We start from the raw sequence: 123,738 nt of genomic DNA, 5'->3' as shown, positions 1-123,738 counted from the left end.
ACTGTAAACGGAGTTCTTTTGGCTTTGTTCTGATGATGGCTTCCTGACACTCTTCCATAAAGAACCTATTTGTGGAGAGAGTGACTGACTGTGGATCTCTGCAGCTCCTCCAGAGGCACCGTGAGCCTCTCCCTGCCCGGCCGGTCAGTTTCGATAGACGGCCATGTCTTGGTAGGTCTGGTAGGTTTTTTGGAACTTGCGTTAAACTTTTGCACAACTTTATCCCAGACCTGTCTCGTTTGTTTGTTGTTCTTCAGCTGGACTTATTTGGCAACTTCTGAAGTCACTTTTGGGGTATGAATACTTGCATGCCACATTTTTCAGTATTTTCTGTTTTTATTGAAATAAAAAATCTGGAAACCATTTTCCTTCCATTTCACAATTGTGTGGCATATTATCTATCACATACAATTTCAATAAATTACATTTATGTTTTAAGGCCTGAATTTATAAGTTGGGAAGACTTAAAGAAAGATTCATTGTTTTCCTGAGAACTAAAGTCATAATGAGTTCATGAGCGTCAGGGTTTGATTTATTTACAAACTTCAAACCCGCTTCCATGTCTTGTTATTTATGTTTTGGGATTTTGAAAATGGAGCAACACAACAGGTCGCACCATTCAGCAAGACTTCAAAACCTCAAAGGTTCAGGCCATGTTGAACAGTTACAGTTATTCTTATGGACTTGTTCCTCACATCGAAAAGATTTGGAAGATAAATCAGGAGCTTGAGTTCAGTGCATTTTCAGATTTTTTTTTTCTTAATGAAACACGTTCAAACAATTTTCTAGATAAATTGTTCAAAACAGAAGCACGTTTCCCAGCGATCTGAGTATTTAAAGTCAAAACTAACATTCCCACCAACTTCATCCCGAGCACCAGACTACAAATCCGCCACTCTAAAAGGTTAACAACATGATTTAATATCATTACCGTGCCCTACCAATCACCCCTATCAGTGTCAGCAGTGAGTCTCTGTCCTAAAGCAAGCAGTGCCATAAACTCATTATATTCGTATTGCTTTATGGAAATATAAATCAGCAGCAGGAGTGGTCCCTGGTGGGGTGAGTGGTATCCATAAAACCTGTGCTTGAACATGGCAGCCGCACACGGTGTCATAAAGCGTGTCTCAGTGTAAAGACTCTCCCAGGGTTTGACTATGCATACCCACAATTCCCCTCAAACAGGAAAAGCTTGATAAAATGCGCAGCAGGCGCCGACCAAGGACCAGTTATGCTTTTATCTTTATAACTCGATGGTGCAGCGCAGTGCTCAGCTGAACCAGTACATCACCCGACGCTACAGTCGCACCGAGGTGTAAGTGTTCCTCCTGGAAACAGTCGGTCTCTCTTCAAAACAAAGCATGTTAATAAAGAATGCAAGCTCAACAGACTGAAGGCATCTGATGTAAAAGTAAATGTTGGCCTTTTAAAATGCATTTCACCCTTAAAAGAGGTTGTTTTTTTAACTTGTGATGGAATATATATTTTGATTTTATGAAGGTTTCACTGGTGAGATTATTTACCAGAAAACGTGAATGAATCATTGATTGTCCCCAAAGCAGCAACACCAACAACTTCACCAGTCCTAAGCTTCAAAGTGTTTCTGAATGATAAATAACTTTAATGTATACAGCATGTTTTCATCACTTTAGTAAATCTTAAATCACTTCGCACTATAAATCCCATTCACCTATTCTCTCTCTCTCTCTCTCTCTCTCTCTCTCTCTCTCTCTCTCTCTCTCTCTCTCACACACACACACACACACACACACACACACACACACACACACACACAAAGCACAATACAGTGGCCATAAACTCTCTTTTTTTTTCATTTTGTTTATTTATTTATTTATTTTTTGTCTTTCCATGATGGCAGGGGAGGCACTGCCACCTGTGACCGCTCGTCACTGCTGCTTTGTGCGTGTTGGACATATTTGTGTTCTGGAAATTAATTTTCTTTGCTAGCCTATTTTTGTCTTGAATTTAGCTCTTTTCTTCTTTTTTAACCTATTTGTGTCTTGAAATTAGCTTTCTTTTTTTGTGTGTTTTTAACCTATATGTGGACTGGAAATTAGCTACTAACGTCCACTACTTTGCTACACCTTGTTCTAAACTCTCCACCCCTCGTTCTAAATTCAGGGCACCCTTGTCCGTAGCTCAGAGTCCCTCACAGACCCGCAGGAAGGTGAAGAAGGGCATGGTGGACTGGATGGCCTTGGCTTTTCCCTTCTGCTCGGCATCTTCTCTGCTCATCTGCCACTTGCGGAACGTGGCAGCTGAGATCAGCTTCCAGTCATAGAAGACATCGAACAACATCCGCAGGAAGTTTCTAGGGTGACCAAGGGACTCGTTGAGAGCCTGAAGGGCATAAAGCGCCTGCAGCTGTCGCTCATCGTCGGACTCCAGGTATTTTCGTAGGACTGGCAAGCTCGTCTTTAGGACGACCGTGTCCACGAGACAGCTGGCTTCAATATCATTCACTGCGGGCTGATACACTGCCTTCACCACAGCTCCCATGAAGGAGGACGAGTTCAGCTGACATTCTTCCACATTGGCCTGAAAAAGAGATGAACACAACGGCTCTAAAGGCTCCGCGGCCTCCACCAGCTCCACTAGCGCCACTGGTTGCATCAGCTCCACCTGCTTCCCTGGCTGAACAGGCTCCACCGGTTCCACTAGCTGAATGGGCTCTGCTGGTTGCACCGGCTCCACCTGCTCCACTGGCTGAACAGGTTCCACCTGTTCCACTGCTTTCACTGGCTCCACTCTGATTTCCTCCATGTTTGCTTTTTCTCTGGCCTCTCTTTGTCTCTGTTTCTTGGCTCTCTTCTTCTTCATTATCGTCCATGGCTCCTCAGAGTTACATTCAGCTGGCACCACAGGTTGAACCGGCTCCACCTGTTCCACTAGCTGAATGGTCTCCACTGGTTGCACCAGCTCCACCTGCTCCACTGGCTGAACAGTCTCCACCTGTTCCACGAGCTGAATGGGCTCTGCTGGTTGCACTGGCTCCACCTGTTCCACTAGCTGAATGGGCTCCACTGGTTGCACCGGCTCCACCTGCTCCACTGACTGAACAGGCTCCACCTGTTCCACTGCTTTCACTGGCTCCACTCTGATTTCCTCCATGTTTGCTTTTTCTCTGGCCTCTCTTTGTCTCTGTTTCTTGGCTCTCTTCTTCTTCATTATCGTCCATGGCTCCTCAGAGTTACATTCGGCTGGCTCCAGCGGTTGCACCGGCTCCACCGGCTCAACTGGCACCACTGGTTGAACCGGCTCCACCTGTTCCACTAGCTGAACAGGCTCCAGTGGTTCCACCTGCTCCACCTGTTCTCGCTGTTGCACTGGCTGAACGGGCTCCACTGATTGAACCGGCTCCACTGGTTCCACCTCTTTCACTGGCTCCACTCTGATTTCCTCCATGGGTGCTTTTTCTCTGGTCTCTCTTTTTCTCTGTTTCTTACCTCTCTTCTTCTTCATTATCGTCCATGGCTCCTCAGAGTTACAATCATCCGGCTCCAGCGGTTGCACCGACTCCACAGGCTCAACAGGTGCCACTGGTTGCACAGGCTCCACCTGTTCCACTAGCTGAACAGGCTCCACCTGTTCCACTAGCTGAACAGGCTCCAGTGGTTTCACCTGCTCCACCTGTTCTCGCTGTTGCACTGGCTGAACGGGCTCCACTGATTGAACCGGCTCCACTGGTTCCACCTCTTTCTCTGGCTCCACTCTGATTTCTTCCATGGGTGCTTTTTCTCTGGTCTCTCTTTTTCTCTGTTTCTTACCTCTCTTCTTCTTCATTATCGTCCATGGCTCCTCAGAGTTACAATCATCCGGCTCCAGCGGTTGCACCGACTCCACAGGCTCAACAGGTGCCACTGGTTGCACAGGCTCCACCTGTTCCACTAGCTGAACAGGCTCCAGTGGTTCCACCTGCTCCACCTGTTCTAGCTGTTGCACTGGCTGAACAGTCTCCAGCGGTTCCACTGGCTTAACGGGCTCCAGCGGTTCCAATGACTGAACAGGCTCCACCTGTTCCACTAGCTGAACAGGCTCCAGCGGTTCCACTTGCTCCACCTGTTCTAGCTGTTGCACTGGCTGAACAGTCTCCAGCGGTTCCACTGGCTTAACGGGCTCCAGCGGTTCCAATGACTGAACAGGCTCCACCTGTTCCACTAGCTGAACAGGCTCCAGCGGTTCCACTTGCTCCACCTGTTCTAGCTGTTGCACTGGCTGAACAGGCTCCAGCGGTTCCACTGGCTTAACGGGCTCCAGCGGTTCCACTGGCTGAACAAGCTCCAGCGGTTTCATCTGCTCCACCTGTTCTCGCTGTTGCACTGGCTGAACGGGCTCCACTGATTGAACCGGCTCCACTGGTTCCACCTCTTTCACTGGCTCCACTCTGATTTCCTCCATGGGTGCTTTTTCTCTTGTCTCTCTTTTTCTCTGTTTCTTACCTCTCTTCTTCTTCATTATCGTCCATGGCTCCTCAGAGTTACAATAATCCGGCTCCAGCGGTTGCACCGGCTCCACAGGCTCAACAGGTGCCACTGGTTGCACCGACTCCACCTGTTCCACTGGCTGAACAAGCTCCAGCGGTTCCACTGGCTGAACATTCTCCACCGGTTCCAATGGCTGAACGGGCTCCAGTGGTTGCACTGGCTCCATCTGTTCCACCTGCTTCACTGGTTTCAACGGCTCCACTGGTTCCACTGCTTTCATGGGCTCAACTCGGTTTCGCACCATCTCGCTGGTCTCACTGTGTCTCTGCTTTATATCTGTCTTCTTTCCAGCACTGTCATGTCTGGGTCTTGTGGGGGGAGTAGAGAGCTGAGACAAAGGCGCAGACTGCAGCACAGAGTCTGGTTTGGGGCCAGCGGTCTTGGAACCTCTTGTTTCAGAGTTGCCAGCTGGAGTCCATCCACGACATCCCCTTGCCCATAATGCCAGCCCCTGTGGGCGCAGCTGGATCGTCTCATCCAACTGTGGCTGCTTTGACATCTTAGGGGTCTCACGAGGGATGAAGAGCCTGGTGGAAGCAGTGGAACTGGTTTCTTCATTCTGGTACTGAGAAGTGACCGAGGTTCCTGCTTGTCTCCAGTCATCATTGGAGAACAGCTGCTTCATGATTTTGAGCTGCTCCTCCTGTTGCTCCATCTCAGCCTCTTTGTGGACCTGGACGATGGTCTTTGGGCCCTGGTCGGCCTTCCGAGGAACCCAGTTTTTCTCTTTTAATGCCACCACGTCCTGCAGCATGAAGCGGATTCGTGTCGACGTCTGGCGCTCCTCGATCAGTGTTGTCATTTGGTTGAACATCTGATCCATTTTTGGCTTGGCTCTGTTAGTGTCGAGCTCTTTGCCGACAGTCGCGAGCAGCGTGCACAGCTGCTCCAGCGAGACCTCGTCCTGCTTCTTTAACAGCTGGAAGGTACAGCTGAAAATAATGGCCACCGTCAACATCTTCAACTTGAAGAGTTCCCCAATGAGTTTGGCGAGTCCGACTGAGCGCCTCCAAGCCTTGTTCTTCACATCCTCCAGCTCCTCCTGAAGCTGCTCACGCTCTGCGGTGGATGCAGCAGAGTCAAGCTTCACCTGCTTCCTCTGAACCACCGCATCGTCACTTCTCTCCGCATCGAACTCCTTCTGGCAGCGATTAAGCAGCAGCCTGCGGAAGGTCACGGGGCTGCCAGCTTTATCGGCCATTTGCACCGTCATGTGGGCAAGGCGGTGGCACAGCTGGCCGTACATGACGGAGAAGCTGGGCTCGTCGATGGCCTTTTCAAAGATCAGGTCCACCACACCTCTGAGCCTCTCCTCTGAGTCGATGCTCAGCTCCAGCACCTGCTCCACCAGCCGGTCGAACCTCTCCGGAGTCAGTTTATTCAAGATGGCCCGCACGTTCCGCAGGAGGCCCTCCGTATGCAGAATTTCTGGATCCTTCACAGGGCAGCTCCTCTTCATTCTGGGTCTCCAAGCGTTGTTGCACTTGTTGAGTTTATCATCCTTCAAGCAGACGGTCTGAACCTCAGCTTCCTTGGGCTGTGACGACAACAGGACACAAATAGAGAATACAGAGTTCATGTTAGCAGAAAAAAAAGGCAAAATCGTGAAGGCAAACAAATACAAATATTTACAAAAAAAATATGACGTTTGAGCGTCATTCAAGTGGCTAAAAGCTGCTGGAAATTAAAACTAATCATTTTTGATGATTCTAGCATAGGTCAATAATGAATTTAGAGGTATATCTGATGGCACAGTTGCAGCATGAGTTAAGAAATACCTCACTGTTAAATTAAGGGCTCATGAATGCTGTAGCTTGACTGGTCTAGTATTAGTCCTAAGTTGTATTTCCAGGTAAACATTTACATGTCATAATTGTGTTTGTAAGAAATGAATGTTCTTGTCTTACCTGTGGGTTGCAGGCCTGGTGCGTCTCTGAGGAAGCCATATTTGGCAGATATGAATTGTTCATGTTGAACCTTCTGTGGTTAAACTGTTCACAGTAAGGCTTGTAAAACGTTTGAAAATAGCAAAAAGTCTGAAGAAGACAACAAAAGCTGAAGATCTTCTACAAGCTGAATTCGCTCTGTGAATCAAATACAAGTGATCTCAAGCTAGGCAGATACAAACAAGTTCTGGGCTTTGAGTTAAACTATTCACAGTAAGCCTTGTAAAACGTTCGAAAATCGCAAAAAGTCTGTAAAAGACAACAAAAGCTGAAGTTCTTCTACTCGCTGAATTCGCTCCGGGATTCAAATCCAAGTGATCCAAAGCTAGGCAGATGCAAACAAGTAGCTCTGATCTTCTGATGAAGACAAAAGGCTCCTTTGAAGTGGCGGTCACTATGGCAACCAATGATGACGTCATAGCTCAGAGCAGTGGTGGCTGGTGACATCGTTTTTTGAGGGGGGGGTGCGGAAATTACCTTGGAGACAAGTTGATGCTGCAAACCTAGCCACTTTAATGTCCATGCAGTTACAGAGTTAGGAGGAAATAAAAACTGAGTATGTGTATATGATCAAACATTGTCATCTGTTTTGTTTTGAAGAAATGGTATGTCTGCCACACCCACAGGTCCATTGTTCACTGTATTGGTCTTTGCAACAATTACACGATGATTATAAAACTAGATAGACAGAAAAAAATAACTTTGCTCGGCCCCGCCGGGCACCACACACCCGGGGCGGGCAGAGCCAAGAGCCAAGAGCCCAGGGCCCAAGAGCCCAAGAGCCAACTACCCCTCACTGTCTCGCTCAAGGAGATTTTGCAACCTTGGGATTGATGCACTTCAAACTGAGAAACATTTGGCTCGGCGTGAATTATTACCTGAGACAAGTCTGCACCAAATACGCCTGGTCAAACATGTGTTCGGATTAGATTCTGTGGAAAAGCAGGGTCTTTAAACTTTAAAGACACTGCTTTAAAGCAGTGGCGGACCGTGCATTTCACACTAAGGCCTTCAGAACAGATCCGCCTGAACCAATCCACCTCTCAATAACTATTTTGTCTACAAAAAAAATCTTATTAAACAGATATGCATATAAAGAGTTGTTGCACAGCAGATAGATACTTGTGCAGCCAGAATAAATGCCTTTGCTGAAGTGCACAAGTCTCCTACTACATCTGTGCACATATAATGAGCATAAACAACTTAATAAAACAGCAATATTATTTAGGAAAAGAGGAACATTTTACTCACCAAAATCCCGATTATTTGAAAACAAAATACATCCTCCTTTCCTTCCTCAAAAAGAGTTAATTTACTCTGTCATATAGATTATCGGTGCGTTTCAGTTCCTTAAATCCAGGGCTGAACGTCCAGCTTGCCCTGTGGGATTTCTGGCATAAGTTTTAGTTCTCTTCAGGTCTTTTTCTGCCTCTTCTTCTTCTTCTTTGGAATAATTGAGGTAGGCGACCAACAACTTAGGTGCATACCGCCCCCTACTGTATCTCTTGGTGAATGTAAATCAGAAGGCCTGGATATGCTGTTATGTGTACACTTGCTAGAAGGCGCTGAGTCACCAACTCAAAATCTGATTGGTTGAAGCAACTGTCTGATTGGTTGAAGCAACTGTCTGTTTGACGCTTCACTTTACTTTACTGCGCCATCACGAACGGACAGTGAAGGCCTCAGGCAGATTTCTTTGACCCTAGCAACAGATGATGCCTGAAATCTGATTGGTTAAATGATTTAATATGAAAAAAACATGTCTGGAAGTAGCGCAACCACGGGAAACTATGAAAGGAACTGGAACATACCGTTTGGAATCATTTATTAATTATTTATGGACAAAATATAATTTACATCAGTCTGTAATTCAGACACTTTTTAGGCCAGCAGAGAAGGCCTTGCAGGCCCTGACGGCCCACCACTGCTTTAAAGACATGTTTCCCTTAATCTGAACTCACACACAGAGTATTTAAGTTGCACGCTTGGGATGCATGTGTCAGCAGACTCTAAATGGCTTCCTGACTGCGTTTGTCTGATTCTTTTGGAGCCTTTTCATCTGTAACCATCTGATTGAGTCAGACTGAGAGTGACTGAATAACCCTCATGTTAATTCGCCGTGGTGGTAAAATGGTGTCGCCAGGCAACAATGAATGAATAAACACAAAGGTGCTTGTCAAGCAATGATGGAATACATAAGTATGGAGGTAATCGGGGGTGTAATCACATTTATTGGAGGATGAGGGAATGACTGGAAACGGGTTGTTGTCAGGTGATGAAAATATATGAAAAACTTGTCTCAATTTACACAAGACTGCAATGACTCAAACCCACACAGTGGACACACGCGAGCATACACACCCATTAATGAAGTGTGTGGAACTAAGATTTTAGCAGCAGGTGCTCTATGGAGCACTGCAGGTTGTGAGCAGGCAGCATTAACAGCAACACTTGAACCACTCATGACACTTGTATTAGTTTTTGTTTGGCATAACTTGCTGAAATTCTGATGCTTACCTACGTCAACTGGCTGGATGCTTTAAATTTCTAAAACCTGCATGAAATACGATTGTTTTACTTTCAAGGACTCCAATAGGATGCTGGTTGTAGGAGAGCAGTAAAAAAAGGAAAAGGAATAAATGCACAACATGTAACGTATCATCTGTCCACCAGGTGGCAGGATGCGCCAACTCTTCCATGTAACATGGATCAAAAGTATCTTTTTCAAAGCATAGATGTAATTTATCAGTCACAACAACTAGCCGTAGTATTTTCAATGTTTAGTACATTGAAAACTCAGTGAAGAGTATCACAGTCTTGGTAAGTGCATCATGATTTTCTCACTTTTTCCACACACTGATCAACAGTCCTTTGAGGACATTTAATTGATATTTCCATCACCACATTGCTCTACATCTTTCACTTCTTCGTAACTGCTATACTTTTTTGAGCAACTAATATTCGAAATGGACGCTGATACACATAAGACATCTCAGATATAAACTCAACCTTCAAGTGAAAACTCTTGCACTGGTCAAGTAAACATGCACGCAAAGTTCAATTGAATTACATCCGTTTTAATTTATTTCACAAAAGGCAAATCCAGTGCTTATAAAATAGAGCCAGGTAGATATTTGACGTCGACACTCGCACAGCCAAGTAGAGAGGGAACAACAGAGACAATAATCAAAGTGTGAAGACAATGAAGTGCATAAAACAAGTAATACTGATCACTGGAGAAATGTTTGGTGTGCAAAAAAAACACATTCGTCAGAAAATATGACTCTGATCAGTACATCAATAAGTTGAAATGGAAGGTATGTAGTAAACAGGTTTACATTCATATAGAGATGTATGATGCTGATAAATCATATGAGAGTGTTAGAAGGTCGGAAAATAAATATTTGTACCTTTTAGAGTACCGTTCTGCTTGTCATTTATGGTGCATGGATAGAAGAAGCTAACAGAAGGATCTGTTTTAAACTCGAAAGGTTATCTGGAAGGCAGTACAGTTTCTTCAGGTACTCAAAACCAGAGTATAGAATCATGGGATGTAAAACCTAAACACCACGCTTTAAATTAAAATAAGTAAACAAGCAACAACAAATAACCTTCTTACAGTGCAAAACTACACAAACACACAAACGGGGACGAAACTCCACTGGTCAGAAACATTCTCTCAGCATCTGCCTTTCAAAGAAAATAACTTTAAGTGTCCGTCGTGGTTCAGTAGCAGGATGAAAAGCCCTGCGGTCTTGATTTAATAACAATAAGCTGATCACAACATTTCAATAGCATCCAGCTACACAACTTCATCTGAGAGCTAACTTCAAGTCTGTGAGAAGAAAGTTTGGAGTTAATAAGACAAATCAGTGTGTGAATGCCTTGATGATTAAAAAAACAGGGCAGAAATTGTTCTGTTGAACAACTGGGAAAAGAGGATTTCACTTTCAGGGATTCCTAGCTTTACATGCCGAAAAGAAAATGAAGGGAAGGTCTGTAAAACTGTCGTAAAAGCTACCATGACCCTCTAATCCATTACTTTAAGGTAAGCTGGTCAATAATAGTAAAAAGTTATAGAGGTCCTTTTGGAGTAGTAATCTCACTCAGAGCGAGCAGAGCAGAGACCTCTGGGACCTTGGGGGTGTCCTGCGAGGCTGCATAGCTGGTGAAGGACAGTTTGTGAGGCATCGGGCGGTCACAGTCTGTGTTTCCGGACTACGTCTGAGCCAGCTGCAGCTCCTCCAGTCCGTGTTTGCCCAGGTGATACCTGGCCAGATCTTTCCTGGTGACCAGTCCGATCACCTGAAGGGTCACGAAGAAATGCATCAGGATCACATCCAGCGGCAGACGTGTGACGGGCGGAGAAAAAAAAAATAAAACCACGCCTACCCTGTTCTCGTCATCCACGACCACCAGGTGTCTGAGTCCCAGGGCTCTGAACAGCTTGAACACACGAGGCAGAGACGTATCCTGTACACAGAGCGACAACTTCACTGACTGACACTGATGTGGGAGTTTTGGGAAACATTTTAAACTCCCTGTGAAAATCAAACCCCGGGAAGTGTCTCTACCTGCGGTACGGTGTAAGGCGTCGGGTTCATGAACTCCCTCAGGTCCATCATGCACTCCCGCTCGTCCTGAGACACGTGGATGCTCTGGATCGGGGGGAAGCGGGGGTAGGCGTCCCTGAAGTCTTTCAGCTGAAGCTTCCTGTGAGTCAGGCGAGACCGGGCCAGCTCCACAAACACCTGCCAGGAGCGAGGGAGGATTAGAGCGGCAGATTCTGTTGGATTCGCCACATTGAAGAATCCGCTCTGCTTCTCACGGAGGAGACGCAGAGAAACAGTCGTCTCTGATGCTCCCTTGTGCTTAAGCAGAACGATGAGCTGAGACCGGAGGATGAGGCCGCAGAGTTTTGCCGGCTGTGTAGGAGAGAGAAAAACTGTTTTTCATACAGTGTGTATCAGTGTGTTGTGACACATTTTGAGGTTTGTATTTTGCGGTGCACCAACATTGCCACCCTCGTCATTTTCTGTAACCAGCTCGACCACGGGGAAGCCATTGTGATTGGTCGACGTGTTGCTCAGTATGTCCACGATGGTTCCGACTTTCTCCAGTCGGTTCAAGCAGGTGACCGGAGAACTCATCACCTCTCTGGATCGCAATGAAAAGAACATAACAAAGAAGATCAAAGAATCTCAGTCAGACGAACCAGTCGGGACTGAATTACACATTAGCCATAAGTCATGAGGCTCGAATGAAAATCCCGCAGTCAACAAGTCAGACAGGACCGACCTGGCAGTGAGCCAGTGGGAGGTGGCAGGAGCCTCCCAGTGCAGGAAGGGAACGCTCTGCAGCTTGATGTGGATGTCATACAAGCCCTGAAGGAAGAACAGCAAGTAAAGAAACATATATTACCATTTTCATCGCATGATATATCTGAGAAAGGAATTAACTTGTTGCGACAGCGGCCCCAATGCCAGGACCAGAATGAAAGTGAGTTCTGTAGTGAAGCACCGGCGTCCAACCATGTTCAAAGTCCATGATTAGATAACCCATACAAATATGCATCAAGTTAGAGAGAGTGAGAAAAGAAAAATCGGACAATTTATATCAACACTTCAGAGTGAACACTCGCTTATGCATCAGTAAATCGCCTTCTGCGTACAGTGAAGCAACATTTCAGAGACAGTGTGGGGCTTTCTTGGATTTCATCAGATTTCAAAGATTTCTGTTTCGATATGTGTGGTGAGGTTCGGTGGTTTAACATTAGCAAAAATGCAGCACGTCCCTGCTCCTTCACACACACCTCTTGAAAGTAGTCTCCGACGATTTTTGCGGTCATGAGGACGAGCATGATGGGAAGGCCGTAGGTCACGTTCCCCGTCGCCTCCACCATGATGACAGTCAAACTGAGGGTCATTCTCACGATGCCACCTATTATGATCAGACCGTTTTCACTCAAATCTTACTCAATCAAAAGTTAAAACAGATACAGCTTATAATCATCTTCCCCTCGAATGAAAGTTTCCACAGGACGTCATTCTAGTTTTTAAAGTCATAACCAGGATTTGAACCTGGATCTCCCATATTCATAACTCAAAGAAAACACTAATATATGAACAATGTTACACAAGCAAGCTTAGACAATACTGGACAAAGTTTTTACTCACCTAACTGAGCTGCAGCTCCAATCAAGGCATATTTACCAGGATCCGCCCAGATCTGACACAAAGAAAACACAAACAGCAGGAATTCCCTTATGAATGCTGGGCTTTTAATTTCTCCACGATATATGAGAGATCACACTTTTAATTTAATTCTAAATGGCATGAACTCAAGCTCATCAAAACACCGAATGAAGGTAATTCTATTTTTCTTTCAGTGCAACAATCTGTTGAGCGCGTTATGGAGCCAGCTGAGTCAATGTTCTGAGTAAAACGCGGTCCCAGGCCGCGCCGATGAGGAGGGACGGGATGAAGACTCCGGCGGACACTGACAGGCCGCAGGTCCAATAGGCCAGGAAGAAATACGTCAGAGTGAACAACCCCAGCGTCAGGGGATTGGCAGAGTTGAGAACAGCCCACAGAATGAGAGAAATAGACAGTCCTCCCACTTCTGTAAACTTTTCAATATCTGTGAAGACTCAGAGTTAAGAAGGTTGTCCTCAAAGTCCAAGGCTGAAAACTGTCCATGATACACTGAAATGGCTGAAATGACCTGATCTGAAAAGTGATAAGCAGCATTATTGTCATATTATCTGATGCTGAGAAGTCCGATTATCACACTAAGATTTGCAGATGTAGTGTAAAAGGGTTCAAGCAAAGGACAAAAAAAGGTTATTGTTCTTACATTTTGAGATTTTACTAAATTATCTTTCACTTAAATGTAATAAGCATACTGATGAGACTGTGTGTGAGCAAACACCTGCGAAATGACAACAAAATTAGCTTTGATTCTTGATCTTAAGTCTTTATATATCTGCATGCTTTTCACATTATATGTATTTCAGCTGCTTTAAAGTCCACATCCTTAAAAACAACTCACTCAAATAGAAGTACAAGAGGCATTGGAGCTCATTTACTCTAAAGTTCAGCAAAAAGGACCAGCATGCATAACAGGCATTAATAAAGACCTAGTGCGTATGTCTTACTTTAACAAAAAGTTAGTTAAAAAGGGTTAGGGTTAGGCAGATAGTGAATTACAATGAATTTATTGACTTATTTACAATAATAAAACTATTTCTTTTATTTCCACAAAACTCTAAAACCAACAATGAATAGCTCGCACTATAAAGTTAATTAGGAAGTACACAAAAACTCAAATTAGTAAAGCAAAATACTAAATCAAATTAATACACAACTCAAATTAACCAAACCAAAGTTAGCAACAAAATCCAAAGGGTAAACAAACAAAACTGTAAATCCTAAATACTTAAGTGCCAAGTGCTGTGCGTTCATTAAAAGTGGCTTGTGCGTCTATGCGGCATGAAATGCGGGGTAAAGTGCTTTCTGTTTGACTGTTAGAGCATACAGTATTTTATTTATTAAATCCTAAAACAACAAATGAGAATAATAGAGCCTAAGTGGCTATTCCCTTTTTTTCCTATTGTCAGCTCCAGCCACTCAGCGAGCAACAAAAACTTCGTCGGCCTCTTAAGTCCTCATCAGAGCCCACATCTCTGCAAAGGACTTCACCCCCGGCACACAACAACTTTAGTGCTCTAACACCCCAAGCACAGCCATACGACCTCCCCAGCGCTTCTCCTGTTTGTTGCACACCTGTACCTAATAACTAATCAGGGTATGGAAGATGCTGCCTGCGTGTAGTGCGTTCACAGACTTGCAAGTGTGTGGGAATCTTCTCAAATACAAAACCACCCAGTCACAATAATGACTCTGTGAAGGTAAGGATTAATGAAGAAAAACTAAATGATCTGAACTGAATGATTTGCATGTAAGAATCTGCCACTTTGTGCTCAGAAGGGTGTAACATATTGAAATATTAGGATACTTTCTTTACCCACTTGGTATTTGATCCCCGCCAGCTGCTCTACCGCAATGTCTATAAAACAGGCGATGAGGCCGGTGAGGAAGCCAATCAGACCACAGACCACCCAGCGACTGATCTCCAGACAGTGGTAGCCCTAAAAAGACAGCATGATTGAAGGTAAAGAGGGAGGGGACAAAAAGTTGTCATTGTGGGAGTGCCGTTTGACCCAAGCGCAGAGACGGAGACAAGATGAGGTGTGCAAAGGTTTATTCGGTGCAGAGAGTCACGAGGACTGCAGCCCGGCTGCAGTGCCGCAGGTTGGCTTAAGGTGAGGTCATGGCAAGGTCGTGGGGTGGCGTGGGGTGGCGTGGCGAGGTCGTGGCAAGGTCGAGGCGTGGCGTGGTGTGGCTTGGCGAGGTCGAGGTCGAGGCAAAATCCCTCACTGAGATGTGCTGGGCAGGAGAGCGCTTCTGCAGCAGCACGGCAGACCAGAGAGGATAACGATCCGGCACGGACCAGGTGGCTGGGAGAGGCTTAAATAGGCAGGCAGGGTGGCAGTCCCCAGCTGACTGTAATGAGTAATCAGCAGGACCCAGGGAGACTGGGACTGCCCCCTAGCCTGCCAGAGCAGAATCCTGACAGTACCCCTCCCTCAAGGGACGCCCCCTGGTGGACCACCAGGCTTCTCGGTATGGTCTCGGTGAAACTGAGCCACCAGCTCTCCGTCCAGGATGCGGGAACGCAGAACCCACTGCTGTTCCCCTGGTCCGTACCCCTCCCAGTCAATCAGGTACTGGAAGCCCCTGTCCGGACGTCGGACAACCGATATCCGGTGCACCGTGTAGGTGAGCCCTCCATCGATCCACCTTGGTGGAGGAGGATCAGCAGGAGAGGGACAGAGGTTACTGGAGTGATGGGGCTTCACCTGGGACACGTGAAATGTGGGATGGATCCGCAACGACGGGGGAAGGGACAGCCTGACCGCAGACTTGTTGATGACCCGGGAGATGGAGAATGGACCGATGAACCGAGGCATCAGCTTCTTGGAATCAGACTTAATGGGGATGTTGCGAGTCGACAGCATGACCTGTTGTCCCACCTGATAGTCCGGAGCTGGAGCATGCCTCCGATCTGCCCACCTGGCATTTTCCTCCAAAGACCGGCGAAGGGCGGCCCTGGTGAGGTGCTAGACCCGTTGGCATCGGCGGATGTGCCATCCCACCGAGGAGACAGCAACCTCCCTCTCCAGCAAGGGCAGCAGTTGCACCCCAGAGCCACCTCGAACGGGGACCGACCCGTGGCCGCCGACACCGACGTATTGAGGGAGTACTCTACCCAAGGAAGCAGGCCACTCCACAGCGCAGGATTGGAAACCGTCACGCAGCGCAGGACGGTCTCCATGGCCTGATTGGCGCCGGGATGACAGGTGAGTTTGGATAAGTGAAGCCAGTGTAACACCTCACCGCGGACCTTGGATGGAACGTACGTCCTGTTGGCTGGACCTCCCCCAGGATCCGGCTCACCCACCAATGCCTCCTGCACCCGCTCCATAACGGGCCAGGTCAACGCCCCCATCACACAATCCACCGGGATAATGGTAGTCTCCTTACTCCTCTCTCCCTCACCAGCGAATTGACGAGAGAGGGCATCGGGCTTGACTTTCCGGGAGCCTGGGCGATAAGTGATGGAGAACGAGAAGCGGTCAAAAAACAACTCCCACCTGGCCTGCCGAGAGTTCAACCACCTAGCAGATCGGAGGTATTCCAGGTTCTTAATAATAATAATAATACATTTTATTTCAAAGCGCCTTTCAAGGAACTCAAGGACACTTTACAGAGTTACAACAACAATCAGAGGAACAATAATAATAATAGATAAATAAAATCATAAGTAACAACACAGCAAATAATGTCGGTAAGGAACTGAGAATAGTAGGAGAAAACTAAGTGGAGTATGCAGATCTGAACAGATGGGTTTTAAGTCTGGACTTGAAGAGGGGCAGAGAGTTCAGATTACGGAGGTCTGGGGGGAGAGAGTTCCAGAGCTGGGGAGCAGAGCGGCTGAAGGCCCTGCTCCCCATGGTGCTGAGGCGGGCAGGGGGCACAGTGAGGTGGATGGAGGAGGAGGATCTGAGGGAGCGAACTGAAGTTGAGATGTGGAGGAGGTCACACAGATATGGGGGTGCGAGGTTATTGATGACCTTAAAAGTGAACAGTAGAATTTTGAAATGAATCCTATGCTTGACCGGGAGCCAGTGCAGGTGCTGGAGAATGGGGGTGATGTGGTGGTGAGAAGGGGTCTTTGAGATGATTCGAGCAGCTGAGTTCTGGAACAGTTGAAGTTTATGGAGTGATTTCTGTGGGAGGCCGAAAAGGAGAGCATTACAATAATCGATACGGGAGGTTACAAGGCTGTGGACAAGGATGGAGGCAGCGTGAGGAGTGAGGGAGGGACGGAGGTGATTGATATTGCGGAGGTGAAAGTAAGCAGACCGAGTAATGCAATTTATGTGAGACTGGAAGGAGAGAGTGCTGTCCAGGATGACACCCAGACTCTTGACCTGAGGGGAAGGGGAGACCGAGGAGCTGTCGATGGGGAGAGAAAAACTGTCAACTTTAGCAAGTGTGGATTTAGTGCCAACTAGGAGGATTTCAGTTTTATTGCTGTTTAATTGGAGGAAATTTGCAGTGAACCAAGACTTAATGTCAGAAAGGCAGGAGATGAGGGAGGGGGGTGGGAGCGTGGAATTGGGCTTGCAAGAGAGGTAGAGCTGGGTGTCGTCCGCAAAGCAGTGGAACTGAATGTTAAATTTGCGAAAAATACTGCCAAGGGGGAGGAGGTAAATGATGAAGAGGAGGGGCCCCAGGACTGAGCCCTGGGGGACACCTGTGGTGACTGGGGAGAGGTCTGATTTAAATGACTGAAGCTGAATGAACTGAGTGCGGCCCTTGAGATATGAGTGAAACCAGCTGAGTGGTGTGTGGGTGATGCCGATGGAAGACAGTCTGTGGAGGAGGATTGGGTGTGAGATGGTGTCAAAGGCCGCACTCAGATCGAGGAGGATGAGGATAGAAAGTGAACCAGAATCAGCTGCCATGAGGAGATCATTGGTGATTTTAAGTAGTGCTGTTTCTGTGCTGTGGCGGGAGCGAAATCCAGATTGAAAGGGCTCGTAAAGATTATTGAGGGAAAGATGAGAATGGAGTTGGCTGGCGACTGCTTTTTCCAGAATTTTAGAAATGAAAGGTAAGTGAGAAATGGGGCGGAGGTTATTAAAATTGTTGGGATCTGAACCAAATTTCTTTAGCATGGGGGTAACAGATGCTGTTTTAAATGAAGAAGGAACAACACCAGAGGAGAGTGAGGAATGGATGATGGTGCATATGAGAGGGAGAAGAGAGGGGAGGCAGGATTTGACCAGGGATGTGGGGAGGGGATCAAGCTGGCAGGTGGAGGGCTTTGATTTTAGGATTATATCAGCAATTTCGGGGGGACTGGGGAGATGAAAACTGGAAAAATAGTGAGAGTGGAGAAGAGGGGGTGATGGGGAGGGCGATGGTCCGATCGAGCAAAGATTCTGATGGATATTGCTGATTTTGCGATTGAAAAACTGCATTATAGAGTTACAGGAGTCAGTGGAATACAGATGGGGTGGGAGGGAGTTAGATGGTTGGGTAATTTTGTTAAGCAGAGAGAAGAGTGTTTTTGAATTTCCATCGTTGGTGATGATGAGGCTGGAGTAATAGCTGGTTTTGGCTTGAGTTATGGAGTCCTTGTAGAGAAGAAGATGGTTATTGTACATGTCCTTGTGGATAGTAAGACCAGATTTTTTATGAAGACGCTCAAGTTGACGACCCCTGGCTTTCATCTCTCGGAGCTCAGGGGTGAACCAGGGGGCAGAGGAGGAGAAAGAGACCTGACGGGTTTTGACTGGGGCGAGAGAGTTAAGTATGTCCTGAAGGCTGTTATTGTAGAGGATGACTAGTTCTTCAGGGTTGGAGAGGGAGTCCGGGATAGAGACAGAACGAAGGCTGGTGGAAAGAGTGTCGCAGTTGACATCCTTTATATTCCGAAAAGAGATGAGACGGGGGGGCTTGATGATGGAGAGGGAGAGTGTGGCACTGAAGGTGAGGAGGAGGTGGTCAGTAACAGGAAGTTCATCGGCAGTGAAGTTGGAGGGAGCGAGGCCAGAACAGCAGATTAAGTCCAGAAAATGTCCTTTTTTGTGGGTTGGGAAATTGGTGAATTGAGCAAAATCAAAGCTCTCCAGACATGACAAAAAATCTTTGGTGAGGGGGAGATTAGTATTGTCTATATGTATATTGAAGTCACCTAGCAAGATGACGTTAGGGGACAAGGTAGACAGGTGGGTGAGGAGGGTGGAGAGTTCATCTAAAAAGTTACAGTTTGGCTTGGGGGGACGGTAAACGGTGGCAATTAAGGTGGGAGCGGGACCAGGCAACTTAAAAGCCAGACATTCAAATGAGGTAAGTGGGGGCACGGACACGGGGAGAACTTTCCACTTCTCGCGGTGAAGTATCGCGATACCACCCCCGCGTCCGTTGCCACGGGGACGGCAGACATAAACAAAGCCAGGCGGAGTAGATTCGTTAAGTTGAGTGTAAACATTAGGCTGTTGCCAAGTTTCAGTTAAGCAGAGAAAGTCCAGCTTACGGTCGGTGAGGATGTCCTGGATGAGATGTCCCTTGCTCGTGAGTGAGCGGATGTTTAGCAGACCGATGTTGACTGGAGTGTCGTGCCTGACAGCTGAGTTAGCCGACCGAGCTAAGCCGGCTAACGCGCTGTGATCGACAGTCCGCCTGGTGGTTTTGAGACGACGGCGAGAAGTGGACCAGAAGGATTTTATGGCTGTAGAGTCGTCGTGATGGAAGTGCCTGCGAGACCCACGGTGGATATATTTACGGCGTGGGGGAAGAGCGATGTCCTGGAATTGGTGCAGCACAGGAGGCGGGGGCTGAGGCAGGTGAGAGCGGATCCAGTGGAGCTCTGCTGCGGTGTATTGAAATAATCCTGTCACAGGATGATGGCAGGACAGCAGGAACAGCCACACACATGTGAGCCAAAGACAAAAATTGCTTGCCCACATGATGACGGGACGGTGCCGGGAGTGGAACGGCAACAGGTGGGCAAATGTTTGCCGAGGCGGAAAGCACCAAAAAAATACGTGATTAGGAGAGACACTTCAAAGTGAGTTTGATGACACTCAAAAAGAAGTGAAGTCAATTGTCCATAGGCCAGGAGAAATGACCAGTCCGTGTAATCAGTCCATTAATATAAAAACACACACATTAAAAGTGCCGGAGAGCAGCGGCAGCAAGACGCGCCAGCGTCCACTCACCCGGAAGTCTTGTGGTCAGTCCAAACCACAAACGGCTGCCTCGCCCCCTCCAGCCAGTGCCGCCATTCCTCCAGGGCCAACTTGACCGCCAGCAGCTCCCGGTCCCCCACGCTGTAGTTCCTCTCTGCGGGAGACAGGCGCTTCGAAAAAATAGCACAGGGGTGGACCTTACCGTCGTCCAATGACCTTTGCGAAAGGACAGCGCCGACTCCAGCGTCAGAAGCATCCACCTCCACAATGAGTTGCTGGGCCGGGTCCACCTGTCTCAGGATGGGGGCACTGCCGAAGCGCTCCTTGAGTCTGGCGAAGGTCTTCCCAGCCTCCTCAGACCAGGCGAAGCGGGACTTTGTGGACGTGAGCAGGGTGAGGGGACGTGCCACCTGGCTGTAGCCTCTGATGAAGTGCCTATAAAAGTTTGCAAAGCCCAGGAGGCGTTGCAGTTGCTTGCGGTTCAGGGGGACAGGCCAGTCCATCACTGCCTTGACCTTAGCTGGATCCGCCTGGATCGAGCCCTCCGCAATGGTGAACCCCAGGTATGAAGTGGAGACAGAGAAGAATTCACATTTCTCTGCCTTGACATACAGCTGGTTTTCCAGGAGCCTCTGTAGCACCTGCCAGACGTGGTTGACATGGTCCTCCTTAGATCTAAAGAACACCAGGATGTCGTCAATGTACACAAAAACAAAAGTGTTCAGGAAGTCTCTCAACACATCATTAATCAGACGTTGGAACACTGTTGGGGCATTGGTGAGACCGAAGGGCATGACCAGGTACTCAAAGTGCCCCACCGGAGTCTTGAATCCCGTCAGCCACTCGTCCCCCTCACGAATGCTGACCAGGTGGTATGCATTGCGCAAGTCCAGCTTGGTAAAGATGGTGGATCCCTGCAACAGCTCGAAAGCCGAGCGGCAACGAGTATTTGTCCATGACCGTGATGTTGTTGAGCTGCCTGTAATAGATGCACGGGCGAAGAGAGCCATCCTTCTTACTGACGAAGAAGAAGCCTGCCCCGAGAGGCGACGAGGAGGGTCGGATGATCCCGGCCTTCAGGGCATCCTTGATGTAGGCCTCCATGGCCTCCCTCTCAGGACCCGACAGGCTGTAAAGTCTCCCCGACGGCAAGGTCGCCCCCTTCACCAGTTCAATGGCACAGTCGTAGGGCCTGTGAGGGGGTAAAAACAAGGCCTTGGTTTTACTGAACACAGGAGCCAGGTCACGGAAAACCGGAGGCACCAGGGAGAGATCAGCAGCCTCCACGGTGAGCTGACGGATGGGCAGAGATTGAGAACAGGCCGCCAACCGGAGGCAGTTGGCCAGGCAGCGAGTACTCCAGGAGATCACCCTTCCGCCGGTCCAGGAGCTGAGAGGGTCGTGGAGCTGCAGCCAGGGGTACCCGGGGATCACCTCATCCATAGACTGGGGTAGAATAAGGAAACTTATCTCCTCCCTGTGGTTACCGGGTAAAGCAGAGTAACAGGAATTGTGCAGGACTTGACGATGCCAACCTGGGTTCCAGAAGCACAGAGGACTCATTTGGCTGGAGCATACCCGTCGACGTCAACCCCCAGCCTCCGCGCCAGCCCCTCCGAGATGAAATTCCCTTCAGCTCCCGAGTCCACCAGAGCCTTGAATTGCACCTCCACTGACCCCCACGACAAGGTGACAGGCAACAAAAGCTTCTTAAGGGGACTTTGGTCCTCCTGACTCGCCAGGAGGCCCCTACTTTCACTGGCGGGCCATGTCTTTTGGCCAATTGGGACACCTGTTCCGGACATGGCCGGACTCCTCACAGTAGAAACACAGTCCCAGACTCACCCTCCGCTGGCTTTCCGGCCCGGTTAGCTGGATACGGCCAACCTCCATGGCATCTGGATCCTGCTCAACCGTGAGTGCTGGAGCGGGCTGAGACCGTCTTACCAGGGCAGACCTCCCGAGTGCGGTTGTCCAGCCGAACCGCTTGGGATATCAGGTCATCCAGCGTCCTTATATCCTCTCGGCGCACCAGTTCAGCCTGGAGCTCCAGACGTAGCCCAAACAGGAACACGCCACGCAGGGCTATGTCATTCCAACCGCTTGCGGCTGCCAACACCCGGAAGTCCACCAAGTAATCCGTGATGGAACGACCTCATGGTCTCATTATCAGCAGCCGCCGGGAGAAATCCCCCTCCTCCTCAGTGTGGTCGAAGGCCTTCTTAAACTCAGATGAAAAATGAGAGAAGGAGTAGTTAGCTAACGCGGCACACTCGATGATGGCTCGGGCCCAAGCTAGCGCACGCGAGTCAAGAAGATTAGTCAAGTAATAGATCTTGGAAGCATCAGTGGGGAACTCCTCCAGAGCCCGTTCAAAAACTAATTTACACTGAAGCAGAAAACCACTGGCTCCTCCAACCTCTCCCCCATACCTTGATGGAGAGGAGATAGAGATGATGCGACGCTGGCCGAAGGCCGCTCCACTGGTCACCGAGGGTGGGGGTCCGATGGCGGAGCAGATGCATCCGGGGCTGATTTCGCTTTTGCTAATTGACTCAACATGGACATACACTCGCTCATCTGTTGTCCCAGATGATGCAGGTAGCCCTCGACAGCATCCAAGCGTTCCTTGGGTGTGGCAGGGCGACTCTCTGCTGGGTCTGGGGTCTGGCCGGATCGTTCTGTCATGGTGGGAGTGCCGTTTGACCCAAGCACAGAGACGGAGACAAGATGAGGTGTGCAAAGGTTTATTCGGTGCAGAGAGTCACTGGGACTGCAGCCTGGCTGCAGTGCCGCAGGTTGGCTTAAGGTGAGGTCATGGCAAGGTCGTGGGGTGGCGTGGCGAGGTCAAGGCGTGGCGAGGTGAGGTCAAGGCATGGCGAGGTCGATGCAAAATCCCTCACTGAGATGTGCTGGGCAGGAGAGCGCTTCTGCAGCAGCACAGCAGACCAGAGAGGATAATGATCTGGCACGGACCAGGTGGCTGGGAGAGGCTTACCCCTCATGCACACTGGATGCGGTTCGGCTACAGAACGGCTCCGGTCCGGCTCTGGCCCGGAACACCGCAGCACTGTGATTCACACCTCCTGCGGTGTCTCCGCAGTCAAGCCGGAGGAGGTTGCCAGATCTGTCGTTATCCCCCTTAGACAATTTGAAACCCGTTTTACTCAATAGAAAGCAGCCCAAACCGCCATCTCGGATGAAAATGCACGTGAAAACCGTTTTTGTATGATAAAAAAACACATCATAAACACATAATCATTTCATCAACCCGTCCAACGTGTTCAAAAAAGACGCTTGATTTGGAACAAACCCGCCCAATCTGGCAACACGGAGCTGTTCCAGTCACAGAGCTGTTTTGAGCCATTTTGGTGTCATTTGGCTTCTCAGCAGTGATGAAGTACAAAACGGTTCATTCTTCTAAAGTGTATAATGACTACATGACGTTGTTTGTTCTGTATTCTACCAGAAGAAGTAAAAAAATAGAATATTAAGGCAAAAACACGACACAGATTTTATTTTGAAGTCACTTATTTTGGAACACATATCGCGTTTCCTTCTGGGCACCCGACTTGCTTCTGTCTGAATTGACGCGGTAGGGCTCCGGCATGCGGAAAAATATGATCTTTGCGGAAAGAGACCCGAGCTCCGCAGAGGCTCCGCAGCTGGACCACGGCCGGTGTGCATCACGGCATTGATTTTAATGACTACGGATTAGCTGCGGTGTCCGGACCGGAGCCATTCCGCAGCCGGGCAGCAGCCAGTGTGCATCGGGGGTTAAATAGGCAGGCAGGGTGGCAGTCCCCAGCTGACTGTAATGAGTAATCAGCAGAACCCAGGGAGACTGGGACTGCCCCCAAGCCTGCCAGAGCAGAATCCTGACAAAAGTAAAGATTGGTTTAATAAACAAAAGTGGGGCGTTGGCAGTTTGATAAAAGCAAATCCCATATGAATTAATACTGGATGCTTTCAGGTGATTCCTGTTCAACTGACCATGTGATTCATCCTCCGCTCCTCTTCAAGAAACAGCTGGTTCTCAATGTTATCATAGTCCAAACTCTGGAATGAAAAACACACTTGATGAAGAATGAAAAATAATTCAAATCACTGATTTAAAACCAAAAGGATCTTCACAAATGATGACAATGTGATCAACTCTCTGTGGATGTTCATCTTTTGACTTTAGCTTAATCAATTTCGGCAACCTTCAGTCAGCGCAAGCATGTACTGAGAATAACCGGTTTCTAAGGTGTCCAGTGTGCTTAATGACATTATTGCCTCCACATGATGTGCTTTTCTAGTTGTGTAACAGGGCAATGTAACAGCTCCACAACTTCAATCAGCTTTCATTTAAAAACATGTCGAGTAAAATCAAGGATTTTCCAGAATGGAGTGAGTGGCTTTACCTCATGTTTAAGAGACAGCAGCTTCTCGTTGTGTGGGATCTCCTTGGGTCGCCCCCTGAGAGAGTCCTGTCGGGATAAACACACAACAACCAGGGTGATAACACCGATGCTTGAACACCTGTGAGAAACAGGAGCTTAAAGTCACCACTGACGTCCGTTTCACTTCAAGACAAGAGGAGTAGGTTTTTTTTGGTAGGTTTTTTGGAACTTGCATTAAACTTTTGCACAACTTTATCCCTGACCTGTCTTGTTTGTTTGTTGTTCTTCAGCTGGACTTATTTGGCAACTTCTGAAGGCACTTTTGGGGTATGAATACTTGCATACCACATTTTTCAGTATTTTTTATTTTTATTGAAGTAAAAAATCTGGAAACCATTTTCCTTCCATTTCACAATTGTGTGGCATATTATCTATCACATACAATTTCAATAAATTACATTTATGTTTTAAGGCCTGAATTTATAAGTTGGGAAGACTTAAAGAAAGATTCATTGTTTTCCTGAGAACTAAAGTCATACTGAGTTCATGAGCGTCAGGGTTTGATTTATCTCCAAACTTCAAACCTGCTTCCACGTCTTGTAATTTATGTTTTGGGATTTTGAAAATGGAGCAACACAACAGTTCGCACCATTCAGCAAGACTTCAAAACCTCAAAGGTTCAGGCCATGTTGAACAGTTACAGTTATTCTTATGGACTTGTTCCTCACATCGAAAAGGTTTGGAAGATAAGTCAGGAGCTTGAGTTCAGCGCATTTTCAAATTTTTTTTTTTTCTTAATGAAACACGTTCAAACAATTTTCTAGATAAATTGTTCAAAACAGAAGCACGTTTCCCAGCGATCTGAGTATTTAAAGTCAAAACAAACATTCCCACCAACTTCATCCCGAGCACCAGACTACAAATCCGCCACTCTAAATGGTTAACAACATGATTTAATATCATTACCGTGCCCTACCAATCACCCCTATCAGTGTCAGCAGTGAGTCTCTGTCCTAAAGCAAGCAGTGCCATAAACTCATTATATTCATATTGCTTTATGGAAATATAAATCAGCAGCAGGAGTGGTCCCTGGTGGGGTGAGTGGTATCCATAAAACCTGTGCTTGAACATGGCAGCCGCACACGGTGTCATAAAGCGTGTCTCAGTGTAAAGACCCTCCCAGGGTTTGACTATGCATACCCACAATTCCCCTCAAACAGGAAAAGCTTGATAAAATGCTCAGCAGGCGCCAACCAAGGACCAGTTATGCTTTTATCTTTATAACTCGATGGTGCAGCGCAGTGCTCAGCTGAACCAGTACATCACCCGGCGCTACAGTCGCACCGAGGTGTAAGTGTTCCTCCTGGAAATAGTCGGTCTCTCTTCAAAACAAAGCATGTTAATAAAGAATGCAAGCTCAACAGACTGAAGGCATCTGATGTAAAAGTAAATGTTGGCCTTTTAAAATGCATTTCACCCTTAAAAGAGGTTGTTTTTTTTAACTTGTGATGGAATACATATTTTGATTTTATGAAGGTTTCACTGGTGAGATTATTTACCAGAAAACGTGAATGAATCATTGATTGTCCCCAAAGCAGCAACACCAACAACTTCACCAGTCCTAAGCTTCAAAGTGTTTCTGAATGATAAATAACTTTAATGTATACAGCATGTTTTCATCACTTTAGTAAATCTTAAATCACTTCGCACTATAAATCCCATTCACCTATTCTCTCTCTCTCTCTCTCTCTCTCTCTCTCTCTCTCTCTCTCTCTCTCTCTCACTCTCTGTCTCTCTCTCTCTCTCTCTCTCTCTCTCACACACACACACACACACACACACACACACACACACACACACACACACACACACACACACACAAAGCACAATACAGTTGCCATAAACTCTCTTTTTTTTCATTTTGTTTATTTATTTATTTATTTTTTGTCTTTCCATGATGGCAGGGGAGGCACTGCCACCTGTGACCGCACGTCACTGCTGCGTTGTGCGTGTTGGACATATTTGTGTTCTGGAAATTAATTTTCTTTGCTAGCCTATTTTTGTCTTGAATTTAGCTCTTTTCTTCTTTTTTAACCTATTTGTGTCTTGAAATTATCTTCCTTTTTTTGTGTGTTCTTAATCTATATGTGGACTGGAAATTAGCTACTAACGTCCACTACTTTGCTACACCTTGTTCTAAACTCTCCACCCCTCGTTCTAAATTCAGGGCACCCTTGTCCGTAGCTCAGAGTCCCTCACAGACCCGCAGGAAGGTGAAGAAGGGCATGGTGGACTGGATGGCCTTGGCTTTTCCCTTCTGCTCGGCATCTTCTCTGCTCATCTGCCACTTGCGGAACGTGGCAGCTGAGATCAGCTTCCAGTCATAGAAGACATCGAACAACATCCGCAGGAAGTTTCTAGGGTGACCAAGGGACTCGTTGAGAGCCTGAAGGGCATAAAGCGCCTGCAGCTGTCGCTCATCGTCGGACTCCAGGTATTTTCGTAGGACTGGCAAGCTCGTCTTTAGGACGACCGTGTCCACGAGACAGCTGGCTTCAATATCATTCACTGCGGGCTGATACACTGCCTTCACCACAGCTCCCATGAAGGAGGACGAGTTCAGCTGACATTCTTCCACATTGGCCTGAAAAAGAGATGAACACAACGGCTCTAAAGGCTCCGCGGCCTCCACCAGCTCCACTAGCGCCACTGGTTGCATCAGCTCCACCTGCTTCCCTGGCTGAACAGGCTCCACCGGTTCCACTAGCTGAATGGGCTCTGCTGGTTGCACCGGCTCCACCTGCTCCACTGGCTGAACAGGTTCCACCTGTTCCACTGCTTTCACTGGCTCCACTCTGATTTCCTCCATGTTTGCTTTTTCTCTGGCCTCTCTTTGTCTCTGTTTCTTGGCTCTCTTCTTCTTCATTATCGTCCATGGCTCCTCAGAGTTACATTCAGCTGGCACCACAGGTTGAACCGGCTCCACCTGTTCCACTAGCTGAATGGTCTCCACTGGTTGCACCAGCTCCACCTGCTCCACTGGCTGAACAGTCTCCACCTGTTCCACGAGCTGAATGGGCTCTGCTGGTTGCACTGGCTCCACCTGTTCCACTAGCTGAATGGGCTCCACTGGTTGCACCGGCTCCACCTGCTCCACTGACTGAACAGGCTCCACCTGTTCCACTGCCTTCACTGGCTCCACTCTGATTTCCTCCATGTTTGCTTTTTCTCTGGCCTCTCTTTGTCTCTGTTTCTTGGCTCTCTTCTTCTTCATTATCGTCCATGGCTCCTCAGAGTTACATTCGGCTGGCTCCAGCGGTTGCACCGGCTCCACCGGCTCAACTGGCACCACTGGTTGAACCGGCTCCACCTGTTCCACTAGCTGAACAGGCTCCAGTGGTTCCACCTGCTCCACCTGTTCTCGCTGTTGCACTGGCTGAACGGGCTCCACTGATTGAACCGGCTCCACTGGTTCGACCTCTTTCTCTGGCTCCACTCTGATTTCTTCCATGGGTGCTTTTTCTCTGGTCTCTCTTTTTCTCTGTTTCTTACCTCTCTTCTTCTTCATTATCGTCCATGGCTCCTCAGAGTTACAATCATCCGGCTCCAGCGGTTGCACCGACTCCACAGGCTCAACAGGTGCCACTGGTTGCACAGGCTCCACCTGTTCCACTAGCTGAACAGGCTCCACCTGTTCCACTAGCTGAACAGGCTCCAGTGGTTCCACCTGCTCCACCTGTTCTAGCTGTTGCACTGGCTGAACAGTCTCCAGCGGTTCCACTGGCTTAACGGGCTCCAGCGGTTCCAATGACTGAACAGGCTCCACCTGTTCCACTAGCTGAACAAGCTCCAGCGGTTCCACTTGCTCCACCTGTTCTAGCTGTTGCACTGGCTGAACAGTCTCCAGCGGTTCCACTGGCTTAACGGGCTCCAGCGGTTCCAATGACTGAACAGGCTCCACCTGTTCCACTAGCTGAACAGGCTCCAGCGGTTCTACTTGCTCCACCTGTTCTAGCTGTTGCACTGGCTGAACAGGCTCCAGCGGTTCCACTGGCTGAACAAGCTCCAGCGGTTTCATCTGCTCCACCTGTTCTCGCTGTTGCACTGGCTGAACGGGCTCCACTGATTGAACCGGCTCCACTGGTTCCACCTCTTTCACTGGCTCCACTCTGATTTCCTCCATGGGTGCTTTTTCTCTTGTCTCTCTTTTTCTCTGTTTCTTACCTCTCTTCTTCTTCATTATCGTCCATGGCTCCTCAGAGTTACAATCATCCGGCTCCAGCGGTTGCACCAGCTCCACAGGCTCAACAGGTGCCACTGGTTGCACCGACTCCACCTGTTCCACTGGCTGAACAAGCTCCAGCGGTTCCACTGGCTGAACATTCTCCACCGGTTCCAATGGCTGAACGGGCTCCAGTGGTTGCACTGGTTCCATCTGTTCCACCTGCTTCACTGGTTTCAACGGCTCCACTGGTTCCACCTCTTTCATGGGCTCAACTCGGTTTCGCACCATCTCGCTGGTCTCACTGTGTCTCTGCTTTATATCTGTCTTCTTTCCAGCACTGTCATGTCTGGGTCTTGTGGGGGGAGTAGAGAGCTGAGACAAAGGCGCAGACTGCAGCACAGAGTCTGGTTTGGGGCCAGCGGTCTTGAAATCTCTTGTTTCAGAGTTGCCAGCTGGAGTCCATCCACGACATCCCCTTGCCCATAATGCCAGCCCCTGTGGGCGCAGCTGGATCGTCTCATCCAACTGTGGCTGCTTTGACATCTTAGGGGTCTCACGAGGGATGAAGAGCCTGGTGGAAGCAGTGGAACTGGTTTCTTCATTCTGGTACTGAGAAGTGACCGAGGTTCCTGCTTGTCTCCAGTCATCATTGGAGAACAGCTGCTTCATGATTTTGAGCTGCTCCTCCTGTTGCTCCATCTCAGCCTCTTTGTGGACCTGGACGATGGTCTTTGGGCCCTGGTCGGCCTTCCGAGGAACCCAGTTTTTCTCTTTTAATGCCACCACGTCCTGCAGCATGAAGCGGATTCGTGTCGACGTCTGGCGCTCCTCGATCAGTGTTGTCATCTGGTTGAACATCTGATCCATTTTTGGCTTGGCTCTGTTAGTGTCGAGCTCTTTGCCGACAGTCGCGAGCAGCGTGCACAGCTGCTCCAGCGAGACCTCGTCCTGCTTCTTTAACAGCTGGAAGGTACAGCTGAAAATAATGGCCACCGTCAACATCTTCAACTTGAAGAGTTCCCCAATGAGTTTGGCGAGTCCGATTGAGCGCCTCCAAGCCTTGTTCTTCACATCCTCCAGCTCCTCCTGAAGCTGCTCACGCTCTGCGGTGGATGCAGCAGAGTCAAGCTTCTCCTGCTTCCTCTGAACCACCGCATCGTCACTTCTCTCCGCATCGAACTCCTTCTGGCAGCGGTTAAGCAGCAGCCTGCGGAAGGTCACGGGGCTGCCGGCTTTATCGGCCATTTGCACCGTCATGTGGGCAAGGCGGTGGCACAGCTGGCCGTACATGACGGAGAAGCTGGGCTCGTCGGTGGCCTTTTCAAAGATCAGGTCCACCACACCTCTGAGCCTCTCCTCTGAGTCGATGCTCAGCTCCAGCACCTGCTCCACCAGCCGGTCGAACCTCTCCGGAGTCAGTTTATTCAAGATGGCCCGCACGTTCCGCAGGAGGCCCTCCGTATGCAGAATTTCTGGATCCTTCACAGGGCAGCTCCTCTTCATTCTGGGTCTCCAAGCGTTGTTGCACTTGTTGAGTTTATCATCCTTCAAGCAGACGGTCTGAACCTCAGCTTCCTTGGGCTGTGACGACAACAGGACACAAATAGAGAATACAGAGTTCATGTTAGCAGAAAAAAAAGGCAAAATCGTGAAGGCAAACAAATACAAATATTTACAAAAAAAATATGACGTTTGAGCGTCATTCAAGTGGCTAAAAGCTGCTGGAAATTAAAACTAATCATTTTTGATGATTCTAGCATAGGTCAATAATGAATTTAGAGGTATATCTGATGGTACAGTTGCAGCATGAGTTCAGAAATACCTCACTGTTAAATTAAGGGCTCATGAATGCTGTAGCTTGACTGGTCTAGTATTAGTCCTAAGTTGCATTTCCAGGTAAACATTTACATGTCATAATTGTGTTTGTAAGAAATGAATGCTCTTGTCTTACCTGTGGGTTGCAGGCCTGGTGCGTCTCTGAGGAAGCCATATTTGGCAGATATGAATTGTTCATGTTCAATCTTCTGTGGTTAAACTGTTCACAGTAAGGCTTGTAAAACGTTTGAAAATAGCAAAAAGTCTGAAGAAGACAACAAAAGCTGAAGATCTTCTACAAGCTGAATTCGCTCTGTGAATCAAATACAAGTGATCTCAAGCTAGGCAGATACAAACAAGTTCTGGGCTTTGAGTTAAACTATTCACAGTAAGCCTTGTAAAACGTTCGAAAATCGCAAAAAGTCTGTAAAAGACAACAAAAGCTGAAGTTCTTCTACTCGCTGAATTCGCTCTGGGATTCAAATCCAAGTGATCCAAAGCTAGGCAGATGCAAACAAGTAGCTCTGATCTTCTGATGAAGACAAAAGGCTCCTTTGAAGTGGCGGTCACTATGGCAACCAATGATGACGTCATAGCTCAGAGCAGTGGTGGCTGGTGACATCGTTTTTTGAGGGGGGGGTGCGGAAATTACCTTGGAGACAAGTTGATGCTGCAAACCTAGCCACTTTAATGTCCATGCAGTTACAGAGTTAGGAGGAAATAAAAACTGAGTACGTGTATATGATCAAACATTGTCATCTGTTTTGTTTTGAAGAAATGGTATGTCTGCCACACCCACAGGTCCATTGTTCACTGTATTGGTCTTTGCAACAATTACACGATGATTATAAAACCAGATAGACAGAAAAAAATAACTTTGCTCAGCCCCGCCGGGCACCACACACCCCGGGCGGGCAGAGCCAAGAGCCAAGAGCCCAGGGCCCAAGAGCCCAAGAGCCAACTACCCCTCACTGTCTCGCTCAAGGAGATTTTGCAACCTTGGGATTGATGCTCTTCAAACTGAGAAACATTTGGCTCGGCGTGAATTATTACCTGAGACAAGTCTGCACCAAATACGCCTGGTCAAACATGTGTTCGGATTAGATTCTGTGGAAAAGCAGGGTCTTTAAAGACATGTTTCCCTTAATCTGAACTCACACACAGAGTATTTAAGTTGCACGCTTGGGATGCATGTGTCAGCAGACTCTAAATGGCTTCCTGACTGCGTTTGTCTGAGTCTTTTGGAGCCTTTTCATCTGTAACCATCTGATTGAGTCAGACTGAGAGTGACTGAATAACCCTCATGTTAATTCGCCGTGGTGGTAAAATGGTGTCGCCAGGCAACAATGAATGAATAAACACAAAGGTGCTTGTCAAGCAATGATGGAATACATAAGTATGGAGGTAATCGGGGGTGTAATCACATTTATTGGAGGATGAGGGAATGACTGGAAACGGGTTGTTGTCAGGTGATGAAAATATATGAAAAACTTGTCTCAATTTATTATATATTTATTTAAGACTGCAATGACTCAAACCCACACAGTGGACACACGTAAGCATACAAACCCATTAGTGAAGTGTGTGGAACTAAGATTTTAGCAGCAGGTGCTCTATGGAGCACTGCAGGTTATGAGCAGGCAGCATTAACAGCAACACTTGAACCACTCATGACACTTGTATTAGTTTTTGTTTGGCATAACTTGCTGAATTCCTGATGCTTACCTACGTCAACTGGCTGGATGCTTTAAATTTCTAAAACCTGCATGAAATACGTTTGTTTTACTTTCAAGGACTCCAATAGGATGCTGGTTGTAGGAGAGCAGTAAAAAAAGGAAAAAGGAATAAATGCACAACATGTAACGTATCATCTGTCCACCAGGTGGCAGGATGCGCCAACTCTTCCATGTAACTTGGATCAAAAGTATCTTTTTCAAAGCATAGATGTAATTTATCAGTCACAACAACTAGCCATAGTATTTTCAATGTTTAGTACATTGAAAACTCAGTGAAGAGTATCACAGTCTTGGTAAGTGCATCATGATTTTCTCACTTTTTCCACACATTGATCAACAGTCCTTTGAGGACATTTAATTGATATTTCCATCACCACATTGCTCTACATCTTTCACTTCTTCGTAACTGCTATACTTTTTTGAGCAACTAATATTCGAAATGGACGCTGATACACATAAGACATCTCAGATATAAACTCAACCTTCAAATGAAAACTCGTGCACTGGTCAAGTAAGCATGCACGCAAAGTTCAATTGAATTACATCCGTTTTAATTTATTTCACAAAAGGCAAATCCAGTGCTTATAAAATAGAGCCAGGTAGATATTTGACGTCGACACTCGCACAGCCAAGTAGAGAGGGAACAACAGAGACAATAATCAAAGTGTGAAGACAATGAAGTGCATAAAACAAGTAATACTGATCACTGGAGAAATGTTTGGTGTGCAAAAAAAACCCATTCGTCAGAAAATATGACTCTGATCAGTACATCAATAAGTTGAAATGGAAGGTATGTAGTAAACAGGTTTACATTCATATAGAGATGTATGATGCTGATCAATCATATGAGAGTGTTAGAAGGTCGGAAAATAAATATTTGTACCTTTTAGAGTACCGTTCTGCTTGTCATTTATGATGCATGGATAGAAGAAGCTAACAGAAGGATCTGTTTTTAACTGGAAAGGTTATCTGGAAGGCAGTACAGTTTCTTCAGGTACTCAAAACCAGAGTATAGAATAATGGCATGTAAAACCTAAACACCACGCTTTAAATTAAAATAAGTAAACAAGCAACAATAAATAACCTTCTTACAGTGCAAAACTACACAAACACACAAACGGGGACGAAACTCCACTGGTCAGAAACATTCTCTCAGCATCTGCCTTTCAAAGAAAATAACTTTAAGTGTCCGTCGTGGTTCAGTAGCAGGATGAAAAGCCCTGCGGTCTTGATTTAATAACAATAAGCTGATCACAACATTTCAATAGCATCCAGCTACACAACTTCATCTGAGAGCTAACTTCAAGTCTGTGAGAAGAAAGTTTGGAGTTAATAAGACAAATCAGTGTGTGAATGCCTTGATGATTAAAAAAACAGGGCAGAAATTGTTCTGTTGAACAACTGGGAAAAGAGGATTTCACTTTCAGGGATTCCTAGCTTTACATGCCGAAAAGAAAATGAAGGGAAGGTCTGTAAAACTGTCGTAAAAGCTACCATGACCCTCTAATCCATTACTTTAAGGTAAGCTGGTCAATAATAGTAAAAAGTTATAGAGGTCCTTTTGGAGTAGTAATCTCACTCAGAGCGAGCAGAGCAGAGACCTCTGGGACCTTGGGGGTGTCCTGCGAGGCTGCATAGCTGGTGAAGGACAGTTTGTGAGGCATCGGGCGGTCACAGTCTGTGTTTCCGGACTACGTCTGAGCCAGCTGCAGCTCCTCCAGTCCGTGTTTGCCCAGGTGATACCTGGCCAGATCTTTCCTGGTGACCAGTCCGATCACCTGAAGGGTCACGAAGAAATGCATCAGGATCACATCCAGCGGCAGACGTGTGACGGGCGGAGAAAAAAAAAATAAAACCACGCCTACCCTGTTCTCGTCATCCACGACCACCAGGTGTCTGAGTCCCAGGGCTCTGAACAGCTTGAACACACGAGGCAGAGACGTATCCTGTACACAGAGCGACAACTTCACTGACTGACACTGATGTGGGAGTTTTGGGAAACATTTTAAACTCCCTGTGAAAATCAAACCCCGGGAAGTGTCTCTACCTGCGGTACGGTGTAAGGCGTCGGGTTCATGAACTCCCTCAGGTCCATCATGCACTCCCGCTCGTCCTGAGACACGTGGATGCTCTGGATCGGGGGGAAGCGGGGGTAGGCGTCCCTGAAGTCTTTCAGCTGAAGCTAGACCCGTTGGCATCGGCGGATGTGCCATCCCACCGAGGAGACAGCAACCTCCCTCTCCAGCAAGGGCAGCAGTTGCACCCCAGAGCCACCTCGAACGGGGACCGACCCGTGGCCGCCGACACCGACGTATTGAGGGAGTACTCTACCCAAGGAAGCAGGCCACTCCACAGCGCAGGATTGGAAACCGTCACGCAGCGCAGGACGGTCTCCATGGCCTGATTGGCGCCGGGATGACAGGTGAGTTTGGATGAGTGAAGCCAGTGTAACACCTCACCGCGGACCTTGGATGGAACGTACGTCCTGTTGGCTGGACCTCCCCCAGGATCCGGCTCACCCACCAATGCCTCCTGCACCCGCTCCATAACGGGCCAGGTCAACGCCCCCATCACACAATCCACCGGGATAATGGTAGTCTCCTTACTCCTCTCTCCCTCACCAGCGAATTGACGAGAGAGGGCATCGGGCTTGACTTTCCGGGAGCCTGGGCGATAAGTGATGGAGAACGAGAAGCGGTCAAAAAACAACTCCCACCTGGCCTGCCGAGAGTTCAACCACCTAGCAGATCGGAGGTATTCCAGGTTCTTGTGGTCAGTCCAAACCACAAACGGCTGCCTCGCCCCCTCCAGCCAGTGCCGCCATTCCTCCAGGGCCAACTTGACCGCCAGCAGCTCCCGGTCCCCCACGCTGTAGTTCCTCTCTGCGGGAGACAGGCGCTTCGAAAAAATAGCACAGGGGTGGACCTTACCGTCGTCCAATGACCTTTGCGAAAGGACAGCGCCGACTACAGCGTCAGATGCATCCACCTCCACAATGAGTTGCTGGGCCGGGTCCACCTGTCTCAGGATGGGGGCATTGCTGAAGTGCTCCTTGAGTCTGGCGAAGGCCTTCCCAGCCTCCTCAGACCAGGCGAAGCGGGACTTTGTGGACGTGAGCTGGGTGAGGGGACGTGCCACCTGACTGTAGCCTCTGATGAAGCGCCTATAAAAGTTCGCAAAGCCCAGGAGGCGTTGCAGTTGCTTGCGGTTCAGGGGGACAGGCCAGTCCATCACTGCCTTGACCTTAGCTGGATCCGCCTGGATCGAGCCCTCCGCAATGGTGAACCCCAGGAATGAAGTGGAGACAGAGAAGAATTCACATTTCTCTGCCTTGACATACAGCTGGTTTTTCAGGAGCCTCTGTAGCACCTGCCAGACGTGGTTGACATGGTCCTCCTTAGATCTAAAGAACACCAGGATGTCGTCAATGTACACAAAAACAAAAGTGTTCAGGAAGTCTCTCAACACATCATTAATCAGATGTTGGAACACTGTTGGGGCATTGGTGAGGCCGAAGGGCATGACCAGGTACTCAAAGTGCCCCACCGGAGTCTTGAATCCCGTCAGCCACTCGTCCCCCTCACGAATGCTGACCAGGTGGTATGCATTGCGCAAGTCCAGCTTGGTAAAGATGGTGGATCCCTGCAACAGCTCGAAAGCCGAGTCCATGAGCGGCAACGAGTATTTGTCCTTGACCGTGATGTTGTTGAGCTGCCTGTAATAGATGCACGGGCGAAGAGAGCCATCCTTCTTACTGACGAAGAAGAAGCCTGCCCCGAGAGGCGACGAGGAGGGTCGGATGATCCCGGCCTTCAGGGCATCCTTGATGTAGGCCTCCATGGCCTCCCTCTCAGGACCCGACAGGCTGTAAAGTCTCCCCGACGGCAAGGTCGCCCCCTTCACCAGTTCGATGGCACAGTCGTAGGGCCTGTGAGGGGGTAAAGACAAGGCCTTGGTTTTACTGAACACAGGAGCCAGGTCACGGGAAACCGGAGGCACCAGGGAGAGATCAGCAGCCTCCACGGTGGGCTGACGGATGGGCAGAGATTGAGAACAGGCCGCCAACCGGAGGCAGTTGGCCAGGCAGCGAGTACTCCAGGAGATCACCGTTCCCCCGGTCCAGGAGCTGAGAGGGTCGTGGAGCTGCAGCCAGGGGTACCCGGGGATCACCTCATCCATAGACTGGGGTAGAATAAGGAAACTTATCTCCTCCCTGTGGTTACCGGGTAAAGCAGAGTAACAGGAACTGTGCAGGACTTGACGATGCCAACCTGGGTTCCAGAAGCACAGAGGACTCATTTGGCTGGAGCATACCCGTCGACGTCAACCCCCAGCCTCCGGGCCAGCCCCTCCGAGATGAAATTCCCTTCAGCTCCCGAGTCCACCAGAGCCTTGGATTGCACCTCCACTGACCCCCACGACAAGGTGACAGGCAACAAAAGCTTCTTAAGGGGACTTTGGTCCTCCTGACTCGCCAGGAGGCCCCTACTTTCACTGGCGGGCCATGTCTTTTGGCCAATTGGGACACCTGTTCCGGACATGGCCGGACTCCCCACAGTAGAAACACAGTCCCAGACTCACCCTCCGCTGGCTTTCCGGCCCGGTTAGCTGGATACGGCCAACCTCCATGGCATCTGGATCCTGCTCAACCGTGAGTGCCGGAGCGGGCTGAGACCGTCTTACCAGGGCAGACCTCCCGAGTGCGGTTGTCCAGCCGAACCGCTTGGGATATCAGGTCATCCAGCGTCCTTATATCCTCTCGGCGCACCAGTTCAGCCTGGAGCTCCAGACGTAGCCCAAACAGGAACACGCCACGCAGGGCTATGTCATTCCAACCGCTTGTGGCTGCCAACACCCGGATGTCCACCAAGTAATCCGTGATGGAACGACCTCATGGTCTCATTATCAGCAGCCGCCGGGAGAAATCCCCCTCCTCCTCAGTGTGGTCGAAGGCCTTCTTAAACTCAGATGAAAAATGAGAGAAGGAGTAGTTAGCTAACGCGGCACACTCGATGGTGGCTCGGGCCCAAGCTAGCGCACGCGAGTCAAGAAGATTAGTCAAGTAATAGATCTTGGAAGCATCAGTGGGGAACTCCTCCAGAGCCCGTTCAAAAACTAATTTACACTGAAGCAGAAAACCACTGGCTCCTCCAACCTCTCCCCCATACCTTGATGGAGAGGAGATAGAGATGATGCGACGCTGGCCGAAGGCCGCTCCACTGGTCACCGAGGGTGGGGGTCCGATGGCGGAGCAGATGCATCCGGGGCTGATTTCGCTTTTGCTAATTGACTCAACCTCCCCCTAGAACTGCCACCTTAACGTGGTGGGGGAGTTTGAGAGCCCGCATGATCCCAGGAGCTATGTTGCCGGGGGGCTTTATGCCCCCTAGTAGGGTCTCCCATGGCAAACAGGTCCTGGGTGACGGGCCAGACTGAGAGCAGTTCAAAACCCCCTATGAGAAGAAAAAGAACAAAGGTCGTTACGTCGCCCTGTATGGCGCAGCCGGGGCCCCACCCTGGAGCCAGGCCTGGGGTTGGGGCTCGTAAGCGAGCGCCTGGTGGCCGGGTCTTTGCCCACGGGGCCCGGCCGGGCTCAGCCCGAAGGGACGACGTGGGCCTGACCTCCGGTGGGCTCACCACCCACCGAGGGAACCGTAGGGGCCGGGTGCAGTGTGGATTGGGTGGCAGCCGACGGCAGGGTGCCCGGCGACCCGATCCCCGGACACAGAGACTGGCTCTAGGGACATGGAATGTCACCTCGTTGGCGGGGAAGGAGCCCGAGCTTGTGAGGGAGGTTGAGAGGTACCGGCTAGATATAGTCGGGCTCACCTCCACACATAGCCTGGGCTCTGGAACCCAACCTCTCGAGAAGGGCTGGACTCTCCACTTCTCTGGCGTTGCCCGCAGTGAGAGGCGGCGGGCTGGTGTGGGTTTGCTTGTAGCCCCACAGCTCAGCCGCCATGTGTTGGAGTTCACCCCAGTGAACGAGAGGGTTGCATCCCTGCGCCTTCGGGTCGGGGATAGGTGCCTCACTGTTGTCTCGGCTTACGGGCCGAACAGCAGTGCAGAGTACCCGGCCTTCTTGGAGTCCCTGGGAGGGGTGCTGGACAGTGCTCCGACTGGGGACTCCATTGTTCTACTGGGGGACTTCAACGCCCACGTGGGCAGCGACAGTGAGACCTGGAAGGGGGTGATTGGATCGCACGGCCTCCCCGATCTGAACCCGAGTGGTGTTCTGTTATTGGACTTCTGTGCTAGTCACAGTTTGTCCATAACGAACACCATGTTCGAGCACAGGGGTGTCCATAAGTGCACTTGGCACCAGGACACCCTAGGTCGGAGGTCGATGATCGACTTTGTTGTCGTGTCATCTGACCTCCGGCCGCGTGTTTTGGACACTCGGGTGAAGAGAGGGGCAGAGCTGTCGACCGATCACCACCTGGTGGTGAGTTGGATTCGCTGGCGGAGGAGGAAACCGGACAGACTTGGCAGACCCAAACGTGTTGTGAGGGTCTGCTGGGAACGTCTGGCGGAACCCTCTGTCAGCATGGCTTTCAACTCCCACCTCCGGGAGAGCTTCTCTCATGTCCCGAGGGAGGCTGGGGACATTGAGTCCGAGTGGACCATGTTCTCCACCTCCATTGTCGAAGCAGCTGCTCGGAGCTGTGGTCGTAAGGTCTCCGGTGCCTGTCGTGGCGGCAACCCCCGAACCCGGTGGTGGACACCGGAAGTAAGGGCTGCCGTCAAGCTGAAGAAGGAGTCCTATCGAGCCTTGCTGGCTCATGGGACTCCCGAAGCAGCTGACGGGTACCGGCAGGCCAAGCGAACTGCAGCCCGAGCAGTTGTGGAGGCAAAAACTCGGGTCTGGGAGGAGTTCGGGGAGGCCATGGAGGAGGACTATCGGTCGGCCTCGAAGAAATTCTGGCAAACCGTCCGGCGCCTCAGGAGGGGAAAGCAGGTCTCCGCCAACACTGTTTACAGTGGAGGTGGGGAGCTGCTGACCTCAACTGGGGATATTGTTGGACGGTGGAAGGAATACTTCGAGGACCTCCTCAATCCCGTCGCCACGTCTTCCGTGGAGGAAGCAGAGGCTGAGGTCTCAGAGGTGGACTCGTCCATCACCCAAGCTGAAGTCACTGAGGTGGTTGGCAAGCTCCTCGGTGGCAAGGCACCGGGGGTGGACGAGATTCGGCCTGAGTACCTTAAGTCTCTGGATGTGCAGGGACTGTCTTGGTTGACACGTCTCTGCAACATCGCGTGGCTGTCGGGGACGGTGCCTCTGGATTGGCAGACCGGGGTGGTGGTCCCCCTGTTTAAAAAGGGGGACCGGAGGGTGTGCTCCAACTATAGGGGGATTACACTCCTCAGCCTCCCCGGGAAAGTCTATTCCAGGGTACTGGAGAGGAGGATCCGACCGATAGTCGAACCTCGGATCCAGGAGGAACAATGCGGTTTTCGTCCTGGCCGTGGAACAGTGGACCAGCTCTATACCCTCCATAGGGTGCTCGAGGGTTCGTGGGAGTTTGCCCAACCAGTCCACATGTGTTTTGTGGATTTGGAGAAGGCATTCGACCGTGTCCCTCGTGGTGTCTTGTGGGGGGTGCTCCGGGAATACGGAGTCCGGGGCCCCTTGTTAAGGGCCGTCCGGTCTTTGTATGACCGGAGTAGGAGTCTGGTCCGCATTGCCGGCAGTAAGTCGGACCTGTTCCCGGTGCATGTTGGACTCCGGCAGGGCTGCCCTTTGTCACCGGTTCTGTTCATAATCTTCATGGACAGAATTTCTAGGTGCAGCCAGGGGCCGGAGGGGTTCCGGTTCGGGAACCACAGGATTTCATCTCTGCTTTTTGCAGATGATGTTGTCCTGTTGGCTTCATCGAACCCGGACCTACAGCATGCACTGGGGCGGTTCGCAGCCGAGTGTGAAGCGGCAGGGATGAGGATTAGCACCTCCAAATCCGAGGCCATGGTCCTCGACCGGAGGAAGGTGGCTTGCCCCCTCCAGGTTGGTGGAGAGACCCTAGCCCAAGTGGAGGAGTTCAAGTATCTTGGGGTCTTGTTCACGAGTGGGGGACGGATGGAGCGTGAGATTGACAGGCGGATCGGTGCAGCGGCTGCAGTGATGCGGTCGTTGTATCGGTCCGTCGTGGTGAAGAAGGAGCTGAGCCGAAAGGCGAAGCTCTCGATTTACCGGTCAATCTACGTTCCCACCCTCACCTATGGTCATGAGCTTTGGGTCATGACCGAAAGGACAAGATCCCGGATACAAGCGGCCGAAATGAGCTTCCTCCGTAGGGTGGCTGGGCGCTCCCTTAGAGATAGGGTGAGGAGCTCAGTCACCAGGGAGGAGCTCGGAGTAGAGCCGCTACTCCTCCACATCGAGAGGAACCAGCTGAGGTGGCTCGGACATCTGTTTAGGATGCCTCCTGGACGCCTCCCTAGGGAGGTGTTCCGGGCATGTCCCACTGGGAGGAGACCCCGGGGAAGACCCAGGACACGCTGGAGAGACTATGTCTCTCGGCTGGCCTGGGAACGCCTCGGGATCCTCCCAGAGGAGCTGGAGGAAGTGTCTGGGGACAGGGAAGTCTGGGCATCCCTGCTGAGACTGCTGCCCCCGCGACCCGGCCCCGGATAAGCGGTAGAAAATGGATGGATGGATGGATGGATAATTGACTCAACATGGACATACACTCGCTCATCTGTTGTCCCAGATGATGCAGGTAGCCCTCGACAGCATCCAAGCGTTCCTTGGGTGTGGCAGGGCGACTCTCTGCTGGGTCTGGGGTCTGGCCGGATCGTTCTGTCATGGTGGGAGTGCCGTTCTACCAGAAGAAGTAAAAAAATAGAATATTAAGGCAAAAACACGACACAGATTTTATTTTGAAGTCACTTATTTTGGAACACATATCGCGTTTCCTTCTGGGCACCCGACTTGCTTCTGTCTGAATTGACGCGGTAGGGCTCCGGCATGCGGAAAAATATGATCTTTGCGGAAAGAGACCCGAGCTCCGCAGAGGCTCCGCAGCTGGACCACGGCCGGTGTGCATCACGGCATTGATTTTAATGACTACGGATTAGCTGCGGTGTCCGGACCGGAGCCATTCCGCAGCCGGGCAGCATCCAGTGTGCATCGGGGGTTGAATAGGCAGGCAGGGTGGCAGTCCCCAGCTGACTGTAATGAGTAATCAGCAGAACCCAGGGAGACTGGGACTGCCCCCAAGCCTGCCAGAGCAGAATCCTGACAAAAGTAAGGATTGGTTTAATAAACAAAAGTGGGGCGTTGGCAGTTTGATAAAAGCAAATCCCATATGAATTAATACTGGATACTTTCAGGTGATTCCTGTTCAACTGACCATGTGATTCATCCTCCGCTCCTCTTCAAGAAACAGCTGGTTCTCAATGTTATCATAGTCCAAACTCTGGAATGAAAAACACACTTGATGAAGAATGAAAAATAATTCAAATCACTGATTTAAAACCAAAAGGATCTTCACAAATGATGACAATGTGATCAACTCTCTGTGGATGTTCATCTTTTGACTTCAGCTTAATCAATTTCGGCAACCTTCAGTCAGCGCAAGCATGTACTGAGAATAACCGGTTTCTAAGGTGTCCAGTGTGCTTAATGACATTATTGCCTCCACATGATGTGCTTTTCTAGTTGTGTAACAGGGCAATGTAACAGCTCCACAACTTCAATCAGCTTTCATTTAAAAACATGTTCAGTAAAATCAAGGATTTTCCAGAATGGAGCGAGTGGCTTTACCTCATGTTTAAGAGACAGCAGCTTCTCGTTGTGTGGGATCTCCTTGGGTCGCCCCCTGAGAGAGTCCTGTCGGGATAAACACACAACAACCGGGGTGATAACACCGATGCTTGAACACCTGTGAGAAACAGGAGCTTAAAGTCACCACTGACGTCCGTTTCACTTCAAGACAAGAGGAGTAGGTTTTTTTGGGTAGGTTTTTTGGAACTTGCATTAAACTTTTGCACAACTTTATCCCTGACCTGTCTCGTTTGTTTGTTGTTCTTCAGCTGGACTTATTTGGCAACTTCTGAAGGCACTTTTGGGGTATGAATACTTGCATACCACATTTTTCAGTATTTTTTATTTTTATTGAAGTAAAAAATCTGGAAACCATTTTCCTTCCATTTCACAATTGTGTGGCATATTATCTATCACATACAATTTCAATAAATTACATTTATGTTTTAAGGCCTGAATTTATAAGTTGGGAAGACTTAAAGAAAGATTCATTGTTTTCCTGAGAACTAAAGTCATAATGAGTTCATGAGCGTCAGGGTTTGATTTATTTACAAACTTCAAACCCGCTTCCATGTCTTGTTATTTATGTTTTGGGATTTTGAAAATGGAGCAACACAACAGGTCGCACCATTCGGCAAGACTTCAAAACCTCAAAGGTTCAGGCCATGTTGAACAGTTACAGTTATTCTTATGGACTTGTTCCTCACATCGAAAAGGTTTGGAAGATAAATCAGGAGCTTGAGTTCAGCGCATTTTCAGATTTTTTTTTTTTCTTAATGAAACACGTTCAAACTATTTTCTAGATAAACTGTTCAAAACAGAAGCACGTTTCCCAGCGATCTGAGTATTTAAAGTCAAAACAAACATTCCCACCAACTTCATCCCGAGCACCAGACTACAAATCCGCCACTCTAAATGGTTAACAACATGATTTAATATCATTACCGTGCCCTACCAATCACCCCTATCAGTGTCAGCAGTGAGTCTCTGTCCTAAAGCAAGCAGTGCCATAAACTCATTATATTCGTATTGCTTGATGGAATTATAAATCAGCAGCAGGAGTGGTCCCTGGTGGGGTGCGTGGTATCCATAAAACCTGTGCTTGAACATGGCAGCCGCACACGGTGTCATAAAGCGTGTCTCAGTGTAAAGACCCTCCCAGGGTTTGACTATGCATACCCACAATTCCCCTCAAACAGGAAAAGCTTGATAAAATGCTCAGCAGGCGCCGACCAAGGACCAGTTATGCTTTTATCTTTATAACTCGATGGTGCAGCGCAGTGCTCAGCTGAACCAGTACATCACCCGGCGCTACAGTCGCACCGAGGTGTAAGTGTTCCTCCTGGAAATAGTCGGTCTCTCTTCAAAACAAAGCATGTTAATAAAGAATGCAAGCTCAACAGACTGAAGACATCTGATGTAAAAGTAAATGTTGGCCTTTTAAAATGCATTTCACCCTTAAAAGAGGTTGTTTTTTTTAACTTGTGATGGAATATATATTTTGATTTTATGAAGGTTTCACTGGTGAGATTATTTACCAGAAAACGTGAATGAATCATTGATTGTCCCCAAAGCAGCAACACCAACATCTTCACCAGTCCTAAGCTTCAAAGTGTTTCTGAATGATAAATAACTTTAATGTATACAGCATGTTTTCATCACTTTAGTAAATCTTAAATCACTTCGCACTATAAATCCCATTCATCTATTCTCTCTCTCTCTCTCTCTCTCACACACACACACACACACACACACACACACACACACACACACACACACACACACACACACACACACACACACACACACACACAAAGCACAATACAGTTGCCATAAACTCTCTTTTTTTTCATTTTGTTTATTTATTTATTTATTTTTTGTCTTTCCATGATGGCAGGGGAGGCACTGCCACCTGTGACCGCACGTCACTGCTGCGTTGTGCGTGTTGGACATATTTGTGTTCTGGAAATTAATTTTCTTTGCTAGCCTATTTTTGTCTTGAATTTAGCTCTTTTCTTCTTTTTTAACCTATTTGTGTCTTGAAATTATCTTCCTTTTTTTGTGTGTTCTTAATCTATATGTGGACTGGAAATTAGCTACTAACGTCCACTACTTTGCTACACCTTGTTCTAAACTCTCCACCCCTCGTTCTAAATTCAGGGCACCCTTGTCCGTAGCTCAGAGTCCCTCACAGACCCGCAGGAAGGTGAAGAAGGGCATGGTGGACTGGATGGCCTTGGCTTTTCCCTTCTGCTCGGCATCTTCACTGCTCATCTGCCACTTGCGGAACGTGGCAGCTGAGATCAGTTTCCAGTCGTAGAAGACATCAAACAACATCCGCAGGAAGTTTCTAGGGTGACCAAGGGACTCGTTGAGAGCCTGAAGGGCATAAAGCGCCTGCAGCTGTCGCTCATCGTCGGACTCCAGGTATTTTCGTAGGACTGGCAAGCTCGTCTTTAGGACGACCGTGTCCACGAGACAGCTGGCTTCAATATCATTCACTGCGGGCTGATACACTGCCTTCACCACAGCTCCCATGAAGGAGGACGAGTTCAGCTGACATTCTTCCACATTGGCCTGAAAAAGAGATGAACACAACGGCTCTAAAGGCTCCGCGGCCTCCACCAGCTCCACTAGCGCCACTGGTTGCATCAGCTCCACCTGCTTCCCTGGCTGAACAGGCTCCACCGGTTCCACTAGCTGAATGGACTCCGCTGGTTGCACCGGCTCCACCTGCTCCACTGGCTGAACAGTCTGCACCTGTTCCACAGCTTTCACTGGCTCCACTCTGATTTCCTCCATGGGTGCTTTTTCTCTGGCCTCTCTTTTTCTCTGTTTCTTGGCTCTCTTCTTCTTCATTATCGACAATGGCTCCTCAGAGTTACATTCAGCTGGCTCCAGCGGTTGCACCGGCTCCACCGGCTCAACTGGCACCACTGGTTGAACCGGCTCCACCTGTTCCACTAGCTGAATGGGCTCCACTGGTTGCACCAGCTCCACCTGCTCCACTGGCTGAACAGGCTCCACCTGTTCCACGAGCTGAATGGGCTCTGCTGGTTGCACCGGCTCCACCTGCTCCACTGGCTGAACAGTCTCCACCTGTTCCACGAGCTGAATGGTCTCCACTGGTTGCACCAGCTCCATCTGCTCCACTGGCTGAACAGTCTCCACCTGTTCCACGAGCTGAATGGTCTCCACTGGTTGCACCAGCTCCACCTGCTCCACTGGCTGAACAGGCTCCACCTGTTCCACTAGCTGAATGGGCTCTGCTGGTTGCACCGGCTCCACCTGTTCCACTGGCTGAACAGGCTCCACCTGTTCCACTGCTTTCACTGGCTCAACTCTGATTTCCTCCATGATTGCTGTTTCTCTGTCCTCTCTTTGTCTCTGTTTCTTGGCTCTCTTCTTCTTCATTATCGTCCATGGCTCCTCAGAGTTACATTCGGCTGGCTCCAGCGGTTGCACCGGCTCCACCGGCTCAACTGGCACCACTAGCTGAACAGGCTCCAGTGGTTCCACCTGCTCCACCTGTTCTCGCTGTTGCACTGGCTGAACGGGCTCCACTGATTGAACCGGCTCCACTGGTTCCACCTCTTTCACTGGCTCCACTCTGATGTCCTCCATGGGTGCTTTTTCTCTGGTCTCTCTTTTTCTCTGTTTCTTACCTCTCTTCTTCTTCATTATCGTCCATGGCTCCTCAGAGTTACAATCATCCGGCTCCAGCGGTTGCACCGGCTCCACAGGCTCAACAGGTACCACTGGATGCACCGATTCCACCTGTTCCACTGGCTGAACAGGCTCCACCTGTTCCACTAGCTGAACAAGCTCTAGCGGTTCCACTTGCTCCACCTGTTCTAGCTGTTGCATTGGCTGAACAGTCTCCAGCGGTTCCACTGGCTTCACGGGCTCCAGCGGTTCCAATGACTGAACAGGCTCCACCTGTTCCACTAGCTGAACAGGCTCCAGCGGTTCTACTTGCTCCACCTGTTCTAGCTGTTGCACTGGCTGAACAGGCTCCAGCGGTTCCACTGGCTTAACGGGCTCCAGCGGTTCCAATGGCTGAACAGGCTCCACCTGTTCCACTAGCTGAACAAGCTCCCGCGGTTCCACTGGCTGAACATTCTCCAGCGGTTCCACTGGCTTAACGGGCTCCGGCGGTTCCACTGGCTGAACAAGCTCCAGCGGTTTCATCTGCTCCACCTGTTCTCGCTGTTGCACTGGCTGAACGGGCTCCACTGATTGAACCGGCTCCACTGGTTCCACCTCTTTCACTGGCTCCACTCTGATTTCCTCCATGGGTGCTTTTTCTCTGGCCTCTCTTTTTCTCTGTTTCTTACCTCTCTTCTTCTTCATTATCGTCCATGGCTCCTCAGAGTTACAATCATCCGGCTCCAGCGGTTGCACCGGCTCCACAGGCTCAACAGGTACCACTGGATGCACCGATTCCACCTGTTCCACTGGCTGAACAGGCTCCAGCGGTTCCACTGGCTGAACATTCTCCACCGGTTCCAATGGCTGAACGGGCTCCAGTGGTTGCACTGGCTCCATCTGTTCCACCTGCTTCACTGGTTTCAACGGCTCCACTGGTTCCACCGCTTTCATGGGCTCAACTCGGTTTCGCACCATCTCGCTGGTCTCACTGTGTCTCTGCTTTATATCTGTCTTCTTTCCAGCACTGTCATGTCTGGGTCTTGTGGGGGGAGTAGAGAGCTGAGACAAAGGCGCAGACTGCAGCACAGAGTCTGGTTTGGGGCCAGCGGTCTTGGAACCTCTTGTTTCAGAGTTGCCAGCTGGAGTCCATCCACGACATCCCCTTGCCCATAATGCCAGCCCCTGTGGGCGCAGCTGGATCGTCTCATCCAACTGTGGCTGCTTTGACATCTTAGGGGTCTCACGAGGGATGAAGAGCCTGGTGGAAGCAGTGGAACTGGTTTCTTCATTCTGGTACTGAGAAGTGACCGAGGTTCCTGCTTGTCTCCAGTCATCATTGGAGAACAGCTGCTTCATGATTTTGAGCTGCTCCTCCTGTTGCTCCATCTCAGCCTCTTTGTGGACCTGGACGATGGTCTTTGGGCCCTGGTCGGCCTTCCGAGGAACCCAGTTTTTCTCTTTTAATGCCACCACGTCCTGCAGCATGAAGCGGATTCGTGTCGACGTCTGGCGCTCCTCGATCAGTGTTGTCATCTGGTTGAACATCTGATCCATTTTTGGCTTGGCTCTGTTAGTGTCGAGCTCTTTGCCGACAGTCGCGAGCAGCGTGCACAGCTGCTCCAGCGAGACCTCGTCCTGCTTCTTTAACAGCTGGAAGGTACAGCTGAAAATAATGGCCACCGTCAACATCTTCAACTTGAAGAGTTCCCCAATGAGTTTGGCGAGTCCGACTGAGCGCCTCCAAGCCTTGTTCTTCACATCCTCCAGCTCCTCCTGAAGCTGCTCACGCTCTGCGGTGGATGCAGCAGAGTCAAGCTTCACCTGCTTCCTCTGAACCACCGCATCGTCACTTCTCTCCGCATCGAACTCCTTCTGGCAGCGGTTAAGCAGCAGCCTGCGGAAGGTCACGGGGCTGCCGGCTTTATCGGCCATTTGCACCGTCATGTGGGCAAGGCGGTGGCACAGCTGGCCGTACATGACGGAGAAGCTGGGCTCGTCGATGGCCTTTTCAAAGATCAGGTCCACCACACCTCTGAGCCTCTCCTCTGAGTCGATGCTCAGCTCCGGCACCTGCTCCACCAGCCGGTCGAACCTCTCCGGAGTCAGTTTATTCAAGATGGCCCACACGTTCCGCAGGAGGCCCTCCGTATGCAGAATTTCTGGATCCTTCACAGGGCAGCTCCTCTTCATTCTGGGTCTCCAAGCGTTGTTGCACTTGTTGAGTTTATCATCCTTCAAGCAGACGGTCTGAACCTCAGCTTCCTTGGGCTGTGACGACAACAGGACACAAATAGAGAATACAGAGTTCATGTTAGCAGAAAAAAAAGGCAAAATCGTGAAGGCAAACAAATACAAATATTTACAAAAAAAATATGACGTTTGAGCGTCATTCAAGTGGCTAAAAGCTGCTGGAAATTAAAACTAATCATTTTTGATGATTCTAGCATAGGTCAATAATGAATTTAGAGGTATATCTGATGGCACAGTTGCAGCATGAGTTAAGAAATACCTCACTGTTAAATTAAGGGCTCATGAATGCTGTAGCTTGACTGGTCTAGTATTAGTCCTAAGTTGTATTTCCAGGTAAACATTTACATGTCATAATTGTGTTTGTAAGAAATGAATGTTCTTGTCTTACCTGTGGGTTGCAGGCCTGGTGCGTCTCTGAGGAAGCCATATTTGGCAGATATGAATTGTTCATGTTGAACCTTCTGTGGTTAAACTGTTCACAGTAAGGCTTGTAAAACGTTTGAAAATAGCAAAAAGTCTGTAGAAGACAACAAAAGCTGAAGATCTTCTGCAAGCTGAATTCGCTCTGTGAATCAAATACAAGTGATCTCAAGCTAGGCAGATACAAACAAGTTCTGGGCTTTGAGTTAAACTATTCACAGTAAGCCTTGTAAAACGTTCGAAAATCGCAAAAAGTCTGTAAAAGACAACAAAAGCTGAAGTTCTTCTACTCGCTGAATTCGCTCCGGGATTCAAATCCAAGTGATCCAAAGCTAGGCAGATGCAAACAAGTAGCTCTGATCTTCTGATGAAGACAAAAGGCTCCTTTGAAGTGGCGGTCACTATGGCAACCAATAATGATGTCATAGCTCAGAGCAGTGGTGGCTGGTGACATCGTTTTTTGAGGGGGGGGGTGCGGAAATTACCTTGGAGACAAGTTGATGCTGCAAACCTAGCCACTTTAATGTCCATGCAGTTACAGAGTTAGGAGGAAATAAAAACTGAGTATGTGTATATGATCAAACATTGTCATCTGTTTTGTTTTGAAGAAATGGTATGTCTGCCACACCCACAGGTCCATTGTTCACTGCATTGGTCTTTGCAACAATTACACGATGATTATAAAACTAGATAGACAGAAAAAAATTACTTTGCTCGGCCCCGCCGGGCACCACACACCCGGGGCGGGCAGAGCCAAGAGCCAAGAGCCCAGGGCCCAAGAGCCCAAGAGCCAACTACCCCTCACTGTCTCGCTCAAGGAGATTTTGCAACCTTGGGATTGATGCACTTCAAACTGAGAAACATTTGGCTCGGCGTGAATTATTACCTGAGACAAGTCTGCACCAAATACGCCTGGTCAAACATGTGTTCGGATTAGATTCTGTGGAAAAGCAGGGTCTTTAAACTTTAAAGGCGTTTATCTGCTCTTCATGTGGAAATAATAATCTGAGTCTTTTGGAGCCTTTTCATCTGTAACCATCTGATTGAGTCAGACTGAGAGTGACTGAATAACCCTCATGTTAATTCGCCGTGGTGGTAAAATGGTGTCGCCGGGCAACAGTGAATGAATAAACACAAAGGTGCTTGTCAAGCAATGATGGAATACATAAGTATGGAGGTAATCGGGGGTGTAATCACATTTATTGGAGGATGAGGGAATGACTGGGTTGCTGTCAGGTGATGAAAATATATGAAAAACTTGTCTTAATTTATTATATATTTATTTAAGAGTGCAATAACTCAAACCCACACAGTGGACACACGCGAGCAAACACACCCATTAGTGAAGTGTGTGGAACTAAGGTTTTAGCAGCAGGTGCTCTATGGAGCACTGCAGGTTATGAGCAGGCAGCATTAACAGCAACACTTGAACCACTCATGACACTTGTATTAGTTTTTGTTTGGCATAACTTGCTGAATTCCTGATGCTTACCTACGTCAACTGGCTGGATGCTTTAAATTTCTAAAACCTGCATGAAATACGATTGTTTTACTTTCAAGGACTCCAATAGGATGCTGGTTGTAGGAGAGCAGTAAAAGAAGGAAAAAGGAATAAATGCACAGCATGTAACGTATCATCTGTCCACCAGGTGGCAGGATGCGCCAACTCTTCCATGTAACTTGGATCAAAAGTATCTTTTTCAAAGCATAGATGTAATTTATCAGTCACAACAACTAGCCATAGTATTTTCAATGTTTAGTACATTGAAAACTCAGTGAAGAGTATCACAGTCTTGGTAAGTGCATCATGATTTTCTCACTTTTTCCACACACTGATCAACAGTCCTTTGAGGACATTTAATTGATATTTCCATCACCACATTGCTCTACATCTTTCACTTCTTCGTAACTGCTCTACTTTTTTGAGCAACTAATATTCGAAATGGACGCTGATACACATAAGACATCTCAGATATAAACTCAACCTTCAAATGAAAACTTGTGCACTGGTCAAGTAAACATGCACGCACAGTTCAATTGAATTCCATCCGTTTTAATTTATTTCACAAAAGGCAAATCCAGTGCTTATAAAATAGAGCCAGGTAGATATTTGACGTCGACACTCGCACAGCCAAGTAGAGAGGGAACAACAGAGACAATAATCAAAGTGTGAAGACAATGAAGTGCATAAAACAAGTAATACTGATCACTGGAGAAATGTTTGGTGTGCAAAAAAAAACCCATTCGTCAGAAAATATGACTCTGATCCGTACATCAATAAGTTGAAATGGAAGGTATGTAGTAAACAGGTTTACATTCATATAGAGATGTATGATGCTGATCAATCATATGAGAGTGTTAGAAGGTCGGAAAATAAATATTTGTACCTTTTAGAGTACCGTTCTGCTTGTCATTTATGGTGCATGGATATGAGAAGCTAACAGAAGGATCTGTTTTAAACTCGAAAGGTTATCTGGAAGGCAGTACAGTTTCTTCAGGTACTCAAAACCAGAGCATAGAATAATGGGATGTAAAACCTAAACACCACGCTTTAAATTAAAATAAGTAAACAAGCAACAATAAATAACCTTCTTACAGTGCAAAACTACACAAACACACAAACGGGGACGAAACTCCACTGGTCAGAAACATTCTCTCAGCATCTGCCTTTCAAAGAAAGTAACTTTAAATATCCGTCGTGGTTCAGTGGCAGGATGAAAAGCCCTGCGGTTTTGATTTAATAACAATAAGCTGATCACAACATTTCAATAGCATCCAGCTACACAACTTCATCTGAGAGCTAACTTCAAGTCTGTGAGAAGAAAGTTTGGAGTTAATAAGACAAACCAGTGTGTGAATGGCTTGACGATTAAAAAAACAGGGCAGAAATTGTTCTGTTGAACAACTGGGAAATAAGGATTTCACTTTCAGGGATTCCTAGCTTTACATGCCGAAAAGAAAATGAAGGGAAGGTCTGTAAAACTGTCGTAAAAGCTACAATGACCCTCAAATCCATTACTTTAAGGTAAGCTGGTCAATAATAGTAAAAAGTTGTAGAAATCCTTTTGGAGTAGTAATCTCACTCAGAGCGAGCAGAGCAGAGACCTCTGGGACCTTGGGGGTGTCCTGCGAGGCTGCATAGCTGGTGAAGGACAGTTTGTGAGGCATCGGGCGGTCACAGTCTGTGTTTCCGGACTACGTCTGAGCCAGCTGCAGCTCCTCCAGTCCGTGTTTGCCCAGGTGATACCTGGCCAGATCTTTCCTGGTGACAAGTCCGATCACCTGAAGGGTCACGAAGAAATGCGTCAGGATCACATCCAGCGGCAGACGTGTGACGGGCGGAGAAAAAAAAACAAAAACAAACCACGCCTACCCTGTTCTCGTCATCCACGACCACCAGGTGTCTGAGTCCCAGGGCTCTGAACAGCTTGAACACACGAGGCAGAGACGTATCCTGTACACAGAGCGACAACTTCACTGACTGACACTGATGTGGGAGTTTTGGGAAACATTTTAAACTCCCTGTGAAAATCAAACCCCGGGAAGTGTCTCTACCTGCGGTACGGTGTAAGGCGTCGGGTTCATGAACTCCCTCAGGTCCATCATGCACTCCCGCTCGTCCTGAGACACGTGGATGCTCTGGATCGGGGGGAAGCGGGGGTAGGCGTCCCTGAAGTCTTTCAGCTGAAGCTTCCTGTGAGTCAGGCGAGACCGGGCCAGCTCCACAAACACCTGCCAGGAGCGAGGGAGGATTAGAGCGGCAGATTCTGTTGGATTCGCCACATTGAAGAATCCGCTCTGCTTCTCACAGAGGAGACACAGGGAAACAGTCGTCTCTGATGCTACCTTGTGCTTAAGCAGAACGATGAGCTGAGACCGGAGGATGAGGCCGCAGAGTTTTGCCGGCTGTGTAGGAGAGAGAAAATCTGTTTTTCATACAGTGTGTATCAGTGTGTTGTGACACATTTTGAGGTTTGTATTTTGCGGTGCACCAACATTGCCACCCTCATCATTTTCTGTAACCAGCTCGACCACGGGGAAGCCATTGTGATTGGTCGACGTGTTGCTCAGTATGTCCACGATGGTTCCGACTTTCTCCAGTCGGTTCAAGCAGGTGACCGGAGAACTCATCACCTCTCTGGATCGCAATGAAAAGAACATAACAAAGAAGATCAAAGAATCTCAGTCAGACGAACCAGTCGGGACTGAATTACACATTAGCCATAAGTCATGAGGCTCGAATGAAAATCCCGCAGTCAACAAGTCAGACAGGACCGACCTGGCAGTGAGCCAGTGGGAGGTGGCAGGAGCCTCCCAGTGCAGGAAGGGAACGCTCTGCAGCTTGATGTGGATGTCATACAAGCCCTGAAGGAAGAACAGCAAGTAAAGAAACATATATTACCATTTTCATCGCATGATATACCTGAGAAAGGAATGAACTTGTTGCGACAGCGGCCCCAATGCCAGGACCAGAATGAAAGTGAGTTCTGTAGTGAAGCACCGGCGTCCAACCATGTTCAAAGTCCATGATTAGATAACCCATACAAATATGCATCAAGTTAGAGAGAGTGAGAAAAGAAAAATCGGACAATTTATATCAACACTTCAGAGTGAACACTCGCTTATGCATCAGTAAATTGCCTTCTGCGTACAGTGAAGCAACATTTCAGAGACAGTGTGGGGCTTTCTTGGATTTCATCAAATCTTAAAGATTTCTGTTTCGATATGTGTGGTGAGGTTCGGTGGTTTAACATCAGCAAAAATGCAGCACGTCCCTGCTCCTTCACACACACCTCTTGAAAGTAGTCTCCGACGATTTTTGCGGTCATGAGGACGAGCATGATGGGAAGGCCGTAGGTCACGTTCCCCGTCGCCTCCACCATGATGACAGTCAAACTGAGGGTCATTCTCACGATGCCACCTGTTATGATCAGACCGTTTTCACTCAAATCTTACTCAATCAAAAGTTAAAACAGATACAGCTTATAATCATCTTCCCCTCGAATGAAAGTTTCCACAGGACGCCATTCTAGTTTTTAAAGTCATAACCAGGATTTGAACCTGGATCTCCCATATTCATAACTCAAAGAAAACACTAATATATGAACAATGTTACACAAGCAAGCTTAGACAATACTGGACAAAGTTTTTACTCACCTAACTGAGCTGCAGCTCCAATCAGGGCATATTTACCAGGATCCGCCCAGATCTGACACAAAGAAAACACAAACAGCAGGAATTCCCTTATGAATGCTGGGCTTTTAATTTCTCCACGATATATGAGAGATCACACTTTTAATTTAATTCTAAATGGCATGAACTCAAGCTCATCAAAACACCGAATGAAGGTAATTCTATTTTTCTTTCAGTGCAACAATCTGTTGAGCGCGTTATGGAGCCAGCTGAGTCAATGTTCTGAGTAAAACGGGGTCTTTCACACACACCGAGCTACTCGAAGTGAGGGAGGCAAGCAGGATGCCACAGAGCCGGCCCCAGGCCGCGCCGATGAGGAGGGACGGGATGAAGACTCCGGCGGACACCGACAGGCCGTAGGTCCAACAGGCCAGGAAGAAATACGTCAGAGTGAACAACCCCAGCGTCAGCGGATTGTACGTCCCTTTAAAGCACAGAAATGAAAGTGAGCTATTTTGTTTAATGACTGTAATCGAGTTCACAAAATTACAGGTTCTCCTCTTTGTGCTTATCGGTGAGGGTTTTTTTTTTTTAATCCATAAATGAGGATAAGGTTCGTGTCACCTGGCTGATTGTGGAAGAGACTGCGAACACTTCTCTCAGGAGTGTTGAAGAAGGCCGTGGCCATGGAGTTGTACTCCCCGTCTGCACAGAACAGCTGCAAACACAAACACGGAGACAAGAAGAGCGGGAAAGACAGATTTTATCTGTGACTGCATTCTCTCCTGCTTGCACCGGCTTTTAAAGAGTTCTGAAAATACTAAAGATTTATTTAAATAAATTTAGTTTATTAGCTTAGTCTTTTAAAATTTTAATTATTATCTGAATCTGAGGTCAAAAACATTAAACGACAAAATTTACACAATATTTATATACAGTAGAATACATTAAACCACTAAATTAAAATTAAATGAAATCTATTTATTGCAAAATACCTGTCACGTTAGAGGAGAGAGAACTAAACAATTACCATAAAAACATGGATTTATTCAGTAGCTAAAAAAAAGGCCATAAACTGTGATTCCCTTTGAAACTTTAGTGGTTCAGAAGCTCACCGTATACAACCCACTGAGGCCTCTTTTATGTATTACAAACAGCTTTAGTGAAGTTTCCCTGAATAAATAATGACGTTATCGCTGTCACTAAACCACTTTGGAGACACATGAGCCAATCCTGCTGCAAATACTCAATGAGACACTGTGAAAAAGACTGTAAACAACCAACAAAGCCTCTGCCAAAACACCTGGACGCAACAAACACAAAGGTATGAAAGCAGTAAAAGAAAACATTATGATAAAACTGATTTTAGAGGCAATTTTATCTGGCCAAGAGCAGAATATATCTCGAAACAAATGTGACGCAAAATGCAAGAAAGGCTCAAATCTATCAGTGTTAAGTGTTCGCAATCGCAGTTATGAAAATTCAGACTATCAACACGTTTCTTTATGTTCTTAAGTCTTGAGGCAATGCTGTCATTATTATAGAATTGCTGAGAAAGCTACGAGGAAAAACAGTGCCGGTAAAGCATCTGAGAAAGAAAAAAATAAAACAATACTGTTGGGTGACGAGCAGGAAGCATCTCGGTTCACTACATGCAATACAGCTCCACATTTTAGTCAAACCGGCCTCGTTACACCTGAAGCAGACAGCTGATGAATTCCACACAGCCAGCGGGAGGTGTGTGTTCACCTGCAGTGGGTATTCTTCGGTGTGTTCGGGCCCCAGAGGCTGACAGTCATTGGAGAAGTAGATCATGGTGAAGGACACCGTCGCCGTGACGGCAGCGACCAACATGGCCTCCATCACTTGCAAACACGGGCGGTGAACATATCTGAGGAGCACAGTCGCATGGCGGTTAAAGCTCGACATTTCTGAGCACCGACAGCGTTCAGCGGCGAATCAACAAAGCTCTGCAAAAAAAAATGTCCAGGCTCAATTGACGTGTGAGTGTGGACTTTCCCAAGTGAAGAGACAGCCCGAGAGCTGAAACAACAGCGGAGAGAAAACAATGCTCCTCTGCCAGAGCTGCCATTGTGTGTCTTTAGGCCTCCTCTCAATAAATGTCAAGTGGAATTACTGTCATGAAATATTAAACACATCCAGACTTCCTGAAACTGGAGGTATTTTTAGAAGCAAGTCTGCTCCAACAGGTAAAAATTGAATTTTGTTTTTTTTTTTTTTTTAATTTCCGGTGATGAACAAAACAAAACTCACAAATGCTCTTGAAATCAAAGCTTTGGATACTCTTGGGGTTTTTTTTTTCTTGACACTGCACATCAGTAATGTTCTATGATTATAAGGGTACGGTGAAAATTGAATCATTCTGTAAATGAGACTAAAATAAGGTGAATGGTTTATGTTGTCTATGTCTAATTTTGTGAAAGCTACATGTGGCTCCAAAGATCTCTGTTTGAGATGAATACTTATTAATCCAAATGTAAGCTTAAATATCTCACAAAATGATTTAGATGATGATTTCATCCTTTCCATTTTTTATATAAATAAAAAAACTAAGTTAGTATATGAAGAGAAAACTTCCATTCACAGATGTAATCGCATCTTTCGATCGTCGAGCTTTAAGTTCCCACCATAAATGCTGCTGTCTGCAGTGTCAACACCACTGCTTCCCTCATTGTTCCTCTTTGAGAAATGCTTTCTCTGCATCCTATTCATAGTTAACCTCCACTAAACTTGCTTGGAGCAGTGGTCTGCCCTGAGAAACCAGGCTAGGAAATCATGTTAATAGTGCAGGGTTTAAAGCAGAGCAATAAAACATGTGCTCATCCTGCAGCTCCAGATCAGTAAGAGGAAAGTAAAGTATCTTATTTGCATTCTGCTCCTCCATGATCGTGCACAGTGCCAGTTACACTTCAATCACATGATCCGTGAGAAGCTGTTTGAAGCGCTCCTCTGAACATTTCCTTATCGGCAACTCCACCCCGTCTCTGAGAGCCAACAGCTGAACGCTTTGTGCTTGCGCTGTGGTTATTTTTTTTTTTACTGTGTTTTGTTTGGCACACTTAAGAGTTGTGATTCTATCAAATGAACTTTAGTGAGTAGTATGTTTTGAGTTCATGAAGTCTTACCTAATCCTGAAGATTGTCAGCCAGTAGTTGAGCACATTGAACAGAGCTCCTAACAATCCACCTGCAAGAAGGAGGGATGAAAAGCTGTAAATACACAGCTATAAGAAGATTATACAAAAACTGTAGGGACTATTATTAAAAAAAAGTTTTAAATAAATGCAAACATGTTACCTATAGCTCCCATAGCAATGAACAAAGGAATCTCGTATAGATTATAGGTCACACTCTAGAAAAAGGATAAAATTGTGTGTCATATTATACAGTCACCAAATACCAGGAACATAATATTCATCAAATGTAACGAATAGAAATGTTTCTCACATCAGTCTCAAAGCGTCCAAAATTGATGAGACCTGGATTGGAAAGGTCTCCGGGGTTTTTGTGGTAGATGCTGAGGAAGAAGTTCAGGGTGAACGTGGAGATCATGGAGGCAAAGAACTGCAGAAAAAGGAAGAAACAAGCAAAATGCATTCTTCATATCAACGTCGGTGTTCTTGATTGAATTCACTTAAACTCGTTGCATAACTGTCATTAGTTAGTTGATGATGGCGATATAAATGAGAGCAGCGTGACTTACAATCCTCCACGTCAACATCTGGTTCCAGAAAGACGCGCCCTCCTCGAGAGAGAACAAAACGCCGCCTGTCAACCAAAAAGGACAATCTGGTCATGAACCGCGGCAGGAACTGAAGAAATCACCTGACCTGCTGGAGACACGCCGGCTCATCTGAAACTGATCAGAAGTAGATCGATCCACTGATATGGAATCTTCCTGCTGACGGCACGCAGAGGCCTTTATGTGCAGCAGGATTCAGACATCGACAGTTGACTGTATCTTTGTGTATTTCACATGTAGGAGGAACTCCATTGTGCCGCCTTTGAAGTGCATGAGCAGTAATAAATGCAGAGCTACGCAGCAGTGACAGTCAAACAATGAGCAAATATGAGGCTACAAGCATCTGGCTACACGGTACGCTGATGGTATGTACAATATAAATAATTAAACTATATAAAATGTCGCACAATGATATGATTATGTGAATATTATACAATGTGTATAAGTGACGGCCTTGGTTAGCGAAGTAAGACTGTAACTTAACGTTTGGTTTTTAAATCCTACTGCTGTGGGTCCTTGAGCAAGGCCCTTGTCCAGTATCAGAGATAGACTGCCTGCACAGCTAATGAAGCATATTGTACACTGTGATTTCCTTTCATGCTTGTGTATTTTTTTTACCAACTGGTGCTCCAAACGCAGCAGAAACTCCAGCAGCCGCTCCAGCAGAAACAAAGTCTCTTTTTTCTGTGTCTCTCCGGAAATATTCAAAGATCTACAAGAGACACACACACACACACAAACATTTTCAATTGTTAAACATTCTCATGTTCAAACATAATCCAAAACTAACGAATAAGATCCTCATTACAAGGCTCAGCTAGATCATCAGCTTTAAAACCATTTGATATCGTGAAAAGAAATAATTAGCTTTTTATTAAAATGTAATTGTTTTGTCAGAAGTGTTAATCAAAATGATTCGTACACATTATATGGCAATTTAAAAAAATCTAAATATGTGTAGAATTCAAGAAAAAAAATCAGTCACAATCTTATTGGTTCTTATTTTGCTATATTATCAAAAGAAGTCTTCATTATTATCTTATAGTATCTATACAAAGTTTCTAAATGTGTTGTAACACTAAGTATAGATGAACCTCTTGCGGCAGATAAGAGTGTAAACATGAACTCCACACTGACCTTGAAGTCTCTCTTTAAAGAAGTGCTCCTGCCCTGAGAAACTCCTGCGGCTACAACGGCGCCCGAATGGATCATGGGACCTTCCTGAGTGTGAGAAACCACGAAATCAAAATGTGCAAAAAAGGATCAGAAGGCAAACAATTCAGAGTGACACGATTTGTGTTTTTAAAAAAACAAGTGTTCACCTTTCCAACAGCGAGGCCACCAACCACCGAGCATATGACACCACACACCTTCACCACCAAGGTCTGTTGGAGGGGAAAAAATAATATTTTTTTTTTTTTAAAAAGTTATGAAGCTGAAGTTGAAGCACTCTGATCAGTGTCTGTATTTTCTGAGCCCGTACCTTCAGTCGCACCACCCTGGGAATCTTGACTCCATTCAAGTAGCACTTTATCTGAGGAATACCGCTTCCGGCTGCAATGGGCTGCAGGAACACGGTGTGTGTGTGTGTGTGACATGAGAGTTATTTCACAGAGGAAACCAAAAGTGAAAGACTGGCTGGAAAAGAATTTTATCACTAAAACCAACATTTTAAGGAAGCGTTACAGCAGCTTTACACACAAACCCCAGCTACTTCGCATGGGGCTACTCTGTGGCTCAAGTAAGGAGGAACATCTACGATAATGTAGTATTTCACAACACATTCGAAATAACATGCTGTTGAAACATTATTATTGTTATTTTTTTTATTGCTTTAGCACTGATGATATTTGAATTCAAAGTTCGACATAAATCTCACTTGAAGGACACAATCAGACACACCAAAGTGAACGAAAACCAACAAGATTCAAAATTACGTCAAGCTACTCAAGACAAGGTCAATATAAGAAACCTTTTAGTGTTACCTCAAAAAAAGCCACGATGATGGCTCCCAGCATGACAATGGCAGAGTTGAGAACAGCCCAAAGAATGAGAGAAATAGACAGTCCTCCCACTTCTGTAAACTTTTCAATATCTGTGAAGATTCAGAGTTAAGGAGGCCGTCCTCAAAGACCAAGGCTGAAAACTCTCCATGAGACGCTGAAAGGGCTGAAATGATGGTAAAATTAATACATTTAGACAGTCTGTATAAATACACGCTAACAATCCAAACATAGTCTGACTTCTGGAGTTATTGATTATTGAAGCGATAAGCAGCATTATTATCATATTATCTGATAATGAGAAGTCCGATTATCACACCAAGATTTGCAAGACGTAATGTGAAAGGGTTCAATCAAAGGACTAAATAAGGATAATATTCTTACATTTTGAGATTTGACTACATGTTTTTCACTTAAATGCAATAAGCATACTGATGATTGACTGTGGAACAAATACTATCTGCAAAACGACAATAAGATTAGCTTTGATTCTAGCTTTGAAAACCTGAACTGAATGATTTGCATGTAAAACTCAGCCACCTTGTGCTTATAAGTTGTATCATATTGAAATATTAGGATACTTTCTTTGACCACTTGGTATTTGATCCCCGCCAGCTGCTCCACCGCAATGTCTATAAAACAGGCGATGAGGCCGGTGAGGAAGCCAATCAGACCGCAGACCACCCAGCGACTGATCTCCAGACAGCGGAAGCCCTAAAAAGACAGCATGATTGAAGGTAAAGAGGGAGGGGATGAAAAGTAGGGACTGGTTTAATGAACAAAAGTGGAGCGTTGGTAGTTTGATAAAAGCAAATCCCATATGAGTGAATGCTGGATACTTTCAGGTGATTCCTGCTCAACTGACCATGTGACTCATCCTCCGCTCCTCTTCAAGGAACAGCTGGTTCTCAATGTTATCATAGTCCAAACTCTGGAATGAAAAACACACTTGATGAAGAATGAAAAATAATTTAAATCACTGAGTTAAAAACACATTAAACAAAAGGATCATGACAAATGATGACAATGTGATCAGCTCTCTGTGGATGTTCATCTTTTGACTTGAGTTCAATCAATTTCGGCAACCTTCAGTCAGCGCAAGCATGTCCCGAGAAAAACCTGTTTCTAAGGTGTCCAGTCTGTTTAATGAGATTATTGCCTCCACATGATGTGCTTTTCTAGTTGTGTAACAGGGCAATGTAACAGCTCCACAACTTCAATCAGCTTTCATTTAAAAACATGTTGAGTAAAATCAAGGATTTTCCAGAATGGAGCGAGTGGCTTTACCTCATATTTAAGAGACAGCAGCTTCTCGTTGTGTGGGATCTCCTTGGGTCGCCCCCTGAGAGAGTCCTGTAGGGATAAACACACAACAACAGGGGTGATAACACCGACGCTTGAACACCTGTGAGAAACAGCAAGGAGCTTAAAGTCACCACTGACGTCCGTTTCACTTCAAGACAAGAGGAGCAGACAGCTTTGACGGTCTTTACCCCGCTTACAAACCGGTGCAACACAAGGAGGCAGAGGAGTGACGAACTGTAGGAAAAGGCCACAACGTTTCCTTCAAAGCATTTAATGCACAAAATTTCAAAAGCAATCAAAAGTTACCATTAAAAAGGTGGGTTGATTTTTGTTTTCTCTATCTTATCTTAGACTTGTAACAGTTGAAGGAAACGCTGTTCCATACGAGTCGTGCATACACAGATACAAGCCAGCTACAAACACATCCAGAGTGCTACAGCTCACACACCCACATGCAGTGTTAACTGGACCTCTGAGACATATGTAAGGTGCATAAAACGGCATACATACGCAAAACACACAGTGGAAATACATTTTGTTCTCAACAGTTAAGCAAGTCACATGCAAGGAGTTATAACCCGATCAGCCTTTGAAAACCAAACTATATTAAGGGTTTATTCATATAAAGCTGAATGTGCCTGACTGACTAAAATACCTTAAACTAGAAGGATGAATAAAAATACAAATAAAATCAATGAAACATGATTTCACATTTCTTCACGTTCACAGTTCATTTGTTGAACCCGTCGCTCTGTTCATCCTTGTTTAAGATTTACATGGTGTGTATGTCATTTACATACATGTACATTTTCACCTCATCATGACGGAAACCAGACATTTTCCCAACACGTGCTTTTACGCACACTTGGTGAGTCAAATGCCAATTGCTCCATTTTAGTCCTCACTTCTGTATCGGCCTTCCCAGATTAGGCTGCAGTCTGGGAGGAGCAACAAAGGCGTGGACTGTCCAGTTCATATGGGTCTGCCACCCTTAAGCAAATTTGAAACTTTCCAGGATGTGTCAACTCAGATTTCAACACGGAACTACTCACAAATGGGAAGATGGGGCAAACTATTATTCTAATCTAAGGAAATAATGAAAGGATGATTTGATCTGCGGGAGTGACAGACATCAAGAAAGTGAGATGACATCTGGAACTCGGAACTTTACCTCATCTGATGTCCTCTCCTCCTCCAAATCCACCGTGCTGAGTCTGCCTATCTGAAATAAACTGCCTTCTTCAGACAGCTACAGACATCACAGACAGTAATAGAAATATATATGTGGCTATTTGGATCCATTTCCAAGCTAATGAGTTCATGGCAATGTGGCAAATAAGGTTTTCATTCATGTAAAATGTAAGGAATCTCAAGTCACGAGAAAACAATACGTATATTTAAAGAAATCTAAAGATAGCATACTTCAATAGTATTTGGGTGACATTACGCTTAAAGTATTTATCTCTAAGGTTTTTGAAGAACAATAGTTGCTTTACTTTTATAGTCAGCCTTCATGAAATATTAAGACTTTACAGGAGGCTGACCAAAACAAAGTTCTGCTTTGACACAGATGATGATTACCTACAGTAAACTCTACATTAACAAAAACATAAATACATTGTTTAACAGACAAGTGTAGCTCATTTACTTCCCCTTAGGTCAAGTATTTTTGGAGGGTACTGTATCATAAAAAAGGAAGTTGTTTGTTCCCACTGAACTTCTGAACAGTTCAATTACAGTGCAAATATTTAGTAGGAATGAATACAATTGCCTTATTCAGAATAATGTTCAGTATATAGGAGGACACACACGACCACGTGAGGTTGATTGTCCACAGGAGTGGAATGTGAGGTTATCTGGTTGTGTGTTTGCCCTGTGATGGACTGGCTTGGTATCTACCCTGCCTGTAGATAGCTGGGATTGGCTCCCTCGTCAATGAAAATCGAGAAATGCTACAGAAGGGTTCGATTGATAAACAATGGAAAATACTACCTTAAATGAGTCATTCATATCAATGGTATAAACTCTGGTTAACAGCGTGAATCTACTTGTAATTTCTCTAGAAATGTGAATCCACCTATTCGCATAACGTACTTAGAGTTGACTGACGATAATTTAATTATTGTTTTCACAAAACAAGCTCGAAGTCTCACTTCAGACCAAACTGCAAACAAGCCATAACACATGAAAACACGCCCCATAGGACCGCTGCACGTGATCCAATACATTAGAATTCGTTACGAGCATTCATAACTCATGCAGCATGTTAAAAAAATAGATAAAGAAGTAATCATATGGTGGCTAACAGACACACAGCATCCTCTTGCAGCTGCAGAAGTGGACAGCTGTTGGGCTCAGTTAGCATTCGGGGCTAGCTCTACCTGTCTGGAGTGCCTCGGCTGCTCGGAGCCGTTGAGCAGCGGCGTCCCCTCCCCGGCCGCCCCGGACTCGTCCGGCCGGCTGGACCACGAAACCTTCTTGGTGATGTTAGACATGGCGGCTCCCAGGTAGCTCACCGCTCCGACTTCATGGATGGCTAGGTGTTTCTTTCTTCCTCAACTCTCCATAACCCAACTCACGTAACTCGTGATGCTTTGTAAGGGTCGCATGGAGGGCCAAAAATAAGCGAAGGACGCAATGGCTGCTGGGAGATGGAGTTTATGTGGAACCAGCGACAAGTAACCCTCACATGGGGAAGGATAGATAGATAGATAGATAGATAGATAGATAGATAGATAGATAGATAGATAGATAGATAGATAGATAGACAGATAGATAGATAGATAGATAGATAGATAGATAGATAGATAGATAGATAGATAGATATCCCTTCCCTAGGCAAATATATTTATATGGCACCATGAAGACACAACGCAGTTCACAATGCAAAAGGGTAATTATTATGTAATATGATGATTGTCATGAAGCATTGTTACAACAAACAAATAATCAAATCACAAACTTTTATGTTGCCTTTTAAACTTCACTTAATTTTACTGTCCATGCGTGAAAGTTCAACATTCAGACACAGTGCTCTAAACACTCGCAAGCAACTTGCTCCACATCTCCATGGACCTCCTTTATATCCTCCATTCCTAGCACCACTCCTCTGGGCACACCTCTGCCACTGGCCACCCCTTCTACCTCTGAAGCACTCAGCACCCGGTTCCACATCCTGAACCCAGCTATTTGTCCAGCAAAACCCTCGGCAGGGTCAAACCCTCCACCAACTGAGTCCTGCTCCTGGCCAAGCACCACAGATCCACCTCCAGGAATCTCCCAGGCCTTCCTGAAGTTCGATCCAGAGGAGATGAGGTACCGATCAGTGTAGTGCCAGAAACGGCCCTGGATGGAGGACCACACGACACACAGGTGGTGCCAGTGCGCATCCAGAAGTGAAGCCACAGGAAGACGGCGATAAACTGGATCTCCGATGACAAAGTCCAATGAGTGTGAGGAAAATGAGGAGGGTGGAGAGAAGGAGTATGAGTAGGAAGACAGAGGAAATGGTGTAGATAAAGTTGAAGGTCTGCGTCCATACAGGACAAGCTGGTTGTCATTGTTGTCTGTGGCATAGGAGAGCAGTGTGCCGATTGGTGAAGCCTCCACACGAAGCCACAGGCACACAGAAAGCTCAGGAAGGTCCGGGAGACTCACAGAGAAGGAGACATAATTCTCTGCTGACGCTGAAGGGAACAACAGCATGGAGTCCACATTGCAAACTGAACAAAGAAGGAGAGAGAAGGTGATGAAATATTTTCAGTGGAATATACAGTTCAGTCAACCACAGTTAACTTTTACTTACTGACTGCATCCTTCCTAGGCAATGGCTGATCTGGGATCTTGTGTCTCACGGGAATTTGCAAGAAATCACGGATTAGTGAAGACTCCAGATCTGTATGACTGTCTTGTTCTTGGTCTTCCCCCTGAGTGTGACCGATCGGGCCGTGTGTACCCTCCAGCCTTATCCTGTCCTGCACATCTTTGCTGAATTCAGGACGGGATGAATGATGTGACAGGGGTTGCATTGATGACGGATGCTTGTGGTCCGGTAAACGGATTTGTCTCTGAAGATGAGAAGGAGACTGAACCTGGGGTTTGGTCTTATGAACCTGGAGATGCTCTTGATTATTTGGAGAGGGCCTTGTCTGAACTTGAGTCTGGATTTGGGACTGGGAGTTATGATAATCTTTGAGTTCTGGATGTTGGACTTGGTGCCTCAAGCGAGATTTCGACTGAAGCTTTGGTTTGAATTCAGGCTGGTTTTTTCCGTGGAATTGATGGGAGTTGGTTTTGATTTGGTGTCGATCCGGTATTCTCCTGGGCATCCCTCCTCTATCCATCATCCTTCCATGTGGCTCATAGTGTTTTTGTGCAGTGATGTTTGAGGGAGGACCTCTGATTTTACCGTTTCCAGTCTCCTGAAGGATCTCACTGAGCTGGCCTTCCAGCTGGGATACACGCAAGGCCTGTTTTTTCATGGTTTCCTTTAACCCTTCTAATCCAAGGAGCAGCTCATCGTGCTGGGTTTGCAGGGTAGCCAGACTCTCCTTTTGTCTTTCAAGCTCCAAGGTAAAATTTGAGAAGTCCAGACCAGGATCTGGCATGAGTTTCTGTGTGTGCCGACACTTTTCCCGTAGCTTCCTCTCCATCAACGCCAATCGTGCATCCATCCGCTTATTCTTCTTCTCAAGCTTCCTACTCCAATCTCTGGAATTGATATTTGAGAAAAATGTTGAAAATGTTGCTGTGCTGTTGCAGTTTTTCTTATAAATTTCTAAATAAGTTCAAAACATTGTGTATCTACCATCGAAAAGGTCTACATGGGGCAAAATATTATAAGTTCTTGTATATACCCATAGTTATATATTTTCACACACACTGTCTTGAACAATTCAATTCAATTGTCTCTGCTTTCTAGAGACACTTTTCCATCCACATACAACCCATGCACAGGGATATGTCTTGTTTATATCAGCTCATGTGTGTACAAACCATTCTTTACACAGCTCTAACCTGAGAGTGTCTATGTCCAGTGCTGTACTTTGCTTTAGCTGCTCAAGGTCCCTGGACATGTGATGGGAATGGTTGTTCAAGGACTGTACACGACTCTTCTGGCCCTGTGAGGAGGTTTTGTCTTGGTTCAGGGCCAACATGTCCAAACGGGCCTGAGCGGAAGTCTTGAATTGATGAAACTAACAGAGACAGAAGAAATGTATTTTATGAGTCCTTTAGCAGCTGTTTGAAAGCAGCTTTTTCCACCATTCAACTTCCAGTCATCACTGTTTGGAATAGTTTTAAATGCATCAGTAACATTACATGTATAAGCAGTTAGACTGTTTTCCATAAACTAAATCAAAAATACTGCACATAATGACATGCTTTAATGGCTTATGATGAGGATTCAATTATAAACGAAAAACACAAAGTAAAATCAGAGGTCGAAATATATTTTGTTGCTGTCATGGAAATAATTATGTTGCTAGGGGTAGGCGATACAAGTGATAAACTTCTGCCTATACCCTTTCAGTCAATGTATTGTTTTAAGTGTAAGAATTATGCTTCCTGTGTTTTCCTGTAAAAAGATGACTGAAATAAACTTAACTAACTAACTAAAAACTTAACTAACTAAGGTCCAATAGTCTTTGTGGAAGATCGTCCATGAATTAAGGAAAGATGTTTCATACTGATCATGGCCTGTTCAACTACAAAAGCAACACATATATATGATGCACACATGCATGCACACATGCACTCAGTTATCTTGAAACTGACCTGTTCATTGAGTCGTCTCAGTTTCAAAGACATCGGGTCAGCTGCCTGCACCTTGGCAGACTGGAGCTGCAGCAGAAGCACATGAAGCAGGACTGGGGGCCAGCGCCTGGTCTTGAGGCTGCCCATGGTGCAGCTGAGCAGGAAAGTGTGGAACTGATAGCCTGGGTCTCTGTCTAGAAGAGTGGAGGTGAGAGAAATCATGCAGTAGATCAGAAAGAGGCATATCTCAAGAGGGCTGGCCTTCACACACACAAACACACAAACACACACACACAGTGCAGAAATGCACTCCCACATACTCGAGGAAAAAACACTTTCCACTTTCCACAACACCACCAGGGAGCTGAGAGGAAACAGATTGATGCAGCAGATTCTTAGTTTTTCTCTGTGTCAAATCAAATAAGCATGAAGAAAAGAAACTAAACTTTTCAATACAAGTCAATTTCCACTCTTTATTTAAATATAGCAGGATGAGGGCATGCCAGTTTATTGTTGAACAGTTGGAAGTGATGTTCTTCATCACATTGTCGTCTTCTTCCTTGTCACAAGTCCACCTAATTCTTGTTTATGTGTTTCCTACTGATATGTGTATCATAGAAATGTTAAGGGCGATGTCGTCATCTAACTGAGGGTTGAGTAGATTTGCGCCCTGAAAACAATATGGACTACAATAACAATTGGAAAAGTTTTTTTGGGTGAAGCCTGGTTTGATGAGGAGAGATGACATCCATCCCACTTTGAATGATCCGGTTCTCTTATCTGGAAATGTCTCCGATTTTATTACATCCTGAAATTCCTGACACCCAGAGTCCAGACCAGGAGTTAAAGACAGAGTCTCAATCTTTTTAGTGCCTGCCTCCAACAATCAAACATGATCAATATTGTACTTATTCCTCAGAGACTGTGTCTGCTTGCCCAACTAATTTATTTACCCTCTGCTTGCTCAAGTGGAATAGTTGGTTTTTCTTTGTAAAAGTGCCTTTGGTAATTGTGTTTGTTTTTGGAACTATATAAACTACATTAAATTGAATTGATTAGTTTCATTCGACAACTATTCATTCTGGAACTGATGCGCCTGTACCTAAATAAATCATGATGGCACATTGTTTGAAAACGTTTGACAAACACGTATGCATGAGGATTTATTTTGAAAGCTTTGTTTGCCAGTGTATTTGTGTGTAGTTGTAATGAAGTAGTTACTCTCGTGATGTGTGGGTTGACACAAATACCGCAGACAATTTCCTGCTTCCTCTGCTTCCTCTAGCAGGTTTTTGAAGCGATCCTCTTCTCTTTTCTCTTTTGACAGACCAGACCAGGAATCATAGTGATTTGTCGCCCTTCTGCTTTCTGCACCTGACCTGGTTGTGAAATAATGGCACCATTTACACTACTGACATTAAAAGTACTGAAGTGAAAAAATGGAGCTTTAGCTCAAGCTGTTTTTCACTGATTATATACAGAAAGGAAAGGAGGGAGTTTTTGATTGCACTGCTTAGTGTATTCAAACAGACACTTCATACAAGAGAAGGAGGGCCCAATTGAAAAGGCAGCGGAGATTTCGGTTTCAGTTTTTATACCAAACACCAGCCTTCTCGTTTTCCACTTCCTATGATTCGTTGTGTCAGACTGGAAATACAGTAACTGCACACTGACCGGAGGATCATCAAGTTTGTCACAAGAACAGGACAGGAAAGACAAAAACCTTTCAGACTTTAGCAGACTGGCAGCTTCTCATCGTGTGTACAGATATTTTAATAGTTTATTTTTTTCAACAGACAAAACAGCATCCCAGATATTGAAGGATAAAACAAAAAAATAAGAGTGTTTTTTTTTTTTTTTGCCACACTGTTGTGAACATGGATGAAGAGACTCCGCTGCTGAACAGAAGACGAACTTCATCCAATGCAGAGGTTTGTCAGAGTATACAAATTTTGACTTAGAATTATGTATTCACTCAGTCTGTGATTGTTGAGTTTAACATGGGGAAAACCAAACGCTCCATCTTTTTGCTTATTATTATGTTGTAATGAGGATGTATGATAAGGAACTCCTATCACAAATTTCTCCTCCACAGCTCTGTGAACCTAACTTTTTCAGACTAATTTACACCGAACTGTGAACATGTAGCAGCCTGTGAAATCTACTGACAGTGACTTACTAAAGTGGATAGCCCAATTTGGAAATGTGACCATATTTTTATTTTAAGGCTTTATATGGCATCAAAGTTTTTCCCCAAGCCATGATTAGATGTTTTAGTGAATTTCATTTATAGCATAAACAGGCTAAATAGCATGAAGATGTGAATGCATTTTTGTCACGCAATTATTTTTAACATATCTTACCAAGTCATATTTTTCTACAAAATAATTTATTTGCATAAATTTATCCTGAATATGACTCACTAAACTTGTTTGTCACATTGCGTTTTGCTGCTGATTCACTGTGCATGTTGTCGATCACCAGAGTTACATGTTTCCAATCAGGTGCACTGACTCAGTTTGGAATGCAGCAATTTTTATGTTATTATGAGATTTTAAAAATGCTATTCATACATTTAGAGATTGCGTTAATTATGCAACCTCTGTGCATCCACTTGGACCTCAGATTAAAAACTCGAAGTTGTTCCTGGCCGTGTTCTCGGCCGTCCTGGGGAACTTCAGCTTCGGTTACTCCCTGGTCTACTCGTCTCCTGTCCTGCCTCGGTTCACTGGTCCTGATGCGGAGCCCCGGCTCCGGATGGACAGTGCGCAGGCAGCCTTGTTTGGCTCCCTCTATTCTCTGGGCGCCGCAGCAGGTGGGCTGGGCGCCATGCTGCTCAACGACTGCACTGGACGGAAAATGAGCGTCATGATATCAGCTGTGCCTTCATCTGTTGGGTGAGTATCAGAACCAGGAAACGCTGCTGTGTCTTCTGTGTCTCATTCACAAATAAGTGCTGACTAATACTCACTTTAACACAATTCACTTTTTTAGTGGCAATGGGAAATACATATCATTACAGTGTGTTCATGGAATATCTGAAATTAATAAATATTATTTCTTCATAAACGTTTCAGAGAGTATTGTGGGTTTTTCATTTTAGGTTTTCCAAAAACCTAAAACCTTAATTTTTTTAAATTTAACTTTTATTTATACCGGTGAGTCTTATTGAGGCCCAGAGTCTCATTTTCAAGAGCGCCCTGTCATCATGAAAACTTCAAATCAAACGATTTGAGCATAGCACATTCAACATTTTCTTTCATTGAACATGAATTGATCTAAAATCTATCTCAACAGGATGTATTTGAATCTCAAACCTTTTGACAGATTAAAAGTATTTAAAAAAAAAAACTACAATCAGCTTTCAGTATTTTGGTCAACTGAGAAAAAAATATTTAAAAGTCAAGAATCATGTTTATTACACTTTCTAGTTCAATTTAATTTTATTCCATCAAAGCACTTTTACAGAGAAAATAACATCAATGACAAATGAGCAAACATTTATCTTTATGAAGTCAAGCGGTCAGAGACAGAGAGCCAAAGACGGATCTCAGAGATCCGGAAGGAAGGTACAGACAGAAAGCACAGCCTACAGGACAGAGACAGAATGTTCGTGACATTTACTGGAAACATGTGAATGTATGGAAAAGACAAAATCAGAGATCATTACCATAAAGAAGGTCTCTCAGCAATTTATGCTAAGAGCAACTTAACCACACTGGCCAGTCCTAACTGTAGGCTGACTCAAATAAAAAACGAAAAGTGGAACAAGTTTGAAGACTGAACTATCACAGATGCCACAGCTTCCACAAGAGATGAAAACTGGGAATTCTGTTCCACATTTTACATTTAGAACTCACAATAAGTGGGTTTCTGACAACAGAGTGTTATAATGGTATAATATTACATTGGTGGAACCCAGTTAAAGGCTTAATATGTTGCAAAAAAAAAAAAAATTAATGATGATGACAATATGGTCCAGTTTCGACTCTAGCAGGATGTAAAATCTAAGTAAAATATGTTCTTCCTCATACAAGAAATGAATGGAAACTGATTAAGCAGACATTTTTACTGGTTTTTGTATCATCGCTGATCAGCAACATCATAGCAACATTGTAAATATTTTTACGTGGGCATGTGGATTTTTTTCTTTTTTTTTGTCAGAAAAAAATACATTGATCTGATTACTTTCAAATTATTTATTGTATGTGTGTGTGTGTGTGTATGTGTGTGTGTGTGTGTGTGTGTGTGTGTGTGTGTGTGTGTGTGTGTGTGTGTGTGTGTGTGTGTGTGTGTGTGTGTGTGTGTGTGTGTGTGTGTCAGGTACATGCTGATGGGAGGAGCAGTGGATTTATGGATGCTCCATGTCGGTCGGTTCCTTACCGGTGTTGCTGGAGGAATGACTGCAGCATCCATTCCTGTAGGTCACCACTGATTCAGATGTCTCAACCCTGTTTACCTGTAATAGGATGGGTGAACGTCAGACGTAACTCTTGTTTTTGAAAAAAAAACGAAACTGTGAAGATGAAAGATATTAGACAGATGGCTGATCTGGCAAAAAATATATTGAAAAAACATAGAATGATTTTCTCATAAGCTCACATGGGGTTTATCATGAAGTGACCTGAGGAAAACATATTGTAAGCTGCAGATCTTGCATCAGGGTAATAATCCAAACCTGAATGAATGACTTGAACTGTTCCACTGCCCGCTGGAGGATCTCTGGATGACGCCAAAAGTCAAAAACCATCTGCAAGAAGCAGAGACACCAACCTTTCATTTCCAAAAAAAGAGACCCTCTTCAACTGGGCTGCTCCTCGACACCTTTAGAGATCATGAACAAAAGGGGCGTTGAAGCCCTCCTCCTGCACCATCTCTGTTAAATGTGTCATCTGAGGAGCACTTTTTCTGCCCTTCATTATGCAGGTCTACATCGCTGAGATTTCCCATGCAGGGGTGAGAGGAGCTCTTGGCTCCTGCCCACAGATCACGGCTGTGGTTGGCTCCCTCGCACTTTACGCTCTTGGTAGGAACTCACTAACACTGATTCAAAAATGGCTGAACTAAATGATATGACGAGTTTGCACACATTTCATTGCGAGACAGATTAAAGAGCTGAATAGATTAATATATGATATACTGTATACTCAAAACACAAGATGAGTATTTACCATTTATGAGGCAAGCGAGCATGAGTTTTCCCATTTCTTTCTGTTTTATTCATGTAATATGATGAATATACTGTTATGTTGTGTCAAGTTTTTTCCTTTCTTTAGTTCAACTTCTGCTTCTCCCAAAGAGGTCTGGGTTACTGATTGTAAGAATAAGAATAAGAATAAGAATAAGAATAAGAATAAGAATAAGAATAAGAATAAGAATAAGAATAAGAATAAGAATAAGAATAAATGAATAACAAGTCCAATAGATTCATACTTATTTCATAATAGTGTTTGTTGGATTTTTGAAATGATAGTATATGGTACTTAATAGTATGTTGAAAATGTTTTTCCAATTCCAGTGAGAAACCTATTTGGAAATTTTAGAGAGTTTCTGAGTCTCTGTAATTTGAGTTAATTTAAATTTTTTCAACTGATTTTAGAACTTATAAGAGGAACATATATTCATGGATTTATATGGTCTTGCTATTTTGGGATTCAGTTTATAAGTGCTTCAGTGAGCGTCCTTCAAAGGGCTGAGAAAACACAGGTGTACTCTGTCCTGTGCTTTCACTGCAGTGCCTCTTATCATGTCTGTGACATCCGTTCATTGTCTGGATTTTTTTCTGCTCTCTTGCTCAACATTTTTCCTCTTTCACAGCTTTGGTGGTACCGTGGCGGTGGCTGGCAGTTGCCGGTGGAATTATCCCTCTTCTGATGGTTGTGCTGTTGTTGTTCATGCCCTGCTCCCCCAGAAGGCTCCTCTCTCTGGGCCAGCAGAAGCAGGCTGAGCAGGCCCTCCGCTGGCTCAGGGGAAGTAGCTTCGACATACACAGCGAGCTCAATGCAATACAGGTACAAGACAAGCAGCTTATTCATAGTCATTCTTCTGCAGTAACGAATAATTCAGAGGTCACTGGTGTAACTCACTTCATGTCCACTCTGTTTTTTTCCAATTGCAGTACAGCATCGACACACAGACGAGAATCACCTGGTCCCAGCTGCGTACACCTAAGTACTACAAGCCAATCCTCATCTCTGTCGGGATGCGATTTTTGCAGCAAATGACAGGAATAACGCCTATTTTAAGTTTCCTGGAGTCTATCTTTGATGAGAGTAATGGCCCTTTGCCGGCAAGGTACAGCAATATATCTGATTTGTCAAAGATTTTTTGTTTTTCTAGAGGTTGTTTCGTTTTTGAGACAAAGTTTATGCGTATTTATCCCAGTTGTAGGACTGGCAGCTTTAGAATCAGTAATTTCACCTTGTTCTTCATGTCAAAATCTGTAAGACCTGCTTACATGAAATCCCAACCCATTAATGTTCTTTCTCTCTCAGCGCTAATGCTGCCATTGTTGGTGGAGTCCGCCTCCTGTCTGTGACTCTGGCTGCCTGTTTGATGGACAAAGCAGGACGCAAAGTCCTGCTGTACATATCCAGCATGCTGATGTTCCTGTCCACTCTGACTATGACCCTGGTGTTTCACAACCCAGCTTGTCCACCAGGCCCCGCCCCTCCAAACGCCACTACTTTGGACTCCGGCCTTCAAAGTGACATTGGAAACACTTTAGTTGGCAGCCATCAAGCAGCAGCAGGCCTCATTCCTCTAATCAGCACTATGGTTTTCATATTTGGTGAGTTTTAAAATCATCTAATTGAAAAACTATGTCTTTGCCCATGTTTCTAGCTGTAGCGGTGATGTGGCTCTATAACGAAACATTAGCTGAACAGTACATTCCTTTTGTTCACAAATTAACTTTTAACTGAGTACTATCAGAATTGTGCATAGACTTATGGGTTTTAGTATCAATCGATGTGAAAAAAATTAAATCTCAACATTGAGTTTAATGTCCTTCCGCCATTTTCACCGGACGTGTGTAATACACACAGTCGCCATACCAGGAGGACTGGCGCTGTAGCACAGACTACTGTCAGTACAGCGCCGTAGCTCTTCACAGAAAAAAAGAAAAGAAAAAGAAAATCTTAGGGAGGCGGCTTTTATGAGTTTTCTTCAAAGATGTATCCGGTCAATAAAGGAGATGGGCTTTTAATGGAATACAGGTCATTATTAGAGGATTTACGGTATGTAGTACAATAGAAGTGAACGTAAAACTCCCAACCTGATGTGCTGCGCCCTCATAAAACATCTCGCAACATTTTCTACTTGTATCATGATATCATCCAGTTTAATTCGGGTGTTTCACCCTGTTGGTTGTCTCCTAGGATACGCCATGGGATGGGGCCCAATCACGTGGTTGCTAATGTCAGAGGTGTTGCCACTGGCTGCCAGGGGTGTGGCTTCAGGTCTGTGTGTCACCGTCAGCTGGCTGACGGCCTTTACGATCACATACTTCTTCAATCACTTTATGCACGGGTACCTGTACGTGTTCTACCTGTGCTTCACCGTGGTGTGTGTCGTCTGCCTGCTGTTCAACGCTCTGTGCGTCCCAGAGACTCGCGGCCGCTCACTGGAGGAGATCGAGGACTTTTTCAGGACAGGACAGTTCACGATCAACCAGGATGAACCCAGAGCAGAGTCCACCTGAAGTCAAGCAGTGATGGGAAAAAAACAAACTGCAGATTGTAATGAAGCCCGCTATAAGATAACTAAAACACAGATGGCCATAATAATTAAATAAATAAATAAATAAATAAAACAAAGAGAAAGGTCTCTTTGGGACTTCACTTCATCAGAGCCAATCAAATTGCTTTGCAGATGACTGACAATGTTCGACAGTGCTTCTGTATCGTTCACACGCGCTCCAATTGTTTAAAATGAGTCTGTAATGACATTTCTCTCTCCATGAGGCCTCCGACACAAAATTGATGCACCCTATTTTGATTTAACCTTTTATTGGTGAACATCTTCACAAACGGTGCACGTTATCCAAAAACTTCCTTTTTGGACTTGGGCCGCAGGCAGGCTGCAATCATTGTGGTTGTATCCAAATGTGGCCACACCTGCCCACCACCCAAGTGGTACTCCAGACACCATACCTCCTTCCAACCAACTGCACATTTTCCTGGACTGGCAATGGGACCCGCACATCTCAGTGACTGGAGCACCATGGTCACTCTCTGCATATGCTTAGCCCACGTGTCACGATGAATGATCACGACATCAAGGTAGGTGGCAGCACATGCAGCGTGATGCCGCAACGCCCAGTACATGAGACGTTGGAAGGTGGCGGATGCACCACACAACTCAAAAGGAAGCATGACAAATTGGCACAGACCGCATGGAGTTCTCTCTGTACTCTTGAGATAAGGGAATCTGCTAGTAGCCCTTGGCAAAATCCAGTGTCGTGAACAAAACGAGTTGTGCCTAGTCGATCCAGGAGCTCACCAACCCAGGGCATTGGGTCAACATCAAAACCTGACACTTCATTCACCATGCGGTAGTCCACACAGAACTGTACAGACCTATCCTTCCTAGGAACAAGAACAAGGGGCAACACCAGGCACTGTTAGACTCTTCGATTCTTCCTGAACTACTTGTCTTTTGTGTTCAGGCCACCTATAGGGCCTAACACACTATCACCCCTGGGGGAGGACGTACTGAACTTCATTGTTACTTGGGCTTGGACCTTCCTCCCAGCTTTCTTTAACAAGGTTCATCACCCCACGTGGTCTCATACCAAACAGCAGTTCAAAGGGACAAAATCCCATTGAGGCCTAAGGAACCTCCCCTTTATCCCAATTACATTCATCCTCATAAATGAACTTTCGGATCATAGACTTTAAATCCTTATTCAGCCTCTCCACCAGATCGTTGGTCTGTGGATGGTCCACAGTGGTCCAGATGGACCTAAAGCCCTGTAACCCATACAGTTCCTTAAGTGTGCGAGACATGAATGAGGTGCCCTGGTCAGTGAGGATCTCTTTTGGGATCCCTACTCGGGAGATGACTTGAAACAGCCTCTGCACAACCTCTTGGCAGAGATGGTGCACAGGGGCACTGCTTCTGGGTATGGGGATGGCTAGTAGCTACGTCATCGAAGCTGAATACGTCACTTCCGTGTCCAAAGGTGCGATGGTGCAGTGCTGTGTCCCGTTGTAACAACAGGAACGATGTCAACAAAACCATATCCTACTACTGCTTTCCTCTGATATTACATCATTATATTATTTTTACTGATATTACAAATAACGAGGCGGACTCACGTTATATAGATCAGATTTTTATTGTTTCATTTAATGATGTCTCAGAGCCAGACAGCAGCGGCACCGCCGCCAGGGCTCCTCCCCACAGCGGGACGGTCCCACCGAGACACACACACCCAGCACCGGACCCGGTCCTGAGCAGGACCCCGGACCGAGCAGGACACAGGACGGAGCGGACCGGGACTCAGTCCACGAGGGCGGCGCGTGCCCCCCGCTGCCGGTGCTGCTTAAATTAATTAAAGACAATTTATAGAAGTCTAAATAAAATTTTTGGCTAAACGTCCTCTGTCTGTATTTAATCTCCCTTTAGCTAATATTTTCTAGGCTGCTGGCATCACATCACTGATTAAATAAATAATTTGCTAAACTTTAGTTTATTTACATGTCAGTCGCGGTTCTTCAGGTCCTGCTGGTTCCCACATCAGCTCCTCTCATGGTGCCGGCGCATCAACAGTAACTCTATCGGCCAGAACAATATTGTGTAAAACAGCACAGGACAAAATAAAGTCCCACATCTTTTCAGGGCTGAACAGCAGCGTTTCCCCCGCTGGATCTGAAGCTGCTCTGCAGCAGCTGTGTGTCTTCTCTCACTGTTAAAACTGCCTCCTCTCCGTGGCAGGATGGACCAGCGGAGTTATCCAAAGTTAATAATCCTTTATTAATCCCACAAGGGGGATATTATTAGATATTCTGTAAGGGCTTTATTCTTATTATTATTATTGTTATTATTTTACTTTTTAACCTGTACTGAATGTGTGCTGCTTCTGCTTTATGGCGTGTTTGAGGTTTGGTTTAAAATTATTTTCCTGGATGAATAAACTGTAAGTTGTCCACAAACCGCAGACAGACAGTACCCGATTCTAACATAGATCATTAATTAATAGTTAAGTTACACAGCATGATGCGACGGCTGACACCCTCGTGTTAATGCTAGCTAGCCCCTTAATCACTCACCTCAACCTCGTAAATGTTGTTTTTCATTGAAGCCTGTACTTTCCATTTCAGACTTCCACCTGTCACCACAGAAGCAATTACAACTCGGTTTGAGTTGTAAGGATTTAAACCCCTCTTCACTGACTTTGGAAAGTCAGCAAAATTCACTGTTACCATGAAAAAAGTGACCGGTTCTTTGGCAACAGCCATTGTGTTTACATTGCGCGCTAGAAGCCTTGGACCCGGAAGTGACTTGTGACGTCACACTAGCCATTCCCATAGCATTGCATAGTCCACCAGAACCAATACAAAGCACACCGGGGAAATGGCCCGATGAGGTCTGTGCCAATGCGCTCAAATGCCACCTCCACTATTGGTAATGAGCCAAAGGCACTTTTGAGATGGCCGGCTGGTTAACCAGCTGTCACTTAGGACAGGACGCGCACCAGCGGCACACATCCTCACAAATGCCCGGCTAATAAATTTGGGCCATGATTTGCTCCAGGCGGAAGCCAAGCTGACCGATGAACAAAAATACCAATTTTGACTTGGCATGTTGCGCCTGTTGAAATTACCACTGTGTGGCCCGTGCGACCCATCGCCACCCTGTCCTCCGCCGCAAAAAATAGAGCCCAGACTCTCAGTCTTTCACACTTCTCTACTGCTTACATCCAACAATCAAAAATTATCAATATTGTACTTATTCTGTAGAGACTGTGTCTGTTTGCCCAACTAATTTAACCTCTGCTTACTGAAGTGGAGTAGCTTTTTTTTTTTTTTTTTTTTTGGGAAAGTGCCTTGAGGCAATTGTATTTGATTTTTATTTATTTTAAAATGAATGAATTAAAATTTTAAAATGAAACTGAATTGATTTGTTTTATTCAACAACTATTCAAGCTGCAATCAATGCACCTGTAGCAAAAAAAAAAGAAAAAAGTTTGGTCACATTAATTCATTGAAAACTTTTGCTAAATGAATAAGGATTTTTTTAAAGCTTTGTTTGCTAGTGTTTTTTGTGCGTAACTGTAATGAAGGAGTTAATCCCATGATGTGTGGGTTGACGGAAATACATCTGGCAACCTCTGCTTTCTCTGTTTCGCCCAGCAGGTTTTTGAGGTGATCCTCTCTTCTCCTTTCTGTTTTGATTGACCAAACTGGGAATCATAGAGATTTGTCATGCTTCTGCTTTCTGCACATGACCTGGTTGTGAAATAATGGAACTATTTACACTGGTGACATTAAAAGTAGTGAAGTCATCTGAACAATGAAGCTCCAGCTCAATCTGTTTTCACTGATGATGTACAGTACATTGAAAAAAAAAAAAACTTGATATATTTAAAGGATGGTTTAAAAGTGTGTGTGTGTGTGTGTGGGGGGGGGGGGGGGGGGGGGGGGGTTGCCGGTGCCATAGCAGTCCTGGCCTATGACTTCTGCCAGTGTGGATGGCCACAATGCCATGTCCAAGCAATAAAAGTGGGAGTATGTGTGTGTTTGTGTGTATGTGTACATTTGTGTGTGTATGTGTGTGTGTTCTGGTGAAAAAGTGGCTATGCTTTTGTATTTTATTATACACTGATTTTTGTCAGAAATGATGTAAAGAACTTTGTGTTGTATTTTCATTATGACTAGTGCTTTAGAAATAAAGTTTGATGCATAAAAGAAATAAGTGAGTTTTTGATTGCACTGTGCATTGCTGTTCAAACAGAAAGTTCACAGGAAAGGAGGGTCCAATTGGAAGTGCAGCAGAGATTTCAGTTTCAGTTTTGAGCAGTTTTAGCAGGCTAACAACTTCTCATCGAGTTTCCTGATTTCTTTTTATTATTTTTTGGGATATTTTAATATTTTCTTCTTTGAGCAGAATAAAAAACATCCCAGGCCTTGAAGGATAAAACAAATAAATAAGACTGCTTTTTTTTTTTTTTTTTTGCCACACTGCTGTGAACATGGATGAAGAGACTCCACTGCTGAACAAAAGACAATCGTCATCCAGCGCAGAGGTTTGTCAGTTTCCAAATTTGGACTTATAATAATGTATTCATTCAGTCTGTGATGGCTGGATTTCAAATGGGAAAAACCAAACGCTGCATGTTTTACTTATTATGTTGTAATGAGGATGTATAAAAAAGAACTATTACAGCAGATTTCTCTTCCAGAGCTCTGTCAGCTTTACTCTCGTCAGGCTGACTTACACCTATCTGTGAACATGTAGCAGCCTGTGAGGTACGGCAGAAAAAATGACTGCTTGGATGATGAAGAATAGATCCCTATGTTCAATGATTAAAACTAAATTCCTATTACCAGTCTGAACATGCAAAGAAATACAACGTGTCAGGGCCTGAAACCATGTGAGAAACTGTTTGTTGTCAAGAAATAAACTATTACGAAGCACAATTGAGTTCAGTGCAAGGCACAGTCATTCACAGGAGTCATAGTTTTTAAAATGACCCTTTTAGAAAATCAAGTATCCAGTACCCTGTGTGGTTTCTTTTTATTGTCATCTCCAAATTTGTCACTGAAATTCCCCTATTTCTGCAGAGAGACTAAGGGCCAATCCCAATTCTACCCCTTACCCCTACCCCTTACCCCTACCCCTATGATATGCGCGTTCACGAGGCTTAAGGGCTATCCCAATTCTCCTTTTTGAATAGGGGTAGGGGTAAGGGGAAGGGCTATTTCACCCCTTTCAGAGAAGTCTGCATCGATGCTCCCTATTCTCTATAGGGGTAGGCGGAGTTTCACATTGGCCAGAAAAAAACAACATGGCGCCCACCACGGAGTCGCACAAATGTAAGATTGCTTTCTGTATACTATTTAAAAAGCTATAAAAAGTGTATTTGCTTCACTGAATTTATAGATAAACTAGCGTGACAGTGTCCCAGCCATGGATTAACGTTTTAGCGCTGCGCAGCACCGTTTCCAATCGTGAATTTGTAACTTATGAAGAGCACTAATCACTGAATTGACGTCATCCTTTATCATGTTTTTAACGTAATATGTTAGACACAGGGACCCCCGATGAAACCCGACTGCTGATTCAGTTTAGAGCCGGGTTCCTCAATTAGCGGACCGCGGTCCACGACCGGACCGCGGCACACCTCGCTGCTGCCCCAGGGCAAATGTATGGAAAAAAAAAAGAAAAAAAATCTTTCTTTAAACGCTCCATGTTCCGTGTGAGCACCGTTCTGCACCGCGCCGCTCTGTGCGTGTCCAGCGCACTCCGTCCGCACTGCTCGCCAGTCCTCGGTATCGCCCCCCCCCCCCCCCCCCCCCCCCCCCCCCCCCCTCTCCCACAGGGCGCTGAAGTCCGGACCCATGCTTGTATATAAAAAGCAAGTGTGGACCTTCAAGATTTGTATTTCAGGACCCCTGGTTTAGAGGTTAAAAAGGAAGAAAAGTTTTTGAAATCAAAATACAGCGCCAAAACACATTGGGAGTAAATTATATTATTCGTCTAAGCTATAATATGTCAGTAATAAAACGTGTTTATATAAATATATCTGTATTACTTTAGGAAATTCATAAAAGAAAATGGCTTGGAAGGGGAAGTTACAGCCCAGCAAGCTTCAAAAAAGTGGGAGAACCTCAAAAAGAAATATAAGGTAAATAATAATACCATTTTTAAAAAAATAAAAGTAATTTCTAATGTAATTTCTATCATTTCTAATATCCATAATTTTTTGTTGTAATAGGAGTGCGGCGGGGCTTAAAGGGCCAAGGGGTATCCCAATTCATAGTGCTGCAAAGATAGCCCTAGCCCTCAGCCCTATTCTAAAAGGGGTAGGAGAGTGATAGGGGTAGGGCTAAGGGCTGAGGGGTAGGGGTAAGGGGTAGAATTGGGATTGGCCCTAAGGGCCAATCCCAATTCTACCCCTTACCCCTACCCCTTACCCCTACCCCTATGATATGCGCGTTCACGAGGCATAAGGGCTATCCCAATTCTCCTTTTTGAATAGGGGTAGGGGAAAGGGGAAGGGCTATTTCACCCCTTTCAGCGAAGTCTGCATCGATGCTCCCTATTCTCTATAGGGGTAGGCGGAGTTTCACATTGGCCAGAAAAAAACAACATGGCGCCCACCACGGAGTCGCACAAATGTAAGATTGCTTTCTGTATACTATTTAAAAAGCTATAAAAAGTGTATTTGCTTCACTGAATTTATAGATAAACTAGCGTGACAGTGTCCCAGTCATGGATTAACGTTTTAGCGCTGCGCAGCACCGTTTCCAATCGTGAATTTGTAACTTATGAAGAGCACTAATCACTGAATTAACGTCATCCTTTATCATGTTTTTAACGTAATATGTTAGACACAGGGACCCCCGATGAAACCCGACTGCTGATTCAGTTTAGAGCCGGGTTCCTCAATTAGCGGACCGCGGTCCACGACCGGACCGCGGCACACCTCGCTGCGGCCCCAGGGCAAATGTATGGGGGAAAAAAAAAAGAAAAAAAAATCTTTCTTTAAACGCTCCATGTTCCGTGTGAGCACCGTTCTGCACCGCGCCGCTCTGCGCGTGGTGTAATCCAGCCTCTCCCACAGGGCGCTGAAGTCCGGACCCATGCTTGTATATAAAAGCAAATGTGGACCTTCAAGATTTGTATTTGAGGACCCCTGGTTTAGAGGTTAAAAAGGAAGAAAAGTTTTTGAAATCAAAATCCAGCGCCAAAACACATTGGGAGTAAATTATATTATTCGTCTAAGCTATAATATGTCAGTAATAAAACGTGTTTATATAAATATATCTGTATTACTTTAGGAAATTCATAAAAGAAAATAGCTTGGAAGGGGAAGTTACAGCCCAGCAAGCTTCAAAAAAGTGGGAGAACCTCAAAAAGAAATATAAGGTAAATAATAATACCATTTTTAAAAAAATAAAAGTAATTTCTAATGTAATTTCTATCATTTCTAATATCCATAATTTTTTGTTGTAATAGGAGTGCAGCGGGGCTTAAAGGGCCAAGGGGTATCCCAATTCATAGTGCTGCAAAGATAGCCCTAGCCCTCAGCCCTATTCTAAAAGGGGTAGGAGAGTGATAGGGGTAGGGCTAAGGGCTAAGGGGTAGGGGTAAGGGGTAGAATTGGGATTGGCCCTAACTGTCAGCAAAAGAGCTGACTCTCAAGTTTGTCATTTGTTGGGATGTCCTTTGCAGAGCAGAAGTTTATGGCAAATACATAACATCTACTGACAGTAAAAAAAAGTATTGAATGGGCAATCTGTGATCTCTCATCTGACACAGCACATCATTCTGTGCAGTTTGGTTAAATTAACTGAGCTGTAAACTGCTGATTACTAAAAGTGGATAGCCCACTTTGGAAATGTGAGCATGAAATGTAATTATAATTTAAAATAAGATTGCACATAACGAAACTGCTGTTTCAATTTATTTTTATTTCATGGAAGACAAGGCTTTATATGGCATCAAAGTTTCTCCCCAAGGTGTTTATGTTGTGAATTTCATTCATAGTTTAAACAGTCTGTAAAAAGCATGAACACTTGACTGGATCTTTGTCATGCAATTTTTTTAACACATCTTACTGAGTCGTACTTTTCAACGATATCATTAATTTACATGTAATTTTGAGTGAATATGACTCACTAAACTTGTTGGCCACATTGCTTTTTGCAGCTGCTTCACTGTGCATGTTGGTGATCACCAGAGTTGCTTTTTTTTCAAGCAGGTGCATTGAGTCAGTTTCAAATATAGTATTTTTTATAATATTATGAGATTTAAAAAATACTATTCGTACATTTAGAGATTGTGTCAATTATGCACATACAAAATAAAAATATATACGTTTTAAGCAACAGACAGGAATGTGAAAGATCCAAACTACGGTTGCTTGCCTGATGAAGGATTGACTCTATAAAGTGACTGTGAACATCACTAATTTCTCTGAGAAATTATCACTGAATCAAAAACCATCCATATGTTTTGGTCACTCTGTAGGTGGATCATGCAGAGTTTAACCTCTGTGCGTCCACTCTGACCTCAGATTAAAAACTCCAGGTTGTTCCTGGCCGTTTTCTCGGCCGTCCTGGGGAACTTCAGCTTCGGTTACTCCCTGGTCTACTCGTCTCCTGTCCTGCCTCGGTTCACTGGTCCTGATGCGGAGCCCCGCCTCCGGATGGACAACGTGCAGGCAGCCTGGTTTGGCTCTCTCTATTCTCTGGGCGCGGCAGCAGGTGGGCTGGGCGCCATGCTGCTCAATGACTGCACTGGAAGGAAACTGAGCATCATGATATCAGCTGTGCCTTCAGTTTTTGGGTGAGTATAAGAACCAGGGAATTCTGTTGTGTCTCATTCATAAATAAGTGTTGACTAAAACTCACTTTAAGTCAATTCAACGTTTTAGTGGTAATGGGAAATAACTATTATTACAGTATGTTAATGGTATATCTGAAATTGATAAATGTAATTTCATCATTACAGTCTTGGAGAATAAGGTGGGTTTTTTTAGGTTTTCTAAAATCTTTTTCATTGAAAAGCATAAAAACATGAAAACATAACATCAAATGATCATATCTGAGCACAGCATAATCAACGTTTCCTTTCATTGAACCACTGCTGCAACAACACATGGCAACTGGTTCTGCTTCACACATTTAGAAACTTCTTAACTTAAGTGGACCAGTTTCTCATCAGAAAACAATCACAGAATTTGAACATCCAACATTGAGATGCTCAAGGGAAGGCCAGGCCCATTTTCTCTTTCAGTGTTGAACAGTCCAAAACATATTGGTAACATTTTTTAGCTTCAAATAGAGAATCTAATCCTCATAATTTGGCTGTACTGCACAGGGATGAAAAAAACAATGTCTCAATGACAATAAAATGAGTTTTTTCTTCTGTTTCTTTTGTTGGACCAATCGCTAACGCTAACCCTTATTCTGCGATTAATCCCAATTTTAAAAAATCAGTTGTTGACAGCCCTCCATTAATTAATCGCGATTAAAGCTGGCAGGACTAATGTTTTCATCGCAGCTCTCTTTCTCCTCAAGAGTTCCCCAACATAGATGAGATGCAGCCCATTTCAAGTTTCAGTGGGATACAAAGACACACCGTCCCCGGCTTACCTCCAGAAAGCACAAACACATAACCAGCTGGACTCCCTCCAGCGCGCCATTGGCACAATCCTCCTCTGGACTTCCGTCTGTCCCAAAAGTCACACACATACAGGCTCGTCAGTCTCACGTCTGCCTGCCGTCTCTGTAGATCCTCGCTCCTCCTGGAGCAGCTGCATTTTAAAACCCAGGCCAATGCTGGGAGAGAGGGAGAGAGCTAATCAATACTGGTCGGCATGTTGAAATAGTCAAAACATTATGTACACGTTCTGCTGTCAGTCGTTTGGTTCTGTCAGAAACTATGGTCCCCAGGACCAGAACAAAAGCCATGACCAATATTGCTTGATGATTGTTGCTGTTGCTGGTGTGTTGTGTCGTTGGCCCTTCTGGGCCACCGTACAGATGTTCGCCTTTACCTCTCTCCAGCAGCTTCCTTGAGGTCTGCTTATAACCTCTCCTCCACAGCTGAGCTCAACCACTCTCCACCACCACAGTGGTAATTAAAAAAAAAAAAAAAACATTGTCAGGATTCAGTCCTTTTCCCTTTCAGTGTTTTGTCGGCCTCTTGTGTCTGACTGTGGACTGAAGACTTCAATAAATGTCTGAAAAGGCCATCTTATCTTCCGTGTGAATCTGCATTTGGTCCACCTCACACGATGATGACAATATGGGCCAGTTTTGACCCTGGCAGTATGTGAAAGCTGAATAAAGTATATTCTTCCTCATACAAGAGATGAATGGAAACTGATGAAACAGACATTTATTTTTACTAGTATTTATACTGACACTTTAATCATCAATAATCATCGCTAATAAGAAACATCATACATGTCAATGTGGACATGTGGATTTTTTTCTCTTTCTTTTTTTGCCCAAAAAAAAGCAATGATCTGATTGCTTTTAAAGTGTGTGTGTGTGTGTGTGTGTGTGTGTGTGTGTGTGTGTGTGTGTGTGTGTGTGTGTGTCAGGTACCTGCTGATGGGAGGAGCAGTGGATTTATGGATGCTCCACGTCGGTCGGTTCCTCACTGGTGTTGCTGGAGGAATGACTGCAGCATCCAATCCTGTAGGTCACCACTGATTCAGTGTCTCAACCCTGTTTACCTGTATGGGATGGGTGACTGTCAGATGCAACTCTTCTTTTTGAAAAACAACTCTGATTTATTTATTTTTCCTGTGGCCTGAGAAAAACATATTGTAAGCTGTAGATCTTGCATCAGGGTAATAATCCAAACCTGAATGAATGACTTGAACTATTTTCTCATATTGTTGCCGTTTCTTGTGATGTTTTTTTTTTTTTTAAGCTGCCAGTAAAACCTTGACAGACCAGTCGTCTTGGAAGTTTTTTCATTTACATTTCCAAAATACAGTCCAGTGAAGGTCTTTGGTAGTTCGTATCCTAGTATCTTTCTCATCTCTTTCCACACATAATCCCAGTATTTTGGAATTTCTGTACAATACCAAAAATGTGTGCAACCCGCATCCTGCTGCCACATCTTCTCCAGGAGAGTTGTTGTACAACTTCACAAAGCGGATTACAAAACCTCCTTCTGCGCCTTCGGGTACTCAGAAAATGTGCATGTTGTTTCTTCATGATCCCCCCCTCCCCCCGCCCCCAGTTCAGTTAAATTTTCTTTTAGATGTCTTTGTGCTTTTAGTGCTGTCAGTAGGCCTTCTTTAGCTCCAATGTTCCACTCCTCTAGTTCTTCACCGCCTGTTTGCTCTGTTTACATTTCCCGTTGCTCCTTACTGTTGGCTGACAATTTGTTTTTCATTTCCTCTTTGAAAGAGTTGAATTATTGTCTGAAGTCGGCTTTGAATTCCTCCTAAAAGCTTCTTTTTCATCTCTTGTTTGAGCTCTTGTATCTCCTTTGTTAGTCTCTCATGTAGTGACATTTGCTAGCTTAAAGCATTTCTCCGTCAGCCGAGTTCTCTTCCATTACGAGTTTCTGTGTCTATCATTTGCGTTGTTTGTTGCCCTCACTCATCACTCAGTTTGACTTGATTTGAATTCAGTTTCTTCCTGTTTGTGAGGTTAAAGCTGCTATCTCCTTCTTCACTCACTGGGAGTAAATAAAACTCTGAAGTTTTAAGATATCAAATGGTTGATCTGGCAAAAAAAAATTATTGAAAAACAGAACAATTTTCCTAACTCTGACATTAGGGTTGTATATAAAGTGAGTTGAGTTTGGCCGTCTCTGTCAAATCTGAATCTGAAGAGCACGTTTTCTGCCCTCTCTTGAAAATACAATTTATCTGATATGTTTTTTTTTACTGGATCCTGCCTCATTTGTGATTTTTGAGTCAACTATTTTTTAAGTATTTAAAGATAATAAACATTTCATACATGTGTTCTCACAACTATACGTATGTCTTCTGTGTTCATTATGCAGGTCTACATCGCTGAGATTTCCCATGAAGGGGTGAGAGGAGCTTTTGGTTCCTTCCCACAGATCACGACTGTGATTGGTTCTCTGGCACTTTACGCTCTTGGTAGGAACTCACTAACACTGATTCATGAATCCCTGAACTAAAAGATATGACTACTTTGCACACATTTAATTGTGAGATATAACCCACTTCTGGGTATGTGCACGTCACTTTCTAGGTTCTTAGGAGCCAAGAAAAAAAGCAATAACCACTGGAGTAAATTAAATCATTAGAATTTAATAATGATCATGAATGAATTGATAGCATTTATTAACCCTTCTGGAGTTGGGCTACATGAGACAGATTAAAAAGCTGAATAGAATAGAATAGATATCAATATATTATTATATTTTATATATTATATTAACCTTCTTTTATCAATATATAGCCCCACAGCTCAGCTGCCATGTGTTGGAGTTCACCCAAGTGAACGAGAGGATCACATCCCTGCACCTTCAAGTCGAGGACAGGTGTCTCTGTGTTGTTTCAGCTTACGGGCCGAACAGCAGGGCAGACTACCTGGTCCTCTTGGGGTGCTCACACTGCTCTGACTGCGGACTCCATTGTTCTAATAGGGGACTTCAACACTCAAGTGGGCAGCAAGTGAAACCTGGGGGGAGGAGATTGTGATGCACGGCATCCCCGATCTCAACCCGAGCAGTGTTCTGTTAGTGGACTTCTGTGCTCGTCACAGGTTGAGCCATAACAACACCATGTTCGAGCACAGAGGTGCTTCCTCTGAGGTGTTCCTCAGGTCTGGGAAAAACTGTCTCTCGTTTCAGGCTCCATGGCTCCCTCTCCTCGTGTTGATTGCTGTTCCCCACCCTGATGCTGGTCGCCTGTGCCTAGTTGTGCTCTGGGCTTTTAAGGGCCCGTCTATCTGTCTTTTTTTCAGTTCCTCTTGTCTTAGCCTGTCTCCTGTGTGTCAGGAGTTTTGTGTCCTCTGTGCTCCCTGGGTAAGGAGTTGTTTTTATGTGAGAGCTGCAGCAGGAAGTCCAGGCTCTTCTTTTGTGCGCAGCCTTCTGCGCTCCTGAGTGGGAGTTCAGTGCACGGGGTGAGCTGCATCCGTGTCTTGTGTGCATCCTTTATACTAATATGTGTGGGAGCTTCCCTATCTTGAGTCTGTTTTGGACTCCCCCTTAGTGTTTTTTGGACTTTCTCTGGTTTTGGACCTGTTGCCTTTGTTTATGGACAATGAATATCTGTGTTGTTCTGAACTCCAGAACTGCTTGGCTTTTTGGTGATCCTCCCTACACCTTCCTCTCTCAACTTTGACAATTCCAGGGTACTGGAAGGAGAGAGGAGGATTTGACTGATAGTCGAACCTCGAATCAAGGAGGAACAATGCCGTTTTTGTCCAGGGTGTGAAACACTGGACCTGCTATATATTCTCCATAGAGTCCTCCATGGTTTGTGCACTTTGCCCAATCAGTCCACGTGTGTACTGTTTATTTGGAGAAGGCATTTGACCATGTCCCTCCTGGTACCTTGGGGTGGGGTACTTCATGGTATGGAGTCAGGGACAGCTTGTTAAAGGCCATCCAGTCTCTATATGAACAAATAAGGAGTCTGCTTCGCTTTGCTGGCAGCAAGTCGGACCTGTTCCTGTTGCATGTTGGACTCCTGCAGGGCTGCCCTTTTATCACCTGTTCTGTTCATAATGTACAGAATTTCTAGGTGCAGCCAGGGGCCAGAGGGGGTACAGTTCAGGAACCACAGGATTTCATCTCTGCTTTTTGCAAACGATGTTTTCCTGTTGGCTTCATCGAGCCTGGACCTACAACATGCATTGGGGTGGTTTGCAGCCGAGTGTGAAGCAATGGGGATGGGGATCAGAACGTCTAACTCCAAGGCCATGGTCCTCAAGCGGAAGAAGGTGGTGTGCCCTCTTCAGGAGGTGGCACGGGTATCTGTGTAGGATGCCCCTTGGACACCTCCCTGGGAAGGTGTTCCTGGCATGTCCTGATTGGATGAGGCCTCCCGGATGATCTAGGTCACGCTGGAGAGACAACTTCTCTCAGCTTGCGTGGGAACGTATCAGAATCCTCCTGGAAAAGCGGGAGGAAGTGTCTGGTGAACAGGGAAGTCTGGGCATCCCTGCCTTATGTAGGGAGATGTGTTTTTGTAATTTGAGTTGATTAAACTTTTCCAAACATAAATTATGACTTAAAAGAGGAACATATATGCATATATTTATACCGTCTTGCTAATTTGGGATCCAGTTTGCAGGTACTGCAATAAATGTCCTTCAAAGGTTTGAGAAACCATAGGTGTACTCTGTCCTGTGCTTTCACTGCAGTTCCACCGTCATTAAAAAAATATGTGATATCCGTTCACTGTCTGAATTTTTTTCTGCTCTCTTGCTCCACATTTTTCATCTTTCACAGCTTTGGTGGTACCGTGGCGGTGGCTGGCAGTGGCCGGTGGAATTATCCCTCTTCTGATGGTTGTGCTGTTGTTGTTCATGCCCTGCTCCCCCAGAAGGCTCCTCTCTCTGGGCCAGCAGAAGCAGGCTGAGCAGGCCCTCCGCTGGCTCAGGGGAAGTAGCTTCGACATACACAGCGAACTCAATGCAATACAGGTACAAGACAAGCAGCTTATTCAGACATTTTTCTGCAGTAACTAATAATTCAGAGGTCACTGGTGTAACTCACTTCATGTCCACACTGTTGTTTCCAATTGCAGCACAGCATCGACACACAGACGAGAATCACCTGGTCCCAGCTGCTTACACCTGTGTACTACAAGCCAATCCTCATGTGTGTGACGATGCGATTTGTGCAGCAAATGACAGGAATAACGCCTATCCTAAGTTACCTGGAGTCTATCTTTGCTGAGAATCAAGGCCCTTCTCAGCCGAGGTGCAGCATTTTATCTGAAATCTGTGAGATCTGCTTACATGAAATCCAGACCCATTAATGTTCTTTCTCTCTCAGCGCTGATGCTGCCATTGTTGGTGGAGTCCGCCTCCTGTCTGTGACTCTGGCTGCCTGTTTGATGGACAAAGCAGGACGCAAAGTCCTGCTGTACATATCCAGCATGCTGATGTTCCTGTCCACTCTGACTATGACCCTGGTGTTTCACAACCCAGCTTGTCCGCCAGGCCCCACCCCTCCAAACACCACTACTTTGGACTCCGGCCTTCAAAGTGACATTGGAAACACTTTAGTTGGCAGCCATCAAGCAGCAGCAGGCCTCATTCCTCTCATCAGCACTATGGTTTTCATATTTGGTGAGTTTTAAAATCATCTAATTGAAAAACTATGTCTTTGCCCATGTTTCTAGCTGTAGCGGTGATGTGGCTTTATAACGAAACATTAGCTGATCAGTATACAGCTTTGTTCACAAATTAACATGAAACGGAGTATTATCAGAATTGTCTTCAGATTCACTGGTTTTGATCAGTTCAAGTTGGGATTCAAAGCTTTTCTATGTGGCTTCGGTGAAATATAAATGGGCTTTACTTACACTGTTCATTTTAGTGCTTGAACAGTCTAAACACACTTTTACATGATACCTCACAAACACCTTTTCGCGGACACTGAGAAACAGTTAAAATCCAACAGTCATTTTTAGAAAGACTCTTTTTTTCAGTAACTAGCAAGTAACTCCACCACTTTTCAAGACTTTTAATAACTCAGCTTGCCAAAAAACCAGATCTTAGGAATATTGTTCATTAGAATGCATATCCTCTCAGTCACACTACCATGTTTAATAAAAGAATTTCTATCACACCTTTGGTAAAGGACAAAATTGAAATAGCAGTGTAGTCACATTGTGCTAATTAGACTGACGGATATTGCTCAATTCAATTGTTCACAATAGAAGTGAGCGTAAAACACAAAATACAACCTCCCTGTCTCGCTGTGACTGCGCCCTCACAAAACATCCTGTAACATTTTGTACTTGTATCATGACATCATCCAGTTTCATTTGGGTGTTTCACCCTGTTGTTGTCTCCTAGGATACGCCACCGGATGGGGCCCAATCACGGGGTTGCTAATGTCAGAGGTGTTGCCACTGGCTGCCAGGGGTGTGGCTTCAGGTGTGTGTGTCACCGTCAGCTGGCTGACGGCCTTCATGATCACATACGTCTTCAAGCACTTTATGCACGGGTACCTGTACGTGCTCTACCTGTGCTTCACCGTGGTGTGCGTCCTCTGCCTGCTGTTCAACGCCATGTGCATCCCAGAGACTCGCGGCCGCTCACTGGAGGAGATCGAGGACTTTTATAGGAGGGGACAGTTCACCATCCATCAGTATGATCAGAGTCCACCTGAAGCCAAGCAGTGATGAAACAAAAAAACTAAATAACATGAAACAGGTTCCTTTGGACCTTCACTCCCATTCAGATCCAACCAAATACTTGTCAGATGACTGACAGTGTTCCCTGTATAGTTCACATACACTCCCATTGTTATAGAATGAGTCTTCAGCTGGACTGAATAAGATCGGAGTTAATTAATGCTGCCCAGCATTTTTTTAAATGTCTCCCTGCTACAACACACTGGCTTAAAATGTCTGTGCCGTTAACAAGCTATTAGTGATTCATTCATACAAATGAAAAGTGGAGACAGGAAGACATCTAAAGCATGAAGGGCACGGCTGGGATCGAGATTGAGTAACTGTATATTTTCCTTTTAGTCAGACAGGTTTTTTTTTTTGTTTTTTTGTCACACAACATTAGAAAAAAATCCAGAAAGTTTTGTGTTTGCAGCACAGTGTGGGTCAGTGTGACCAGCCAATGTTTACAGAGATTTCGAACAAAGGGAAAACATGTGACAGTCACGGTTGATGCACACAGGTAAAACTAGTGCAACAATGACTGAAACGGAACAAACAGGGCTTTAAAGCGGCCAAGTATAGGGGACCATTGTGACGCCTGTACAGAGCCGTGTGAGTCTGAAAATAAATCATTTGTTTCCAACTTGACATGCTTCCTGTCGTATGTTCGCCTTCTGAACACATCCAAACATGCCGTCCATTTGCTGTGTTCATGGTTTTATCGTGAATTTACGGTATTTTTTGTGTCGAAGACTCCAAGGAACCTTTACAATGTCAATGAACTGATAATGATTCTCACAGAAGCTTTAGATTTAATCTTCACACGTTTTGTCTTTTTCATGACATTTCAGAGCTACTTATACCAACATGTTAGCTGACTGGAAAACTTTGAAAACAAGATGACTGTGCTGTATTCTAAGAGGTGCAGTACCGCGATAAGCATTTAATCCCACCATAAAAGGTCTGCCAATGAGGGCATTTTCCAGGTTAGTGAGGTTGTTTTTCTTCCCCTACAAAAATAGTGAGCGCCGTATACTGTATCCGCTGTATGCCGAAGTACTTAGAATGACAACGAAGAGTAAATATAGAAAAATATTACAAAAAAAAACAAAAAAGATAGTTAATCATGTGAACGAGCAGGTTGCGGGAAAGAAAACTGGTTCCTCATCTTCTCTATGCGTGAAAAAGAGGACAGGAAGTAATGCCAGCAGACTCGACGTGGCTCAGCCAGTCAGGTCACATGCAGCTGTGAGCTGTTGGGCCGCGTTTTGAGCTGCGTGTCGGTGTAGTGGTTCGCACTGTCGCCTCATAGCAGGAGTCCCCAGTTATGTGGAATTTGCATGATTTCCCTGTGCATGCATAGATTTTCTCCTGGTGCTTTGGTTTTCTTCCCACAATCCAAAAACTTCTCTTGAGGCAAAGCGAAAACTCCATTTCCTGAAATAATGAATATATGTATGACTAGATACATCCACTACATATCGGGCAGCTGGACATTATTTCTGAGAATTGTTGAAATTTTGGGACATCAATCAAAAATAGTGTTGCCTGTAAACAATTACACAATGATTAATTAAAATAGACAATTATTGTCTTTGGAATAAGATTGCACTGCAATGATGTCATTGTGAAAAGGACGCGACGTTCACTGTGTCACTGGTTGTTAACGGCACACGACTGAAAACAGACTTCGCTACAGTTTCACATTTCTTTTTGCTGATATTCAAACGCAGATGATGTCGGATTCCAGTTTAAATAAAAATGCTTCACATGTTTCCAACAGCTCAGCAAACTGTGAATGAGCTTGATCGACACACACATTCCTGAAATAATTACACCCAGTAATACCTGACGGGGATGGTCTGGAGACACACGCTGTAAAAATGTCCATGTCAGACATCAGACATGACGCTCAGCATCTCTTATCTGTGAGATGTGTTGTCAGTCATGTTGGATGCAGGGGGGTGTGGCTAGAACACTGAATTTTTTTAAAAATTCGTCACAGAAAAGAAATATGTTGAAACTTCATTCATAAATTGTAAACATGTTCAATGTGGTTTGTTACACTCTTCACACTTCATTAATAACATTTGTATCTCCATCATAACTTGTGAAGACGCTTTACCTTTAATGCCTGCATTGGGTCCTGTGGCATAATGCTGATTAAGTGGAGTTTTGTTTGGAGTGAAAGCAGCAGCGTTTCAGGTTTAGAGCTTTCAGACATGCTGTGCTGCTTTGTTTCTTTAATGTGGCTGGCACTGCCGTCTGGCAACATGCAAGCCAGGACTTTAGTGCAAAGTTCTCATGTTCTCTCTGTTTCTGCATTGGCGTTGTAGAAATGCTGCTATTTTTTGAATCGTCTAAAATATGCATGTTAGAAAGCTAGGGTCTGTTTTTTTGCAGATGGAGGCCCTGAGGTCAACCCAGAACCCACTGAACAGATTATAAATCTCGTTTGGTCTGTGAGCCACTTGGAGGTCTGGCTCCCTTTCTTTTTTTTTTTTGCTCCCCACACTGCCACTGCAACCCAATGTGGACAAAACCTGAAAGGAGACGGATGGATGAGTTTGCATGGTCTCCAGTGCATCTGGGGTTTTCTCTGGGTCGTCCAGCTTCCTCTCATAGTCCAGAAACACCTGTTTGAAGTTAATTAGTGAATATGTCTCATCTGTGTTCGTCCTGTGGTGGATTGTGCAGTTACCCCCACTGTCCTATTCGCTCTTTTTCTTAAAACATTTGAAGATACAGTTAAACAGAAAAATACTGTCAACTCAGTCTGTTTTTTCAGTGAAATTTTAGATGGTACCACAACTGCCCTCTTTAATGCAGAATGCAATTTCACTAATTCTCTTGACAACACCAACATACGACTTCATGTCAGCTTCTCTTCAGAAGGCAACCAATGCACACCAAGAACTCCATCCCTGTCCAACAACAGCAACAGCTAAACAAGCTGACACTGGGCGTCAGGGTCAGTCCTAAAAAAGGCCATTAAATCCATCACAGAGTTTACACAAGTGCCTGAACACACGCTTTCAAATCAACAAGTTTTTCTATCTTTATTAGCCTGACAAACATTTTGAACTACCTTGCCACAGGGAGAACTTGAAAACTCCCCGCAGGGAGACCTCATGTGAACTTTGTGGGGACAATTGTTAACCACTCCATTCCTACCACTCCTAATTCTGACCCTAGAAACAGAAAACACGTCTATAAGAATTTGTAAAATGCTGTTTCTCAACTATCTTCAGCGTTTGGAAGAGCTGCAGCTCATTGTGGCTCATTAGCAGAGAGCAGCATTAGAACTGAGCAAAGGAACCCATCAGCCCGACCGGGGCTTTGCCTCTCTTGTGTCTGACCCTCTCATAATGAAACGTCCTGCTCCCTCCTCTCACATCTGTGACGATCAAACATCAGACTAAATGGTGAAAGCTACACGTCGATCTTGTCGATTTTCAAATGTTTTGATTTCTTCGTGGCTATTTATGAACGTGTTCTTTTTTCATGTGGTTTATTGTTTCGACCTAGTTTCTGCCTCATTGCTTGGTAAAAAAATATAAATAAAAAGTCTTGGAATCAACGCGTTTTAACCTAGAAATTTTGTTTTTCAGCCTTAATCAGTGTTTAAATCGTTTATGTAACTCAATCGGTGATAGTCAAAGTGGAGCAGCACCTTTTCTGAAATGTTAAGAATGTCATAGTTTACACACACACACACACACACACACACACACACACACACACACACACACACACACACACCTCAGCCTATTTCAAGAATGCTGAACTCTTAAAGGATGGGTCTACCGACTGGAATGTCGTTCATCTGGCCTATCGAAACACACACACACACACACACAGATACACTAACACATACATGGAAACACACACACACACACACACAGACGACCTCACCCACTTGTCATCGTCCTCGTCATACAGAGACAACACCCCACTATTTTCACACACACCTGTACTCCAGATGGGTGTTTCAGGTGAGAATGAATGGAAAGATGAGCAAGATGCTCAACATTAACACCACGTTCAGATGTTACCAGACTGAGTTTATTTTGTAATTTCACAAAAAAAACAACATTAAATTAATAGAAAGCATCCTTTATCTACTTTCTTATGTCATTAACTATTTAAACGTTTCATCTTATATTACCTCCAAAGTCCTGAATGGAAATTTGTAGCACAGTGGTGTGAAAAGATTAAAAGCTCTGCGCCGTCTCCTCATCATGGTTTTAATAAAAGAGTTCTTGTCTGGTTTTAAGTGGAAACTTTCTTGAAAATATGATCCGTCTCCTTTACGTACATGTGCAGTATGTATGCTTGGTGCTAAAAGCTCCTGGAGTACTCCGTGACCAACGGCAGAAAAATGTGGTTCGACTGGCCGACTCCCAATCCACTGAAAGAAAATACTAATCTACCGACACATCTTTAGAGCCGAGATCCAGTGACGTTGATGTGACAGAAATGACAACCAGGCAGCGAAAATCACAAATGTCATTTTAAAAAAGGGGACCTCCAGCAAATTTGGATAAAATGACACGATGTGTCATGGCTTAATGCTGACAAACTGTTCCAGCCTCATTCCGTCAGTGTTTCTGAAGTGGTGTGGAAATGAGCTGCTGGCACAAGACCTGTTAGAAAATGTCTCCAGAGTTTGCATGTTCTCCCGCTGTGTAAGTGGTTTTTCTGGTTTTCTTTCACAGTCCATAAAGTCTCATTTGTGTTATTATTCTTTACCCTAAAACCTCTGTCTCTCTGTGTTTCCTCCATCTTTAATTCATTCTAATCTGCTTCAGCATTCACATCTGGATATGGTGCTCCAGAAATGGTCTTCTACAGACTAAATTATACTTTGCATCATGTCTTCTTTGGAAGAGATCCCCATATCGCTCTCGGGTCAGTTTTCAATTCAGAAACGAAGAAAATATAGAAACCACTCCGTCTTGCATACATTTAATAATGAAAGAAGAACGCAGTGGTTGTTGGTAAATCCTGAATTGAACAAATCATAAAGCCATCCCTAAATGTCTCTATGCTGGCAGGATTTGCTCACTAACAGTGTTTCAGCTCTTCCTTCATTGGATTCTGCTGAACATACTCTGAATTCTTGTAATTTTGCGAGTAAGGATATGTAAACAATACTATTCGTTGTTGTAGACTGCCCCTCAGGCCACATTTCAGTGAAAAACTTTACTTCGAGGCCCAAAGCGCTGTTTCAGCCTGAAGACTCAGGTCAGCAGCACCAATCCCCTAAACCGAACAGGTTCCTTCTTTTTTTTTTTCTTTTCACAAAGTGATACACTCACACAGATTCACTCCCTCTGTAATTTTGGAGAAACAAAGGAGAAATTAAACAGGAGCTCTGTAAAGCCTGGAGGAGTGACTCATTCAGACTGCATGCTGGTGTCTTTGTTGTGGAGGGCGGGGCCGTGGGCGGGCGGGGAGAGGCCTGCACAGGTACAGGTGAGACAGGTGCATCTGTCAGATACAGTCTGTCTGGACTCTACATCAGCAGCAGCTTCCACTCATCTCCGCGTACTGACTGCAACGCCTCGCCAAGGTAGACCGCAAATCACCGCCGCTGACACGGCCCGATTTTCTATGATTGATTCAGATTGTACCAAAAAAGCTTTGAAACCATGTTCTTTTTAAATGAGTTTGTTTATTGTCTTTTAATTGTGTTCACTGTGTGTTGATCCTCCTCTTTCTTGTGCGTCGGGGCCTCTTGTGACTCTGGAGGGTTCAGACTCACCCTGCAGCCGAATTACTACTAACTGCAAGCGAACAATCTGTTTTACCTCAACTTAATGGTTTGAAAAAAGCAAACAGCTTTGATTTGAAATAAAACTTAAGAATATTTTTAGGTAATCTGATGTTTTGAGAAGGTGTGGTGATAAACTTTATCTTTCTGAGTAACAGTAGGAGTTTTAACAATGGCAGGTAATAAGATTATCAAATTACAATAAGTATTTTTTCCAGTTATTGGATGTTTCCAGATTCAAAATTACAATGTGCAGATGTAAGGTGAATGTAACCAGTTACATTATAATTCCTTCTGACACATAAACCACACATAAACTAAGATCTAGCTGTCACTTTCTTTTCACATTTTTTTTAATGAGTTTCACGAAGAGAAGAAAATAGCAAAACTTGTAATTTCAACAAGTTTAGCAAAGCATTTAATTGATCGACAAATCTAGTTGGACAACATGTGAAAATGGGGAGTGATATAAGGATGGATTCAAAAAATTAACACCAATAAACACTGGGAAATTAAATTAAAGTTATAAAAGTAATTTGAGGAATTACAATTGTTATTTTGCAGCTGGTGGATATTCCATCTCAATGACTTGAAAATGAAGTTTTTTTGGGGAGAAAATGTTGACAAATATTAACATTTTCAGATGTACCCAAATTATTCAGTTTTAATGACCCTCCTGCGTCTGCTGGGATTTTCACTGATCGAACTAAACTGGAAATCGGTCTCAAGATGAATGGTCTGAGGTGTAATTTCTTGTTTGAAATGGTGCTTCTTTCATCAGTGATCATTCAAATGCATCATGGAAGCTGTTAAAAAACATTCCTCCCTCCACTCTTCTCTCTCTCTTTCTCTCTCTCAACATACACACACACACACACACACACACACACACACACACACACACACACACACCACACACACACACCACAACACACACCATGCAGCGAGACAGAGTCAGGTTTGACCAGCCCAGAGGCCACACCTCTGACTGCCGACTGTGTCAGGGTGTTAACTTGTCCTCATGTGAAATCATCCAGTTTCACTGATCTCATGTTAACGCTGCTTTTAATAATTGTGGAATAAAAACAATTTCCACAACTACTACCAGCAGTTAATCACTTCAAAACCTTGTTGCCAAACCCAGTTTCCCTTTCATGCTGTGGATAATTCTCTTGAGTTTTTCTCTTCTTGTCCCTCTCTGTTATTCAAGTCCAAAGAGGTGAAGGAAACTCCTCAGGAGTCATCCAAGACACATTTAGCGTATTGTGTGAACCTTCCTGCATTATGGTTCGAGAATATCTGATCAAAGGTGCAGGTGGATTTCCTCAAAGCCGCACCCAGCCTCAGTCTCTGTCTCCATCGCCACACGTCACATCTGATTATGGCCTGAATGCAGCCTGACCACTGCCGTTCTGTGGACAGTTCACTACTTTTCACTGAATTAGACCACAAACATGTTAAGTAACCAGATAAATCAAGGTTCAAAAGCTTCTGGGAACATATTTATGCAACCAATTATTTCCTTGATGAACCTGAAACCAACACACCCATTTTTTTTTTCCCCAATCAGTGTCCTTCAGGTTGTTATGAGTGGAGGTGGAACAAAGCCAACTAGTTCTGCAAGATCAATGCAGACCTTAACCTTAACAAGCTGAAGGAATTGTGAAATACAGAGACAGAAAAAAAAAGATAATACGTAACATTAATTTCTCAAAGCAAACTGAATCACATCAACTGAATCGTATGTCTTGGGAGAAGTTCTTCTTTTTTTTTTTTTTTTTTAAGTGGCTTCATCATATGACCAAATCCAGCTGACCTGATTCGAGATGCCTCCTATCTGGAAAAATGAAAACATGCACAGAGAGATCTTACAGTCAAAGATTTGTATCTACACTCAGGTTCTTCTGGTCTCTCCTTCATTCAGTCCTGTCAGAATGGGTCTGTGATCCATGGGCGTGCAGTGTGTCAGGTCAGGACCAGCAGCAGGCACTCGGGGCCGTCACACCCCGACTCTGTGACTCAGAGAGAAGCACGCCGCTCGGCGGCATTCCTGCACCACCATATGGGTGGATACAGGCTCGCTGTGCGTCCGTCTTTGACACAGTGACAAAGCAGTCTGTCATCTTCTGCAGGTGCGAAACTGCAGCAACAAATCATGAACAGCGGCTTCAGCTCCGAGCCGGAAAATGAATGACACGGATCAAGTTCACCGGGCTCATGCACTGAGTGTGTTCGTGATGTAGAGAAACTCAAAAGCAGGAGGGGCTGTCTTCACTTTTAATGCAAAAACAAGCATTCGTACGGTAATTTGTTACATTTTAGGATTTGCTTTGGATTAGTCGAAACTTTTGTTCACGTAAATGGTATTTAAGTCTTGTGAATGTACATCAGTGTAACACAACTCAGTGGACGTTATCCGATAGCTGAGCTGGAGGGTGTTGTACAGGATTGTGAGCTTCGATGTGTCTGACGGAGTGGGGGTCTTGAGTCATGGCATTTAATGGTTTTTATGGTTGAGAACATTGAAAAAAAGAGAAACACAGACATGTTAATGTGCAGCTTTGGAGATTTTCACCACTGATTTTCAAAAATTGGTCCTCAGGATTTATGTTTTATGGGACTTAACATGAATAAAAGCATCATCAGATATAACCCTGTAGAGGGAAACGGCTCGTTTAATGAGCTTTATCATGTTAGTGCATATGAAATCCTTCTGCAACCACAAAATAAAAAGTCTTCTTCCTTTACACAGCTAAGGAATGCAATCCTGCCTCACAATGGCCCAAACATTTCTCCCATGCTACATTGCGTGCGTGTCTGATTAAGTTCATTAACTTGATAACAGGTGAAGGTCTTATTGCATAAGAGCAATCTCACCGGTTCAGTTGGGGGATTTTTTAGAGACAGTGGCGTTTCTGAGCCGACAGACAAGCGTCATAACTAAAAATATCAGAAACATTTAGCTCGTATGTGGATGATCTTTCTCCAGTTTACCTATTGTGGGAGCGATTAGCCGCCTAATAGTTTGGGTTGCTGGTGAGAACGCAGAATTTACAGCAACTCTGAATGTTGATCTGAGAAAAGAGAAAAAGCAGAAACTAAAAAATGTTCTGGTCACATGCAATGTGGGCTCAATTTTGATCTAAATATTGAAAAGCAGGTATAGTTAGTTGTTGTATCATTGGAGTTCGTGGTTTTCATGGCGAGCAGGCCTCAAGTTAGGTGAGCGGCTCCACATCAAGCAGAATTCCCTGCTGGCATTTAAACTGCACAACCCTATGAGTAAGTCTTCAGCATTTGTTTCTGATATGAAATAATGTCTGAAATTTCTAATAATTAATTATTGCAAACCTGTTTCACCTGGAAAACAAAGCCGAAGTGAACACAACTACAGATGAGAAAGACTCAATCGATTCAAAGGTGGATTAAAAGATCGCCTAAAACTATAGACGATTTGAACTGAATGGACATGTTTAATCCCTCGCCGGGCGTTTCTTTGTGAACAGAAAAGGTTTCAGCCTGGCCACACCTGAAAACCTCCACCTGTCTCTCCTCAGTCACACCCTCAGGCGTTTCCTGCAGGAAGCATCCTCACAATGCAGCATGCATGAACACTGGGCTGGTGAGGGCTGACGGATGGGTGGCTGTGGACCAACATGCTTCCTTCTGAAGTTTGATCAGAGCCAGCCATGTGTGTAGGGCGCCATCTAGTGGCGAGATACTGCATTGCATCTGTAGTAAAATAGGAAAAGTGACATGAGAAGCTGTCCTGAAGGGTTTTCTGAGGTTTGTTATTTCCAAACTCGGCTCTTCATTAATGTCCTGTTTTATTTTGTTTTGGCAGCACAATGAGTGCGGATGGACCTCAGTCAGAACTCCCTCCCTACATCATACCATGTAAGTACCAATGCAAATGCACGTGCACATCACTGGCTCAGTCATGTCATATTAAAGTGCCTCTCCTCCCTGTCTGGCTGCTGCAGCTGGAGATGATGTGAAGCTTTATAAAGTCCACTCGCCGTTCAATCCCCAGGATACCAATAGGCCAGGTAAGCCCACATTTTACACCAAAATCATCAATCACAATTTGTGCACTGTTGATTTCAAATTCCTTTCTTTGCTTTGCTTCCCCTCTCTCCTCCTCTTCCTCCTCAGTGATCAACACCACTGGAATAAATGACGACGGCAGGAGTAAGTATGTGAGCTACGACACAGGGCTGGGGTTTAACCCCGGCACCACAACCTGCTCCTCGTGCCAGCAGCAGGTCAGGACCAACGTGGAATACAAAGCGGGGAAATACGCCTGGCTGTTTTGCTTACTCTTCATCTGCCTCGGGTAAGAGTGCTCCACCTGGAGGTTCCTCCACCCATCCACAAACCTGTTTTATCCAGCTGGAGTGAGAGGTGGATGGATGTAACTGCATACTAATGAAAAATGGTATTCAAATATGGATGATCTAACATTGTGTGTGTGTTCCAGGTAGTCCTGTGCTCTGCCTGATCCCATTCTTCATGAAAAGGTTCAAGGACGCCCACCACACCTGCCCCCATCTGCAACAGAGTGCTGCACGTCGAGAAGAGAAAATGCTGTAAATGACACCACTGAGGCAACAAACCCACCCGTAGAAATAAGAAACACCATCCTGCTGCCGCTCCCTCTGTCTGGGATGAAGATTAAACAGGCCGGCGTGCCAAATGATCTTATTTTTCTGAAACTGGACAGAGAGAGGTCACACGTACAGGGCAGCTTATTTCTACGGATGAGCCACAGCACGGCCAAAAGGCAAAAATAGGACATCAGCAACTTCTGCATCGCATCATACTGTTAGCAAAGAGACTGGGGGTGATCGTATTGCCAGAGCTTAAATATCATGTTATTGACTTTTAGTGCTCTAAAGCACACCCCGTGCACTTTTTTTTTTTTTTTGGAGCTGTTCCATTAAACCATTACACTTTCATGAAACGTTTTAATGTGTCTGCATAAATAGTGTTGTTATAATGAAGGCTTGTACATAGACTCCGTCAAACAGTTTATGTTTAAAGGGATTGTGTGTTCAGAAAATAAACAGATGAGCTGTCGAATCAGAAATCAATTTCAAAACCTTCGACGTTCAACCTCAAACAGGCCCGTATGAAGTAAGCAAGAGCAACCGTACAAAATATCTGCTGCCACTGCTAAATAAAGCAAAGGAACACATTGACACTGTACATTGTACGCTGTAAATACAGTATAGAAGTCTGTGTAGCTCATTCAAATCTTCACCTTCAAACCAGTGATTAAGCGTCTGACACCAGCATTTGTTGCACTGCAGAGAATAATGCAAAAATAAATCAGTAACATATAAAGTCACGGGTTTCCTCATCAGGTACAAACACATGCAGCTCTGCCATGAATTCTGCCTCAAACTTAAATTAACCCTTCACTCTCACCTTTCAGAACTGGAATACTTATTGTGAGAAGTGTTTTTATTATTTTAGCATTCTTCAATTTGCCAACCTTACCCTAATTGGAATTTATTTCGGACTGTTTACGATAATAAATAAGTCAAATTTATCACAGAGCTGCTGAATTAGATCAGGTTGCACTGTACAGATGATGTTACCACTGAGTGTCTTACATAATATTATAGTTTTATAATTTTTTTTCTTTTCTCTTATTTCTTTCTTCTGTTCGAGCTTGTTGAAAACATATTTTAGGTTTGTGGTATTTTCGTATTTGTAAAGAGAAAGCTGGAAAAGTGTCTCCTCTCACATTGTTGCCCCCCCCCCCCCCCCCACTGAATGAAACTGAGCATGCGTGGATTTCTTTAGTTTACTATTATTTACTATTTTAAAACACATTTTTCTCTAATAAATACAAGTATACTGATGATATGTGACACCTTGCTGTGACTCTCTCTGTTTCTGTGCTTTTCTTTTGAAAGGTCAGAGGTCAGAACACTTTTTAGATGAACTGAGGGGAAAAGCATGCAGGTCAGTGGACTGATCATAAACATGGAGAGGCTCTGATCAGCTGAGAAAACAAATAGAGAAAACATTCATGCAGTTTGGTTCTTTTATGACTCGGTTAACAGAAAAAGTGGCCAAATCCGCTGGGTCAAAAATATACATACTGCAACATGAATTAACAATTTTGGTGACTCAGAAAGTTGCGTCAATGAAATGGTCTTCATAGCACGGCCTCTTAAGTTCTTGTGAGTGATTATGAGTGACTGCAGCTGGTGATTTCCCTGAGGCCACTTCAATAGGCCTCATTGGATACAAACGCCACAATGGGAAAGTTACAGGAGCTCAGCACAGATTTGAAAAAGCGAATCATAAGACTTGATTGAAGAAGTCTTGAGGAAGTTTGCTGCTGATCACATTGACAAAGACAAGACCTTCTGGACGAAAGTTCCGTGGTGAAAAATCAGGCTGTTCGGCCACAACGCCCAGAGAACAACCCCAAGAACACCATGCCTACCGTCAAGCACGGTGGTGGCAGCATCATGCTGTGGGGCTGTTCTGCAGCCAGTGGAACTGATGCCTCACAGAGAGTAGATGATACTGAGGAAGCAGGAATACATTTAAAATTCTTCAAGATAACCTAAAATCAGACCGAGGGTTGGGTCCTGGGCACAGCTGGGGTGTTCCAATGGGACAATGACCCCAAACACACATCAAAGGTGGTAATGGAATGGCTAAATCAGGCTAGAATTAAGGTTTCAGAACGGCCTTCCCAAAGTCCTGACTTGAAACCCCACTGAGAACATGTGGACGATGCTGAAGAAACAAGTTCACGTCAAAAAGCCAACACATTTAACTGAACAGCACCAATTCTGTAAAGGAGTGGTCCAAGATTCAGCCAGAAGCTTGTGGATGGCGACCAAAAACACTGAATAGAAGCGAAAATGATGAAGGGGGATGTAACCAAACATTAGCATTGCTGTATGTGTATTTTTGACCCAGCAGATTTGGTCACTTTTTCTGTTAACCCATAAAAAAAAAAATCATAAAAGAACCAAACTTCAAGTTTTTTGTGACAAAGTATCTGTTCCAGTCATTCTATCAGAAAAATCACAGTCGTAGAAATAACTGGGGAGTCAAAAGAGCCATGGCATCATAAGAGGCGAAATAAAGTACCCATCAGCCTTTTCAATGCTTCTTTGCTTCAACTCCACAAAGACTAAATTCCTTTAAAGAGGAAATTAAGCTTAACTTCAATCCTAAAGGTGATATCTGTTTCCCAAAACTCCTGTTTAATCTCAGTATAGTTTCAGTGTTTAATCCAGAGTATAAAATGGGGCTTAGCAGGCAGGCCCAGCTGATCTTGTACAGGATAGACTCCGTTTCTTTTCTCATTCATGCTGAGATAAATAACCATAAAGTCACAAATTAAGACAGCAGAGATGTTAAACCATCCCAAATGTCCTTGTGAGTTACATAATTTCTGAAAACCGATCATGGAAAAGTAGAATTGTGAGCTTGTTTTTATAGAAAATTTTATTCAACATACATTTTCCAGCAAAAAGGCAATATACAGGAATAGTTGTCGTACACTGCTGCTACACTGAGGATTTTAAACTGGAAAAGATCAAATTAAGGTGTGATTCTGCAGGTTATCTTTGTACTGCATTTTTTTTAACAAGACAAACCAATGCAGTTAGTTTCTGAGAAGAAAAAAAAAACAATTAAAATGTAACAGAAAAAAAAAAACTGTCAATGGTACATCAGGAACGCAAAAAAGAAAAAAAAAAAAAGAAACCTACACACAAGAAATATGAACACCTGGCTCCTTCTGTACCCAACAACAAAGGCGTGTGTTTCTCTTTAATTTTACACGTTCATAGTTTTAAATATACAATTCTTAAATGTTGTCTTTACAGAGCCAGCTATGCGCTATTATGGGGTGCATTCCATCTGTGCTTCAAAAAGAAACAAAACCGAAAAAAAAAAAAAAAAGAAAAAAATTCATAGGGTTTAAAGTGTTTTACATTGCTGGTTTTTTGTCTCTACACAATCCTCAGACCTGGGGGGCTCTAAGTGTCTGCAGCTCCCTACCAAGCACAGCGCAGCCGCCGCTCCCAACCAGGTTCAATCAACAGGGGTGACGGGAGGGGGGGGGGGGGGGGGGGGGGGGGAGGCCAAGCTCGTGTGTGTGCGTGTTTGCAATCAGAGGAGGAATGACTGAGGAAAAAAAAAAATAAAAAAAATAAAAACATTGAACACCCCCGCCTCAAAAGGAAAAAAAATAAAAGGAAGAGAAAGTCAAAGGGTGTATTGTTCGTGCACGTGTGTGTTCCTTGAAAAATCACCAAGCAACCAAAATGTACATTTTTTGCCAGTCCTGAGAAACCTCCGACGCTCAAGATGAAATACAGACAGCTCGCCTCATTTTACCCAAAATTTATTTTTAAAACAGATGCCGCTTTGCAGATTTTTTTTTTTCCATTTTATTATACAAGATCTGCAGAAAGAGAGGGAAAACACAACCAAAAAAAAAAACCAACTTTTTTCCTCCAACCGAAACTAAGAGAAAGAAGAATTGTGTGTAAACTCAGAAATACTGATTTTTGTTGCACTAGAGGAGCAGAAAGCAACAAGAACCTGATCGGGGCAACTCGACAGTTTCAGGGTGGATGACAGGGTCGCAGCAGTTTTTTTTTTTTTTCTAAAAACACATTTCCAAAAAAAGAGACCGTTGGCCCCCCTCTGCCCCACTCGTTTTCTAAGTCAGTCCTCGCAACAAACATTCCATCAAACTGCATAAAAGCAGCGCAGTGCTCCTTTCAACAACTCTATATTAAAAACAACTCCTTGTAAAAAGTGAAGGGAAAAACATTTGGTGAGTCACGTGGATGGAAAAAAAAAAAAAAAAAAAAAAGGTGTGTGAGTGTGTGTGAGAGTATGTGTGTGTGGGGCAGGGGGGGATGCAAAAGATCCTCTCCCCTCTTCACTTCTTTAACTTAAAATACAACTTCATCTCTCCCACTTCCAAACAGGCAACAAAAAGCAGGCGATGGGTAGAGAAGCCAGAAAGAAAAGAAAAAAACAAAAAACAAACCAAACAGCCTCAAACATAGTGGAGACAATTGAAAAAAAAAAAAAAAAAAGAAAATATACAACAAAATGAACAGTCAGGAGGTGGTTGGTGCAATTTATTTTTGTGGTTGACGAATAATCCATCAGCTGCAGCGAGATCCGCATCACTAGAGACATGGTGCCGGTGTAGAGCTGTAGAGGTGTCCAGGCGGCCTGTTAAAGTGATGGTTACACACACACGCGCGCACGTGCGCACGCACACACGCACGCACAAGCGCACACACTCAAACGGTCTCTTGCACACAAACACGCTTACACACGCGGGCGCACACGGTTGGTTACAGTCTGTGGTTATGGTTTGTTAAAGTAGGTCGGGAGGTGGAGGTGGAGGAGGAGGAGGACTCAGAGGAGGGGGGGGGGGGGGCTGCGTTTAGTTGTGGATCTTGATTGCTTTCTCCAGGTAAGTGTAGCGACCTCTCTTTGGAGCTTTGTTGAAATGATCCAACCCTAGCCAGGGGCGCGGGTGGGACATGTTACCTGGTGAGGATACAGACGGAGGAGTGGTGAGAGACTCCCTGTGCTGCTGCCTCACCACAAATCATCTGCTTTTCACATCAAAACTAAAACAACACAGCCATGTTTTTGGAGCTGAAACAAGTAAATGGCACACGGGACGAGCCAAACACCTGAAGATCTCTGCTATCGAGACGTTTCTGGGTTTGGACGCATTAAACCAGTATCAATCAAGCATCAGCAGCGAGAGGCAGGAAATACCTGGCTGTGGTTCAAAGTCCTTCAGGTTGACCTCGTACTCATCCTCGGTGATGTACTGATGCCGGCCCATCATCACAATCGCAAACTTGAACTGAGAACACACAAAGGCACGTTTGACTTGTGTGCCCGGGACGAATGGGGTGGGAACTAAACGAAGCCGGGTTTAACTGAGCGTACCTTTTCAAATTCTTTCTCCTGGATGTCCAGCATGGTCTGGATCCTCCTCATTACCTCTCGAAATGACTCGCCCTGCAGAGAGAGAGCAGAGGCGGGTGAGAAAGACGCATGTGTGTGTATGTGTGTAGAGAGAGAGAGAGACACACACCTGTCTGATCTTGAGCAAGAAGGGAATCCCAAAGGTGCCAAAGACTTCCTTGTGGAAGTGAGCGACAGGAATGAGCATTTCACTGTCCTTGTCCAAGTCCACCTGGTCCAGAGGAATTTCCTGGATGAGGGAAGAAAAAAAAAATAGATGGAGTCGCATCAGACTGCTCTTGTGAAAACTGCACTTATGGTGACATCTGGTGGTTGATGTTTTCATTGTGTTGGAGCAGGAAGCTGGAATTCCTGTTTACTGCTACGGACTCCAAACCTTCAGCTGGAAGGGGTCGACTTTAAACAAGTCAGAATAATCTGAACCAAGAGTCAGGCTGACGGCTTATTAAGTGAAAGAAGGTGAAACATCTAAAAAACTGACCCACAGAGAGTTAAAAACAGACACTCACCTCTATTCTGAAGGTGCGGCTGGCAGCAGGAGATAAACATTCTAGCAGCTCGTCCTCCTGGTGAACCCCGATGATTTTATAGCTTACTATCTCTAACAGCCTGCAGAGGGGTGAAGACAACGCAGCAGCTTTTCAAACAGCTCAAGAACTAATTTTTCAGAGCAGAACATCCCATTACATGAGGGAAAACATGAAAAGAATGAGACAGAAATAACAGGAGGCAACAACCTAGCACTGTCAAACAGTTAAGGAGGCACAAGAACACATGATCAAATTAAAGAAAACTGAATTATCGGAAAGTCCAGTTGTGTTGTATTGATTTCACCACGGCACACTTTAGCAAAGCAGCAGCAGATTATCAGAACGTGACAGCTGTCGCAAAAGGAAACCAAACGGGCGCACGTGATACCTGAGCTTCTCTGAGCCTTTTTCAGACAGCTCCACTGCCTTTTTACATTCTTCCAAAAGGTCCCGCACACAGCCATGCTTGTCAGGGTAGAGGGTGATCTCCTGCAACAGGGAACATGAGCATCATTCACACGGTTGGCGCCGGTCACACAGCGTCGCGCAGCAGCTGGAAACGTGCGTTACCTCCTCTCTGAACTGACTGTTGAGCCATATGGATTTAAAACTCCTCCTGTTCTCAAAGTCCGTAATCTTCATCTTCAACTGGAGACGAGAGAAGAGAAAGAAAGGATTTTAAGCTACTTAGAAGTGGAGCTGCAATCACCTTTTTGAATTCAGAAACCCATCGGAAGAGTCCCGACCTGCTGGTAGTAGAGTTTCTTGGGCTGACGAGGTTTGAAGAATTGCAGCAGGTCCCGCAGCGTTCCCTCATAGTTGTGTCTGAGAGGATTCCCTGGACCGTCCCTGTACCTGGCCACCACACCACCAGGCAGGGGGGGAGGACAACGGAGGGGGGTGTGGGGGCAACAGAGCGACGGAGAGGGGGAGAGAGAGAGAGAGAGAGAGAGAGAGAGAGAGAGAGAGAGAGAGAGAGAGAGAGAGAAAACAGCCGAGTGGACAAGGAGAGAAAAGGGGGAGAGGGAGGTGAACGGCAGGGCAAGGCAAGAAAATTTGGAGCGGTGCAGAAGAAGAGGGAGAAAGCCGAGGACAGGATAGAGCCAGAGAGGGAGGAGTAAGAGGAAAACAACAAAGACAGGTGGGGGGGGACAGGTTACGCAACATTTCTACTGACAACTCAAGCCTCATGTGCACAAGATGATGATACAGTTTGGAATTATTAGAGAATACGATGACAAATCCAACAGGGTTCAACCAGAATTTTACAACAACTTATAAAAACATGCTATACTGCTGTTGCACTCGCAGAGCGCGCGTTTATTCTGCATGTATGGATGAGACAAGCCTCCTACCCCTGTGACTTGAAGAACTGCAGCAGCATGGGGTCCGTGTTCAACCTCTGCGCTACCGTCTTCGCCACCTGACAAACACACAACACAGCCGTGAGCGGCGCCTGTCACTGCAGGCCTGCCAGACGTCATCTGCCTCATCAGCACCGACATGCCAACAGGAAGAGGAAAACACTGAGAAGAAACACTTTCTAATACAAAAAAGAATTTTGCCCTAACCTGAAAATAGTTCATGCGGTTCGACAGTGTGACCACGAAGCCGGGGTCGTTGTGGATGGTCTTGTCACAGAAAATGACGTCCACCCGGTGGTAGAGGTCCCGGAAATAGTCCTTGGCTGTCGGCAGCTCACTGCTGTCATTCTCTGGGTCGTCCCTGCAGCGGCGGAGAAACACGACTGCGTTACGGAACGTGCAGAAGTTAGAAAGAAGACGGGCGTGACCAAGAGGCGGATGAAGGAAAAGGCCGACAACAGCTTCATCTACTGAACGAAGGATCAGATCGTCCGTTTCCATGAACACTGAGTGAACTGATCAGACTGAGGCTTCAGTTTAAATGTACTGAGAATACAATCTGATTCAGCCACTGCAACAATGTGGAAATGCTTTATACTATGACGTCACAACACACCGTCCAACTGGAACTTTAATTAAGGCCAGTGTCATCTCAAAAAGTGTTTACTTGGCGTGCTTTAACTGGATCGACGAATGACTGGAAAACTCATGGTCCATGTAATCGCAGTTGTTCGCCAAGCTACTTTTTTGCCTTTCATTTTCTTGATTGCACTGAGGCCGAGTCTTGGAAGGTAAACAGTGAAGTACTGTGCTCCCGGCCCTGATTATATTGCATCGTATATTGAGCTGAGATGTTTTGACTCTTGTTTTCACAAAGCAAATTACACACAATTGTACATGTCAGCTGCGTAGCGACTAGTGAAGCTCCTCATCGCGGCGTTGGCCTTTTCCAGAGAGGTTCTTGAAAAAACTGGAGCACAGAGCAGGATTGCTTGTATCCAAACAGAAACATTTAGCTACACCTGTTACTGACTTTGAAGCAAATGAGTTGTTGAACGTGACCTTTCAGCAGCACAAACATCGACTTAAGAAGGATCTCACGCATTTAAACAAGTTAGCCAAAGTGTATGGTGAGGAAGTGGAAGCAAAGAGGTTTATTATGAAAATATCTGCTGCTCTTATCTACCTGGATCAGTATTTATTGGCTTTTATATTCTTTTAGCCTCTGAATCGGGTTCAAACATCTGGATACATCATGTATGGAAGGACATTTCTGGAATACAGCTCCTCGGTCAAACAGCGCGTCAGCACATGCAAAATGTGAAAACTGCAAGGAATGCGAGTCATAAAACTCACTTCTGGAAGACAATGATGTCCCCGTCCATGAGCTCATCCAGGGCCTTGTCCAGAGAGACATCATAGTCCTGTATACGCTCTGTTAGATTGGGCTTTACTTCCTGGAAAACACAGCATCAAGGGCTCAATGTCATCAAACCGCATCTATCTCATGATTTTATTACAAGTATTTACTGAAGGACATTTGAACAAATTAAGTCTAAAAAAAGGAATATATACAGCATGTGGCGGTGTAAAACTGCACAAGGAAGCCTGAGCGATGCTGGTGTGCCTGATAGAAGAGTCTCTTTATGCGAGTGTGAAAAAGCAAGTGAGAAAAATACAGAGGAGTGTGCCAGAGAGTGAGGGCTGTATAAATAGCTCACCTCATAGAGGATAAGGCTAGTTTCCTGCTGAAACCCTGCTCTCTCACACATGACTGGAAGCAGGTCTCCTGGTTACAGCGCGAAGAGACAAACAGAAATCCATCTTTCAGTTCAAGTGCTTCCGCCACGGATGACGACTACAAAGGATGATCCGTTTTAAATTCTAATTGAACGACGAGTGTTTTCACATTGCACTTACTTATTTTGCAGGATATAGGGGTGTAGATATGTCCACAATAATTTAAGCTTCTGGTTTTGGGGTCATACATCTTCAAAAACAACATGACATCATCTGAAGAGGAGAAAGAGGCCAGTTAGGCTTCAAAGATTCAGTGATTGTAACGGTTGAAGTAGCAGTTCAAGTCTTACAAGTTCAAATATGACAACAAAAACCCAATGCAGCTAAAAAAAAACTGTGCAACAGACTAAAGAGACACATGAAGGTTGTGGGTGTTGTCATGAAGCTGGATGCGCAGGACTTACGGTCTTTGTCGAACTTGGGTAGCGTGGCCCCGCTGGCTGCCATCTCTGGATCCACCGTCTCCAGGAATATTGTCCAGGGGTTCTCGTTGTCACTCAAGTCGATCATCTGAAAGAGAAACGCACACAGGCGTTTGAAAACCTTTGCCGTCGAGCCCCATCGCTGGCAGCCATCGGGTGATTTTAACGATCTGATCCGACACATTTTCATACACTTCAACACCAGCAGGTGTGCCGAAGTAAGACAAAACCGACAACACCTCCGCATGCCATGCACACACACACGCACACACACACCTACCGACTTGTTGCAGTCAGCCTCGTAGTCCAGCATGGCAGGCCGCTTTGTGCCGTTGCTTCGGGCCTGCATGGGCCACAACCTCATCTGCTCCTGTGGGAAACCCTGCAGCACATCAGCATGTCAGTCACTGTCTTTACTATCCCTTCTGATCTGCTCCACAAAGTCAGCGACAGATGCGACATGACACAAGAACTCGAGCCTCCCTGTTTAGCAACAAAACTCATTTTGTCTCACTTATTCTCTCCAGAGTTGCAGCTAGTTCATCAGTGGTAGGAAACAATAAAGTCTATTCTACTCTGCTGTCTATAATTTCAGCAGGCGGTTTAGAGTATACACTGTAAGTGAACAAGATAATCAAGAAGCCATCTCTTACAGATCCACAGTGTTCAGAGCAGTAATTCAATGTGCAGAGCGTGTGTGATAATGGCTTCTTTTAGGATAATTAAGCTCCACCTGAAATAATTTGCTTCAAACACAGACAGGTTTAGGGAGTCTTCTAAACGACCAGAGAATAATTTCAGGGTCAGAGTTTCTGTTCAGGAGTATTTCACAGAATCTGCAGACATCTGTAGCAACAGCACATGTCAGTATAAACAGGGAGACTCCTCTGAGACGCTCACCATGGTCTGGGAGAGGTTCTGCACAAACTCCTGCAGCGTGGAGCTCTTCAAGACTTTGAAGACTGTGTATTTGACTTTTTCCTCGTCGTACATGTCGTTGCCCTGATGACCACAGAACTGGTCCTCTGTCACCATCTATTCAGTGAAAGGAGATGAACAAACTCAGTGAGGACCAAAACAATCAGATGGTTTAAACACATACAAAATGAGAATATGACATTGGAGTAACTTGGCATTGGCACCAGTGTCCTGATCGACAGACCGCAGATATTTCAGTGATATAACATCTTTCATGACCTGCTTTTAATGGAGAACAGCTGAATGTGAACAGCAAACCTGCATGTGCTGTTGTAAACTCAAAGTTTCAACCTAATTCCCAAATGAACCACAACTTTACTTCAAAAACTCAAAAAGCTTTGATAAACTGAATGCTGACCCGACTTTCCACATCCTGTAACCGACTGGTGCTGCTTTTCACACTGCTGAGCCTCACTTTTACTTCGTACATTTTGTCTTGTTTGGCTGGCACACAACATCCCAAAATAGACAACACATCAAACCATTTTATGTCCAACACCATTAGAGGACTACTGCTTGTAAAAAGCACCAAAAAGCGAGAGCGCATGTACTAACAGCTCAATAAACAACTGAAAAATTCTCAATGTACTGAGGTTGATTCAAACTACTTTTTTTAATGCCACAGCGTCTCGAGAAACAGGAGAAGCAGACACATGTCCTCATGGAATGTAAAAATTGTTTGGTAGTAAGTTACAATGGACCAGTTTAAAATCAATGAGGAAACATTTCAGCGGCCTTTCTGGCTCCCTACCTGAACCTGCATGTAGAGGTGAGCCTCTTGGCGCTCCTTCCTCTTCTGTGCCTCCACCCTCTTCTCTTCCTGCAGACGCTCCACCAGCTGCTGAGGGATGTCCACGTCAGTCATGGGCTGAAGCACTTCGCCTGGGAAACATCACAAATTCCAAGTAAGAAACTGACCACCAGTTTAAAGCACAAAAATCATCTTTTTTTTTTTTAAAGATTTAATTCTAATCATAATATATGACTGACACAATGACGACAGTGTTGTACTTTGGCATTTTCAAACCCTTTGTAAACTTGAATCAGAGGAAGGAAGAAGCGTATTACTCACTGAGCTTGGACTCACGAATGTAAACCAACATGTAGGCGTTGGTGCAGTGGCGGACTGAGAGGTCGTCATCGTGTCCGCCGTAGTTGTGTTCTATGGCCTCTTCCTTGGTGCACCGTGACACGACGTCATCGTCAAATTTACACCACTGCAGAGGTGGAACGGTAAAGGAAAGAAGGGCAGAAATGAAGGGGAAAGAAGGACACAGATAATGGGGGGGGAAAAAAACCCAAGAAGAGAGGGAAGAGTGAGGAAGAAGAGAAAACCAGAAAGAACTTAAGATAATCACCGACTTTAAATCACTGAGATATATTTAATGAACCCCATAAGTATACTAAATGTTTTGGAGGAAAACATTTTATGTACAGGAGCATCTATTGAGCCTGTCTTAAGTGGATGAGCCCAAATGAGTTAATCTCTTATTAACCAAACTAGAGAATTGTAGAAAAAAAGTCAAGTTGGTGTGAAGTTAGCCACCACACTGCTCTCATGACGTATTCACTTTCTGGCAAAGCAATATTCATTACACAGCATATGTAATAAAAGCCTGGCTTTAAAGCATCCTTTTGTTTGACGACAGGTGGTAGGTGACCCATCTGTCAGGACGCTGGTCTGTATTTGCCCTCAGGCAGCAGGTTTCTGAATCATAAAGACCGCTACTCCCAAGTACGTCAGCAGTTTTATATATATCACATAATTTTGCATCTTGACTTCTCAATATGCAAATAAAATTAGAGAGCATCTAAAAACGGCAACAATTTCTGAATATCCTTAAATTAATGTATTTATAAGCTCTCTAAACATTTCAATTTATAAGAAAATATCTCAAGACAACATGTCTCCATTATTGCTCCATATCCACTGACAGTACTCAAAAGTGAAGATGCTGATGTTGGTTAAAATGGACAAACATGCAGTCCTCCCTTAGCTTGAACCCCAAAAAAGTGAAGCCCCTCTGTAATGCCTAAATCCACTCCCGCTAAATCTTTTGGTGAAAGGTGCATAAAAAAAAGTTGTTCTCACTATTGGTTCCTTGACACTCACTTTGCCGTCTCCTTTTGGGTTAAGATAGACGACGTAGTGACCGCCATGGTTGTCCCCGCTGTGCACCAGCACTGCATGGAGGATGTAGTTGGCTGGGTCCTTGGAGTCTGGCTTCTGGAGGAACTCGTCCAGAGGTAACTGATCTGGAAACTCAAACCTGTGGAGCAGAGGGAAATCAAGACGCAGTGAGCACAGGTGGATGGGCGGGAGGGGCAGATGAGGGCACGAGTGAGGGGAATGGGGGTGCGTGTTCACGTTCACATACCCGGAAGGGGCTAGGTATACGCCTGTGGCAGCATCAGGAGGGAAACTCTTAGCTTATCCAGGCAACACAGCTGAAAATGATCTTTTCTTTGCTTTGAACGACTCGCAATATTTCACTGCACTGTCATCATTAGTGCGCACGAGGCTTTGCATCATATGATAAGGCCAACAGGACAGCTTCTCAGCTACTTCCTTTCTCACTGTCATGGAGCAGGAGGTCGGGACTTGCTCTTTACAGAGTGGCTGCTCAAACTGACATTTCGGGAAACAGACTCTTTTTCTTCTCTTGTTATAAAGGACCAGATTCTCTTAAACTATGTCCAACTAGAAGCTACAGACACACTAAGTGCTGTGGAATCGTCTTCTTTGGGCGTTGTTATATAGCCGATGCAAGCAAAGTAAAGCATGTCTCACCTGTCATTAATCTTGATATTTTGGTCAGTCTGTGGATCATACATGAAGCGCATCAGCTGCAGATGAAGGATCGGAGGAAAGGTGAGGAACTTGACTCCTTTTTCTGCTTCCTGCAGAGCAAACAGAAGCATGTCAGACACCCAGGCAGTCTTCTATTTCTCGCCATATTTTCAGAGCAATCAAACACAGAGCTTCACATTTCTGTAGACTTTCTTGTTTTAATGCAAGAGTTAACAGAAAGCAAGCAAGATCCAACTTCCCTTTAGATGTTGAATATAATAATGAAGTAAAACTGAGCAAAATAAAGACAAGAACATAAAATAAATCAATAGTGAGGATGACTCCATCAACATTTACCTGAAGGCCGTGCTCTCCCGCATCGTATTTGTTGTCCCCATCTAACTGTTCAGTTGCAACGTAATCTTTGAATGACTCGAAGACTGAAAAAGGACAAGAACGTAAATGAAGTTAGAAAAATATCCTAACAGAGCTGAACACTGACTCTGAAAGAAGTAATAGAGAAATAAAGATAAAGTACAATAAAAAAGAGAACAATAAAGTGATTAATGGAGGACAAGGGAGAAGCGGCACTTCTACTCACTGTTTTTCTTTCCTTTTATGCTAAGCTGAATATCATAGTAGTCCTCTATCCGTTCAGATCGGTAGTCCACATGCTTACACTGGATATATGACTGCAAAGGAACACACACACACACAGCCACATGAGTCAGAATGTAGGATACAATAAGCTAAAAACATTTTTCAAAGGGGTCAAATCTTGATTTAACCTCGTTCTATTCTTACACAGACATTCCTTCAGGCTACATCCTGTACAAAGTTAGCCTACTTTGTCACCATGTTTACGGAAGGTGCACCGTGATACATGCTGCAAGGAAATTACCGAGCAGAAAAAGAGTGTGTGCAAACGTTTATCTCTGAAGAGTTTTTTTTTTTTTGTCAAACTATAAATAAGTCAAAACGGAACTGTAACAAATACACGACATATACGGCCAAAACTAGCAACTGGAGTGGACTAGAAGAGAAAAACTAAAAGAATACATACCACCATTTTCCCTCTGAAGAGCTTAGGAATCGTTCCCTCGACACAAGTTCCTTTCATTTTGTTCTCAACATTGTCCAGGAGCTGTAACACACGTACACGCATCAGTAATCACTCAGCAAGCACGCGTGTACATACATAACATCAGATGGAGGAAAACTCACCACTCTGCACAGCTCCTGTACATCGTGTTGCATGAAGCTATCTAGTGTTTCCCATCTTCACATGAAAACACACAGCAAGGGCAGTCAGACAAAACCTCTGGCGAGACGGACTTTCACATTACAGTTATGCTGCTGAACCAACATCCGAGTAAAACGTTTGTTTCATTATTCATCTTTTTAAAAGACAAAGTGTGTTTTTTCAGTCAATAAATAAAAAAAGCAAAACTGACCCGAAGGACTTGGTGAGTTTCTTGGTGCCAACAGGCTTGTCGCTGTGTTGCAGCTCATAGAAAACCCTCTGCAGCGCCAGAGGGACGCTCTTGGAGGAGTCATCCCCTTCTGTGGGCATCATGTAGACCGCCTGGGAAGAGAAGCGTCATGACCACTCACAGCAGGACACAAGGACAGAGATGCTCTCAAGCCGAGGCCGACATTTTTCATTGTTTTGCGCGATGAATTTTGCTGTGCTCCTGCTATAACACCCGGATGACAAACGAAACATGCATTTTAGAGCTGATGAAAGAAAGATCCGCAAGGCCAATGATATGCATCAGCAAGACTAAACAAAACAAAATCAATATGCAACTAAAAACAGCAGCAGACAAGAGATTTTATGACCAGGCCAGCAGGTTGTGACCCCACTTTGTTCATTCGTTATCTGTGAGAATCTGGTGGGGTTACTTCTAATGCAGTCCACGAAAACCACTGAAACAAAGAAAAAGCCATACCCGCCGTAGCTGGTTTGTGAAGAAGAGTGTCTGTAGCAGGCTATTCATGTAGCAGGTGGCTCCCTGGTTCTTCAGTCCAACATATCCTGTGTGTTTCTTTGAGTCCCAGCTGGTTGTACAGAAAGGAAATAATATCAGAGTAATAAACCACGGGCTGAATTAAAAAGAAAAGGCTTTCTGGGATCAATGCCGAAAGCTTCAAGGGGAAATTCCACATACGCCACTCCGTGTGGGGCATCGGCCTGGACGTAGACTTCAAATGTGACTTTGTCATCATCAATGAAGCCTCTCTCTGGGTCAGTCACATCCTGAAACAGAGCACCGCAAAAACCGGTAAGACGGGAGGAAACAAGGCTGTCACAGGTTAAAGTAAAGCACAGAAGCTCAGATGAACTTTGAACGTCACAATTCATGGGACAACTCAAAAGCATAAAATAAATCTTTCACAAAGTGCGGCTGCCAACGTAATTTAATAGTTAATTTCTAACCTCAAACAATGCTGCCTGTATCAATTAAAGCTGGAATGTTTGTACTCACACTCCAGGACATGAAGTTGGAGAAACCCCAGTCGTTCTCTTTGTGGAAGAACAGGTGACTGATCCTGCGACTGAACGACTTCTCGTCGTCTTTGTAGTTGATGATCTTCAGCATGGCCTGTGCATGGCATGACCATGACCTGAAACACGTCAACAAAACACACGTTCACGGTTTAAAGGATGTATTCGAACAGTGAGATGTATCAGACAGCTTTGTTTTCTTCAAGACCTTCATGATGCTTTTACTAAAAAGAACAGAACACAGGTTGAAGATTTTCCTCTCAATAGCCATAAAAAGTGACGCGAATCAATAAGCAGCGATCTCGATCATCATTGAGCCTGAAACATTACATGTTGATGTGAACAACATCAAAGCAACTATTTTATTTCTAAATTGTCTTGTAGACTGAATACAGATCACCAGTGCCTAAAAAAGCTTACAACTATATCCGAGGGATAAAAAGGATTTGAGCTTTCTCACTGAATCTACAAAAATAACTACAAGCAAACAAGTGAATTAACAAGTGAATTAGATTTTGCTGAAAAGTGTAATCATGTCAATCAATAGGGAAGATTTGGTTAAATAAATACTTGAATGAAGCATAGATGCAACTCAGAAGGGCTTTAATTTTAAATCATGAGCAGATGTTGCAGCATTCAGCCAAAAACGGTTCAAGCTGATCGGCATCAACAATAATGGAAGGGTGCAGCCAAATACCACAGGGACGACAAGGTGTGTAAAGGAAGCCAGCTACAGGCATGTTGATTACTGTAGTCACAGCAAAGAGAAAAGCACTACTGAAGACAGTTATTTGACATCTCCATCAGGAAACAGTAAGATGGTTGGAGCAGGTTTCTTTTCACCGCATTGTGTGCTACATTCACGTAATCAAACATGGACGCACGCAGCATCATGCTGTTGGGATACATCTCCAAGACACACTTTAGCTGGATAGAAAATCAATCGTGTCCTCGACCTGGAAAGCATAACTATTTAAATGTTATTGTGTTCAGACCATATACACAAATAGCACAGGCTGGCCTGCTGTTAACTGGAATGACATGTATCGACACTGCAGTATTACAGCATTAAATGGCTGCGCTGGGCTACGCTGAAACTCTGCAGTCTCTCCGTCTCTCCCTCCATCATGACTTTACTCTGAATCTGTTGTTTCGATTACGTTTCTGTGCCCACCTATGTACACTCAAATCTCATCCATATTTAATATTTACAGAGCTGCGTTATCTTTCTGCAAATGCAAACAAATTATATCCTGTCGCTGCTGCACTATAAACAAGAGGATGATTTATTTGTGAACACTGAAGAAACATATTCCGTTCGTCAAGTCAATTATATTACTGTGACGTGGAACAACATGTAGCAGCCCACAACAACCACAGACACTGCCACCGTGCACCCTGAGCAAAAAAGGACACTTACGTGGAGTCGGACTCTGCGTTGCACTGCAGGAAGAAGCCCACGCTCTTCTGGTGCGGCCGGTCGGGATAGAAGCGCGGCATGACCATGATCTTCCAGGGCAGGTTCCGAACAAAACAGGACGGGCTGAGCACGGACTCGCTCAGGCGGCTGAAGCGCTCAACGACAAATCGAAAAGTTGCCTCTGACCGCCAACTGGTGTCTGCGAAAAGCACGGAGGACAATCGGAGAGCAGCAGATGAGAGGGCAGTGAAAACAAGCTTTTCCCCAATTCAGTAAAAATGACCGGGTGCCTAAAAGGGCCTTCAGTTTGGTAAATACTGCGATAGCGTGGCGGCAGTCAGAACCGTCTGCCTTCATGTTGATGCACTCACACTCACAGAACAGAAACAAGAGCAAGCTCCACCGCATGTATTTCAAAGAGCACTTTTTCCCCCCTAAAAAAAATCAGCTTGAGCAATGATATATGTATAATGTATTATGAAGTCTTACATCTTTTATATTTAAGCTTTAAACTCATATGTTAGCTTTACCCTGAAAGAAAATGACCATAAAAAAAACGAAATACGGTAAATCTGGTAATATGGTAAATCTGTGTTTTCATTTCAGTCACTGGACAAGTCTGAAACATGTTAAAGTGCAGTGTTTGTATTAGTCCACATCCTCCTCACCATCCTCCATGTCCTCCTCTGTATTGTTGTGTCCATCTGCCATGGCCACGTTACCATTGATCACTGGGTTGGCCGGGATTCTTGGAGGGTCATCTGTATCCCCAGCTACAAAGAGAGAAAAACAATATGATCAGGGTGTGTAGGTGTGTGTGTACACACAGCAACACACTGACAGATAGTACAGCCATCTCATTTTTCATATGAAAGCTTTTGTAGTGCTACAGATGACAAAAGCTTTAGAAATGTGGCGGTAAAGCGCAAAAACCCATGGTCAATAAAGCAGGGTAGGAAAAAAAAAAAGAGGTCTGACAGAAGATTTAAATTATTTAAAGCCAAACACAGCACCTGTATGAGACTAAAGCCGTGTATTTAGACAAACTGGAAAGAGCAAAACATTAAGATCTTTTTTTTTTTTTTTTAATAAATGATTACCTCCTTAAACTTATGTTTTGGTCATAAAGATAATGAAATATTTTAGTAAAAGCATAAATTGGGAGCGTTCCCATCCAATTTTCTGTCCTGTATTGGAAAAATCCTGCTGAGACATCATGAGAAGTCTCCTTTCCAAGCTCTTGGAACAGTGTGTGTGTCTGTGTGTGTGTGTGTGTGTGTGTGTGTGTACCTAACAAAAGACCAAGCAGCGCAACAGCGGGCTAGGTAATTATGGATACACTGCAGGATTAAGCTGCAAGTCATCACTCAAACAAAGCACACGTGCACAGAGGACGCAATCTATCCCAGCCAAATGAGCCGTCTCACTGCACAAACTATCAAAACACGGTGATGACAGAATCAGAGGGGCTTTGAGCCGACTGCCAGGAGTCGGTAAAGTCTGTCTAAACCCTGTGATGCTGACAATGATGCTACAGAAGCCAGATTTCAGAGTAACAACGGCACCAGCATGATCGCTGTCATCAAATGTGCTGCCCTGTCAGTCAATCTGTGAGAAAGCTCTTCATGTGCATCTGTGTTTTCTCAACTACCAGCAGGCCCTCAGACACAGTTGTGCGAGTTAACTTATTGTCCGGGTCCTTTAGGAAGCTGACCTTGTTTCCCCAAGTGGATTAAACCCAGCTAATGGGGTCTGTCAGTCAACTCTATGACAAGCTTGTCCTGCTTTTTGTATCAATGTGCAGGAAAATCTTGGTGAAAGGATCCATTGATGAATCAAAACCTGTACAAGTCGAGCTGAATCTAGGAGTTTATGCTGAACAGAAAAAAAGGTATATGCCTCTGATATAAGCTGAAGAGACATCAAATATACATCAAAAAAAATTTGTAAGACACTTCCTGTATAATATACACAGTTCAGGAAAAAATAAAAGTACAATAGCGCCTCGAAATGCCTGCTACAACTGAGCTATAACAGTAACTTTTAATATTTACCCATTAAAGAAGGAAACGGAAAGAAACCAGTCTAATCTGTGTTTATCTTTTCAAGTCCACGGCTTCTGGACTGGAAGTAGACGAAATTATTTCAAACACAATTTTAAATATTTCCCTATAAAAAAAAAAAATAATCAAGCAACGTCAATAGATAGTTTCAGACAATTGGCATCTAAAAAGGTACAGCTCATTCTGTTACAGTGACTTGGCACTAAGTGGTGAAAATACATTTTGGTGCATCAGATCAGACTAAAATGTGTTCCTGACTTTCAGAAATAATACTGCAATAATGGACTTAAACGTGAGGATTAATAGTCACTTTAATACTGTCAATTCAGTTTCTGAATGTATAACAAATACAACCAATTGAACGAGACTCCACAGCAGTATTAGACTGAATAACAGAATGGAAACAATGAGCTATCCCAAGGGTTGACAAACCCTTTAACAAACAAAAAATTACATTTGTAGCACACAATAAAACTTGCTGCAGCTGTGTAGTCTAACACCATAAAGGAAATGCAGTGTGAGAGTGTGCGTGCTGTTGCCATGACCCATAAGTGAAAGTGAGGAGTTTTATTATGACTACTTGTTTTCACTGCCCTTGTAAGGCTGCAGTGCACTGATGGAGAACCCAAGAATGGTTAATCAGACCAGTGGGGAGAGCTTAGCATGTGCACCTGCAACCACTGGAACAAAGATGAAACCCACTGACAGGAAAACTGGGCTTAAAATTTAGTAGCAATTCACAAATTCAAACTGTGTTGAGTTCGTTTGAGTGAACAACAGGCTGTGTGAGAGAACACAAATAACACAATCACCATTGCTGAATGACGCAGTGAAGCTGAGGGCTTCGTCCACTGTCTACTAAGGATGAAGTTCATATACGTACAAACTCAATATAAATGTTGCTGGGGTTGATGTTCAGTGTGTAAAATGCTTGCAACACACTGTAAGAGCTGGCCTGGGCTCGAAATCGAACTAACAAAAACATAGATCATTAAAAATGGCGAGCTCCATGCCTTTTGGTCCTCCATACAATGAAGCAGCAAATCCCCGCGCTGTCCGTGTGCGGGCCTGGCTTACCGCAGCGGCGACTACCGTTACTTGCCAGCACTGTCGCACGTTTCACGCAACATCGTGACAAATGTCAACATATCGACGAACAGAAATAACGGGGTAGTTAACGTGGGATGGTTGGGATTGCCATTGTTCCTGAAGGCAGTGCTGCTAAACACGGCACACGATGAGCTGTTAAGTAAATCGGGATTGACGCATCTGCGCTTCAGTTAGCAACCTAGCAAACACCAGATCCGTCTGCAGGCCTTTATTAGCCAACATAAGCTGGAATTACGTAGTCCAGCCGACTGGTTATAATAAAACTTAGCCGAACAACGTTGGATAAAGTCAATGCATAGTAATGTTAAAGAGAATCTGGAGAGAGATAAGAGAATTACGCGGGGGAAGCTGGCGAGGCCTAACATTCAGCGATAGCCCAAATCGAACGATGCAAAATACAAGCCTCCATTTTGGAACGCCACACACCCCCTCCGTGAGGGTTAGCCGGGAAGCTAACTAGCATGCTAGCTGGCGAATACACGCAACGAAGCGGGCCTGCGAGCTAAATGACTAGCTGACGACTAGCTGCCCCGCTAGCAATGCTAGTTGCGTTCAACACGTTTTAATGACCACATAGGGCAATATCTGTTTTACACGACTCTGTTGTGAACACAGAAATATATCAATTGATTTATATTAATGGCCGCAACGTACAAAATGGCCAGCAGAGACATTTTAGCCGTTAGATATCAGATATCTCTCACGCAGACCCGCATTTAACGTCCGAAGCACCAGACACGATGCTAACGCACCGGATTTTCGCGGCTCGCATAACGTTATTTCTGAAACGGGCATTGACAAACTGTATTTCAACGTCAGGTGCGCTATTAATGCAACTTCTGGTAGCATTAATGGTGATTTTTATTACATCTAGATAGACGCGAGGGCACACAACTGTCGAAATCTAGCGAAAGCTCAAAGTAAAAATAGTAGCAAGATTATGCTTCAGTCTGCCTTGATCTATTCTACAATAAAATACTACCAAACGCAGTGTTTACAAACCATTAAGGTATCGACTAGCATCAGGCCTGGCATCTGTGCATGCGGTGGTTTAGCAAACTGCACCGGTCAACTTGTCACAGCAACAGCCATCAGTTAACCGGACGGTTTATTTAGAAATACAACTGCTGAATGAATGGTTGTCGAGGCTGAGCTCTAATGGCGTCAAAGTCCAGGACCTCGATTTTATGTGCATATAGAATTATATTGCACTACCTGAAAAGATATTAAAGCTCCGTTTGCTTATAATGCAAAATGAGGTCAGCTCCACACAAGTATGCTGCAACGGACGCACAATCAGCAAAAATGCAACCGGCTATCCGAGCTAGCTTCGGGCCTTCGTGTTTACTGTAACGTTTAGCGCCGGTCTGCACAAACAAAACTCATTTTCCGTGCAGTCGTTCCAAGTGCGAAACACAATACAAAAAAGAGTGTGTTTACTTCCACCTTGGCCATTGCTTACCTTCCATCTCCATGTCCTCCGGTTCACTGAGCTGCTGCTCGCCGGCTTTCTGTTGCTGCTGCTGCGTGTGGTGGTGGTGGTTCATGTTGGCAGCTGTTGTTGTTGTGGTGGTGGTGGTGATGCGGTGCTCCCTGTTATCTCTGTTACCCTCGACCTTGTCCAGGGTCGGCTCGGTGGGGAACCGGGTTCTGGACTGCTGGTGAGGTGTGGTGGGATGCGGAGGTGGGGTGGACAGGTCGAGCCTCGGCGGCCGGGCCTGCTCTGTTGCGACCTCGGCCTTGTCCGCTGTCAGCGCCGGGGAGTGAGGAGGGGAGGTCGGCGGGGGAGCGGGTAGAGAAACGCGGACGTATTTGCTCGCTATTCGCCCAATCTCGGCGCCTTAGGTGGGTGCGAGGGGTTGAGATGGCTGGACTGGGGCTCCGGAGAGGGAGGCCCGCTGAAATTAGCTAAATCAATCCGGCTTTACCCCGGGAAATGTGGGGCAGTGTGAGAACTCGCTGCACGACTCGCACCTTGAGGAACAAATACCCTGTTTAGAGCTAGCCTGTCTGAGCTACCTGACACTGGGTAGCCAAACAGTGAGATTGGCGCAACAATAAAAACAACGGCTCATTTGCTAAACACACATTCAACAACTTTGCCTGCGGTATCCCCAGTCCGTGCGCTCCTCCGATTGTCCCTCGTCTGGGGGAGAGCGGAGGAAAAAGCTATCCATTCAAACCAGTTTCCAACACGGAATAGCACTGCTGTGGCCCGACATAAACCAGTTTCCCCCAAACCGCCCCAAAAACGATCAACGACGAAGCGCGTCAGCTCGGTGCATTTCTAGCTAACCTCTGGTGTATGGTGAGGAATGTGCCCGGTCATACAGCGTTTAGCCTGCGCGGCGCGGTGCGGTTCTCCTCTCGCTCCTCCCGTGCTCTGTGATGTGTGGAGTCTGAGGGAAAGCTCAAAATGGCGGTCGCGCTCTTCTCTGAAATGTCACATCCGCATGGAGATCCAAACACGGCCCATCCCCGGCAGGCAGGCAGGCAGGCAGGCAGGCAGACTCTCCTCCAGGCCGAGGAACATCACTCAGACCAGACAGTCCACCAAGAATCACATTGGTCGCACAAAACTAAAAAAAAAAAAAAAAAAAAAAAAATCATCATCACACGAAGTGAAAGCATCCTGATGATGAAATGTACTGGAACAGGCCCGAGCCACACTCACTTGACTGAGAGAAGCTTTCATAAATGTGTAAACAAACTATAGTGCTGACTATAATTACATTAATTGTCATTGTCTTTTGAAAAAAAATTAAAAATGTTCAAAAAGGTGAAATAGTGATCCGCAACATATATTGGTCCAATAAACGAAAAAAAAAAAATCAAAACAAAACTGAGATATTATTTATATTTACCTCCAACTTTACCCCTCCCCCTTAAAACAAAATCGTTTTTATTCTATAATTTCAGTGTTGCTTAACTCCCCAAAAATCTACATTTTGTGGCTGGA

At 45.1% G+C, this 123,738-nt stretch overlaps 7 protein-coding genes across 13 annotated transcripts; 2 read left to right on the top strand and 5 right to left on the bottom strand.

The window, feature by feature from the left end:
- Nucleotides 1-10,349: 10,349 nt before the first annotated feature.
- On the bottom strand, nucleotides 10,350-22,463 carry LOC115386781 (uncharacterized). Its single transcript, XM_030089248.1, is given in 16 exon segments — nucleotides 10,350-10,756; nucleotides 10,844-10,924; nucleotides 11,026-11,202; nucleotides 11,317-11,376; nucleotides 11,467-11,608; nucleotides 11,750-11,835; nucleotides 12,264-12,391; nucleotides 12,628-12,679; nucleotides 15,154-15,164; nucleotides 16,866-17,006; nucleotides 19,121-19,266; nucleotides 19,806-20,708; nucleotides 20,710-21,252; nucleotides 21,354-21,567; nucleotides 21,723-21,884; nucleotides 22,346-22,463. Coding segments are annotated over 16 exon segments (3,051 nt in total). The 3' UTR covers nucleotides 10,350-10,669.
- A 1,296-nt stretch (nucleotides 22,464-23,759) lies between these two features.
- Nucleotides 23,760-30,375, bottom strand: LOC115386780 (eukaryotic translation initiation factor 4 gamma 3-like). The gene is made up of 6 exons (XM_030089247.1): nucleotides 30,337-30,375; nucleotides 28,385-29,966; nucleotides 27,348-27,397; nucleotides 26,424-26,804; nucleotides 24,182-24,247; nucleotides 23,760-23,834 (listed from the first exon to the last, which is right to left on the bottom strand). The coding sequence occupies exons 1-6, from the start codon at nucleotides 30,373-30,375 to the stop codon at nucleotides 23,760-23,762; spliced, it is 2,193 nt and encodes a 730-aa protein (XP_029945107.1).
- Nucleotides 30,376-33,305: 2,930 nt separating this feature from the next.
- On the bottom strand, nucleotides 33,306-62,814 carry clcn7 (chloride channel 7). 3 transcript variants are annotated; one of them, XM_030089393.1, is made up of 26 exons: nucleotides 62,605-62,814; nucleotides 61,395-61,472; nucleotides 60,206-60,271; nucleotides 59,784-59,849; nucleotides 59,500-59,632; nucleotides 58,901-59,010; nucleotides 58,399-58,479; nucleotides 58,238-58,300; nucleotides 58,053-58,136; nucleotides 57,534-57,627; nucleotides 56,877-56,941; nucleotides 56,621-56,737; nucleotides 56,471-56,525; nucleotides 56,300-56,360; nucleotides 54,903-55,044; nucleotides 53,778-53,871; nucleotides 53,465-53,637; nucleotides 53,178-53,229; nucleotides 52,814-52,941; nucleotides 52,300-52,385; nucleotides 52,017-52,158; nucleotides 51,867-51,926; nucleotides 51,642-51,752; nucleotides 33,984-34,049; nucleotides 33,802-33,882; nucleotides 33,306-33,714 (listed from the first exon to the last, which is right to left on the bottom strand). In XM_030089393.1, exons 1-26 carry the CDS (start codon nucleotides 62,716-62,718, stop codon nucleotides 33,628-33,630), a joined length of 2,409 nt encoding a protein of 802 aa, XP_029945253.1. In that variant the 5' UTR covers nucleotides 62,719-62,814; the 3' UTR covers nucleotides 33,306-33,627. The 3 variants fall into 3 exon arrangements, with proteins under 3 accessions (XP_029945253.1, XP_029945252.1, XP_029945254.1); XM_030089392.1 differs by lacking the exons at nucleotides 33,306-33,714; nucleotides 33,802-33,882; nucleotides 33,984-34,049 and adding exons at nucleotides 50,064-51,302; nucleotides 51,394-51,474 and having other exon boundaries at nucleotides 51,576-51,752; nucleotides 62,605-62,718; XM_030089394.1 differs by lacking the exons at nucleotides 33,306-33,714; nucleotides 33,802-33,882; nucleotides 33,984-34,049; nucleotides 61,395-61,472 and adding exons at nucleotides 51,216-51,302; nucleotides 51,394-51,474 and having other exon boundaries at nucleotides 51,576-51,752.
- Nucleotides 62,815-63,244: 430 nt separating this feature from the next.
- ptx4 (pentraxin 4, long) lies at nucleotides 63,245-66,124 on the bottom strand. The gene is made up of 4 exons (XM_030090420.1): nucleotides 65,999-66,124; nucleotides 65,240-65,418; nucleotides 64,029-64,933; nucleotides 63,245-63,945 (listed from the first exon to the last, which is right to left on the bottom strand). The coding sequence occupies exons 1-4, from the start codon at nucleotides 66,122-66,124 to the stop codon at nucleotides 63,245-63,247; spliced, it is 1,911 nt and encodes a 636-aa protein (XP_029946280.1).
- A 1,730-nt stretch (nucleotides 66,125-67,854) lies between these two features.
- On the top strand, nucleotides 67,855-73,884 carry LOC115386779 (solute carrier family 2, facilitated glucose transporter member 6-like). Its single transcript, XM_030089246.1, has 8 exons — nucleotides 67,855-67,908; nucleotides 68,603-68,874; nucleotides 70,301-70,397; nucleotides 70,904-71,003; nucleotides 71,795-71,988; nucleotides 72,096-72,271; nucleotides 72,472-72,767; nucleotides 73,357-73,884. The coding sequence occupies exons 1-8, from the start codon at nucleotides 67,855-67,857 to the stop codon at nucleotides 73,677-73,679; spliced, it is 1,512 nt and encodes a 503-aa protein (XP_029945106.1). The 3' UTR covers nucleotides 73,680-73,884.
- A 4,289-nt stretch (nucleotides 73,885-78,173) lies between these two features.
- Nucleotides 78,174-90,594, top strand: LOC115387358 (solute carrier family 2, facilitated glucose transporter member 6-like). Its single transcript, XM_030090046.1, has 8 exons — nucleotides 78,174-78,227; nucleotides 82,224-82,495; nucleotides 84,261-84,357; nucleotides 85,685-85,784; nucleotides 88,109-88,302; nucleotides 88,407-88,582; nucleotides 88,658-88,953; nucleotides 89,686-90,594. The coding sequence occupies exons 1-8, from the start codon at nucleotides 78,174-78,176 to the stop codon at nucleotides 90,012-90,014; spliced, it is 1,518 nt and encodes a 505-aa protein (XP_029945906.1). The 3' UTR covers nucleotides 90,015-90,594.
- A 13,168-nt stretch (nucleotides 90,595-103,762) lies between these two features.
- On the bottom strand, nucleotides 103,763-122,463 carry usp7 (ubiquitin specific peptidase 7 (herpes virus-associated)). Of its 5 annotated transcripts, none has more exons than XM_030088825.1 (31): nucleotides 122,242-122,326; nucleotides 118,275-118,379; nucleotides 117,607-117,805; nucleotides 116,167-116,305; nucleotides 115,849-115,937; nucleotides 115,630-115,738; nucleotides 115,132-115,262; nucleotides 114,902-114,956; nucleotides 114,741-114,821; nucleotides 114,279-114,369; nucleotides 114,035-114,117; nucleotides 113,678-113,787; nucleotides 112,979-113,156; nucleotides 111,959-112,103; nucleotides 111,638-111,768; nucleotides 110,809-110,943; nucleotides 110,189-110,290; nucleotides 109,891-109,996; nucleotides 109,607-109,699; nucleotides 109,408-109,475; nucleotides 109,043-109,143; nucleotides 107,894-108,047; nucleotides 107,678-107,745; nucleotides 107,069-107,177; nucleotides 106,893-106,970; nucleotides 106,711-106,811; nucleotides 106,302-106,401; nucleotides 105,902-106,021; nucleotides 105,754-105,825; nucleotides 105,577-105,667; nucleotides 103,763-105,339 (listed from the first exon to the last, which is right to left on the bottom strand). In XM_030088825.1, the coding sequence occupies exons 1-31, from the start codon at nucleotides 122,324-122,326 to the stop codon at nucleotides 105,233-105,235; spliced, it is 3,336 nt and encodes a 1,111-aa protein (XP_029944685.1). In that variant the 3' UTR covers nucleotides 103,763-105,232. The 5 variants fall into 5 exon arrangements, with proteins under 5 accessions (XP_029944685.1, XP_029944684.1, XP_029944687.1 ...); XM_030088824.1 differs by having other exon boundaries at nucleotides 105,166-105,339; nucleotides 111,638-111,763; nucleotides 111,954-112,103; nucleotides 122,242-122,463; XM_030088827.1 differs by having other exon boundaries at nucleotides 105,166-105,339; nucleotides 107,069-107,171; nucleotides 122,242-122,463.
- Between the last annotated feature and the right edge of the window lie 1,275 nt (nucleotides 122,464-123,738).

The sequence above is a fragment of the Salarias fasciatus genome, chromosome 4 (assembly GCF_902148845.1).
Source record: "Salarias fasciatus chromosome 4, fSalaFa1.1, whole genome shotgun sequence".
NCBI classification, from domain to species: Eukaryota; Metazoa; Chordata; class Actinopteri; order Blenniiformes; family Blenniidae; genus Salarias; species Salarias fasciatus.
This window is presented reverse-complemented; position numbering and strand designations above follow the sequence as displayed.

Coding starts and splice junctions, on each gene's coding strand:
- LOC115386780 (XM_030089247.1), bottom strand. CDS start 30,375: ATGGCTTCCTCAGAGACGCACCAGGCCTGCAACCCACAG. Junction 29,967..30,336: donor ACCAGGCCTGCAACCCACAG/GTAAGACAAGAG, acceptor TTGTCGTCACAG/CCCAAGGAAGCTGAGGTTCA. Junction 26,805..27,347: donor TCAGAGTGGAGCCAGTGAAG/GCAGTGGAACAG, acceptor TCTCTTTTTCAG/GCCAATGTGGAAGAATGTCA.
- clcn7 (XM_030089393.1), bottom strand. CDS start 62,718: ATGTCTAACATCACCAAGAAGGTTTCGTGGTCCAGCCGGCCGGACGAG. Junction 59,850..60,205: donor TGCTGTCTCTTAAATATGAG/GTAAAGCCACTC, acceptor TTTTCATTCCAG/AGTTTGGACTATGATAACAT. Junction 53,638..53,777: donor TCTCTTCCACAATCAGCCAG/GTGACACGAACC, acceptor TGTGCTTTAAAG/GGACGTACAATCCGCTGACG.
- ptx4 (XM_030090420.1), bottom strand. CDS start 66,124: ATGGGCAGCCTCAAGACCAGGCGCTGGCCCCCAGTCCTGCTTCATGTG. Junction 65,419..65,998: donor TGAGACGACTCAATGAACAG/GTCAGTTTCAAG, acceptor TGTCTCTGTTAG/TTTCATCAATTCAAGACTTC. Junction 63,946..64,028: donor GCCTAGGAAGGATGCAGTCA/GTAAGTAAAAGT, acceptor TTCTTTGTTCAG/TTTGCAATGTGGACTCCATG.
- LOC115386779 (XM_030089246.1), top strand. CDS start 67,855: ATGGATGAAGAGACTCCGCTGCTGAACAGAAGACGAACTTCATCCAAT. Junction 68,875..70,300: donor GCTGTGCCTTCATCTGTTGG/GTGAGTATCAGA, acceptor TGTGTGTGTCAG/GTACATGCTGATGGGAGGAG. Junction 71,989..72,095: donor GCGAGCTCAATGCAATACAG/GTACAAGACAAG, acceptor TTCCAATTGCAG/TACAGCATCGACACACAGAC.
- LOC115387358 (XM_030090046.1), top strand. CDS start 78,174: ATGGATGAAGAGACTCCACTGCTGAACAAAAGACAATCGTCATCCAGC. Junction 78,228..82,223: donor AATCGTCATCCAGCGCAGAG/GTTTGTCAGTTT, acceptor CTCTGACCTCAG/ATTAAAAACTCCAGGTTGTT. Junction 85,785..88,108: donor TCTGGCACTTTACGCTCTTG/GTAGGAACTCAC, acceptor CATCTTTCACAG/CTTTGGTGGTACCGTGGCGG.
- usp7 (XM_030088824.1), bottom strand. CDS start 122,326: ATGAACCACCACCACCACACGCAGCAGCAGCAACAGAAAGCCGGCGAG. Junction 106,402..106,710: donor AAAGGCTCAGAGAAGCTCAG/GTATCACGTGCG, acceptor ACCCCTCTGCAG/GCTGTTAGAGATAGTAAGCT. Junction 105,668..105,753: donor AGGAGAAAGAATTTGAAAAG/GTACGCTCAGTT, acceptor GTGTGTTCTCAG/TTCAAGTTTGCGATTGTGAT.